The following is a 141860-nucleotide window of genomic DNA, read 5'->3' on the forward strand; positions in this document are numbered from 1 at the left end:
TCTGGGCTGTTGCAAGGACTGCTCCATCTTTTTCCCAGGCAGGTTTGCCACAGGCTGGAAACATATGGAGGTCCCTGCATAAGGGGGACATTATTTAGCTCTGCAGGAACTGCAGGCAGCACTGTGCTTTCAAAGAGCAAGAGGCCTGTAGGGCCAGGGCTTGTTCCTGCTTTGGGTTTGTGCCCATCCCTGTGGTGCTGTTGTCCTGTTCAGCTCCTGCCTTTTTACCCTTCAGTGGCCTCCAAAGCTGCTTTCACAGATCCCTCTCCTGGGACAGGAGACAGCTTCTCAATAATCCTGTCACAAAGGCTGTCCCATGTCCTTCCTCTTATGCTTGGAAGCCGTTTCCCTAAAACACCTGCAAAATCTCTCTGCAATTTGTTTCCTTCCCTCAAGCTTTCCTTTTTACACTGATGGCTGCAGGGGCTTGGCAGCAGGCAGAGTTCTTCTTTCTGTCTTCAGTTTTTTGTTCTCTGGCATTGCCTCTTCCCTTGTCCTTTGGCTGTGGGCAGGAGGGTCTTTTGTCCCCTGCCGGTGCTGCACTGCTGGCACACGATCACAGAGAGGCGGGGATGAAGCTGGGGTCACTTGTCCGTCTCTGGGCAGCCCATGCCAGGCCTCGCCTCTCCATTGTGCCACCCTCCAAGCAACGGCCACTGTGCACAACATAAGGAGCACAGCATGCAGCAGGCTCCTGGGAAGCATGCCAGATCCAGCCTGCATAGGGAGCAGCAGGGAGCATCCTGGGGGCTGGCTGCTTGCTGTCTCTCTCAACACTCAGGGCACAGCTGACACATGAGCAGCATCATGTTTTGGGAAAGTGCTGCTCTGTGCTCCATGGGTTTAGCATGCCCCACGTGTTCCCAAAGGCTGTAGCTGTCCACCCAAACCAGGCGTCCAGGTTTGGAATGGATAGTGCAGGAGAGGCTGTGTAACTTGCTATTGGAACAGTAGGGGTGGGCTGACATGTGGCATATGGCTACCACTGAAATTCCACTACCACATAATTTCCAAACCATCTTCTTCCATTGCAGCCTTAGTATACACAGCTCCCCATCTACCTGCTCTTAGCAGCAAAGTCCCTGATGCTTCTGTAAGTCAGAGGGAAAGCCATTCATGCTGCGAGAGCCTGTGAGCCATGGCTGAGCTGCGGGCAGGAGGGCAAGGCTTGTGCTCACCCTACTCCCCACCCCACCTTTTGCAGCACGCATGCTCCTGCAGCCCTGCAGCAGCTGGGGTCCTCTCCTCCCAGGTCCCGCCCCCAGCCCACTCCACAAAGAAGAGACTGCAAACAATAGCTCCTTTTTTCCTTTTTTCTTTTGTACACAAATATATACAGGGTATTATACACATCTCTACACAGACAGTGCCACTCAGAACACACAGCTCTCTGTGGGTAGGGCCCCGCCAGCCACAGAGGCAGCCCCAGAGCACGGCCGTACCTACAGAGACCATGGCATCCCAGCCCACCTGCTGGACCAGGAGCAAGGGCAGTAGGTGGGTGTGAGAAGGGAAGCAGGATCAACATCGCCCCTGCCCCAGCCTGCAAGTGGACCGGGAACTCTCAGCGCACATGCTCATTTCATTCCTGGCCGCTACCTGGAAGGGACGGGCGACTCTCACCATGCCCCTTCACACCCATGTGTGCTCCAGCCCCAGCTGAGCCCTGGAAGCTGGTGTGACCTGCCCTCCCCATGCACTGAAGACCCACACCCCTTCTGTTCCATTCACCCTTTTCTCCAGGCCTGGGATTCCTATAGAGGTCGTGTAGGAAAGGCAGCTATGTCCTCCCTGGAGCAGCCCCCAACGTGCTCTCTGTGGGTCTGGTTCCCTTCCTCTAGTGGAAGGCACAGGGGAGAAAAGCCGTAAGATGTGACCACCGTTCCTGGCAGCTGAGGTGGGCAGGGCTGACAGTTCATTTGTTCTGGTCGATTAAAGTGCTTGGAGCTCCTGGGCCAGCATGGGTAATTGAAAAGGTAAATGACCATCCCCTTTCACCTGGCCCTCAGGGTACAGCCCCAGGGAGCTGGTACAGCACCCACAGATGACAGGCAAAGGGAGGGTGATAGTGTCTGCAATGAGCACCAAACAGGATGGTGGCAGGGTTTGAGGGAAATAAATATAGCTAAATAGCAGAGGGATTTATTATTTTCCTTTACATTTTACACAAGGGGAGGGGGGAAGCAATTGAGGGCAACTGATACTGACCAGAAACAACCTCACAAAATGTCTTTAAACGGGGTCAGTCCTTCCATGTGCCAGGGGCTCCAGTCACCTCTCCCACCCATGCTGTTCCCTGCCTGCCTCTGGGACACAGCTATCAACAGGGAGGGGGCAAGAGCAAGAGGTAGGAGAGGAACAACCCCCCTCTCAGGCTGGGTGGTGGCAGGGGAGCCTACACCCATCAGGGCAGGTGAAGAAAGTCAGCACAGTCTTATGAGGCTTTCATGCTCCTGAAGGTGGTGGCTCCAGACTTGGCTGGAGACAGCTCCTAGGGGCTGCTCTCCCAGGGCTCCCTCCCTCTCTCACCACCTCAGCTGGGGGAAGACCCTGCAGCAGCTCAGGGAAGGAAGCCCATGGGGCCTCATTGCAACGAGGCAGTGCTGATCTAGCAGGGTGTTGAGGGCCTGTAGCCTGAGACCCTTTCTCCCCTCTCCCTAGCACCCAGGAGACCCCCACTCAGCCTCCCCACCCCCAAGCCTGAACCTGCTGTTCAGACACAGGGCAGCAGAAGGGGGGCTGCAGTACCACATGGGGGTCAGGTTGATTTGTTTGAAAGGGGAGTAAAATGTGCAAAGAAAAATGCCACTTTAAATGATGCTGCAAACCCCTGCCTGTGCCCCTGGGAGAGGAGGGAACAGGACCTGGGGGAGAGGCTGCCTGCGCCTCCTCCTGCTCACGAGAAATGCCCTCAGCACCCCTCACCCTGCGAGGGCCTATCTAGCTCATGTCAACCCAGTGCCCCTTCCCTGGTGTGATGCCACCCTTGACCACAAAGTCAGGGTCACCGTCACCATCCCTGTGGTGAGGGGGAAGCCTGTCCCCACCCCTGGGCCTGGACCAGCTCCTCGGATGCCACACCAACTGGATGCTGGAAGCAGTTGAGAAAGGGCACAGGCAGGCACAGGGAGAAGGTGCAACAAAAGCCAACCCCACTCTGGGTGGGGTTTCCAATAAACTGACTGAAATTTTTCATTCATCACCTTCCTGTAAATCTAATAAATTATTAGTGTTTCTCACCAGAAAGACAGGGGATACAGTTGCCTGCTCAGAAGACCCCAAATGTTCCCCTTATGCCCCTTCCCACAAAGCACCCAGCTTTCCTCCTCCCTGCAGGTCCAGGGCAGCACCGCGGGGGTTATGGCCCCCTCCTCCCCAGCCTCTGGGAGTCTGGGGTCCAGGGATGCTTTGAAGAAGGTAGCTAGTAAAGAGCATGCCTGCCGAGCAGCCGGGCTGGTGCAGGGGTGGAGGGGTAGGGAGATGGAGAGCTTGCAGCAGGGCCCCTGCCCTCACTGAAGGCAGCAGCCCTGGGGGCGGGAGGGCGAGGGCAGCAGCCAGCACCCTCAGGCGCCTCTTCCCAGGTCTCCGTGCGCACAGCCTGCCCTGCTCCTGGGCCTCCTTCCCCTCCCGCCCTTTGAGGTCCCTACTGGTGGATCTCATTCTCTATCAGGCTGTCCTCACACGACTGGAAATCTGTGTCATTCATGCCGTCTGCGTTGATGAGCTCCTCATCCTGCGATCCCTGCTCCTCCGACTCTGTTACTTCGCCCTCCGGCGAGGAGTCCTGCAGCACTTGGGCGATGTACTTCTGTCAGGGGCAGGCAAGGGGCAGGGAGAGAGCAGAAACACACGTGAGCCTAGGGAACTTCTGCAGGAAGCAGAGCACAACACACTAAGCACCATGCAAGAGGCTGAGCGTGGGGATATGCTGGGAGGACAAGGAAGAGTCCAGACTCCATGGAATATACCAGGAAAGGGTATACCAGGAGTGGGGCTTGGCCCTGAAACACTGGATGTGTTTCAATCCCCAGCAGCCTGGGACAGGGCATCTGGGCCAGCAACAAATGTGGCTTCTCAGGCTCTTTGGAGCCCATGTGAACTGGAAGACAGCACTTCCTTTTTGGCTAGTAGATGTGTCTTAAAGCTCTGCCTGCCTCTTATAAGGATTCTCCTTTTGGCAAAATGTTGCTCTCTTAGCTGTCTGGAACCTAGGAGGGAGCCCGGATTACATGTGCACACCCCAGCCCTGCTCTCCTGAGGAAGCAGGAGGCTCTGCTTTACCCCATCTCTGCAGCCCTCCATAGATCCCCACTACAAAAAACGTGTGGAAGGAAGCAGTTGGAGTGAGCCAGCTGAGCCAAGGTGAAGCTCCAAAAACTGACTCTGGGGGTCTCAGAACGTTGGACAGGGGAGAGGAGAGTCCCCAAAGCACTTCCATGGCCTTCAAGGCAATGTCCACAGAGATGCCTTTGTGTTGGCACTAGGACAAGCCTGGTGGGTGACAGCCTCTGCTGGCGTGCAAGCGTGCAAAGATGCAGAATGAGAAGGGAGACTGACCCGGCTGGATTCACCGTCCCAGCCGAAAGAGAGACGGAAAGTAAATGCACAGCATCTGAGGAGCAGCGGGAAAGAGGTGTGTGTGTGGGGGTTACACTTCACCGAAAGCAGGTGAGGGGCACAGTGCCCAGCAGTTGCCTCCCACCCTCACTGGGAGGATCCAGGTGCTGACTCAGAAAAATGAAAAGTGAGGAGTGAGGCACTCAGACAGGGAGTTACCTCCCCCTTTCCAAACTCAGGCAAGGAGTGTGCCAGGGCACAGAAGTGGGGATAGTGACTCACAGCTGATTTGGGAGCCGGCAGAGTGGTGGCAGGTCTCCCATTCTGCCTGTTGTCTATGGCATCCACTTCTGTGTGGTCAATCTGGAGAGAAAAGGAGAAATTGAGACTGCCAGGGCAACATATTTGCAGTCCCACCTCAGCAATATACAGGCAGCACAGACAGCCTCAGGACTATCCATCCCCTCTGTGAAGTCAGGGTTGACAGGCTCTGCTGAAGAGCAGGCTGGGACCCCTCAGAGCTCCTGCTGCTTTGTGGTTGAGCTGTGCTACCAAGGAGAAGGGTCCTGCAGCCAGCCATTCTGCCTCACCTTGTAGTTGTGAGCGCTGAGGTATTTGAAGTGCCCAAAGCAGACGTGACACAGGCAGATCACAATGGTGATCACGAGGACCACAAAGGTGAACATGGAAGTGGGGGCCAGGAACCCTGAGGCAAAGGACAACCAAAGTGTCAGTGTCAAAAGGACCGTAACCATGCTCTGTGGCTGGAGGCTGCCAGGATCAGAGCCTGGCCAGGGAAGTGGCTCAGTAGGAGGCTAAGGGCTGGCATCCCAGCCCAGTGCTCACCTGTGCGCACTGTGGAGAAGAAGAGAAGCCAGAAGAGGCAGAGGATGGGGGCTGCCACTACCTGATTCACAGCCCCTGAATGGATCTTCTTGTCCAGCTTGGCAGGCAGGTAAGCATAATACAGGTTGTACCGGTCCACCAGGTGCTTCAGCAGCATGTACATGAGCCCTGGGAGAAGAAGAAGAAACCCAGACGAGTGGGGCATCAGCCTCTTTGCTGGACTGAGAGGGAATATCTCTCCCACATCAGCCTTCTTGCCTCCCCTCCATCTCTGGTACAGGGAGGCAGAGGGGTATTGCTTACCAAAAGGGACAATGATGGGGCAGGTGATGCTGTATGTCATGACTACAGTGAAGACACACATCATCCAGGCGTAAGCAGCCCCAAACTGGAACTCGTAGGCCTGGTGCTGCAGGAGGGAACGGAGACCCATCAGCAGGAGGACCCTGAGAGCTGAGTGGGTATATGCAACACACCCAGCTCTATGCACAGCACCGGGCGAGCCCCATCAGGGCCCCACTGCAGCACTCCCCTCCCTGGGTGCAGCCACAACCCATCCCTCAGCCCCGCTACATACTCGTTTGACGTTCCTCCGCTCGGCCGCCGAGCGGGCCAGGCAGAGGCGTATCATGTACATGAGCAAACCAGGGATGCGCAGCAGGTCCATGGCGTTCCCGATGAAGGCGGAGGCGATAACGTAGTTGACAAAGAAAGCCCCATTGTCTGGCAGGAACACACACCTGGGGAGACGCAGCAAGAGCAGGCTGCAAGGGGTGCTCCCTCCTTGCAGGGCAGCAGCTGGGAGTCCCCATAACCTCTGGATGCCAACAAGAACCTCCTCCCATTGTAAACAAAGCCTTTCTGCTCAACGCCACTTACTCAAATCGTACGGTAGCTTCAGCGAGGAATTTTTTGTCGAACAACCAGCGGAAAAAGACATCCAAGCTGTGGGGGAAGAAGGCAAGAAGAAAAGGTGAACCATCAGAAGCAGCAACAGACAGAAATGCACATATGTAGAAGCTGCTCTAGGAGGATCCAAAGCTCTGACCATAGACTGTGTTGCTCCCTGTGGAGTGTGTCACCAGCAATTATGTAAACTGGACATTGGGAAAAAATAAAATGGAACAAAACAATGCAACACTCAAAAAGGGATTTAAAGCTTCCTATTCATGTATGTTTTTATCCCTTTACTCTGATCCTATCAGTATTTTTCCTCTCTCCTCTGTTTGGGCACAACATCCATGTAAGGAACAGATGACTGACTCTACAGAAGAAATTGGTTATGTACAAGGTACCCTCCAACAAGAGATTTAAAAAAATCCCTTAGAAGAAACAAATCCCATTTTTCTCCATTTTGATTTTTCAATATAAAACTATACAATCCTTTGACACTGGTGGAGTGCAGAGCTCAACAGGCAACAGCAGAGGGATTGACTCCTCAGGAAAGTGTGGTCTCTTTTGTGGTCAAAATGCAAACATTCTGAGAGCATTCAACTCCCCAAGATGCAAGTTTACATGCAACAAGGCTTTTTTAATCTCTGTTGCAAACATGTAGTCACCCAGTGGGATGAAGGACTATTCTTCTGCCACTATCAGATGGTTTGTCTTATTCTCTAGATTTGTCTGACATCACCACGGAGGGGTTGTATCTCAAATATGGAATTTAGGTGGGATCTTAAAGATCCCTGCCCCCACAATGTGTAAAGAATGAAGTAGCACAGTTAAAGTTCCCTGCCCCCCATCCACTCCCCATATTTTTCTTCCTCACACTGTTCCCCTACTTGGCCCCTGTTCAGCACTAGAGCCCACACCAATGGCTGGCAGGTGATGCATCAGTGTTTCCTACAGGGCAATTTATAAACTGCAGGAAGATTTGAGGCATACATCCAAAGAGATGAGCACTTCTGTACCAAACTATCCCACCCAGCCAAGCAGCATAACATATTCAAGTTCTGGCTTAAAGGAAGAATTCACTAGTTTTGTGCAAAATTTGGACTGCACACTGAGCACAGAGGTGGAGAATGCCTCCTTCACCAGCAAATGTCAAGCAGACTTTTCACATGTACTCATCTACCATGCCAAATTTTGCTACTTTATTTGTAACATCATGGCACATGTCAATCTGCAGATTGAGTCAGTAAAGTCCTAGAGACCGAGTCATGTATGGTCCGGTCTGCTCTCCCTCAACTAAAATTAAATATCAGTCTCCCAAGGGGATGGTGGCCAGGGCACCAGTTCAGTGAGGAAAGGATGTTGTAAAAAGAAGAGAAGAATCAGACATGCATCTCAACCCCTTCTGTGCTCCACATCTTTGTACCTGCCTACCCTTCCCACAACTCCTACCTGCTCAGGCCCAGAGATGGCAGCAGCAAGACCATGAAGATGAGGAAGGTGTAACACTTGTGCATGGTTGTCCTGTTCTCTCCAGACCTGAGGACAGAGAGGCTGTTAACCTTTCACCCCATCAGTCACCATTGGAAACTGTGCTTCCAATGGCTTTCCATCAGTAAGCGCTTCCCAATGTCTAATCTAAATCCCACCCTGTCCATTCCTAGTACACATCCCCTTTCCCTCCAGCATATTTGAAATCTGTTATCGGGTCTCCGTTCCTTTCCCCTTGTCTCACGGGCTCTGCAATCATCTTCCCTGACCTGCAATCCTGAGAGCTGGTGACACCCTCCCCACCAGTCCCTGCAACACAGACCAGAAAACAAAGGTTACATTGAGTGTCCTGTGGAGAAAGTGCCTCACAAGCAGCAGGCTTCTAGTGCTCTGCATTTCAAATGCCTTCCCTGTGGCCAGAAGCCAGAGCAACTAAAATGATTTTCCCTTGGAACTGCTACATCTTACACATGGTACAGGCACACCACCCCTGCCTGCTCACCTGAGCCAAGACTTCCCTTGCTACTAGCATTTCTCATAGTGACCAGCCCCAACTCCTCCCAGCTTTCTTCTTCTTGTAGACCTGTCAAGCTCTGCTCAGACAACCACGCTGCACAACAGCAGCTAAAGACTGGCAGGACAACTGTCCACAGCAGTCCTCAGGTGCCCAAGAGGTGCAACATAACACCATGCTGGAGTGGAAGACAGAAGTTCAAGCAGAAAGATCCAGCCCATAGCTTTATGTAGTGAGAAGCATCCAGCAGCCAATAAGCTCACTAAGAAGATAAGAAGAGGTGCTGGCTGTCCTTACCTGGTCCAGTGTGCTTCGAAGAAGGCAGAGTAGTATACAATGGTGGGCAGAAGAGCAGAGAAGCACCACAGCAGCAGGGTGGGGAAGAACTGGGTGATGATTGGGTTCTGCAACAAGGCAGAGAAGAAATCACATGTTACATGGTGAACCAGCTCTTGTGCCAGCCAAAGGTACAGCTGCCTCTGCTGATGCCAAGGCCACAGCACTGTGACTGCCACTGCACCCTGTCCAGGCTCAGCACCTCCCTCATGGTCAGGCTGACAGGACCCAGGGAACAATGACAATCTTTCTCCCTATCTCCAGCTTTGCAGGGGATGTTGTGCCTTGGGGTGGTTCCTGTGTTACCCACCCTGCACCTGTCTCCAAAGTCCTTACATTGAGGTACTCCACGGGCTTGGTTACATTGAACTTGTCCATAGTGGTGATGATGATAGCAGGAGTGGTGAGAAAGAAGAGAAGGATGAAGAGGACCACATTAATCACAAAGCAGCGGATCCACCATATAAAGCCCCGGATGGAGAGGTGTTCCCTGGGAGAGAGAGAGAGGACATCAGGATGGCTGCACAGGACATCAGGATGGTTGTGGGAAGGGCAGAATACCAGGTGTGGGGCTTTGCATGCACATCACAGCCCAGCCTGGTGAACAGCACTTCAGGTGCCAGCCCAAGGCTTTCCCCCTCCCAGTCAGATCAGACCTCCAGCTCAGCCAGGCTGGGCTTCAACAGGAACAACTCAGTTATTGGAGGAGCAGATAGAGAGGGAGAAAGGGAGGGTGCACCCCTTTCCCACTGGCAGGGCCACTGAACCCTACAGAGCTGCTCACCAGTAGATGTTCTGTGGGTCAGGAGCATAACTGACAGTCCAGTTGGAGACATGGAGGGACTCACTGCAGGAGGAGGCTCTGGGCTCCCCACGGCACGCACAGCCCTGGCACTTACAAGCGTTGAAATCTTTGAGGATTCTGGACAGAGAAAGAAGGACATGCTGACACAAAAGGCTGGCAGGCACAAGCTGAGGTGATGCCTTAGTGCTGGTGTTCTGATTTAAAGCAAAGGCTGGGACAAGTCACCTTCTTGGGGAGGGTGGGACCATCTGCACTCACATGGCTGTGATGGTCTCATTGTGGAAGGTGACAAAGGCCATCCCCAGAGGCTTTTCATTAACCTTCTCCTTCTCCCGCTTGTAGTCATCTTTGAGCTTCTCCTCCAGCTTGGTATAATACTCAATGGCCTCCACCTGAGCAGGAGGACAGAGGTCAGAGGAGAGATGATCTGGGGACCCAAGCCACGGGACACCCCACTTCTGCCCAACATCTCTAACACTCTCCTACCTCCTCACAGCCCCTGATGGCACAGCAGCACAGGTGGCCACAGGGCTTGGGGTTGATCATGGATGGGGTGTTGTCCTTGCTCTGCAGGTTGGTGAAGTAGATTCGTCCACGCTCAGCTTTCTTCCTGAAACACGAGAGCGGAAGAGAAGAAAGAAAGGAAAGAAAGAGGGTGACTCATAAAAGCTCTGTGGCACCAGAACTTTAGGGGGTATCAGGAACACCAGCCCACTCTGCCTTTTCCAAAAATAGAGGTTACCTCTCTGCATCGAGGAACATCAGCCGGGCAACATCATAGCAGGGACGGGCCTCCAGGACAGTGCAATTGGCATAGGCCTCCCTGTGGGTGAGAAGCATCAGTTCATCACAACTGGCACCAAAGGTACCCCTCAAGCAAACTCCAAGTGGTCAAGACTTTGCTCTGGCCCTGAGAAGAGTGTCCTGGGCTGAGTACAGTGATGCATACCACAAGTTTGCAGGGGAGCCTGCACGCTCTGTCCCTTACAGCTGACGTAAAACACAGGGCAAATGCTACATCCCTAAGGCTTTGGAACAAGGAGCTTTTCTGGACTTCTGCCCTGTAGCAGCTAGGAGCCTCTCTGACCCCACACTCCCCCCTCTGCCTTCACAGACTTGTGGTCAGAAAGAGGCAGAAGGGTTCCCAAAGGGTACAAAGCATTTCTTTTCTACCATGGTGCTGACAGTGAGGTTCTGACAGAAGAGGAGTTAATTTTATTGTTAAACAGACATACTTTTTACAAGGACTGTGATCAGGGCAGCAGCACAACATCCCACAGTCACTGCTTCAGCACCTCCTGCCTGTATTTCATCTGTGAACTTAACTACAACTCAAGACATGCCCTGTCCATTGCTTACGACACTGACCCCCTATGGCTCTACAGGAGATGGCTGAGCCCTTCCCAAGGCACAAAACAAAGGATACTTCAAATTCAGATAAGAAGTAGCAAAATAACAGTTGAGTGACTCAAAATAAAGGTATTCACTGATTTTGCTTAGCTCTCTGCTCTCAATGTATTATTGCCATTCCAGATAACACTAGTACTACCCTAATAAAAACATCCCTGTTACAGAGCAGTCTTTAGGGACACAGTGAGACTTACTCAAAATGTTTCTTGATCTTCTCTGGCTCAGCATATTTTGAGATCCCATTGATGAATAGAGTTCGCTTAACCTGAGAAAGAAGAGAGAAAGGAGAGGACAGGTAGGTGTGGATGGTGTAAAAGACCAGATTGCAGCAAGACCCCCTCCCAAGACCTGTGTCAGTGATGAAAAAGGGTGGCCCCATCAATTCTAGGTACCAGAGCTCCCCTTCTCCTCTGCTTCCGCTGGTTGCAGTCATTCTGCACCCAGGTGCACTGCAGATTGACAGGCTAGGGACTTACACTGCAGGTGCCTGAACAGAAACACAGCTACCCTTCAGAAATGAAGAAGGTAAAAGCAGCTGGAACAACCCCTAAGGAAGAATGGGGTCCTTCCACATGTTTACCCTGGGCAGCTGGGCAGGCCTCTCCTGTTTCCCCACAGGCAGTCATGGTTGCTGCTCTGGAGGTGATCTGCCTTTGGCCAGGCAGAATAAAAACAGCCAAAACATGACAGCACTAAAATTGCTGTGGAAATTGAGGTGCTCAGCATTGTCTCCAAGGCTACCTGACGACCACAGAGCATGGGAAAATGTGTCTGGGAGAGTGGCCAGATCCTGCTCACCAAGTCATCCTCTTTGTAGCGCATCTTGGAAGTGTGCCGGCGCATACTGTACACTGTCAGCAGCAGGTACAGGAAAGCAAAGGTGGTGTGCAGCCACAGCAGGTTATTCCTGTCACAAGGGAGACCACAAAGGTCAATGCAAGGTTGCCACTACAAGTCTGTGTATGGCTGATCAGGTCCTGAAGGCACTGGGGGTATGAGTGTATTCAGCATAGCACACAGATGCCCTACAACCAAATTCCAGGAGCTCAGCCTGGAAATTGGAGCAGGGACAGTAGCCTCACAGCAAGGGCAGAAATACAACCTAAAGGAGATCAGGCTTTGCAGCAAGTGAACATTTTACAAAACACCCCTTGAGGGCCTCAATTACCCATCCCACCCCTGCCCAAACATACCCAGACTTCAGGTTAGCGATAGTAGTCCTCCCAAAACTGTAGGCATTGTTTTCTAGAGAGAAAGAGGCAGACACAAACATGTTCAGTTATACTGAGTGGGACAGAGCACCACTAGAATGAGCTACAGCAAGAGTATCACCTGCAGAATACCTAAAAAGCCCAAGTTACACAGGATGATCCTGTGGATGCACTACAGTCAAAGTGAGACCGCAGTCAGGGTTTGTCTGTGTTAGTCCTGTCCTGCCCTCCACTGCTACCCAATGGTCTGGAACATGGTGCTGAAAGCAGATGCCCCAGCCCAGCCAAAAGCTCCTTGTTCTCACCTAGCAGGTCCCCTGAGAAGTTGACAGGTAACACGATGCCCACGGAAAGCACACCCACAACCACCAGCAGCCCAATGATGTGCCTCTGGAAGGACAGGTAGTGCACTGCATCAACCCCGCATTTGTCCCGGATCTCATCATCCCTGCCAAGGAGAGAAAAGCTGTCAGGCAATTTTCTACATTTCCTCAAGTGCTGGTGAAAAGTACAGGGTCCCTGCTGCCCTCCTGATCTGAGCACACACAGCACCCCTCATTCTGCCCTACAGGGCTGTAGCCAGACTCTGGATTTGGGAGCCCAGCACTCAGCCTTGAAGCGGCCTGGGCAGAAACCTGCCTGTGCAATGATTACCCAGCCCTGCTCCCCATGGCCCTGCTCTCTGTCCCTCAGGAGAGGCAACTGGACACCTTATACCCTCCGTGTGGGCCTTGCCTTCCCTGCTAAGATATAAATGCTGATGCTATCCTACTGCATTCTGAAGTGCTTGGGAGACTACTCTTGTGCTTCATCAAGCTGAGGGCGTCTCCCTGCATCCTCCTCATAGCCATCCCTGAGACAGCAGAGCCTCTAGCAAGAGTGCCAGGGTGATGAGTATCTTTGCAGAGCAGGGGACCGTTTCTGAGATGGGACTGAGGTGGGGCAGCCATGGGCCTGGGTTCTCTCCTCTGTCACAGACTCACTTTGTGACCTTATTGTAGCTTTAGGACTCCTCACATAGTCCTGTCTTTGCTTGTCCTCTCCAGAGGACAAATTTCACTTGTGCTCTTCAGAGAGGGGGCTGCAGCAAGGGCAGTGACTTCATGAAGCTGTACTGCACTGGGTGTCCCAACAACCCTGCACTGCCCCTCCTTCCCCATGTGGGTCCCCCATATAGGTCCTGGGGCACTCACTTTATCCTGAAGATGGCTGTCAGCCAGGAGCAGAAACCCTGTGCAAAAAGAAAACAGGACAGTTTCACTACACTCTGTGTTCCTTTATCCCAGCTCCCTCCTTCAAAGGTTTCAGGGTTCAGACTGGTCCTTGCACCTCCACATACTTGGCTTGGGGAGGGGGCAGACTACAAGCACCCAGATGTGCAGAGCCACACAAGGGCCAAGGTGAAGGAGGTGACAGTGCTACTCCATGAAGCACAACATGGGTTGGACTCTGCTGTGTGGCTCTCCCCTGCCAACTGGCAGCCCAACCTTCAAGGAAACCCATGGGCTCCTGGCTAATATGGAAATCTCCAAAGCCATGGCACACCCAGAAAATTCAGCATACAGGTACTTCAGCCATCATGCTGGACAAGAGAAACTCTGTAAGGACTGGGAAGGTAGGTTGGGCCAAGGCAGTGCTCCTCAAAGGACACCTGGGGGAGCTTCACCCTCCCTCCATCATACACATTATCCTCCCCTTCAGCAAGGAAAAAGCCAGTAGAGAAAGATGCCAGCATGAGGAAGAGCTGGCAAGTAAGTATTGCTTGTAATGCTGAGATTATAGGCTGGACAGATGTCTGTTAAGCCACAGTTATCTAGAGCCTATTTATTTAAGCACATGTCTAAGAGCTGCATAGTTCCTTGAGCTCTATACCACACTCACACATTACAAGATGTGGGACTTAAGGCCCAGGAACAGGGAAAAGTGTTTCTTCTGAAGAGCCCTTAGATAAGCCAAGCTGTGGGTTCCTGGCCCCCCAAAGGCAAAGCCTTTGACTCTTGTGGCTACTCACATTGTCCCTCTGGTCGAAGTCCACAGAGCTGGAGACGGAGGTGAGGCGCTCGTAGCGGTCATGGTTGTCAGAATGCAGGGCGGAGGCTACACTAAAATGACAAGTGGGAGGTGAGGGAGAAAGTTAAAAGATGTGAAGAGGCAGCCTGGCCAGGAACCACGAGCACCCAGGAGACGAGAGGTTAATTCAGGTCAGTTTGCACCCAGCGAGATGGAGAGAGGTAAGATCAGAGGTAGCAGTAAAGAGAGAACCCTCCTCAGATGGCATGCTGAACCAGGCAACGCCCATGGATGCTACTTGTTAGGCACCTTCTGAAAGGCACCCAATACTACGTGGCAGTTCCTGCAAGGAGAGGCTGGCAGAAGCTGCCACAGAGGAGAGGTGAGGTCTGTTTAGCACAGGGTTTAGACAGCAGAAAGGAAGCGAGAACTGGAGGCTGTAACAGCCCTTCTGGCTTTGGCATAGCTGGAGAGGCACTGGGAGCAGCCCTTGTCCTGGAGGACCTTATTCATCTTCAGGAAGTGGAAGAAAGGAGTCTGGTGGGCTGCATCCTGCTACACCAGTCCTCCTCACCCTTAGTGCTTCAGTACAGGAGGAAAAATTCAGCTGCCTGGAGCCAGGCTCAGAGCAACCTGCTTCCCAGCCTCAGATGAGCCTCTAGCCTGGAAATCCCTTGAGCAGGAGCAGGACAGACAGCTAGAACTGAATGTCTACATGCTAAAGTACAGGAAAACAAAAGGGGTGAATATCACGAAACCACTTTACTCCAGCCAGAGGCAGGGACCTAGATGAAGAACCCGCAGCAGAAGCTTCCAAGGCTGACAACAGCCCCCACTACAAACAGAGGCAGAGGGCAGCTGGAAAAGGAGGCAAGAAAAAGGCCCAGAGATCTAAATTAAAGAGCACTTGCAAGGTGACAACTGCAGGCTGGGATCTCGGAGGTGCAAGAAGAGAGACGACTGATCTGAAGGCTAGAAACAAAGGGGAAAAAACCAAATGAAAACATGGTCTCCCTTCAGTCAGTACAGGCTCAAGGAGGGTAAGATGGGCAAGAACACAGAGAAACAGATGCTGAGAGACAAGTGCTAGAAGAGGAGGTGGATGAGACACTATGGGAAAGAGAACAAGCAGAGATCCTCATGAGCGTTTGGAAGGAAAGTGGATGAGACACTTGGCCTCTCTCAGAGCAGAGTAGCACCTGCTGAGTCTCCAGTTCCTAGCTGGAAGTAATAGAGACAGGGGAAAGGAGATTAGCTGAAGGTCAGGGGACTACAGCAGTGCAGATTAGTGGTGTGCAGCCTTGCCACTGCGCAGCCCCACAGTCTGCTCTGCTGGAGGGACAGAGACAGCTTCAACTGAGCTCCCAAACCTTCAGCTCTTTATAATCACAGAGGCCTTGCAGCTGGGCACAGGAGCAAGGGTGAATTTCTGCTGAAGAGAAATTTCTGGCCTGGGAAAAGCCCAGCATGATGACACCATGAACATATGGACAACCAGGATACCTCAGCTCTGTGCAGGGGGATGCAGTGACAATAATCAGGATGACTTGAAGTGTTTAGAAGACAGAGGATGCAAAACCTTGCCAAAAGAAAAGCTGAAGAGGGAGCTCCAACAGCAAGTGCACCTGGATGGAGACTTTTTAAAGTAAAGCACTGACAGTGCAAGTGGGTGAAAGCAAGATTTCCCCAAATTAAGATTAAGGTGGGACCCTGCATGATGCAGGTTTGGTGCAGGCCCTGCCAGGAAAGGAGAAATACAGGATCTGAGGCACAGCTAGCCTCAGGCTGAAGAAATCACAGGCTCCAAGAGGGCAGGCCAGGCATGCTGTGGAAAGGGTTTGCTGGGGTGTGAAGCTGGAGGTGGTTGCACAGGTGGCAAGCCCTACAGGGCTCTGTGATCACTTTCCTCATATGCAAAGGTGCAAGTGGGTTGCTATGACCTCCCAGTGTGGACTGAGTTGCCACTTGAGACTGCTGAGGGCTACTGCAAGCTCTGACAAGTCGCAGGACAAGGGCACTTGCTGGTTCTCAGGGAAAGGGAACACATCAGAGGAGGATGCCCTCTCCCACAAAGAACAGTACATTCAGGGGCTGGGAGCACCAGGTGACACATACGTGTTCCTAACCTATCACCCATCACTGCACTCCCCAGCAGAGAACAGCTGGGATGGGAATGTGCCATTGGCCTTGAAGGAGCACAGAGAGAATGACACTTCCTTGCTGAGTTCTGCAGGTTTTTGGAGGCTTCTGGCTGCTAACACTGTCCCAGCTTGTGTAGTAGCTTTAGGGGTGGTATGTATAGTGTGTATGGAGCAGATGGCTCCAGCAAGCTCAAATGAAAAACAGACGTGGCCCCTTGGAGAGAGACAAGCATTTGTCTCCTCTTGTGAGGATAAATGAAGTGGCCCCCTAAAAAGTCCTCAGAGCATGATGGCTCTACTACCTCTCCCTTACTCCCCCCACATGATGCTAGCAGTGAAAAGTTGCCAGACACACCTGAAGCAGGGCCAACCACTAGTGAAGCAGTCAAGCACGAGCAAGAGGTCCCCTCTGTGCCATGTACCACAGTGACCACTAATTCTGTTTTAACACCAACTGCTCTGCTCCCAAGGACAAGGATCAGCTGCAAAAATCAGGCAGATTCTTGTACCCCCTTTAAGGCAGTAGCAGGCCCCTGCTTTGCAAGTGGGAAAAGGAGGCTGCAGCTTGCTGCCCTGGCCTCAGACACAAATCAGTGTGGCTGGAGTGACTGTGGCAGGCTGTGCACTGCCAGCTGATCATCCTCTCTGCAGCACATACCACCCAACCAGTCAGCAAGGCACAGGCAGGCGATGGTCTTTTCTCAGGCACAAAAGCAAAATGAAAGAGGTAAGAACAGGGAGGACAGTCCATGGCAGGACTTAATGGGCACCACCAGGCCAAGGTGACGAAGGATGCTTTCAGCAGCACTGAGGCAAAAGGTTTCTTCCAGCGGGGAAGAGAGAAAATCAGGGGTGCTTCCTTGGTGGGTGTGGGTTTAGGTGGCAAGGGACAAGGGCCAAATGTTGCCTTGGTCCCAGCAGCCTCATGGGTAAAAAGGAAAGACAGTACACTTGCCAGATCCTCTTTGTGCATCTGCCTACCTTTGCAGATGGTGAGGGAAGAGCTCTTGTGGCAACCTGGCACAAGAAGGACCAGGCAAAGTAGCCTTCCCTGCACCTGGGTGACCTGAGTGTACTGTGGGCTCAGACAAGCCAGTTTGTTTACTTCCATCATAAAGCAGGATAGCTGGACACAAGCAGATAGAGCAGGACATGTGATACAGCACCCTCTGCCTTGGTCAGGACTGAGAGCTCTCTGGCACTGCTGCTCTCAAAGAGCACTTAAGGGCTACTAGGGGAAAACCAGGGTGCATTCAGCTGTGGTAGTGGATGACACAAAGGGGAAGGAAAGAAGAGCACAAATCCACTGAGAGACACAAATTCATGCCCAAACTCCCAGCCATTTAGATTAGTTCAGAAGCAAGATAGCTGCAAGAAAAAAGGAGAGAGAGGTTATGAGCAAGGAAGAGAGAAGAGATGAGACCCTGAAAAAACAACATACTATTCCCGCTCCTCTCTTTCCGTCTCCCAGCGTCGGCGCCTGGGGGCACAGAAACAGAAAGGGAGAGGTTACAACCACGGGAGTAGGTGCTGAGTTCTCCTCTTTTGCAGGGAACTATGCATCCAACATGGCTCCCCATCATCCTGAAGAAAAGAAACCTGCCAATGGTCAGGCTAGAGAAGACCTTCCTTCCAGAGCCCAGCAATGCCTCAAGTTATAGCAATGTGGAATACCCACTGGTCCAGGGGCAGAATGCTTTGCTGCCAGCTGAAGGGAAGCTAGCTTCATTGGGAAGGTGACCTGGCTCCAGACGATGGACATTGCAGGGAGCTCCTGGGTGACAGGGAGTAGGACAGACTGTAGGGACTGCCTGGCTGCCATGTGAGCTCCCCTTCCATATATCTCCTCCCCACCCAGGCAACAAACACACATGCACCCCCCTCCTGAAAATCTCATCCTACCCCATGGATGAGCCAAGCAGCACGGGCTCCTTCCTGCAACCGCAGTCCCGTTGATCCACAGCCACTCTGTCCCTCTCCCTGTGCTCACCAGCTCTTCCGCTCCAAACAGCTGGCACCCCTCTGCATTTCTGCCTACAGCCACTGCTGGCACTCCCTTGCACCCAAGGTGCTCAAGCATTGCCTCAGAGAAAATCCAGTCCTCCCTCTCCACCAGAGGACAGAGCTGTGCAGCTCCCATGGCTTCCTGCCAGCACCTGGATCCAGACTGCTTAACCCTGCTGCCCTCTCCCTATTGAGGTCTCCTATGATTATTCCTTCTCCTTGTTTCCCTTCCACTACCTCTGTACAGTTGATTTCCCCAGCCAGACTAGGAAATGATGGGCAGAGAAGCCACAGGGACCCAGCTGCTTATCTAACCCTATCCAGGACTACTTACCTAAGCCGGGAGAATTCCTGGTTTGATGCTGGAAAAAACCAACTCTTTCCACTGCTGTGCAGGGAATGCTCCCTCTGCTGTAGAGCTGCTATCCCAAATGGGCCCCGGCTTTTGCTGATGGACACTGTAGCTCACAAATGCATTGGGCAGGAAGGATCCAAACCCAGACCAATTCATCAGCATTAGGGATGAGAGCTAAGCTGGCATCAGCACAGGAGTATCACACTTGGAAAAGCAGTATACTACTGTCAAGTGCTCTTGACAAGAATTGCATCCAGCAGAGTCACAAAGACACCTTAGAGGGTTAACAAAGCCTTTACTGTGACAGCCCTCACCCTTCCTGTGACCCCTTGCTCCTCTCCTCCCTCCATCTGCTGTTCCTCTGTAAGGGCCTCTGCACTTCTCTGTCACTGAAGGGACCATAACTGATATGGAGCCAGCAGGGACCACTCTGTGTGTTGGGAGAACGATGCTGTAACAAAAATGCCAGTAAGTGGGGATTTCTTCCTATTCCTGGAGCTCGGGGGATGCAACTGGAACATTTGCCTCTCCTCTCCAGCTGCTCAGGAACACAAAATGGAATTTATCCCTTCTGCCTCACAGCAAGGAGAGGCACTGCTCATATCTTATTCCCTTGCCACTCTCCCTTGCTTACCTGTCAGCATCAGTCACCAGGGCCAGGCGTCCATAGTCCCAAGCAACTTTACGCAAAATTGAAAAGACAAACAACAGTGCCTGAAAGAGACCAAAAGAGAAGCTGTGAGAAAAGGCATTGTCCAACTCTGTCCCTGTCCTCTGCATGCAGAGCCACAGGAACAAGGAGGGTAGGAGGGGATAGAGTCCTCAGTTAAGAGCACAAGTTCCCCAGGACTGTTACATCAGACTATCTGGATAGCTGTGGGAGGCAGAGGTCCAGGATGCAACACACAATAGCTAAGGTAACCCCACAGGATCAAAAAGCCCTGAGGTTCCTGTAAGTCACAATTATGGCTATGTGATTTATGGTCCCACAGCTTCTAAGCAGAAAAATGCAAACCATTGGGTGGATAAAGCTGCAGGGACTTGGCAACCTAAGTGGGAGTTTTGGGATGCAGGACTCACCCAACATCACCCCCATCCTGCAACACCCTTCCATGGGGCTCATTGTGGTGTTATTGGAGTTAAGTCAATAGCAGCTAAGCCCACAGTGTCTAGGAGACATGATCAGGGCCAGAATGCCAGCCAGCAGCAAAGTCAGGGATAGCATTTGGGGCCCTCAACCCTAATCATCTGATCACCGTCCTCATTTCATGGTTAATTAGGGGAGAAGGTGTCGAAGCAACAGTAGGTAGACTTACGAGAAAGCACATAAAGTCAAGGGCTAGGACAGTGGGCACCCCACCAAAGGGCAGCCCCTGCAGCACAGTGCTGCGGATGCGTGCGCTGTAGCAGTAGTCCTTGGTAGTGCTGTTGTTGTTGTTGCATGCGGGAGTTTTGCAGGGGGCCCCTACTGAGCCCAGGGTGGCGATGACGTAGGGAAGCATCTCTACAGCTTCATCGTCTTCCCTGGGGAAAGGAGAGAAAGAGCTAGTTAGACATGCACCACCACTTCAATGGCAACGTAGCCCTGTTGGAGTTGGGGGCCAACCTTGCCTGCCAGCTTGGGCCCCTCTGTGCTAGAGGATTTTCCTGGGATCAGGGACCAGGGACAAGGTCATCTGAGAAGCCTGCTGAGTTCAGTGGCGCCAGAAGAACCCATATGCTTCAGCAGCTATTGGCCCACCATGGAGTCCCAGAACTCCCTCCCTAGTTTGTCCACTCTCACACCATTTAGGTGCAGTTATCTCACAGACTGCTTTTCGTCCTGAGAACATGGTGTCTCAGCTCCCCCTCCTCAGCAGGGAAAGCATTTAGGTACAGGAAAAAGTGAAAGGGTGGAGTGGATGGGGCATGAAGTCACGTCTGGATGATAGAAACAAACTGTTTTAGGACAGTTGCTGCATCATGATCCCACAATTTCCTTTGCCTGGCTGCATAAAGCCATTAGCTTTATTAGGCTGAATCATCACCCGCTCTTCACTGCGGGCCTCAGCCTCCAGCTCCCAGGGCACCCATCAGGGGCTGGTCACACCCCCTGCTTGTTTTTTCTCCGTCCTCTGACTTGGAGGCCATTTAGATGCAAGCACACAGGGTAGAAAGGAGGCTTAGACTCTACTGTTTAGCTGGTCAAATATTTTATTTATATAAGTGCCTTCCCCAAACTGTTACAAGACCCACAGTGGCATGCAGGTCAGCATCACTGCTTGGACATGGGGAGGTCCTCCTTCTATGCACAGCAGCTCCATAAGAAACACAGACATGATTATGGTAGCAATAGATAAATGAGAACTGAATAACTCGGAGAAGTTATTTCCACTGACAGCAGAAACACAACCACTTTTCAGAAAAGGGCTGAGAAAATCCCAACAGTTGCAAAAGGAACAGTGCTAACACGAAGATGTATAAAGGCTTTTGATCCCTAAACCATTCCTCTTAATCCAGCATCCATAAACCACCCCAAATCCTTCACTACAGCCATGAACCATATGGAAAGGATGGATAGCACAGTATCACTTCTGGGCAATGCGTGGGTTTTTTTTCTCCCCAGAAATGCCATCCCTCAGGGCTAGGCAAAAGAGCCATGGCATGCCCAAAGGATGAGAAAGCTACCAGCACCACTGTCCTTCAAGCTCTGCATTGTTTGGTGACATTAGCAGAGGGGATGCAGGGCTCTAACCTCCAGCTCACAGGTATAATCCTGGCCATCTCCTGCCTGGTGCAGAGATTTATCAGCATGGCAGCACAACGCTAGCTGGATAACGACCACAAAATGATTTGCTGCGGTGACCTAGAGCTCTGCTACAAAGTGACCCTCCCAGCTCAGCTCCAAGGGGTGCACAGCTACAAACCAGCTGAAGCACCATGACAAAGGACAGCCTGAGAAGCAAAAGCCCAGCTGGGTACAGGCATTGAGAGGGGGTCAGCCAAATTGGAAAAGCCACAAAGCAGCCTGTTAAGACATAATTCACAGGTACAGAGGTGGAGCAGGGCTGCCTAGAGCAGAACAAGGGAGCAGAAAAGCAGGAGAAAAATAAGCCAAGACATGAGATCACAGTTGGGAATAAATCAGGAAGACAGGATAACTCATCCTGGCTGAATTAACTAGATACTTGGAAGCTCTAGGGGAATGATAGGAAAAAATGTTGGGATGAGACTCAAAGGAATATCACACACTTTGGAGCATGAATGATAAGTGCAATCTAGATGAACTGAATGAAAAAAAGAAATATCTCTCAACCCTCTTTTTGGGAACCTTGTAAACTTTTAGCAATGAGTTTCAGATTTTGAGTAAAGATGACAATCCTACTGTAACACCACAGCCTTGAGTTCTTCTATTGTGAAAAAAGACAAAGAAGAAAAGCATTTGCTTTTTCTAGAACTACTAAGTTCATTCCTAAGTGCTCTCTCCTTCCTAGAGGACACAAGGTGTCTTCTAGCTCTAACCACTCACCCACACATTCCTAACACATTCTCTCTTCTGACCCTGTGGAAAGGTGACCAGAACGTTTCTCCATCACATAATCCATACTGGGTAGGGAAATGTCCTTGACTGCCAGAACAGCACTCTGATGCTCTCAGAATCTCTCCTTACACTGCTCCTCACATGGTTGAGCACGATTTACTTCTCTGATGGCATCTTTGAAGAAAAGCATCTCTGTCACCAGCCTGCAATCCCACTGCCTGGAGTAGCCAAGGTAAATTAGAAGCCAGCCATGTCCCAGAGCCAATCACTCCTTCCAATACACCTGGCTGCATGCTTCTCAACTTCTCACACCACTTCACTACACATGGTGTCACTTTGGAATCACTTCCTCTTGAATGACTCCAGGGTATTGGCAGATTCTAGGAACCTTGCTGCACATTATCTTTTCTGGGTCATTAATAGCAAAGGACCTCATCCCTCTGCTCTTGTCACATTAAAATTGCTACTTCACCCCTTGACTTTATTTGTGGAACCTCAGCCAATTTTTGAGCCAGAACTCTACATCTCCTCCAGTAGACAGTTTTCTTAACAGTTTTCTGTGAGAAATTTCAGAGGTTTTCTGAACATCCAAGCAAGTTACACAAGTTTGCCAGATGCTGTTATTTTACCACAGTATTGAAAGACTTGCAACATATCAGGGAACTATGATTTTCCTCTGCAGGCACCTAACTATTTACCTCATTCTTGCATGTTTTATAGCCCCATTTTTCCAGTTGTCTTTCTTAAAAGAAATGAGGCTCATATGCTCAGATTGCCCACAATCCTATATAAACATTATTTATACAAACCATTACATACTGAAGACAAATTCTGCAAGCCTATAGGTAATTTAAGACACATTTCAGAGAGACAGGTCCCAGAGATATACTTTTCCCCTGAAGCCCAGAGGATGGACAGGATATAGACCTTCCTAGCCTCTTCAGTAACCCAGGTAGAACACCCAGCAGTGGAAAAGATGTGGCATATGCCCAAGGATTACAGTGCCTTTTCATGAGCTGAGTCAAGAGGCACAGAAGCAGTCCACATCATCCTTAGTTATGCAACCTCCCACCCAGCTGGCAAGCACAGGGAACTCCCCATGGAGACAGAGGTGCTTCAGGTGTGTGGGAAGCTGGGAAAAGCTCACAGGAATGTTCATAGCACTTGCACCCTTCTAGTTCTCCCAGCTGCAGGCTAGAAGTGACCTGCCATTATATCAATTTAGGCAAGACTTACCAGGGTTCTTCTGGGGTTACAACACCATTTAGGCAACTAAGAAAAATGCTTTGGCAACCAATTCTGCAGTCTTTATCAACAGTGCCTAGCTAGTATCCTTCACCAAAAGCCTTTCTCAGGAGTCTTTCAGCTGAGCAGGAGACTGGCTGGTTTTCCCAGGCACAGTGCAATCCATGGGCCTGGCAATACCTCTTTCCTTGCATTTGGTTGCACCTTGGTCTCAGATGCTCACTCCAGGGGACTCTCTGCCCCCACCCTCAGCCAGGCAGGGACGCTCCAATGTGTCCTGTGCTGCAAGGTGCAGGATCAGCCCTGCAGGCAGCTGATGTTGGGTGTTTCACTCAAAGCACAGGCAGGGAGGAAAGGTGGTGCTTGCAGCATGCACAGTCTTATAGTACAGAAGCACAGTTCCCAATTATGAAAGGAAATCCCTTCCAGCAGTGTGGGAGGGATAAGGGGATTTTTCTAGCAACAGCTGCTCTCCCCAACTCAAATACACACTGAAGGCAGAGGTAGTTCTGCAAAGCTTTCTGTTTCGATCCCAGTGTCTCCCTCTAGGGAAGGACCCTGCATGTTTCCTTACACCTTATGCTGCCACCACAGGTAAAGGAGCATCTTTGACCACACAAACTGCTGCACCAGAACATGGTTAAAGGTGCCTTTCCTGGTGCCTCCTTCCCCTTAAAGGCTGTAGGCCAGGGCAAGCTTGGTTCAGCCTGGGCTGAGATGCTAACATCAGCATGAGCTCCTGAGCATCAAGAGACAAGGTGCAGGGAGTTGGTGGGAAGCTGTTGTGAGGCTGGAGTGGTGGGAACCAGCTCAAGGTATGCAAGCCCTTTCCTGACCACAAGCGTGGCTTGTCACCACAGAATATAGTGGGGCCAAAGGCACAGTAAGAGCAAGACATCAAACCAGGTTCCATGCAAGCCCCAGAGGCTTCCCCTCCTGCACTCTGCATAATTAATGCTGACTTCCTCAAAACAGCAAAGACAGATTTGCCAAAAGGCATTTTCCACTCTTATTCAGCAATACTGGACTCCATCCCCTTCTTCATTAACAGTAGGAAGAAGGAAGAGAGGCAGCTTCTCCCACCCACAGAGAAACCTGTTCCCTGCTCCACAGCATAGCCCCTACATCCCCAGCAGGACCAGCATGTCCACAGTGTCCCCTGCTTTCACCAACACGTGTCAGGAGCAGAGGCATACAGCTTCCTACCTGAAGTCCCTAAAGCACATCCCACCTGGTGCTGCAGCCACAGCTCCTGCCTGTTAAGCCCTGTGCAAACACAGCCCTGAGAACTGCTGTTCTTGAGAGCCTGGTGGCCTCAGCAAGGCAGGGTAGGACTTCTTCTCCTCCTTGTCTTTGTCCCTGGCCTGCAGGTCAGCACCCAAATGAGGGCCCAAACAGCAACCAGGCTAGCCTCTATGCTCCCATCTATCCATTGCAAAGAGAAAGAAGAAAGAATGCAGAAATGACACTGGGAAGGCCAAGATTACATGACTTGGTCCTTCACAGCTATGACTCTGGCTGCAAAATGTGCATCAGGATGCTTGTGGAGTTATCCCACTTGCAGGCAGGGGACTGGGAGGTGGCCTGCTGAGGAGGCTGCCTGTCCCACACTGAACTCTGCTGCAGCACTGTAAGGCCAGGGCAGACAACATAAACAGCACTGCAGGTCTTCCCAAACAGAGCATTTTCCATTCTCACCAGTTCACCCTGAAGTCTCTGCCCCACATACTCAGCATTCACGTCCTCTGCCAAACCCCTGGCACCAGGGGGAAAGAAGAAAGAGGAAGCACTGTGCTGGGACTCAGGCAGGAGTGACGCAGGAGCTGGACAGCCAGCTAACAGGCAGACAGATGCACTGACACGGACAAGTTTCTGTGTTCTTCCAGCCACACCACTGATGTCAGCCAGACACAAGGAGGTGACCTGAGAAACGCCTGCAGAAAAATATAAATCAATAAAGCGGATGCTTGAGCTCACAGACCAAACGACGTAAGCACACAAGCTACATTCATTTGTTTTCTCACCAGTAAATGTTAATAACTCCATCTGTAATTAGAACATCGAGATTGTGCTCTAGTAGAGACACATTTATTTAGGGAAATGTGACAGTCTCACAGCAGGCTGGAGGTGCAGAGACAGGCAACCGGAAACCAGCAGGTCTGGGGCTAGAATACCAAATTTCCAGACTAAAAAAAAAGAAACCCAAACCTTCTTAAATCTCTTGGGAATGGCATTCAGGGAGGTGAGGTGTGCCTCGGTTCTGAGACATGGCCTGTGGACATGGCCTGTATCTTTCAGATCTGCTCCTCTGGGGTCCCTCTGGTCTCCCAAGAACCATAGGTAACCCACACTGTGACCTCAGGGACCTGAGCCCAGAGGATGTGCCACCCTGAGCCTCTGCCTGCCAGGGCAGTACAGACCTGCCTGCACTGGGCACCTGGGCACCCTCACGCAGCAGCTGGCACCCAAGGCTGAGGGAGCCTTCCTATCCCCTTAAAGAGTCACCTAGGCTACCTGCACTTAAGTGGCAAAGTCCAGCAGAGCTCTGAGCAAACTGCTTGCAGCCACAAGCAGACCACAGGAAGAACAGTCTGACTCTGTTAAGCAAGTAGGGAAAAGCCTCAGGACAGATGGGGAGAAAGGGGCTTACAAGTTAGCTCAAAGCCTTTCCCAGAGTACAACAGTTAAACAGGGAAAATATCACTCTTGGTGCATAAACAGCAGTGGGAAAGCTGTCCTGCACCATGCCTCAGACCTGGCACAAAGCATTCAGGCAGCTGAGGGCTGGAGAAGTGCTGACGTGCTGGGTGCAGTGAGGAGAAACGTGATCTGCAGGCCAAGGGAAAAAGCATCAAGAAGCCAATGTGCTACTGGTGCATTTCCAACAAGCCTGGGCAAAGCACTGACAAGCCTACAACAGGGATCGGTCCTGTATCAGCAGAAAGGAGGAGGGCCTGCCAAAACCGTACAACTCTTTGTCTCCTTTCCATGTCCTCCAGTCAATACAAAGCTCCCTGCACACTTCACCTCTATGAACTAGCCAACTAGACACCAGGCCTACAAAGCTTTGGTCTGGCAGTCTTGGCTTCTTCAAAGCAAAAACTAAGTGCACCTTTGCCCTGGGTCCAAAGTCCTCCCAACTGGCTTTTCACTAGGCCTCAAATATCTACCACTAAAGGGCATCACACCTTTCTTTAGTGCACATCAGCTCCCAGTCCTGGTGTTGTGACAGGGACAGTGCCTGCCAGCCAGCCCCAACCCCACACTGCTCAGAGCACCATTCTGTGATGGCTTGCACACTGCTGACCGTGTACATCCCAATGCTCAGGAACCCCTGCTCCTTCTCCCAGCACAAATGTAAGCACTGCAAACCACACAAGTAACCCTGAGCTGGGACGGTGCCTGGCACGGATGATAGTAGACTATAACAGTGGGGAGCACTTGGATCCATGTAAAACCTAGGTTTGAGTTTCATGAAGGTCAGGAACCTGTCCACAACTCAGTCCCTTTCAAAATCACCCAGGATAATCACAAAAGCCTTGCCTTTGAACATCAGCAAAACACTTCCTGCTGTCTTCACCCACTGGAAACTCTCTACTTTGACAAGTGATATGGATTGAGCTCCAAACAGATAGATAGGTCTTTTTTATGCCTCTTTTGAACAGGAACTCCCTCCAATCTGATGGTAGTGCTTTCGAGTCATATGGTGCCCTGAACATAATGTACCATGCCAAGAAGGGCTGCACCACATCCTGAAACCCAGTATGTTGTGGTGCATGCTCTTCACACCAGAAGTGGCTAATCCCTCCTCAGCCTAAGGGCAATCAGGTCTCTCTGGCTCTGCAATTTGCCCCCATGCTGCACATCCCACACTGCTGTCTTCCTGCTTCAATTTTCACATCCCTTTGGACTCCCTTTGGTGCTCCTGGGCAAGGGGTGTCTGTTCCTGCCTGGCCATCAGGGACGGGCTGATGATGGCCCCTTCCCCTCCGAAGAGGTTTGGTGTAACAGTGACACCACACAACACCATGATGCAGTTCTGCTGCCAAGCCAGCTCGACTGCCTCCACCTGGCTACAAGGAACAACATGGCCGTGGTACCTGGCATTCCTGCACCATGAAGGAGAGGTCCCCAGTCCCATCTTGTTTGCTTACTGACAAACACTATGGAGTCTCAATGCCACATGGACACCCTCAGTGGTGTCTCATAGGAACCTATCCATGTGTCCCAGTTCGTGGCAAGGGACTTATCCTCTGCCATCAAGAGAAAGCCAAATCTATCAAACAGTTCTCCACATCAATCAGCTCTCTGTTTGCATTGCATAATCACAGTCATCCTGATTTACAGTAAATTTTGAGTGTTTCATTAGTTACCAAATCAAACACTTAAGTTACAAATATATCTACCTGTCACTTTCCCTTCAAGTTCCTAGGCTACAAATCTCAGAAAGTTATCAAGTTTGTCTGCTAGATTGTACTTTATAAAGGAATACCACTTCCTGTTTGGCTTCCCTTGTTTCCCATAGGCATACACTGATAGTGATCCAATAAACACAATAAACCATTAGAGCAGCAAGACCGATGAGGTGCTGGACTGCCCATGGCATATTCTGCAGAGCAGTGGCCATATGGCAACCAAATCATATGGTTGGGAGTAAGTCCCAGAGAACAGGGCTTCCTCACCTATCACTCAACACCCCAGCAGCAGCAACTTCACCAATTCCCAGTACACTTTTAGCAAAGACAAGGATGGAGACTTCACGACCTTACAATATCAGTAGTTTTCAGCTTCTAGTTAATGGATTCCATTGGCACAATGGCTGTTCTTCATGGGTTGCCATCTTGATTATCTCCTGCATGACTATTATTATCATTTATACTACCTGCATATGGCCTGCATTTTCCTTACAACCTGTGGGCCTGCCCCAGGCTAGCTCTCCCATACTTCATTTTTTAAGTGAGAGTAACTATGCATAGAGGATCTTTACTGCACAAATACCACTTTGGTTTTCAAGCACTGTTAAGGAGAGCTGTTCAGGTGCAAGACATCTGGCTTGGCATAAACACAAACCAATCTCCCTGGTGACTTCATATTTACTCTGAATTTTTCCACGTCTCTCCCGTTCCTCAAGTGACTAAATACCATCTTGTCCCTTTTGCACAGGGGCATGTTTTCAGCAGGAGCTCTGCACTCTTGCAGCTCTCATTTCTTTTTCCTTTGTTTATTAGTAACCTCACCTCATCATAAAGCTTCTGATCTTAATCCCCTTGTGTAGAGGGGAGTACCACATATTTATCTTTCCTCAGGCCTCATATCTGTTTCCTGCCAGTCATAGACTGGGTATTCTCATCTACACCCAGCTTTTCCTCTTGAGCGAAAAACGTGTGTGTCTCTCATAACACTGGGTTTTTATCTAGTCTCTCAAGGTCACATGGACTGTTTCCTCCTCCTCTCTTCTGCATGACAGAAGTCTTTTCCTCCTTGCAGCACAATATTCAGAGACACAAGAATTCTGTTCACTGGTACAATTACAATCATTTGCCCATGAAGTATGATCAGCACTTCCCACCAAGGAAACTCCTTGGTGATGCAAGTCACCAAATGGTGGCAATGAGCATCTCTCTGAGGAGTCCAAGCCACTTCTCAAGGCTTCACAGCTGATTGCTCACCAGAGGCTGGCAGAACACCCTAGTGCATCAGCTCTGAGAGCATCCCTATCCCTTATTCTGTAGCATGAAAGCTGCTTAAGCAGCCAGCAGTTATTGGGGGTAAGCTTCTCTCTTGCCCTAAGTCCTCCTGCCCTAATCCTGTGCATGCCTAGTTTGACACCACCAAACTAGGCATGCACAGGATTGAGGCATTACCTCTCCTGGATGGTAATTCAGAAAAGCTTCATGCCTCTTTCTACTGGGTTTGCATGGTCAAGCTTTGGTAGGAAGAGGGGTACAGGGAAGGGCTGCTACAGGAGTGGCTTCTGTGGGAAGCTGCCAGAAGCTTCCTCCATTTCCAACAGAGCCAATCACTGGCAGCTCCAAAGCTGGTCAAGGCTGGCCAATTAGAAATGGTGGTAACTCCTTTGCAATAACATATGTAAAAAGAAAGAAAGAAAAAGTTATTGTGCAGTTGTAATTGCAGTCAGAGAAGAGTGAGGTGAGAACATGTGAGAGGAACAAGTATGCAGACACCAAGGCCAGTGGAGAACGAGGGAGGGCAGATGCTCCCTGCACCGGGGCAAGGATTCCTCTGTAGCCTGTGGTAAAGACCATGGTGAAGCAACTGTGCCCCTGCAGTCCATGGAGGACCATGGGGATGCAGAGATCACCTTCCAGTCCACGGAGGTGACCCACACTGGAGCAGGTGAATGCCTGAGAGGAGGCTGAGAACCTGCAAGACATATGTGGAGAGAGGAACCATGCTGGAGCAGCCTGTCCTTGAAGGACACCCTGTGGAAGAGTGACCCACGCTCCAGCAGTTTGAGAGGTGCTATTGCCTGTGGGATGGACTCACAGTAGCAGTTCAGTTCACAAAGTAGTAGCAGTTCACAAAGAGCTGTTGCTCATGAGATGGACGCATGTTGGAGAAGTTCATGGAGAGCTGTGTCCTGTGGGAGGGACCTCGCAGTGGACCAGGGGAATGACTCCTTTCCCTAAGCAGCAGGAGAAACAACAGCTGATGAACTGACCCTAAATTCCTTATTTCCTGTCTTCCCTGCATTACTGGGATAGGAGGTAGATCTGGGCAGAATGTGTTTTTAAGGTGTTATTTTACTTCTCGCTATCCTGCTCTGATTTTGTTAGCAAGAAAATCAAGTAATATCTCTAATTTGAGCCTGTTTGCCTGTGATGGTATTTGATGAGTGCTCTCTTCCAGTCCTCAACTCAGGAACCTTTCATTATATTCTCTCTCCCCTGTCCAGCTGTGGAAGGGAGCAAGAGAGTGGCTTTGGTGGGTGCCTGGCATTCAGGCAGTGCCAACTATCTACACCCTTCTTGAGCAATTGCTCCACAGGGACATATGAAAATTGAAACCATGCATCAGTTCAAGAACAGTGGCAAAATGGGTCCATGTGCCAAGAGCAGCATTCCTGGAGATGGTGCTTAGTGGCACATAGAAAAACCCTCCTTCACATACTGGTGAAGAAGCTTGGCACTGGCAAGGAAGGGCCCACCAGCCTGGCTCTCTCATCCAGCAGCAGACACCCAGAATGCAAACTAGGAAGCCTAGAGGGAACCCTCTTCCCTCGTGGGCACTGAGGGACAAGCTGCCAGGGTACTGTACGAGCTTCAGCAGGAGCAGCCTCAGTGCTGCTCCTAAAACAGGAACATCTACTTCAAATCCTGGCACCAGCACCCTTCCTGTAAGAGATAAAAGCTGATTCTTTTCCAAGGTCCTTCAGCAGATTGCAGCTTCAAGTGTTTACAATTTGCAGGCTGAGGATGTTCTCACCTTTTCCCACCTTCCTTGAAACATTCCGAAGATAGTGCTTGCCTTGCAGAGTTGGTCTACAAAGGACCCACAGCACAGTCAAACACCAAAGGTCAAGGTAATCACAGCCCTGCAGCAGGCAAAATTGAGCTCCCTTTATGACTTCATGCTGAGTTGTAAAGAGATTTGGCAGCCACAGCAGAAGGAGGAAAGTCTTCAATTATTCCTCAACAACAGCAGATATCAGCAAAGGGCTCTCACAGCAAGAGGTCTGGATGTGGCCAGCAAGCCAGGACAGTTATAGGAGACCATCTAGGAATTCGCTTTCTGCATCTACTGGGGAAATCTCAACAGAGTCAGGGTTCCAGCAACAGCAGCACGGCCAGCCCAACCCATGGCACCAGGGCACTACACACAAGGTTGGCATGGCACCCAGTACAACCAAGTGCAGCAGGGCAACCTTGACCACAAACATGTCCAAACTAGGACAACTGTGCCACTGGAAAAACTTTGAGGCCCTACAGCACATGGTTCCCCTTTTGCACTCTGTCCCAGCAGCTACTGGACTCCAGTAAGAGAGACAGATGTTGTAAGAGACCCATTTTGACCTCCTGCTGGGCCCTGAATAAATAACAAAGGTCACAGCAGAGGTAGATGGACATTAAACAGAGCATTGAGTCTGTCCTTTCTCCAAAGCCTGACAGATCTGTTGGACCTCACTCAGCACATCAGGACCCAGAGATGTCCCAATTCCTCTTCTACATGATATTTGCTGTGATGCTGACAAAGAGATCTAATCTGTAGACAAGTGCCCAATAACCTTTACCTGCTGGGAAAAATGAGGGTTGTTGAACACCTACCTCTTCTTGAGTTTTCAGGGCAGCTCTGCCTGCTTTTGACTGCTGGGGCTGGGGTCTGCAGGCAGGAGTCACTGGCATGCAGACCCCAGCCCCAGCAGTCCAGGGGCCCTTAGCCAGCCACTAGCACTTGAGAGATGCTGATTGGGCTCTTCTTTTCAATGGTTTTGCTCCACCTCACTGGGCTTGGCAAGAGGAGCTGGGCCTGGCTTGGGAACACAGGGAACAGAGCGCCAGTTGGGTGCTGGGCACTGAGATCCAGCAGAGACCAAGGAACACTGAAGTGGTACTTCAAGGTGAGCAGCCTGGCTCCCAGACCCACTGATAAGGGCGTGAGAGATAAAGCGGCTGTTTAGGTTTGCAGGAGGGCACTGCATTTTTGGTAAGACGCAGCAGTGTGAGTCTCATGTCGTGCAGGCTCTATCTTAATGTTAGGGCAAACAAAGAAATAGTACTTGAACTGGATGAAGCTGCTCTGAGTCACTGTTTATCCATGGAGCACAGCTCCACACAAGTAAATATCAAGCCTACGAGACTCCATTAAAACTGCAGTTTAGTAACCTGGATTCCTCTTGCCCACAGCCCCAGCTCAAGCCAGTGTGCTCACATCTACTAAGACCACTAAAATACTAACTTGACATGAAGGAAAAGGCTTGGAGGTCACCTCAAAAAACAATGCAGAGCACACCAACCACTGGACTAAGGCATTCCTGCCTTCACCTCTCTGCTGGAGGTGAAGGCAGGAATGGCCCTCCAGCCCAGACAGACCAGTATTACACAGAAGAACTAAGATCAGACACCTAACAACCTCCTCAGGCATGCCAGACTTTCCTGGGCTCTGCTGCTCCAGGCAGTGGCGCTGAAAGGAAAACAGACATGGGTGCATTCCATGGGCTTGAGTTTGGAAAACACCCAGAAGCAGCTAAGCATCATAGCCTGGAGCTGCTGTAAGGCAGCTTGCACATCTGGAGGCTGCTTTCCATGGAAAGCACTGCCCTAAAAAGAGGGAAAAGCAGTGGTGAACAGCCTAGTGGGATAACTGTAGCAGTTAGCTCTGAGAGAGACATGCTCAGAAGAGCTCTGCTATTCCCATCCCACCACATCTGCTGCCCTGCTAAGCCCTTCTGCCTCAATCCTTATTCTGGCTGTATTTCCTGAGACCACCTTTCCCTCCTAAAGCCTTTCAATCTCTGTGCTTCCACAGATGACTTCTAATGTCAAAAGAAAACAGGTGCCACAAACCTGAGGTGACACCTATCTCTGACTTTGTGTCTCCATCCTTATGTGAAGTCTTGAAGTTTGATGGTGAACCCCACACAACCCTAACCCTCTGCTGGGCACAGTTACCAGCACACAGCACAACACTGCCAGGATGCACTAAAACATGCCATGGGCTTTTACCAAAAAAATCAGATTCCCAACTGTTCACCTTCTATGGAAAGGGCATCTGGCTGGACTGATGTGAAGTGCAGCTTCACAGAGGGGGCCAGGAGGGGCTGTCACCCAAACAAAAATGAGCCAGTGGACTCCAAAGGTTCAGGGTACCTAGAGACAAAACCCCTGTTCTTTGCTGGTTCACAGGGGTGAACATGTTCTCCATACCTCATTTCTGAATGGGGACAACAGACCACATGGATTGCATGAAAAGAAACCATCCAAAGCAGTGGCTGAGGCATTTTCTTTATAGTCATGAAGTTTGCTTGGCCTTCCCAAACACATCACAAGAGCAGGAGGACAAAACCCCTGATTAGAAGACTATGGCATTCTGAGATAAATTACTAATTAATAACCCAGATGAGATTACTGCTTAGTATTTCTCCTAATGCAAATCTTTGGCAACTGTACAGGATAATGGTTGTTAAGATATTTCTTCAACGATCTTCATGCAAAAGAAATGAGGAAAGCTCCCAAGCACATACTTATCTTGAAACACTTTTACTGAAGTCATCATAAGTACATGGCTGAATTAAAGTGTTTACCCAAAAAGGGACAGACTTGAGTATTGTGCTCTGCTTCAAGCACCAGATATTTTCCAAAACCATTCTCTGGACTCTGGCTATGTACAGCAGTTACCAACCTAGCCCCAGTTGGGTGCCTCAGGGTAGAGGCAGCAAAGACCAAGAAGTTTAAGTAGAATTTTTCTTTAATGATGACAAATATCTTCCTGCAATACACTTCATAGCAACCAGCTAAATAAATGATCCTAGACCAGAAAGCTTTCTTCTCTTCCTGGGGAAATGGTTTTGGCAGGCTTGAAAAGCATGCCATTTCTCAGGATTCTGCTTCTAAATTTCATTACTTCTGCTTCTCACTGCTTCTTCAAAAATACTGTTCTCCCTTCTCAGCAATGGTATTGAAGATCCCTTGCTGATGGAAGACATCTCTTACCTGCCTCCACTTTGCTCAAGCTAAAGTCTGTACACCTGTCATTTTTCCAAGCACACCTTTCCAGTGTGACTGTTTCCACAGCTGATGTCTCTCTGTGTGGTCAGCATCTTTCTACATGTATTGTGCCCAAACACCCCAAGCATAGATAGGGCTAGACAGGGAGAGTGCTACTGCAGCCTCCTTGCTCTGAAACACAACTCCTTTCCATTCTTAGTCTGACAGGCCAAAGGGTTCTCTTTCAGTCACATCGTGGCCAAATATACACATATCCCAGTACTCTGTCATCCTAGCTTGTCTTCTCACTTCCCGTTTCCTTCCGGCACAGCCTCCCATGGTGCCCAAAGTGTCCACAGAGGGAGAGCAAAGTAAGGCTTATTTTTATCTTTTAATTAAAAAAAAAAAATAAACACAGTATTTTGATAAGTGTCAATTGCTACAAGGAGAACTTCAGTTTTCCCATTTATATCAACAAACATTAAAACATCCTAGTTGTGCCATTTTTCCATAGTGGGAAACACCTAAACCTTGTTACCAGACTTGCTGTGGATCATCAACATCAATCGGCTTGCCAATCAGCTCTTGGCAAACACAAGCACAGAACACAACCTTTGTTACCTCCACTGATCTTACAGGGCATTTTGAAAAGGTGTCCTGCACTGAAGCACTCGAGCTCCCTCAGAGTAGTCCCAAGCAGCTGTAGGATCTAGAATTTCCTGCACTCTTATTGGGGCAGGCAACCTACAGATACCAACGGGAGAGACAAACTCCATTAATGCATAATGGAGGCTTCCTAACATTTGTTTTTTAGATTATGGCACGGGAAGACACGTGCTACACACCACAGATGAGGCAGAAGCCTCTCACAGCACATTTTGCTTTTTATCAATGGATAAAGTGTAGACACACTGCTGCATTTTGCATGCCAATCAGGCTGTTCTGGGATGCCTCTTCCAACACACCCCAATCAGCTCTGAGGAGGAAGCCCAGGAAAGCCCTAGGCAGCATTAGGTTTACATGGCTTAAAACTCAACCTGGTCAATGCAGAGTAAGGCCAGACAACACTGCTTCCCTGAGCAGCAGACCAAGGAAAGCCTTCTCTCCCCAAACTGGAGAGGTTTCAGATTCAGTTTGCACTTTGCAATCCACCATCATACCCTCCCTAGAGCTCCCAGGGAAGCCGGCTGCTCCTTTCCCCCAGTCTCCCTCATATTTAGTATGGGGGAAGGCTGCAAAGTCAGCTGTCCCCTGCTTAGACCACCCAGGCCTGCCAACTTACAGCTCCTCCTTGAATCACAGCCTCCTGAGGAGGGTACATCATATCTCCTCCCTACACTGCTAGTGCTGGAAACATACATCCCAGGCCAGGACAGTGCCCAGCTGCCCCCAGAGCAAACCTGACAGCCACGCTTAGTCCTCCAGACCTGAAACGGGAAAGCACAAGGGTGCAGGAGAGCAGCAACTCCTGCAGCCTCCTGTCCTGTGTGGCTAGCCCCACTACTGCTGCTGCCCTGCCCACCTGTTTATGCCCAAGACTTGCCACAGTAATCCTGCCACAGCTCTGTAAGTGAGGAGGCTGGAATTTCACAACTGGCACCCTGCCCTCCACTTATGCCACTTGACCGGCATCCCAGTCAAAGTTTTCAAGAATCCCCACATATGGAAACTGGGTCTCTGCTGAGGCTGTGGTGCCAGCCCTGGCTGCTGGGGACAGACTGCCAGGCCTGGGTGGCAGGGACATGTCCTGTCAGAGCAAACACTGGGAGCTCTGCAATCAGCTTTGCCACATGCATCTCTGCTGGGCTCCACCTCGTGCACTCACACTGGGTGTGTGACTCATTTACTGCAGCTCATCAGAAATCCCCAGCCCCAGCAGGGCTGTTTTAGGGTCAACACTTGCTCTCCAAGCGGCACAGGGATGTGCATGTGTGACTCCTCAGCAATCAAAGAGACATCCCTTGCTTGGTGCCTTCTACTCGGTAACTCAGTGGACACTGCAAAAGCATCCTGGTGCAGTTACCTGCTCATCTTAGAGAGCACACAGATGCTGGCTCTACACCTTCTCCTGAGTCAGGGACCATCTCAAGAGAAGGAAGCTGACAGCTACCAAGCTCCCAGTTTTACTCCACTGCTGCTGGCCAGCAGTGCTTTAGTTCCTACATGGAACACCTGCAGAGTAACCTTCAGGGCTAACCTTAGCCCAACACAGCCACTTGCATCTCATTCCTTTCTCCTGAATCCTACCTGCTTTCAAGTCTCCTACCTAATACCAATCTACATATCACAGATTCACAGAATCATTAATGTTAGGAAAGACCTCTAAGATCATCCAGTCCAACTGTTAACCCAGCATTGCTGCATCCACCGTTAAACCATGTACCCAGGTGGCACATCCATATGGATTTTGAATTCTTCCAGGGATGGGGATTCCACCATATCTCCGGACATCTTGTTCCAATGCCTGACCACTCTTTCAGTGAAGAAAGTGCAACTTAAAGACATGTCCCAAGTCCTATCCGTGTCCACTTGTTAGGTGGGAGAAGACACTGCCCATCTGCCTACAATCTCCTTTCAGGTAGGTACATGTGTTCCCCATTAGCCTCCTTTTCTGCAGGTTAAACATCCCCAGCTCCCTCAGCCACTCTTCATTAGATTTGTGATCTGGATCCTTCACCAGTTCCACTGCCCTTCTCTGGACATGCTCCAGCAGCTCAACATCCTTGTAGTGAGAAGCCGAGCAGGGCTGGTAGGGGTGGGAGGCTCTGGATAGCATCTCTGGGCCAGGTAAAAAAGTTGGAGCTCAGGAACATCCCCTCAGCCACATCCACCGCTGCCCCTTGATGAGGGGTCACTAATGCCCCTGCATGGCTGAGCTGTACCCACAGCTTCCAGGCCCAGGTCCCACTAAGCCTGTGCTCACCACAGAAAGCTCCTCCCAATATAGCATCAGTTGCCTATTTATAACACGATGTTTACTAACACCAAACACACTCCTGTTGGAAGTGGAGGATGAGATGAGTCAAGGAAGCATGAGCAAGGGAACTTTCTTTTGTCGTGGGAAGATGAGGGGATCGTGGGAGGGTTACTTAGGGATGGGTGCTGCAGAATCAGCTGATCACCTGCACTTCCCTCACCAATGCAAGGAGACTCAAGGGCACACTTATTCTTTCAAATCAGACTCCTAAGCTCTGGGAACACTTTCCTGTGAAAGTGTGAGATCAGATCCAGCACAAAGGAGTGTGCCAGCATCCCCTTGTAGCCTGCTCCAGGCTTGGGAAGCACTAAGTGCCAGCAGGTGTTGAAGCACCAATTTAAAATGAAGGCTCTGAAAACCTTGACAGTTCCTAGGACCTTCTTGCAGCAGCTCAATAAAGCACTGCTGGTTGCTACAGTGCTTTGACTGGACCTCTTAAGGCAGTGCCCATCTCCAGGGGTATCACAACCCCTCCAGCCAGTGGTGGGGAAGCAGCCCCCATTGCTCACCCTTGCCCAGCCTGCTCTGGATGGTCACTCTGCTATTCCATTTGCTCAGTGCCCCTGGGAAGATCTGCAAGGACATCTGACTGCTGAGGCACCAGTGACACGAGCCTCCAGCTGTGGGCAGAGATGAGCATGACAAGGTTCGCTATGGGTCTCAAAGCAAGGTAGGGGAAGGAAAGGGATTACAACCCCAGCTCCCCAAGGCACCATCTCACACCTGGAATACTGACCAAGAATATGCTCCCGAGCAAGAGAAGGCAAGAAATGAGTGCCTTCTAGGGCTCCTTGAATTTTGCAGACTTTCTCCAGTGCCAAGCTATATCCCAACCTGGACGGCTGGAAACAGATCCCACACGATGTTATTGAACTGCACACCCATATGGTGGCAGATCAGATTCTTGAAGCCCCTCCAGGCAAAACAATCAGTGCCAGACCCTGACTCTTTCTAGAGCCACCACCGCATTTTCCATTTTTCCCTCCTGGCTGCATCCAGCCATCTCATGATGCCAGGCTAATCTTCAGAACCTCACATTTTCCTCTCCATCTTGGAGAAAGTTATTGTTTTCCTGCCCTCAAATAGGCAACATCTCTTCCACCCTACCAAACTCATAATGGACCTCCTGGCTCACTTCCCCACATTTGTCTTCTATGCCACTGCACTTACCAGTCCCAAATGGGCTGACTGGAATGCAAATTTACATTAAGGGGCTGGATCAATTTCTGAGTTTTTAACCTTTCCTAACAGGCAAGGGAGGGCTGGTGTCAGGGGCTTTACCAGAAAGCCTCAGCTGACTTCTAGTGCATGTTCAGCCAAGGCCTGGAGTCCAGAGGCATGACTGGAGCACGGGACATTGTGACACATAGGGTCCAGGAACTGCTGGACAACTGTGTAACAAGTTTTGGCTATAAGCCATCCAACTCAGCTTACCCTTGTGTACCATCCCTTCAGCACGGATCAACAGAGATGCAGGCTTCTGCACTCCATGCACCACCAGAGGTGAAGGCACCAGCAACTTTGCCCATGCCTAGGATGATCCTTTGCTCCCTTCATCCTCCTGATTCACCCCCGTACCCACTGCTGAGTGCCCACTCTATGCCAGCTTCCCACACATCCATGTAGCAGCTCCTGGTCATCCTCACCCCTGCCCACTTGCTCCTCCCAGCACCGATTCACCCGCCCCAGCAGTGACTCACTCCCTGCTGCTACCAACCATGCATCCAGCCTGCCTCTGGCATCCCCACCACTCCGAGACACAGGGTGAGGAGCCAACACTGCTTTGGAGAGTAGCAGTGAAGCAGCATGGATCCACAGCACAGGAGAACCTGCCTGTGCTCTGCATCCCACCCTGAACAGCTGCATGACTACAGGTATGCTGCTGATATGCCCCATGCCTCTGTTCATCAGAGTCACATACAGCTCCTCCAAGGGAGATAACACAGCTGATTTCCAGCCACTGGAGAGACAATCCACTTTCCAGATGATACATACTAGCAGCACACAAGTACTTGTTGCTGCCTGCACTCCCCCCTACAGTCAGCTGAAATCCCTGTTGAGTTACTAGAAGTGAAGGGTACATCTTGCAGCGATGGACCTCTGCTCCCATTGTTAAACAGCACGGAGCTGTCACTGCCCTGCTGTCCCCTATTCTGCTCTGGCTTGTGAATTTACCCCTCTCCTGGATGAGCAAGACTGGTCTTGGAATTAAAACCAAAGATGTTTTTGGATGGTTTTCCAGCTGCTTGACAGAGTAACTGCAAGAGAAAAGCTGCACACTGCCCCTGCCAGCTTGGCCAGCTCCAAGCAGACAGCGAGATGCCCAGGTAGGCAGCAGTGCACCTCATGAAGTTTTGCACTGCTAGTGTAATTTTCCATCCAAGGTCAGTGCTTAGGCTCTCCAGGACCAGGGTATCTCTCTGCCCTCCAGGGAGCATGCAGTGGCACCAAGCTGCAAGTTTAACACAAAAAATGAGAAAGAGGAAATAAAGCATTCCCCATCCATCTCTAGCCTGAGTCACAGGACCCCATGCCAGCCCCTGCACAGCCTCTCCTGTCTGCAGGCAGCATCCACCTTTGGCAGGAGCGAGGCTGCTCTGCCCAGTGCCCCCAGCTGCCACTCCCCATCCATGGGCTCTTCATTCTACACCTCATGCAGCTATTAAGTGTCTCCTCCTGCTATCTGCCACCTGTCTTCACTGTTACATTTTCTCCTTTAGTTCTCTCCTGCCTGGAGAGGTAGGGTTCAATTTTATGTTAGAGAAAGGCCAGTCCTCAGCCCTGTGGGGGATGCCAACAGAGACAGCACATATGCCTGTCCATTTTTCTTTTCACCTGGCACTTACAGCCACCAGATCAGGAGAGTGGAAATCACATCTTGACTATTCCCTCTGGTATTTGCTTTGGTACCTCAGTATGGGAAGCAATGGGAGGTTCCTCCCCCAGCACTGCAGGCAGCAACATGTACCAGCAGGTCTTCCTCCTGGACCTTCTTTTGCCTACTCACTTAGTAAGCAATGGGACAGCTGTTCATGTCCTGCCATCTCTTAACACACATACTTTAAGAAGTACAGGCAGTTAAAAAAAAACAACAAAACAACCCAAGAAACAAAAATCCCAACACCAAACCACTGCTCTCCAGCCACATTTGAGTCTCAAACCCTCTTATCCTGAAATCCACCTGCCATGAGACTCCTGCAGGCAAAAAAGGTATGAAAATGTACACCTGTCTAAACGGAAGGCAGAGCAGGAATAACAAGGCAGCAAAGCGCTGGTGCTGGGATATGAGGAGAGGGTGTTGGCCCAGAGCTCTTGGAGTCTCCAGAGCCAGCTCAGAAAGGAGGAGTTGGTAGAAAGGGCAGGTTTTGCAATCAGAAATGTTCCTTGCAAGTCAAAGGATCCTCTGATATGCTAGAGTGGGCTGCAAGGCAATTAGAGGATGATAAGGATGACTGACAGGATGGAGACAACCAGAGGGAAGAGAAGGAAACAGAGGGAAGAGCAGGTGGGCATCTTTGCCCCAGGCCAGACAGGCTCACCACCCTGCAGTAGTTTTTCAGGACTAGGCTGGGAGTTTCCAGCCCACACACCTATTCAGCTACAACATGCAGCCCTACCTGTACCACTGCTTGGAAAGGTTAAAGCCTACTTTCACCAAACGGGTTTAAAAATTTCTTTTCTTGCTCCAAGAAATGCAGTGCAAACAACACAAGACAGGATATACATGCTGTTGTTCAAATAGCAAAGCCTATCCTGATGCCTTGAGAACAGAGGCTAGACAGAGTTAAAGAATAAAGTAGGCATTTATTAAAAGGCCTCAATGGATACACCTTGGGCAGTACAAGAGCCTGGCCAGGGCTACACCCAAAATGAACCCAAAATGGTCACAAAATGGACAACTGGTCCTGAAGTGTCACACTTCTATAAGTTTTGGTAAATTTGCATATTGGAGTTAATTGTCTAATTACAGCTTCAGATTATGAAGACCCATCCTTCTTGTTTTCTCTCTTCAGTTCATTGTTGTTTATGCCCTTGGGCCTGAAACTTGTATAGGTTGTCCTTGGTCCCAAGCTAGAAAAGGAATTATTTTGTCTAGCTACTCTGTAAAGAGAGCTTACCAACACTTAATATAAAGCTCAGAGCTACACACTAAAGCAGCACAGAATCTGAAAAATATAAAAGCTAAAATTCAAAGCATCATTTCCCTCCTTTTGGTACAGCCAATGCTCTATCCAATTCCTGCTCCAAGGAGGAGCTGGATGGAGCACGGTAAGAATGATAGAATGAGCCTGCTTTGTTCTCTATTTACCAGACACACACTTCCACTCACTCCCATGTATTCTGAAAAGAGGCTCAACAAAACTGCCCACCTCCTCTACTTAAATTACTCCATCTCTTCTCTTGCCCAGATTTGCAAGCTCCATCTAAAGATTCTATTTGATCTTTCACATCTAGCCACCCCCAGAGACATCTGCAAGCACAGCTGTGTCAGACACAGAGGCAAAGACCCAAGCAATCAACATGTCTCCACAGGCATAAGTCTGCTGATGGAGGTGCAGTTATACTGGCAAAACTGCTTCTCAGTGTTTTAAGGTGGTGCAATAAAACCAGACTTTAGAAGCAGGGGCATTTTATGCTAAAATAATGTATTGGCAGAGGAATTGTCAAAACAGGCAGTCCTATACATCAAGCAGGCCAGAAGCTGCAGGTGTTTTGGAGGAGACACCTAATGCACCTCAGAGACATGGCCCAGACCACGTTCAAATACTGCCACCATACCATGGTTTTAAACCTTTGATTTGCAAAGGTGCATCCCTCACTCCATATTCACCAGGGGAAAGCTGAGCTATGGCTCCTGCTCCACAAGACTCTCCTGGAGCAGCTTCAGCTGTTCCACCCTGTAGCACTCAACTCCCCAGATGAAAACACAAAGGCTTACTGGCATTATTCCCTACAAACCAGAGCTCTGCTCTCATCAAATGGAACAAAGCTTTGAAGAAAACAAAATAAAAAAGTGAAATGCTGGGGGTTTTCCCCCCCTTGTTGCTTAAAGCACATCAAAGCATTTGCCTTCCCTGACTTGAAACCATAGTCAGGAGCTATCTACCAGCTTTGAAATTCCTCTCCTACCCCAGGCAGTAATAAAACATGAAGATAGAGAGCATGAGATTCCAGGAGCACTATGCAGCAGGGATTTACAAGGGATACATCCTGTCAAGCTTACAGGATCATTTTTATTTTTAACAGCATTACAGTGTTAGTGGGTGAAAGGGAAACTGTGGATGTAGCAAGATTTTAGTGAGCCATCTGCTGCGGTATCTTATCCAATCTCCCTTTCAAGGTTTGTTCACTGGACTAAGGAAGAAACATCACCTCACGGACTGAAAACAGGCATAATGGCCCCAAATAAACTAGTAGCTCAAAGTGACAAAGCACTGCCAGGAACCAGAGGCAAGGGTCATCTTTGGTTTCATTAATCATTTTCACCAGTTAAGGTGCTGAGTTTGGAGAGCTGTTAGGTGCCGGCTGTTCCCAAGCACCTGTTTGGCAAAGTAGCTGGGCACCACAGGAGAAGGGATGCTATAAATCAGTCAGAGGCAGATAAGAGGATGGGACAAGGAGAGGTAGGAAACAATTCCAGAAGCACATGCACAGAGAATGGGTGTAGGTTTGTCAGGGCATCACTCTACATAAGCTGGGGCCAGGGGAGTTCTTTGTTTTACTGGAGCTGTCTCCTCATAAGGTAGAGGACTCTCAACAAAAGGCCTTAGATACTAAGGAGCAACAGGCAAGGAGAAGAAGAAACCCAGAGAACAGAGGTGCACTGGAAAAGTAACAGGCAAAAAGACCTCCACATGTGCAAGAGGAGAAGGCAGAGTTGGCCACATGGCTCTGAAGGTGACCACAATCCCAGCATCTCACCACAGGTCTTTTTGCCACTCTTCATAGCCTAGCATTTCTACTCTACCAAGCTAATGATACATAGTCATAAGATATGTTATGCTTAAGCAGGATAACCAAGCCTCGCCTTGATTAGATAAACAGATTCATCTCCTTATGTTTCTCACCACAAATCTATCTCTTCAGACCTCAGACTAATACTGTAACTTTTCTGCATTCTCTTCAATTTTTCAGCAGTCTTTTCTGAGCACCAGCATTGGATTTAGACAGCGTATTGTAGTATCAATCTCCCCAGCATCATCTACAGCAATAGAGTCTCATTCTTAGGACTACTCATTGCTGCCTTTCCGGGTGTAAAATGTTTCTTACAACTGGCAGCCTTGAAGGGGCCTTAACAGTCATCTCTCAAGATTCTTTACTTGAGGTACAGCCAGTTGCAAGTCATCCAGATCTACAGACTTTTAGCTAATTTCTTCCAAAACTAACATACACACCCCAACTCCCCAAAAAGCCCTTCAATATAGCCTCCATTCCTGCTTCACTATCCCAACTGATATTACAGGGAACCATCAAGTCTGAACTCCCTAATTACAGGTAAAGTGGCTTCCTGCCCCATCTTCATCACAACTACAGTTTTCTAAAAATGTACATTGCTGTACATTCTTAAAGACCACGAAATTCCCTCCTCCACCTTTTCTTACTCAGGCTACACAGCCCTTCTCACAGTTCTTCTCATCCTTCCTCCCACATCATATTTCTAAAGACCTTAATTTCTATTGCTTTGCTGGATAGTCTCTTGTTTGCGCACATCCTCCTCCAAGAGTTGCCTCTCTATCTCAGCCTGTCCCTTCAGCAACACCTCATCTCTGTTCAGGAGAGCACTAATTGCTTCCTGCACCTTAGAGGCGTCACTCCTAATGCAGCCTGGCACAAGGCTTTGGAGAGCACTAATTGCTTCCTGCACCTTAGAGCTGTCATTCCTTACACAGCCTGGCACAAGGCTTTCCTTGTGTTTTCCTGCTCCCCAGAAGAGCACTAATCCTCAATCCTCAAATTCTGGCAATACCAATATCTTCCCCTGCCTGTCCAGCTAGGGTCCCTTTATCAGATAGAAACTCTTTTGAATACAGCTTTGCCAGTAGTTGAGGGCCCACATGGGGCATGCTTCCCATCTCCTACTTCTTTCTCATGTGTTTACAAGGCTTACACTTGGGTCACTGACACAGGCTGACTTAAGCCAAGACCTGTTACATCTATCCATCGCCCCCGCTCACCTACCAGGCAGGCCATCCTCTAAGGCAGGGGTGTTGACCAACTTGATGCACTACGTTCCAGTCAAATGGATGATGGTGATTTTTAACTGGCATATTTTCCCACCTCCCTAACAGAATAAACACTAACTGTTTATTCTACCTTATGAAGACAGGCTGAATGTAGTCCCATTCCTTTCCCCTGTATTTCAAGGGATCAAACCTTGGACAGTCCCTTCACCAGATGTTTTCTCTGGTGGCTGCTCACCATGCAAAAGTTGCCTTAGTCTGGAAGTACTGTCAGGGAAATTTCATAAGGCTTTGTCCATATGATCACATCTAATTTACCAAAACAGTCTTGTCCCCTATTCTGATTTGTCCTTGGATTTGTTTTTTAAAATTAACTCATCACTCCTAATCTTCTTTACAAGGCGAAGACAGAGCTCTTACTGTCACATTTTATTTGTTCCTCTTTTCCATGCCTGCAGGAGCTAAGTCCTTCTATCCAAGAGCTGCATCAGCTCCTTCTGCCATAGCTGGGAGTTCACACCAAGTTTCACATCCACCACAAACCCAGTTCCTTCCTCCCAGATTTATAACTTTGTGACTAATGCCAACTCAAGCTGCCTTTTCTGTGTTGTAATAGCGAGTCCTTGGGCAGCAACCGCAGCTCAGCAGACACACAACAATAATTCACTTCCAGGTCTATGCCTCAAGCATGGAGCTAGAACCCAGGAAAAGCAAACCACCCACTTGTATATGCTTGATGTCAGCTTTGCCAGCATCACCCGAGAGCCTCCAAAACTCAACAGCTTCACATAAAGGGATTGTAGGCCATAAGCACAGGGAGATGAAGGATGAATCCCTTTTAACATCTTCCTTGGGACCCAAAGGCACTAGATTTTTGTCTCAAGAGCACAAGTATCCTGAGGCCATCTTCAGAGACCCTCCCAGTCCCTGTCATTGCCAGGTGCTCTCTGCCCTCCAGCAGAAATCATCCGATGGGATAATTACTTCAAGCAGAAGACAAGGCCTGCTGCCATCTGAGTTTCCTCTAAGTACAAGATCATGCCAAGATTGTCTCTGACTTTGAAGAGTTCTGAAACAAAGTCTCCTAAAGGCCATTGTTTATCTGGCAAAAGCAGGGCCAGGCCAGCACACAACTCTCCCACCAAATGCGCTCTTGAGCAAAATTGCTCTTGTAAGAATAGCACACTGCTCCTGACCCATGTCAGCAACACATCAGGAGACAGGTGGATGATTTAAGGGAGTCCATCAGAACAGTTCTTCCATGCAGGTCAACAGGAGAAAGCACGACACCTCCCCACAGGCAACACCACATGGCATCAGAGCCAGAGGTCAGATCACTGGTGGCAGCTAGCTGTCTGCAGAGTGATCCTCTGCAATAAGCTGGGAACAGAGACCCACACAGAAACATGAGAGAGCATTGCTTGAAAAGGGGGTGTCAAAGCAAGCAACTTCTCTGCACAAAAAATTACAGGGGTGCAGAGGTGATGAGCACACCCAGGGAAGGGATGTGGGTAGCTCTGGGGGCATACAGTCCTTCCAGGGAGTGAGGGCAAAGAGACACACAGGAAAGATCTGCAGCAGTCATTCTTCCACACAGAGAAAGGCAGGGAGATTTTTCAGCTTGCTGCTCAGAGGTAGCATGGCTGTGGTGGTTCAGAAAAGCAACAGCAGAACACACTGAAAACAGGCAGCATGAATCCTGCCTGTGACTGCTTTTTCCTGTGCTGATGCAATGTGTCGCCTTTCTAATACACAGTTCTTTAAGAGATCAAGCCCTTTCTTTAATGCAACAGCACAAACAGCCAACAGAAATGGAAATCTTCAAAACCTTGCTTTAAGCCAGACCTGTACTACCAACAGCCAGTTTCTCTGGGGAAAAACAGCATGCATAAAAGAAGAGCTCTCTCTCTTCCCAGCACAATAACCATGTGGGCAGAGGCTGCTGGCATCACAGTTAGACCAAAGCACATCAAGAACAGGAGACCTTGCTCAGATGTAGTGGGCTATGCCAGCAGGATGCTATTTTGCCCATATAAACTGTGTAGCCACTCCAAGAGCTTGGCCTGACAAGAGCACTGGGATACATGGAAACTGTTTCCATTCCCCAACCTGGCTTTAAGGAGTGAAGGAAGGGAGGTGAAAACAGAAGAGGGAGAATGGCAGGCAGTCAATTTCAACATGCAAGAGCCATGGGGAGAACAGAAGCCTCTCCAGGACTGCTTAGCAATCATGTGCAAGGAATACATAGGGAGCATGCAAACATAGCCCTGTAAAGGGCAGTGAGCACTGTGCAGAGAAACACAGAGGAAAGTATTCTGCATCTCTCATAGCAAGCCAGCCTCAGGCTTCCTGCAGCTAATCTGTATTTGGAGCAGAGGGCAGACACCCAGCTCCATGCTGGAAGGACATGAAGTGAGAAGGCAGTGCCAACCACAGGCCTGCAGGCTCAGAGAAAAGCCATTTTATACCGCAAGGCTTTGCTCTACAAGCTTGGCAGTGACTTCATGAATCTCACCTTCTCTGTTGCAGAATGCATACATACAGATGCATTTCTTTCTTATTCCTTGATTTTTATTCTTCTCCTTTTAACCAACTTTCTAGGCAATGCATCAGGCCTGCCCCCCCACTCACTACCCTGGACAAGCCAGAATGCTTCTGACAGATGAGGATGCAGGCAGAAAGGTGCCTTCTGAGAAGGCTGTGCTCAAGGCAGGTCCTGCACAAATCAACTTGCCCTATGGATAGGAAGGTGAGGGGTCCATGCCAGTAAGAGCCTGAGCTGTACAGGGCACAGGAAAGAGGACAAGGACTGCAGTTCTGGGGAGCAGGCACTCTCACAATGAACACAGAGCTACCTTCAGACAGGCCACCTGCCCCATGGTGTGGTCCTTTGGGGCTAGAGCATCAGCACCAGCAACACACCTGCTGAGATCAAAGTGGCAGAGGGACACAGGGACCCCCACCTCTCTCCCCTCCTGGAAACCTGCATTTCAGTTTCCAGCTCAGCCTGCAAACAAGCTGGAAGCTCCCCAGGTTCATTTCCAGAGCCGGAGGAAGAACAGACAGCTTTACTGAGATCAGACATAGCCAAACCCTCCTCTGACTCATTCAGTATCTCAGAGGCCATGGCCCATTCAAGGCTCTGCCATTCTCTGTCCCCCCACCCCACCAACTATCCCGAAAGACCCTGCAGAGCCAGTTCAGGCAGTAGGAAATCTGCCCCTATGCTTTGAGGCCCCAAGCAGGGCCTCTGCCTCCTTGTGTGAGAGGCAGTGTGGAGAACAAGCAGCAGGCTGGCACACTGGCCATTTGCTGCAGGAGCTGCTGGATGATGGGGAGGGGGGATGTGTGTGTGCATCTGCAGGGCTCCACACTGTGGGCTACCCAGCAAGCTCCCAGTGGCAGCAGGAGGCAGGAAAGGAGCAGCCTAAGGGACTGTCACCAAGAATTGCCTGGTTTCCACCCTCTGGAAAGCAGCTGCTAGATTAAAAAAGCCTTTATGGACGTGTCTTACAAGGACATGGATACAAACTCCATTTTCCAAACATTCCCATCATCTTGTCTCATCTGTGCACCACAAAAAGCCACGGAAAAGATCCAGTCCCAGCCTCCAGCAAGCCTTATCATCCTTGCCCATCCCTACCCACGGCAGAGCTCTCAGATGCTTTGATATGCAAATCAGCCACAGGATCCATAACCAGCGCTGTCTGGAATTAACAGCACACACGGAGTATCCTACACCCAGGGCCTCCTCCCTCCCCAAGCACCACACGGCTGCGCAGGCCTCACGTCAGATGACACTGGTCCCAACTGTCTTGGGTGGGAGCGGGAGGTGTTGCCTGCAGTCCTTGGATTTTCAGCACACAGCTGGGGCACTCACAGCTCCAGGAAAGGAAAGGAAAGGAGGAAAGGAGGCAGGCTGGGCTTGCACCTCGGTGTGGACGGGCGGGTGGCAGAGGAGCTGCCGGCAGGATGCCGTGGGTCCCCCGGTGACCGGGGGTTCACACAAAGTGTAATCAGCTACAGCCAAAAAACAGGGCCTGGGCACTGCCAGCACTCAAAGTTTTATTGAAATCTCAGGCTACCTGGGATTTTCTGGAAGTTCTAGTTCCCAGAATGAAGAGATTTTGTGAAGATTTATTTTCCATGTAAACAATATAAAAACCTCTCCAAGCAAGTTCCTAGCCCACTTTATTACTGCAGAAAGCTGAAAAATATAACCAAGGATACTTTAAGCCCAGAAAGAAAAAATAAAATTAAACCCCCACACAAACTAGAAGCAAAGTACACTCAGAATTTTTCTTTTCTTGTCCCATCTCATGGCTTCAGAACAATTTAGGACAGTTACACTATGCTCTGGTCAAAGGGCAAGAAAATGGAGCATGTGGCGATGCCTTCTTTACATGAAAACTGACACCCCCAGAAAATACAGTAGCTTCAGTTCCTTCCAAGGTTACCAGACAGGAACAGACAAAAACAGAGCAAACTTATTGCAACAAAACATACTTATGAGTCAAACCAGAGCCTCTTCCCAATCCCCTCAAAGGCACGTTCTTTCATGTTTATTTTGCTCTTTTGGTATCCAGGTGAAGACTGCAGAATGGACTTCTCTCCCCATAAAGATAGCGTATTCCTACTACTAAAAGGCTCAAGATGAAAAAGGCCTTCCTCGGTAGATACCAGCTAATTGCAGTCATTAGAAGTAATGCTTTGCTATTTCTGGTTGAATGGAGTCCTCCTGGAGTCAGTTATGAGCTGAGTAGTCAGCTCTGCCTCTCTCAGAAGCATTAAGAGTAATAAAAGCTATTAGGCACTGTACAGTGTGATTGTTTGGAGGGGAAGGGCAGGCACTGGTCCCCGCCATGCACTTGCAAAGGCTCTGTCCCACACTCAGGTGGGGCATCGGCAGCACCACCCAAAAGGTGCCTGAGCCATGCAACCCTTCAGCAGCTTTGTGACCGCCGCTAATCGGATGCTCCTGCCCCACAGCCCATGGCCTTCCGTGTGTGCTTCCTCCAGAGAATGACACTATGGAGCAAGACACTTTCACAGTAACAGACAAATCCAGGAGAGAAGGGACTCCTCTAGGACTATACACAACTAAATTAGCCACCCTGAGCACACACTGATACGCTTTTTGTTTCTAACTGCTACCGAGATGAGCAAGGGAGGGAGGTGCCCAGAACCTCAAATTGCCAAAACACCTGCTCTCCATCTAGCTGAGAGCTACCAAACCTGCTGAGAACACCAGTGTAACTGCAGCCACATTGCAGATTTTTGGCGTGATGCCCCCTCCAGCAGGTAGCTAAATAAAGGGTGCACTCTACAGCAGGAGGAAAAAAACATGGCTTACTGATGTGGAGCGGTTGGCGACTGAGACAAGAGCAAAAAGGGACTGCTTGGCTATCTGGCCACGGTCATGAGCTGTATCCGACAGCCTTTGTCGAGTATTCCGGGGAGGATAAACAGGGCAGTATCAGAAAACTCCGCGCTACTCCCACCACCCTTGGAACATCCCTCCTGCCGCCCTGCTGCTCTGCTTCACAGCGGTGCCTGCAAGAGCGACGCACAAAAGCGCCGACCGCAGAAGAGCCGGGCGCGCCGCGGGCGGGGGTCCGGCGACCCCCAAGATGCACAAACCCGGTTACCCAACAGCAGCCGAGGCGAGGGACAGGCGCCCGGGGGACAGCAGGAAAGCCCTGGCGGCCTTGGGGCGGCGGGCGGCCCACGCCGCTCCACGGGCACCGCGCCCCCCGCCCCGCTCCGCCCCAAGATGGCAGCGGCGCCCCCGGCCCCGGCCCGGCCGCCTCCACCGCGGGCTCGGCGCAACGGCCGCGCGCCCGGCCCGGCCCGGCCTCAGCACGGCCTGAGGCGCCACCGCGGACCCCCCACCATCCCCACCGGCAAAAACCCTCCGGGCCTAGAGGAGCCGCAGCCGCCGCGCCCCACAGTGCCCCAGCTCCCGCCCGCTTACCGGCGGCCCCTTACCCCGTGTCAGGCGCGGACGGGCTCTCCCCGGGCCGTACCGGGCACTGCGGTACCGCGCTGCTCACCGCCGCCCTCGGCAGCGAGCGACGACCGCTGAGCTCGGTCGAGTTCGGTTCGGTTCGGCTGGGTTCGGCTGCGCTCGGCGAGGGGGCGGGGCCCCGGCAGTGGGCGGGCGCGCAGCCCCCGGCTCCGCACAGCGGCGGGGGGGGGGGGGCGGAACCGCGGCGCCGCGCGTGCGCACGGGGGCTGCGCTGGGCGGTAGGGCGCGCGCGCTCCACGCGGGGGTCCGCGGCGGGGCCCGGGGTGCGAGCGGCGGGACTGGGACGGGACTGGGACGGGACTGGGACGGGACTGGGACGGGACGGGACGGATGCTGGCCGTGCAGCGCAGCGCAGGGTAGCCTAGCTCGGTATCGCAGCGCCCAGCAGGGCCGGTAGCCGGCCTTGCCCCGCCGCCGGACCGGCCTGCTCCTGGCACGCTGGCTTTTTCTCGGGGACGGCGCCGGCCCCTCACACGGTCCTGTGGCCGAGCGGCTCGGAGCGGCTCGGAGCGGCTCGGCCCCTCTCAGCGCCCGGGCGCTGGGCTGCGCCGCTGCCGTGCTCAGTTGTGGGCCCCGGGGACGGCCGGGCCTTCCCTGCCACCGGGTCCCGGCCCTGCCGCCCATGCCCTGGAGGGAGCCGCTTGCAGGTGCCCCCGGTGCTCTGTGCGCAGGGCTCGGGAGGTGTGAGCCCTGAGCATGAGCTGCTGCTCTGTCCCCGAAGATGTGCGGCGCGAGTTGGCGTGGCACGCAGGGCGGCACGGGGTGGTGACATCGCGGGGAAGCAGCCGGGAGCTGCAGCCTTTCTGTCGCTTGCACACTGGAGCGGCCTGGGAGAGAGGGAAAAATACTCTTCTGAAGTTCCTGCATGTTCAGAGAGTTTCTTTGCTCAGAATTCGCGTGGGGCGGCGATGCTGGGGTTAGGCTTTTGTGGGTGTGAGTAGTCATGAAGCAAAGTTAGACCAAAATTCCTGTGTCCTGACAAGCGTGGCATTTACTCACGTGTGTCATCGGGACTCGGGAAGTGTGGGCACCAGTCTGTGCTTTCCTGGTTATTCTCCAGAAAGCTCTTTTGGAGGTCCAGTGAGTGAGGGGAGGCAATTGGGGGAAAAGGCTGTATGACATGTTTCTTAAAAGCATGAATAACTTAATATTTATAGCCCAAACAGTTAGGCAAGCCAGCCTTTCTAACAGCAGGACACAGATGCTCATCTGAGCTCTGTTGCCTTCTCTGGTTCCAGAGCTCCAGGCGTGCCTGAGAGGGTCTTTGGACAGAGAGAGACTGAGTTAAGGGAAGTTTCTGAGCGAGAGATGAGGCTTATGCCACCAAAGCTACAGGTAGCTCTGTACTACCTTGTGATGCGAGCGTTCCTTTGTCTCCGGGTCATGTTTCTCTTAAGCCAGAATTCCAACAGCATTAGGCATCCTTTTCTGGTACAGCTTTATCAGGAAGACCTAGAGCCACTGTCGTTTTTTGTTCTGTGAACAACTAGTTTAGGTCATTTGTTCCTGATGTTTTTTCATGGTCGAGACACAGCTACACATCTTCTCTTCCTTCTTGTTTGTGTCGTTCTCCTTGCCACAGCTCCCCCCAGCGTGGTTACTGCTGTCTGGGTTGTGATTGCCCTTACTGGTTGAGGGCTGGCCACCTGGGTCAGGGCTGGGAACCAAATCCGGTCTTGTGGCTTTCCACCATTGTCCTGCTCTTGGGACCTCAATACTTCTAAAACCGGTAAAGAGACATTTGAGAGGTGATAGCAGTGTAAAATTACAGTGGTGTGGGCAGTTCTCTGAATTCACATGTGATTCCCAAAAGGCAGAGACAGGAGAGAGACCTTTCTTGGCTTCACCTCAAACCCCACAGGCCCACCAGCGAGAACTTCTGGAGCTAATCCAGTACTTGCCCTACTTCTCATTTCTGTTGACTTCACGCAGATAGTTGTCCTCTCTGTAGCATAATTTTCTGCTGGTGCACTGAGAATAACCCCTCCCTATTTTAGTACAGTGCTGAGAATATGATTATATAGGATGATTTTAGGTGTTCTGATATTAGGACAATAAGTACTATATAAGTACTTTAGAGTTGTGACTTCTGGATACGTAAAATGTCAAAAGTAAGTTTTATTTTATGCAGCTCTTTTGTTATCTGCCATTCCTGATCATGGTCTAGAAAATGAGCTTAGTGTGTTTTGCTTCAAAATTGTTAACAGATATACCTGTAATGAGTTTCTGTTGGTAGCTTGGATCAGTAAATATCCTCTTTAATAGCTAATCCTGTTCATAAACAGATTTAAAAAAGACTTAATTCCTCTGTATGAATCCTGGTCTTTTTTTTTTAATCATTAATATAAAACCAATTATGTCTTGGTAATGAATATCTTGTGTATTTTTAACACACACAGCCCTTAATCACATTGTTTCCTTTAGGAGGAGAGCTGTGAATAGATTGAGTCCCCCAGTTCACAGTTGGCTCCTGCAGCTCGCTGTGGCAGACGGTCTATAAATAGACCTACAGTGGCAGAGTAGGGGTTTAGGCATTTGCGTTGCATGTACTGTCTTGAGTTTATTTCCTGTGTTTTAATGCTGGATGACAGATGCAGTTCAAATCTTTATGCTGCCTGGAGGATGTCTGTTTTGATCTTTTAAAAGAATAAAGGTGATGTTGGTCCCCACTGTTTGACTGTGCAGATCAGGTCACTGCTATAAAAGTGAAGAATATTTTTATCTGGTTTCTTTGGCTTTGACAGCAGTCTTTGGGTAGATGGCCTCAGCATTTGCTTTGCAACATCCATTGGTTTTCTATGGGGCCTGTCTGTGTGGATGAGTTGCCAACAGAAAGAAGGAAAAGGAGTAGCTGAATTATTATGGAATTAGAGATCTTGGGAATATAGGGAGGAGGGGTTCGTTCCAAAACTTAAAAAGGAAAGTATTGCTGGATTGCCAGGTAGCAGCACTCTTTAAAATTACATTTACTCTAGCATGCAGGCAGGGTAAGAATGGTGCCTTGACTGTTTTTTTTCGGGTGTAGACCACTGGTAAGACCTTGGTCAGAACTGTTGCACGGCTTCTGGAGTGTTCAGATCTAGACCTTTTCAGTGCTCCCATGGCTGTATTAGTAGAGCAGATTCATGCAGACCATTCTTGTGAGGCACACCAGTGTTTTTGCTGAAATGAGAAGAGATTCTTTTCTTGTCTAAGTCTCCTGGTGTTTCTTTGGAGATACTGTCACCACATAAAGCTGAGTTGCCAGTGGGAGAAGTCCCAGTCTTGTGTTGCAGACTGGGACTTGCAGACCACGTTCTGCTGCAGGAGTGTTCATGTGCCTTCAGGCTGAGCTAGCTGAAAAATGACTGATCTACATAAGTGCTAAAGCCAGCTTGAGGGAGGTGATGGAAGTGTGTGTTGGGGGGACACGGGGCTTCCTTTGGTGCTGTGTGCCCTGATGTTCATTTAAAGTGAGTATGTAATCCTCTCTTCCTTGTCTGGCACATGTCCTCGCTCTGTATCAGTTCCCTGAGGTGGTCTACTCATGCTGTACATGTATCTTTTGTGTTTTCAAATTTTATTAGCTGGGATGAAACTTTCCAGAATTTCTCCATTCAAAAGCCAGTCAAGATTTCAGCAAATACAAGTTAGTTCTTTAATATCAAGGAAAACCACTGAAGGTGATAGCTAGAGCACTTGAAAATGGTGCAGTGGATAAATAACTTCCGTATGTTTATAACTGGTGAAGAGTTTCTTTGTTGAGCAGTGCTGGAATTCTATGTCAATCTTTTGCATTGAATGGGGTAAGGCTGAAGGGTCCTTGAGAAGAGTATTTGCAGTAGCAGGTTACTGCATGCTCAAAAGTAATTCAGTGAAGTAGAAATAAGGTCATTTTAGTGAATATTTGATTAACAAATTCCTCACCTTTTTCTGAATGTTAGTTTGAGCTCTTGTCTGAGGTCCGTGATAACTTTTAACAGATATGTGGAGAGGGGCAAAGTATCTGTGACTGTGATTTTCATGAAATAGAGCCACTACTAAAAATTAGGGGCAGCAGGATAGAAACAGCAAGAGATTCCTCTTTCTGATTCTTTATTGCTGCTTTGGTGCAGCTATGAGTGGTCAATGTTATATCAATAGTTGCCTTTGAGGCTTCTCATTTTAGGATAGTGTCTATTTAAATACTGCTCTTGCCTAGTTTGGAAAACTTGGAAATTAATCCTGCTTGAGCAGGAGATTGGACTAGATGACCTCCAAAGCCCCCTTCAAAGATAAGTCCTTGGTCAGGAGTGTATTAGTGACTAAGTACTAAGCAAGTGGTGGTGTTCTGTCTGTCCAGGGTATTTTGCAGTGCGCTCCTGCCTGTATCAGTTGGGTAGTACCAATGGCAGACTTCTGGGAATTCCGACAAATTTTGCTGTGCTTGAAGGGTATGGGGTTACTCTTCCCATACACCTGGGAGCACTGAAACCTGGTGACCTGCAAAGAGCCACCTTCAGAAGCAAACCTGGATCATATACATTCCCTGTGCCTAAGTGCAGCTTCCTCTGAGCCTTTTTAAGGCTCCCTGGTGTGAGGCAATGTGTGCTGGGAAGGAGAAAAGTGCTGGGGGCACTGGGGCTGATGGCTGTCATCGATTTATAGCAGCTCTTCAATTTTGGCACCAACTTGGGAGTGTTCTCTTCAATTTTGGCACTAGCTTGGGAGTGTTCGTGTGGCAGCACAAAGTGTGCCAGAGTGAACGGGTTTTTTTGCCCTTCAAAGCTTAATTGTTTAGTAATTAGCAACTCCTTAGGGCTAAACTGAGGGCAAGAGAGATAAAGTTCACAGCCACAGAGGGATCAAACTGGGACTGGGTCTGGTTGAGACCCAGACTAGTGGCTGGTCCTTTCTAGAAAGGAAGCTGGCATGTTACAATAGCTGAAGTTGTGATTCACTCTTCAAGTGTGTGAACACACTTGCACCCTTGAATGCTGTTCTTCATGCCATAGATGCATTCTTCTTTTCCCTCCACCCTGAACCCTCCTGCTAATTGGAAACATCCCCCCTGTTTACTCAGTTGCTAACAGGATGCTTCATACCAAATAATCAATCATAAGAAATTTCTTAGCTTGTGACACATCTTAATGTACTGAGAAATGATTCTTAGCTGAGAAGGGGATACTGAGTCATCTGAAAAAATAAACAGTCGTTGGACACTTAATGCTGTTGATGCTTCCGCTGGTAGTTTTGTAACTTCAAACCTTCACTGCTGCTACGGGGTAGAAACAAACAGTGACTTGTCCCAGGAGCGATGAGTGAGTTCAGAGTTTATGCAACACTTAAGCACATTTTAGTTGTGCTTTAAGCACATCTGGGTATGTTGGTCTTAATGCTGCTGTCCCTTTGACAGCAGTCAGAGCCTGCAGCTGTGCTTGCCTTGTCATGAGCTCACAGACTTCGCTTATGTAGTGATGAGGATGAGCAGACACACCTTCCCCAGCCACCAAGGCTACCATGCCTGCTAGGAAATAGAGATGGGGGTGACAGTGCTCTCTGAATTCCCCAAGAAGTGTCCATGAAAGACAACAGAGAGGCCAACTTGCTGCTGCTTTTTTGGGTTTTCTAGAGGGATCCAAAGGCTCATTATGATTCTTTCCCATGGGGAGACAGCACACTCACATGCAGAACAGGATGCAGGCAGATGGTGGGCTTAAAGCAAGTCAGCATAGTTGAACTTGCTTAAAAATCTGAGCATCAGCAAGGCCAGGTATTGGACCTTGATTGCCAGCAGCACTGTAAATGCAACAGGGCCTTGCTGTCATTAGGCATTAGGATCACACAGGTAAGGACATGTGGCATAAACACAGCCTTTTTGGAGTCACATTTCAGAGAGGAGACAGTGTGGGCAAGCTCTCGACTCATTTGATGATCATCTACTCCACAGAAAAGTGGCTTTTTTTTTTTTTTAAGTAAATAAATGTAAGCTTTGGCTGTTGCTGTTCTTTTCCAAACCTGCCTGTTTGACAGAGTTGGTTTGCCACCTGTGCTTTGCTCAGGTAGCACCACTCAAAACTGCTGTGGTGCACATGTCCTGTGCTTTTCATTGTGCTCTCAGGTAACACTTGCTTTGTAGAACAGCTGCAGACCCTAAAACTTACACACATCCCCAAGTAAGCAAACACATTGGAGGAAAAAATAATAAAAGAGAGAGTTAAGATTTAGGCTGGACTTCACTTGGTTGTATTAAGAGCTGTGGCATTGTCTATTTGAAGGCTCTGTGGGTATTTTTTTTCTCTAGAGACGTTAACTCAGCTTTATTTTAAAAATAAAGGTTAAAAATGGCTTTACAGTGTATTATTATAGTTTGGCCCAAAACTCATCAGAACTGTCAGAGAGAGATGAGGTCAATGGATTTTTAGTGTTTGCTTTTGAAAGGAGAGAAGCAGAGCACATGTTGGTTACACTGCCAAGGTCACAGCAAGCTGTGTCACATGGTGGTAGTTGCAGTCAGGTGGAAAGTCTTAGCTGTACCTGAGCTGGCCTGAAAGAGGCCTGGCTCTAGGTCTGTGTTGTTTCCTTCCTTCACTTGGATCTGCTGGCATAACCACCTGGGTCATGGCTCCCTAATAATGTTTGGGAGAGTGATCTGGGTTCAGATAAGCCTTTGTGTCTGCGCACGCAAGCTGGTCCCAGTCAGTCTGACAGAATGGGGTTAGGGTGCTGCCACAGACGTAGGCAGGGAGGAGGGTGTGGTTCTCAGTGAGGTTACCCTTGTAACCCAGCTCTGCTGCACTCAGGGTGATGTGCAGTGTACAGCAGCATGGAGTGAGCACTGTAAAGGTACAGGGAACTCTTCTCTGGGCAGCCTGAACAGGGCAAGACTGGCAGCGGCGTAACCGTGTCTTGTAACTTGAGGCTGCTTAACACCTTTGTATGCCAAGAGAGAGCATGCCCTCACCAATGGAGCTCTGACTTGTTTCTTGTCTGGCAAATTGTTTCCTGAAGCTGTGATGCCAGTCTATAGGTTATTTGGCCTTTTGCTTAGTTTTGTAGGTAACCTTGGTAGCTTTTACAAGTAACCATGATGACTTTTTCTGGGCATTGCAGCCTCTAAACCAGTTCACATCTGAAATTCTCAAACCTGTTTCCTGTTACATGATTCACAGTGCACACAGAAGGGCCCTTACCTCCGTGTCTAGGAAACTGCAATGCAGTGATACTGAATCCAGCTTTGTAGAATATGTGTCTGAATTACATTGTCTCCTGAATTCAGGCAGGGGTTGTAGATCTGCTTGTAGTGTGCTGCAGCTGCTGCTAGCACTCTGTGTCCTGTGGATTGCACCATCTTAATAGGTGCTGATGCCCTAGTGTGTGATTCATGTAAAGGAAAGAAAGCGAACCAAATTCTGTCCATTTTCCAGAGTTAATAATTCTTTTGTTTCTTATGCAGGGTTGGCTACCAAATGGCTCTCTTGAATAGACGAGTTGGTTTATCCTTAACCCATCTAAGCAGTGCTGTGATCCAACGACAGTTCAGGTAACTTTCAGAGTTTGCTTTTGTTCTCTTCAGAATGTTTCATGGTTGGAAGAGATGCTCTTAAGTTGATCAAGAATAAGATACAGCATTTGTAATTCAAAAGGGTAATAAATTTTTTTTGTAAATCTTACACTTGTCCTTTCATAGGTTGAAAAGTGAGCCCAGACACTCCATTTGCAGGTTCCTAGCATTCTGCATTTTCATATGTGTGTAAGGAGGCTTTTAGGCCTTTGACAGCCATACATGGGCCTGCAAGTAGAAGTTGAAAGTGTCTGTGTTTCTCATGCAAGTGCAAAAAAACCCAAGAGCAAGCCGCTGCTGATGCAGAGCCAATTACAGTGCTCAAAATTATTCAACAGTTTATAATTTATTTAGAATAAAAATAATCTGAAAAATTACTTTCTCATACTTAACAGTGTCTATTTTGTTGTTTTTCTTTTGTTTCTTGCTCTAGGCATTTAAAGTTTTAAATTTATGGACTTCATGTTTTACAATGCCTTGCACAAATCTTAGAGTTTAATTCCACAGTACACTGTGCCAATTTGGGGAATCTCTAAGGATGAGAATAGTCGTTCCCAGAAGGGGGATTAAGATATGGGCTAGGTTGTGTGGTAGTCCTGGGAGCTATCTCAAGGAGGTATCCAGTTCTTTCTGACTTTCTCTTTAAGTGGGCTGCATGAGAGCATTGGCCAGCATACATTTAAAGCATGTGTCATGGTTTGACACTGGCACAATGCCAGTGCCCCCATGAGGATACCTTCTCCCTGGTTTCTGCTGTGAGATGTGACCAGGAATAAGCAAAGCAGGCTCCTACTTAGGAAAGAAAAGAAAACAAAACTTTAATAATACTTAACATACTACACAACTTAATACTTAACTACACTACAACTATATATAAAAAGGAACACACACACGAAAAATGAAAACCTTACAAATACATTTCCTCCTCCCCCCACCATATTTCCAACACAATGCATCTATTCCCCAAATCACCAACTCTCGGTCCAGCACCACCCTTCAAACAATCAATCCTCAGTTCATCAAGAGGAGAGGAGTCCTTCTTGTACCATGGGCTTCCCCTGGAAACACAGTCGAAGCCTCGTGTGTTTCTGTGTCACTCGTGGCACTGCCCGGAGTACATCTGCCGTCGTGACCTCTTCCTTTCAGGTCCAGTGCTCCCACCACTGAACACAGACCAGAGCTGCTTCTAGGGTTGTCTTTTTAAGGATGCTTTGTCCCGTTCCAAAAAGAGCACAGTCTCTCCTTTGGGACACCTGTCCCCCCCATATTTTTTCACCCCCTGGGGCCGAGGGGCACCAACACTGAACCTTCTTGGTTCTGAGGCATTGCCTCCCCCTAGAATGCAGTCTCTGTGTCACAAGGAACATGGTTCTGTCCATGGCTGTACAAAAAGAGTCCAGCAAAAGCCACTCCATCGTCTCTTCCCACTAGGATTCTTCTCTATTCTTCCACTATCTCTCACTCGCCCAGACCTCTCACATTTGCCCATTTCCTTCCTCATCTTCCACTCTATCTCTCTTCTAGGAAAGGTCAATGTTCTGTAAAGTTTTCATTGTCCAAAAAGGGTTAAAAACTCGGACTCTGCCTTCTCAGGAACTCCCACAGCGGCTGGACACCTTCTTGCTGCATCCTCCCCCCTCCTCCGCTTCTCCTTCCCAGCCGTGCTGCCGGCACATGTTATCAAGTTTCAAGGTAGCAGTCTCAAGCACAGGCTGTACTCTCTCTCCCTCTTGGGGGGGCTGCCTGGTGCCTCCTGGTACTTCTCCCACCCTTCCATCCTCGGGGGCCTCTTCACCTCCCCTCTCGGTCCAAGCCTCAGCCTACCTCACCTGGCTGCATGGCTCCCCTGCCTCGCCCAGCAGCAGCAGCTGGATGGGGGAGAGACCTGGAACCCAAGAGAGCCTCCCAGGGGAGAGCTCTGCTTTTAACCCCGTGTTCTCAGAGGTGGATCCAATGTCCCAATGGCCACAGTAGATGCCAGTATTAAAATCTGAACATTCATTGGCCCAACCACAGCATCCCAGAAAACACATTTCCTGTCAAACCACCAGAGCATGTATAAGTGACAATGACAGGGAGGTGAAGTCCAGTCCATAAAGTTGAACAGGACTTCAGAAAACTTAATGGGGAGACCTTTTCTTTGTGGGGTATTCCTCTAAGACTCTGGCAGAAATCAAGAAAAAAAAAAGAGGGAAAGAAAAAGTTCTCCCAGTGCCATTATTCTTGTCTAGTGGTGCCTGGACAGTCACATTTATGTCTATTTGCTACTGCTGTCTTGTACACTTGGTCCCACCGAGGTTTTCCCTGCTCCTTCCTGTGACAACACTTGTCTTTCTCCAGCCTCCTCCCTTCTGCTTTCCCGGTTGTGCAGCCACAGATGGTGGGCAGAGGAGAGAGAGTGTGGTGTACCACAGTCCCTGCCAGAAGATGGGATGGGACTGGATGGGATGGCATGGCTGGTTGCAGAGATTAGTGACTTCTGAGAGAGAGAGGAAAGCTAAAGGAGGCCTCTACTCTGGGAAACAGATCTTGAAAGGCAGAGCTTGACCTCCGGAGCAGTTGGACTTACGCAAATTGACTCCACTGTCCTTCTTCACATGTGTAAAAATTCCTGCTTCAGCTGATGTCCATCCACATCACATTTGGTGTGCATGCTCATCTTTTAGGTAGCTTTGCAAATACAGGTCTTTCCTCTTCAAGAAGGGACGATGGTCCCTATTTACTTTACACACTTTTGAAAAACAAGATGAATGATTAGGTTGCTTCCATATGTTGTCACTGAATAGTTCAGCTGGCAGCAGGTTTGCATTCCTGCAGCTCTGGCCAGCATGTTTCTAGTACCTCATTGCAAAGCAGTTGTTCAGCAGCAGAGAGGATCTTCCTTCTTTTCCAATGGTCTGTGTTTGGGTGTCCTTTGAAGACAAGCGACAAATCACTTGAGTTTGAGCTAACCGAATAAAAGAATAATGGTTTCTATAAGGTAGTATGTTCCTGCTCTTCCCAAGAATATTCAGAGTCGGACCTAGCAACTAGTATTGTGCAGTTTATTTATGTTGTTTCTTCCACAAAGCAAGTATACAGAAGAGAGTGTGTCTCTCTGGATTCCTTCTACATGGGGAAGGTGGTGATCTCTTAGGTTCTAGTTGGGAACAGCTTAGGACAGCCACAGCAGGACCTCAGAGGTCTTACTGAGAACAAAATAAACTGTGAGACTCACAGACTTCAGTGAAAGGAAGGTGGATCATAAAAGTCCTTAGTGCTGGGTACTGTGTGCAAGATAGAAGGAGCCTGACTTGAGTCTTAGTTTCCTGCAGGCTTTTTGAAACAGAAGTGAGCGCATTTTTTCGCTTGTAGATTGAAGCTGCATCATCTGCAGTTGCTAAAAAGCCCATGGTACACAAGCCACTCTTCATGCCATCTTTTAGTTGTGTTTTGGAGTAGAAAGGTTGTTTTGTATTTGACATTTAGTAAAGAGTGTGCAAAGCCCCAAGTAGCATCTGGCTTTCAAAAAGCACATTGAATTCAATCAGTGTGTCACTCATGGTATATATTCATTGCTGGTGCCTCCTGAGTGGTTTGTGTATTGACAAGATTCTTTCTGTTCTGGGTTTGCCTTTGCTCCCCAAGGATTATTGAGGAGATCTGTCTGTCATTCTCTCCTGTCTTTTCTAGCATCACTGGAGCATGCCGAGCAATACAGAAACTAACCCGCGTGCGAGTGGTGGACAACAGCGCCTTGGGGAACACGCCCTACCACCGGCCACCAAAATGTATCCACGTGTATAACAAGACTGGAGTTGGCAAAGTTGGAGATAAGATTCTTCTGGCTATCAAAGGAGAAAAGAAGAAGGCTTTAGTTGTAGGGCACAAGATGCCTGGCCCCACCATGACGCCTAGATTTGATTCCAACAATGTGGTACTCATAGAAGATAATGGGAACCCAATAGGGACTAGAATAAGAACACCAATACCCTATACACTGCGAAGAAGAGAAGGCGAGTTCTCCAAAGTATTGGCCATTGCCCGCAACTTCATATGAATGCTGAGAGGTCTTCAGCAATCCTTCTATATCCTTTAATGCAGTAGTCGTTCTAGGTCCTTTTCCAGAAACTGGTGAAACATGAAAAAGCTGATGTTCATCAAGAATATCTCTTCCCTTTTAAGAATTTCAAGCAACTAATTTAAATATTGAAATAGTTTCTTTTTCTCCAAAAGAAGGTTGATTTATTTCACAGAACACCTGCAGTATGTTTGGGAAACAGTCCTTCACCCTTACTCCTCCTGTGGTGTTAATCTGGTTTGTCATCATTAAAATGAGACCGTGAAAATCCTTGTGCTGTATTGCTTATGTTCTCTTTTCCCTATTTCTGCCTTTCCCAGTTCCCCAGGAATAAGACTCAACCCTGGCCCAGTGATACTGGGGGTCTACAAAATGGATTCACAAGTAATAGGGTAGAGGAGATACGTAATGAACTATGGGTGCTTTTGGCACATTCAATAAAAGGACTAGTTTCTTTCTTTGCCTAAAAGAAGTATTTAGGAACAATTAGAATCAGGAGGGCACGGTGGCTTGCAACGTCTGTCAGTGGTGTGTCCTTGAACAGGGCATACCAGAGACTGGGAAGCAGAAGTAGGAAGGGGAGCCGAAGGGTGAGCTGAGATGCAGCCTGTGCTCTCCACCTGACCAATCCCTGAAAACTGTGTTCTCAGATAAATGCAAGGGCTGGGCTCAGTTTGAAAGGTCCACAGAAAGAAGCTTCCTTTTGGACTGCTTCTTGGGACCATTTTCAGGCATCATCTTTGGTGGGCTACTGGCTGTTGTCCAGTTTCCTAAGCTTAGGCACAGCAATGGGCAAATGCTACTCTGTTGCTTTTGGGACTGGTTGGGATCCAGGAGCCAAAGAGCTGCTTTTCTATGGAGCTGAGCAGAGAAACTTGGTGCTGGTGACTGGTGAAGGAGCATCAGTGCAGAGCACTCGTAGACATAGCAGTGCTGGGGAAGAGGGTGCAGGGGGTGCAGTCACAGAAGCAGCTAGGCCTGTTCCTCACAGGTCGGGTGGCAGTGGTCGCTGGCTGCTCCTTGCCCTTCTGCCTCCTCTTCCTCTTATGCTGGGAAAGCTCCTTACTTTGGCTCTGCATTGCCTCAGTGTGAAGATCTAAAGAAAGCAGTGCTGAGCTATCGCACACTCCAGTTACTCCTTGCAGATGTATCTGCCCCATGGTCCTCACTGTGAAATCGACGTCCTTGGAAAAAGTGAGCCCTGGATCCCCTCCAACTCCATTACTCCAGGTAACACACAAAATATTACACTACAGGTTTAATTTCAATATTAACCTTTAAGTAATGGCACTGTCCCACTAAGTAAAACTTCCCTGTGAACTGAGTTCTGTGGGAAAGCCGATTCATGCTTCCGGCAGCATGTTCCTTGTTTGCTGTTGTCTGAGGGCTGGGGAACGTTGGATCTGCTGCTCTAAGTCCTCTGTGCCCCATGGGCATCGCCTTTAAGCCCTGGGCTTGCCTCCTCCATTGGTGTGCGCCCAATGGCACAGCAGCAGAGCAGATGCTCGCCTGGTTGAAGTCAGTGTTTCCAGTCAATCTGAGTGCACTCAACTTCCAGGAGGAACTCTGTGTGCTCAGAGATGTTTATGCTGTTTTTCTAAGTGGGACAGTGAGCAAACTTTGTGTGGCAGTCACAGTGAAAAGTGTGACTGGGCTCCCTCCCTTGGGTGGGTTTTGCTTCAGTGTCAAGGTCAAGGGCATGGCACAGCCTAATGTCTCAAACATTGTCCATTGCCTTTTTTTTCATGGTTAGATTTGTTTCTGGATCATATTTGGAGTAGGAAAAGGGTATATGCTTTTATGCAATTTTAGGGACAGTGTTTATGCCACTCAATTGCTCTGAGGTCTTGCTTTAGAAAACCTGCAACTTTTGAAACTCCTCCAACCCTGATAAACACATAAACAAATACTTTTATAATTTTTTAATAAATCATAAGCAAATTGGCAGGTCTGTCCCGGCCTTCCCGCAGACAAAAGGAGCTCAGCCTTCCTTAATGTAAGTGCTTTTGAGAACAGAAGAGGAAAATGCCTTCCACTAACACAGTGCTGGAGAATAGCATTTGAAGTAGCAATTGTACGGGGTATTTTGTTTCTGTGCACAGTCTGTGGGTACAGCTGAAGAAGAGATCCCCCCAGCTGAATACTTCATTCCTGCCTAGCCTGGTTTATAACTTGTCTGAGGGGACACTTTACTGTGAGATTTTTGCTTAACAACAACTCCAGCCTCAAAGCATCAACCAGCAGGACCTGGGAGCCTGCAAACAATCCTTGTTTTTCTTGTCCTGACCATAGGGGCTATGAATCTCTCATGGGATGCCAGACCCTGCTGTTTGGATATTAAACATTTCACATAATATTTGCTAATAACTTTCCAGCATTTTGCTGAGGAAGAGGTCATGGGGAGAGGGCATGAGAGGAAGCAGGCAAGACAATGCAGCATACTTGAGATTAAAATGTGAAGTGATGCTTTAGTTCTAAGTAAACTGGTATGTGTGGAACTAAATCCTTAATCTCAGAGTTTAATAAGCAGACATGCAGACAGCTAAGCTAAGCATATCCCATAGTGCGTCTCCTGCAGTTTTTACCTGTCTTCCCTGATGAGGAATATAGTCTCAGCAGAAATCCCTGGCCTATGTTGACAGCTCTGTGCTTGGCAAATTCCGGGTGCTGCCTGTAGCAGTATCTCTCTGAGGGGAAAGGGTGCAGCTTGTGGATGAGCCCATAGCCAGCTGCCACCCATCCCACTGCTGTGGGCCCTGCCATGGCTGCAGGATGGTGAGCTCCGGCAGTAGAGCCTGGGCAGGCAGGGGCAGATGGATGGAGCCTTGCCTAGGCTGATGTGGGTTCTCCAGGCTTTCCATCTTTTCCTTTGAGCAGACCCTGCTCAAGGATCCTCATTTCCAGGTCCCCTCTTTTGTTTCAGCACAGGGAATAATACATACCTGCTTGCTCTCAACTTCCAGGCTGTGCTCTGCCCTGTTCCAGAGTCTTCTGAGAAGTGAGCCAGTGCTGTCTTGGGAGCAGCTACTGGGTTTCCTGGGCTCTGGCTTGGGCCATCCTTCTTTGGGGTCCACTGAAGCTGTACTCTCTCCAAATGGGAGGCTTTTCCTTTTGCATCCATCTTACTAGGAAAGCAGATGTGATTTCCTCCCTGTGTAGCAGTTCTTCCTGCAGGTTCTTTTCTTACAGGATGGCTACAGGCAGGTGGAATGAGTCCCTCAGAGGAGGGAAGAAAAACCAAAACACTTCCTATCTCAGCTGCTGCCAGAAGGTCACTTTCTCCCCTGGTCCCTGTTTATTATTCTGGCATTAACATGCTTCTATATAACAATAGAAAAAAAATTCCAGGATGACACATGCTTAGGAAGAATTCTCTCATCTCCTGTGCAGCTTCTGGGGGAGCTGCCACCTGCTGCAAAGGGAAGCCAAAGGCAGAATCCTGGAGTCTTCTTGACTCAATACAAATGTGCCCCCCCTTCAGTTCCAGCTGGGTCTTTGGGTTACTGTACATTCCCATGTGTTTGAATATAGGATTTGCATCAACTGAAGCTCCCAAGAGGGTGCCTATTTGCTGGTGAAGGTCGGGACTTTGTGCCCAGACATTCTTCTGTGGGAGTTGGGGAAGAGGTGTCATTTTTAGGGCATCCTGCATGGCTAGGGAGAGAGGGCCTTTGGGAAGATGCTTGCCCATGAAAGACATGTGATGAGGCCAGGGCCTGGAAAAGACAGGCAAGCACTGGGGATTTACTGGCCGTGAGAAGAGGTGTCCCTGGAAGGAAGCGGGTGAGACAGATTATCGTGGAAGGATGCGGCAGGGAGCTGATGTCTTCCATCTGCTTGGAGACTGAGGCTGGGAGACAGGCGGCCCCGTCTCGTGGCCCTGTGCCAGCAGGGTGGATGGACCCCAGAGCTGGGGGGGAGCAGCGGGTGACTTTGGGGCTGGGAGGAGGGGGAGAGAGCTGAAACCCCAGCCGGGCCGGGGGTGATGCAGCCGGGGACGGGCCGCCTCGCTCGGCTGGCAGGGCTGCGGGCGGGAGCTGCACATCCCCGAGCGGGAGGCTAGGTGGCAATGTGGCCGTGTGTGCCCGGCAGCCTGCCCCGTGCCCCGCGGGCCCCTCAGCCTCCCTGGCGGCACAGAATCGCCCTCGGTCAGCACGGTCCCCGCCCGTCCGCCCGCCCGCAGCAGGGCAGCGCAGCTCCGGCTGGCCGCGGGAAGCATCTGGGGGGGACCCAGCCTGACCTGCTCCGTCGGGAAAAGAGCCGGGGAGAGCCAGGGAATTCTCACTGCCTTTGAGCCCTGTCTCCGCGGAAGGTTGCTGGGTAACCAGGGGCGACAGGGTCTAGGAAGATCACTGGGAAGATCGGTGTGCAAAGCAGCATTCTGACTGCCGTGGGGCTGGCAGCTGGTTGGGAAGAGGAGGGACAGCAGCAGGATGCTGCTCATGGTTTGCAGGGGGCTCTGAAACAGGAGTCAGTGGTGGGCAGCAGGGAGGCACAGCCTGGCTCTCCTGGGAAGCCCTGAGCTGGGCCACTCTCCTGATGCAAAACAAGCCCTCAGAATGCATTGTCACTCCTTGCTAGGGTCTTCCATCTAGAGGCAGATGCCAGATCTCCTTTCCTGTGGGGAAGGCATGCCGAGCCTCAGGTTTGCAGGCTGAGCAGCATTTTCCACCCAGCTGCACACAGAAGCGGTGGCAGGACCCTGCTGAGCCCTTCTGAGGAGACAAGTGAGGGCTGTCATTTTTTGAAAGTGTCTATATCTCATCTGAATGTGGCTGTGCTGCCTAGGATTGACATGACCCAGGAAGAGCAGAGAGGACAGGGAAATAGCTGGACACTTGTTTATGTCCTGCAGCTGCTGTTCAAGATAGACAAGGGCAGGGGAAGAGTGTCCATCAGGGAAACTCAATGGGCTGGACACTTGCACTGGGAAATGCAGAGGGGGTAAAGGGGGCGGAGAGTTGGGAGGGAGGGAATGGGGTGGGGTTGGCACCGCTGCCAGGACAGAATCCCAAGGTTACAGCTTGTGTGGTCATTGCCCAAAGGGCTCTCCCCTGAGTGTGTTAGCACCAACTACAGCCTTGCCACATCATTTTCTGAGCAGTTTCTCCTGTTCTACAGCATAAGAAATGGGATGCTGAATGACACTGAATCTAGTCTGAGTGCTGTTGCAGTGGTGGAGCCTCAAGTGAGCATGCCAGGCTAGTCAGCTTATCTCAGAACTTATCAAGGATAGAGGATGGAAATTTTCCTAGGTCTGTCAGAGATACACCCTCTAACAAGAAAATAGAATTGGAAAACTCAGGAGTGTCTAGCCTAGAAAGAAGAAAGATTAATGAGGGCTTATGACAGAAGAGTAAGAAGAAGGATGTGGAGAAAACACATCAGGCACATCCATTCACCTTCTGTGAGAGTGCAGTAGAGGCAGTGTTCAATCAAACAGGCTGTTGGAGGAAATAAAATTACCTTTTTTTCATTTTTCCTTTCACCCAAAACACAAGATGCCTCATGGAGTTCATTGCTCCAGGGCTTCATTGCTCAAACAAGCTCAAAATGAACCTGACCTCCATGCTGGCTACAGTGAGTGTGCTCAGTGTGAATAGTACACACACCCTCCTCAGAAGAGTGGGGAGTGATGTGCCCAGTTATTGTGGCACAGACACCAAAGACAGGCTGTCCCTTGGGCCTTGGAAATATGAGCTTACTTTGCAAGTGTCTGAAGGCTGTAAACTCCATGAACCAAATGCAGTTCCTTAAAAATAAACATGCAAGCCCCAAGGTACAGCATGGCCTAAGGCAAAGCCTGTGAAGGACATCCAAGGTCTTTTGTTACAAGGCTGTACCCCATATCCAGCTCACCCTCTAGCTCAAATCAGCTGCACTTCATAGCGATGGCTATGGATTATGAGGGCACTGGTGACCATTCCCCAGGGCCAAGGCCAGGACATGGACAAAAATGTCTTCCTCTGATGGCCCCCAGTTGTGACTATGGCACCACAGTGTGGCTTCCCATATTAGACACATCTCTTGGGATTAAAAGATTTGTTGCTGTAGCTTGTAAGACTGAATGCTGACCATGGATGAGGTAAATCTTCCTCACATTTCTGGGGCAATATGATGCAGTGCTTGGAAGTCATGGTGCTCCCTTCTTGGCTCCAAAATGAGTAATGTGGATTGGGAAAGCAGCAGTCAAACATTAGGAGTGGCATATACTGCTGGGGGGCATGTTTCACCCACTGTGTTCAGGGGATAGGAGGAGCTCAGGTGTTCCCTGGTGTCCTGGTCCTGCCAAGCCTGGTGCTGCTCACTCAAACAGGCACCACATGTTGGGATGGGGCACAGAGAGCTACAGTGGGGTGAGTGATGCCCAGTCTACTCTGATGACACAGTCACAGTTCCCTGGAGGCACTGACAACACCAGACCACCCTAAGCTCACCAGGGATGGCAAAAGCTGAACAGACCAGAATGTGTTTTTTACTCTTGTGCTTCAGGCCATCCCTAAGGGAGCCTTGCTGAGGGCCTTCAGGTGCTGTTTTGTCCTGACCTTTCATATTTCGCCCGAAGCATCTGCCTAGGATGCACGGGAGGCTTGGGAAGGTGGTGCCCATCTCCAGTGCAGGAGGACCTATTACTTCTGCAGGACAAGCTTTTGGGGTTTTGTATTTGTGCTTGACCCAAGCAAAGACAATGGTTGTGTGCTGCCCAGCCACTTGAGCTTTACTCCTAATCATCTTTACTTTCCTCTTCAGAACAATGCTCAAAATTTCCTGTGGGTGTCTGGAGAAGGGTAGGAAAGGCTCCAGTTCACTGGCAGCAGAAAACTCTGCTTGGAGAAGTAGAAAGTGAGGAGAGGAAGTGGTAGGGTGGTAGATGTTATCTTTGCCCTTGTTTCCAGGGCCTGCCTCTTGGCTCTTGGACATTCTTCCAGAGGCTCTAGACGGCTCCAGAAAGCCTCCAGTCTGTGTTTTGTAATGCTAACATCTGGAAATAGCTGGTTTAACTGGTTTCACTAGTCCCACACTTTGCCTCAGCTCTGCCTTGTGGAGGAGGAATAGGTTCCCAGGAGGCCTCACCTGCAGTGGGGTGGGCTGAGGACATGGGGACCTCCAGGGCATCAAATGCAGCCCTGCAGAGGCAGTTCCCTCATGAAGATCAGGCAGTGGAACCACCTGGGGGAGAGGAAAGCCAGGCCACCCTCCAGCCTGCAGGGGAGGATCTCCAAACACCCATCAGGCTCTCGGGGGTGGAATCCACCCTTCCCCTACTCCCTGTGCTCTCTTCACTGCTGGTGCCTCCACTTTGCCAGCCTGCCTTGCTTGCAGGGAAACTCAAGGGCAAAACACTGCCAATGCAGAGTGATGGCTGGCAGGCAGTACCTTGTGTTTCTGTGGGAAGCTGAACAAACATTAAGACTTTTAAGAATGGGGAAATGCAGCATTGATGGGCTGTCCTGAGCAAATTTTGGGCCACCTGAGGCTGAGCTAAACTACTTTCTACAACCTCCAGCTACTCCTTTGTGGGTGGTTGAAGTATGGGGAAGAGCCCTGAGAAATCCTTGGTAGATGGCACCACAGGGCAGGAGAGGAACTGTAGGGAGAGGGGTTCAAGTTCAGAGCAGTGGGGCTGCATAACATGGGAGGCATATGCTGGGAGGTTTTAGGGCAGGTATTCTGTGCTTCTCTGGTGCTGTGCAAAGGCTGAGTGTTGCTGAGATATAAAGTTACTACCACCCCAAGGGACTCCAGAGCTGGTGCACAAGCTCTGTGTTTCCTGCACTTCAGCAGCCAGGCTTTTACTGACTGTGGGGACAAAAGATCCCACATGAATTCTGCTTTTTCCTACATGGATTAGGGGAGGTGGATAGGGGCTGTTTATCACGTCTAGGGATTACAGTTACCTAGTTTATGGAAGGGATGCTACTATGACCCTTTAAAGGATGCCATGCAGAACTAGACCAACAATTTGTGTGGTCCTTGGGGAATGTCTGAAGTACAGGCATGCTAAGAGAGGTGCAGACCAAACCCAGGCTGCAGTCATGGCTCCAAAACCTTCCACTTTGTTATGGGGTGGTCAGTGGACTTTAGCATGCAAGTGAGGCTGGTGTTTGCCTTTCTTTCTCCATCTGTCAGCCCACCCCTTACCCTAGTTGCTGTCTTGTGCCCATCCCATTCAGCAGAACACACACTCAAACCAGGCCCACGCACTGGTGGGACAAGCCCATACGATTACCCAGTCCTTCCTGTGCATCCTTCTCACCTCTGATTTCGCCAGGCTGTGCCTCAAGCCCACCCTATTATCCCCCCCCTCCAAATCTCCTGTGTTTAAGGGGCCATTCAGGCAATAAGCCAAGTCTGATGGTGCCTATGCCCTCCTCTTGAGATGCACCAGATTTCAAGACACTCTGAGGAAGGGGTTACATTGCAGAGCATATCCTAATGCATCTACTTTAGCCATGGGCTCTGTGGTCCCAGGGAAGGCAGCAGGAGGTCTGTGCTGCAGTTGTGTCCCCAGCAGTGTTGCAGACTCACAGCAAGGCTCCCAGCTCTCACACACCTGGCACTGAACATCAGGAGTGGATAACTTACCTAGGGCTGACAATCCCCTCACCCTGGAGGCTAAGTTTACTGACCCAGTACCTGTAAGGTCAAGTGCTTACCTGGTGGTGTAATGCAGCAGCACCTCACTGGCAACACAGCCCCCCAGATCCGCTCAAGTTCTGTCTCCGAGCACTATTCACTGGCCTGCCTTTTTAATTAACAGAATCCAGGAGTTTGAGTGGGCTTTGGGTTGACTTTCTACTGAGTCTCAGCCTGGTTTGGATGCTGGCCCCATTGGTCCTGAGATCTGCTGGGGCTGTGGCAGCCTGTGGCTCAGCTGCATTGACATCAAACCAGAGCCGAAAGCCCCTGGTGCCATGCAGAAGGGTTAACAGTCTGCTTGCTCCCTCTGTGCTTCAGAGAGCTTTGTTCATTGGAGTATTAAATTCCACAGCTGTAAATAATCTGCAGCAGGAGAGATTATCAAGGCCTTGGGAAGGAGCAGCTTTTATTAATAAGATCAGTTCTCCCTGAGAAGCATCACGTAGTCCCTCTCCACCCTTTCCTCGCTGTCTCACCAGGCATTGCCATGGTCCAGTGGCACAACTTCCCCACCTCCATCCTATGCCACCCATCCTCCTGCCATGCTCCCTCTGTCTTGCTATTGCTGATTGGTAAATCTGGCTCTTCACAGCAACCAGCAGTGCAGGCTGGAAATGCTCCTTACGTTACCTGAGATGTAATTGTGGTTTATGTGGTGGGTTCAGTGCTGGCCACATGGCCAGGCTACTACTTGCCAAGGTGGGAAGGTGGCGGGACACATCCTTGCTGGATAGGTGTGTGGTACTTCTTGCCATCATGGTACCTGCCTCTGTGCCAGGCTGGAGGCTGCTCCACCTCTGACTCCTCCAGGGATATGGTTGTGGGCAGGTGCAGCATGCAGGGCTTGGATGTGGTTTACCATGGCTGTCCCTGGAGCAGAAAACAGACCTAGTGGGTGTTTGAAAGGAAAAACATTCCTGGTAATTTAGAATTGTGTGGTTTGGTGTCTGGGAGCTTTTCCCAGAGCATCCTTTGTGAAGGCAGGAAGATGGCCAGGGTGGAGTAGGCTCTAGATAGAAAACCAGCCTAAGAGAGACTTTTTAGGATGGACACCAGGGCTTGGCCCTCTTTCAAGCCTCCCAGTCCCAGGGGATTCCTCACTTCTGTGTGAGAAAGAATCCCCTTGCCTAATTATTCCTCAAACCCTACTCCCCCTCACAAGTAATTTCTGTCTTAACACTCCAGCAGTGATGGATCCCCTCTGCCAGCAGAGCTGTGAGCACAGCAGCTGAGATTGCAGTGGGACATGGGGTCTTGTGGTGATTCCCACCCACAGGAGGTGGCTTTGGCTGCGGTGCCTCCCCAGTTTGCTGCACTAATCCACCTGGTGCAGGGTCCTGCTGAGCTTTTAGATTTCTTTTCTGGCAGAGCTAGAGAATTAACATGAGGTCTCTGTGCCCCTAAACATCCGTAAGCAGTGCACAGGCATCCCCCTTCTTTGCTGGGAAAGAGACTGGTGTTTGGGGAGCAGCAAATCCTTTGAGTTTGGGGGGAGGGCATACTCCAGTTTGCACCAGGCTTCCAGGACACTGTTAAGCATTGCCAAGAACACCAGCCCCATGGTAAGGCCTCTGAGGATTGAGCTCACCCTGCCACTTCCCACTTCCCTGGCAAAGCTGCTGAGTTCAGAGCTAACCCTGACAAGGCACATCTCCTCCGCCCCCCTCTCCATTGCTCACCCTGCTTGCTTCTCCTCCCTATATTCCCAAAGAAGTCTGTACCCCGCTGACCAAAGCATCACTTTTAATTAAAATGGTTCCCCTGCGATGCATCAGCTGAATGTCTCCGCTTATTCCTGCTGGGCTCCAGACAGAGAGACGTGCAGGGGCAGAGTATCGGGTCAAAATCTCTCCAAGCTGCAGCCAGAGAAAGTCAGGGCAGAGAAAGCAGCTGATGGCTTCACTGCCCCGCTGCCAATGAGCGCTCAGCAAGGGGAGCTCTGCCCCAGGAAGGCCTGGGAATGAGACACGGCCTTTGTCCTGCAGAGGCTGCGGAGCTGTGGATGCCCAGGGGAGGCCGGGGATGAATGCCGTGAGCAGGGATCACCAGCTCCATAGGCGTGGCTGATGTTCATGCAGGAGAATCAAGCCATGCACCATGCTTGGTGGGGTTTGGAGGGCTCCCTTCAAGGCCTTGAGAGGAGTGAGGATGGGACCTCCACTGGGGCTTGTAAAACAGAGACAGGAGGCAGGTCAGTAAGAGTACACAAAGGATTCCCTCCTAAATGGAGATAAACTTTCCTGTCAAGGACGCAGGGCTTCGTTTGGGCTACCTAGGAGATCATCTGGAGCAAGGGCCTCCGGCTCTAAGGAGGCTTAGCTCTCAAGAAACACACCTTCACCTCCCCCTGCCCCCAGTGTACTGGCAGCTTTTCCAGGGATGAGAAGAGAGGAGGCTGCTCAGTATCAGTTACTCCCCTGGAGCACCACATGGAGCTATTCCTCCCACTTCCTTAAGAAGGGTGAGTGCTAGCTCCACCCACAGCTGCTGCAGGAGTTTCCCTGGGCTGGGGTCCTGCAGCGGCATAGCTGCTGCCGGTGCCTCAGCCCTGCTGCGGGCTTAGTGCTGAGCAATGGGATTTGCCAGGGTGCGGCACTCTTGCACGAGGCTGTCCCCTATCCCGACCTGCGCAGGACACATGCCACACGCCACACGTGGTCACTGTGACCCTCACACTTCACATGTGGATGCAACAAGAGGGCGCCCTGTGGGGTCGGTGGTGTGCAAATAACAATGTTTTACTGCAGCCCCTGCAGAGACCCCAACCCTTGTGCTTTGGAAAGTAAAAATTCATCCTTCTGGCAGGAGGTGAGTGAAGCCAGGGAGGAGCAGGGAAAAGGCCTTGCTGTACATGAGGGAAGACTTTCTGAGGGGCTCGAAATCCATGTGGATGTTCTTAGGAGCCTCCCATCTGTTGGGGCATTACTATAGCAGCCCCCGCTGTCACACGCTGCATAGAGCAAGAGGTCTTGTACACTCATATGAGCCTGTGGCATCAACTAGCAGTAAATTGAAATTCTTTTCCTCCTGGACGTGCTGGGCTGAATACATGGGCACTTATGGAAACTGCTGGGACACGTGTGTGCCGCTTTATTAAGGTATGCAGCATTTCATCCCTGCATGGCGGGTGGCAGGAGCCAGGCATGTGCCCGGTCTGTGGTTTCTCCCTGCTCCTGTCAGCTTTGCCCCGCTGAGACCCTGTCACGCAGCATCCCCATCCCCATGCCCATCCCCGTCCCGCTCCCGGTCCCTGCAAGGCGGCAGGCGGCCACAGGGTGTCAGGCGGGTGCCGGGCTGCCTTCCCACGGCCCCGGGCGGCGGGACCGCCGGCTGCCGCCCCTGGCACCGGCCATCCCGGCGGGCCCGGGGAGCGCGCCTCGCAAGGCTGCACGCAGGGGCACGGTGTGCCGGCACCGACATCCCTGGGCGGCCTCTCTCCAGGGAAAGGATGGCTTCTCTTCCTTTTCCCACCTAGGGAGGGAGACACAGGGGCTCTGTGAGTTTTGCCTGGTCTTTCAGAGGAGGGAGGGGAAAGCTGGTGGTCTCCCATCGGGAGCACCCCATGTGAGATGAGTTGTGTCGGGCCTCAGCGTCTGGCCGCGGAATGCGAAGGAAGGCTGCACGACGAGGGGAACAAAGGGCCTTGGATAGCAGCACTAGCGAGCAGGGAGTGTTGGCAAACACGGCTGCCATTGCTCAAGGAAGAAAGGAGCTGAGCGGGGGCGTGGGGAGACACTGAGCCCGAGGGGCTGTGGGTTCCCAGCAGGAAAAGGTGATCAGGAGGTTCGTGGTACTGAATCTCCCTTGGCAGGCACCTGCTGGACCTTGAATCAAGTTCAGTTGTGCTTCTCCTAGCTCTGCTTTGTGGCTGCACTGAGCGTGGGGGGAACCCATTTTTCCCACTGCATTTTCGTGGTGGAGGCGGGGGAGCTGGTGCAGAGAGAGCAGGCTGGGGAGGAGGATGCATCAGTGAGTGACGTGTGATGCTGGAGCGAGCAGTGGCCCAGCCTCGCTCAGGTGCAGCTCTCCGTGCTGCGCCTCACGTACAGAGACGCTGTCTATCCTCCAGCTATTTACCACCAGCTCATTTTGCAAACTCTGCACTCACAAGATTTTTTTTTCCTCTCTCCCTCCCTACTTCCCTCCCTCGCTCCCTCTGTTCCCTGTAGAGATGCTCAGTGTTCCCCATTCAGCTTCAAGGGCAAGGTCTTCCACCTGCACAGGCATTGCACACGCTGACCCCCGTGCAGGTTCTGTTGGGCCTGTCCAAATTTCCCCTCTTCCCCTTCTCCTACTTCATCGAGGCTTCAGACCTGGTGGGGGGAACTGTGGTGAACAAAGAGGGAGGCTGGTGTGAGCTGAAATGCTGCCAGGGGGGACACCTGGCCAGAGAGCCTGCTGCTCCTGTTCATGTGCCCATGGGCCTGGAGGTGCAGCCCCTGCTGCCCTGCAAGGCTGCTCACTTCCCACTGGAGTGTGGAATTGCCATCTTTACTGACTGGCGATATCTACCCTTTGTTACGGGAGAGGGAGGGAGGGAGGAAGGAAGGAAAAGAAAGTCATGCGGGACTGGGGAAAGTCCCCTGGTGTGGGAAGGCACAGGAGTTTATTCCTGTGGGTGCTGGGGTAAGGGATGTGGAATCAGACCCAACCAAGGATTGCCCCATTGTGTGCTGAGAAGGGAGAGTAGAACGCTACAAAGGAAGGAGAGGACGGTGGGAGTCTCGGCCTTCCCTGGTGGGGAATTGGAAAGGGATTGCCAAGGAAAAGGGGCTGCCCCTCGGTGTCTCTTCCTGGAGGGGGTTGCTTGGGCCTGGGAGGATTTTTTCCTGAGCAGGGACTATGACTGACGGCTTCACTCACCCTTCTCCTGGCGGGTATGTGCTACTTTAATCTCTTTTTTTGAAACCTAAGGCCCATGACTTGTCTCAGACTTTTATCTCCTCTATCTCCCCCGTGCTGAGAGAGGGCTTTGTGGTTTTAAGGAGGTGCTTGGAAACAGGAGCTGGGGGTTTCCCTATGGGTGGGAAACCAGACAGCATAGGTAGGATACCGCCGTCTCTGTCTTCTGATTTCCAGCAGGTTGGGCGGCAGTGGGGCTGACCGCTCAGCTCTCGGCGGTGCTCACCCCGAGGGTGGCGAGGAGACCACCCCAAATACAGCTGGGGCACACCTGAGGCTGGGCTGAGGGGCTGGGAGGAGAGACCCCAACTTGGTGTTAAGGGCAGGGGAAGCATTGCCATTCTGCCCCGTGGGAAGTCTGGTGTGGGCTTCGGGGACGCTGCTGGGACGGGAGCCGCGGGCAGGGGGCTGGGCTGGGTGCCGGGGGCAGGGGGCTGGGCAGGGGGCTGGGCTGGGTGCCGGGGGCGGGGCTGGGCTGGGGGCTGCCCGCGGCCCCAGCGGAGCGGCGGGCCGGCCCTCGCAGCTACGGTAGGTGGCAGTGCCGCCCGGATTTTATGAATGGAGGAGGAGGAGGGGAGGCAGATGGATGCGGGGAGGTGGTGATGGAGAAGCGGGGGGGGGGCGGAGAGGGGGGAAATTTTCTGGCTGTGGTCCGGCCTCCACCTCCGTCCCCCTCGCCCCTGCGCCAGGCACCCTCCCCCCGCCATTAGCATAGGCCTGCCCGGTTTACATGTCGGGCTGCACGTTGCCGCGGCCGGATCCAGCAGCCAGCAGCGCTGGCAGCCGCCCCGAGTCAGCTGCTTCCCGCGAGGAGCGGCGGGAGCCGAGCGGGGCGGGCGGCGGGAGGCGCCCGCGGGCACCGCCGTTAAGGTGTCCTCGAGGAGATGGAGATGGACATGGATCCGGCTCCGGCTCCGGCACCGGCACCGGCACCGCCCGGCTGCCCGCGCCCCGGGCGAGCGGGACCGCGCGGATTTTACGCCGGACTGCCGCCGTGACTCGGGGCCCCAGCGTGGCGCAGCGCTACTCTCCACGGGCCCTCGGTGCTCTGTGGGCACTCCCACGGTGAAGGTGCCAGGAGCAGGCTGGGCTTTGGGGGGCACAGCCGCCCCGTGCGGTCAGGCAACTCCCTACTGCCCGTTTCCATGCCCGGCCTCGCAGGGCAGTGCCGGGGCATCCTCTTCTCCTGCAGCTTCTTTGTGCCCTGGGGCATGCTCACAGCCCCACATCCTGCTCTCCAGTGACCCACCACTCGCATCAGAGATCCCCTTTGGTGGGGAAAGCCAGGAGAAGAAGCTGAGTAACTCCCTGATATTTGCTGGCAGAGGCAGGAAGTGAGGTCTGCTTGGTGCTCTGATAAAAGGAGAGGAAAAGCCCCCTTTTTTTTTTTTTTGTCCGTTTCTGGAGCCTCCGAGGCTCACCTGGGACTTTATGTGTTGGTCATTTCCAGCTGGATCTGGGATTTCCCATTGTAGGGACCAGGACAATAGCTTTGCTGGCACAGCTGTGGGACGGGTGACTGAGCGGAAGAAGTGACCGAGCACAGCCCCACAGCTTCCCTCTCCCCCTGGGGCGGGTGTGGATCATGCCTGCAATGCACCAGGAACCAGCCCTTGCTGTTCCCAGCAGGGATTGAGCTGGGGCAACCACTGCCTTCCTATGCACCCTGCTCATTCTGTCACATGGGGAACGAAATTTCCTCCAGAGGCAGCTTTGTCTGCCTGCATTGGTGAGGTTTCCTTCTGGGGAGTGTTGGAGGTGCAGAGCTACTCAGGGGGAGCTCTGGATGAGACTCTGAGAGTGGTGCTGCTCCAGGAGAGAAGGTCTAACATGGCTTTTCCAAAGAGCTCATTGACCCAGTTCCTGCTGGGGGTACTTACCCATGTGCCACCCCCATGCCACTATGCAGGAGCAGAGCTCTCCTGAGGTGTGGGGACAGGGACCCCACAGAAAGTGCCAGCACAGTGCTTGCAGTGGCTGGGCCCCATTTTTCAGCATCACCCACGTTACTTAGGGGATGGGCAAGGATGGTGCTGCAGCACTGACTCCTTCAGCATGGCCAGCTGTGCCCCAGGAATGAGGTCATGCAGATCTGGTGGTGCCTTTGGAACTGTCTGGGCAACAGTTCAGGCACTTTGGTCCTGCTCTAGCCTGGAGATCCCACCTGCCTGCCCTAAATCCTACAGTGGTTTCAGCAGGACACAGGGCTTTTCATCACCCCTTGTCTGAACCAGTTAGGTAGGATTGCTGTGTGCTGGGAGGTGGTTACTCTAAAGGTGTCCATGGTTCAGTGGCATCCTGGATCCTGCACGATCCTTCATCCAGAGAGCAGGCAAGAGGAGAACTCTCCATCCAGTGGAGTGAGGTGCCCCTGGGGCCGCAAGGGGATGCAGGAGGAAGACAGGAGAGCCTGTAGTGACATAGATGCTTCCACATTGTGGTAGGCAGGAGGTCCCTGCCTGGTTTTGCACTTTGCAGCACCTCCAAGCCACTGGCATCACAGGCCTTGATGGGGCTCAAGCCCAGGGAGGACGAGGGCACACTTTGCCACCCTGTGTTTGCCTGGCTCAAGGAAAGAAGAGCATCTAAACTCCAGATGAAGCAGCTGCTCAGCTGGGCCTGCAGTTTCTTACCTCCACCCTGTGACCAGCATTAGTTCTCACTGCTTGGCTGCCAGGAACCCAAACGGTGCCTTGCTCGGACAAGCTGTCAATCCAGGGATTTTTGTTTTCATATTAAACCAGCTAAGTATTCAGAATGAGTTCCAGCTACCACCACAGGGAAAGCTACTCCAAGATACATAAATCCCTGCCAAACCTGCCTGTGCTACCTCTGAGGCAGCAGTGCCAGTGCTCTGTGGTGCTGCAGGAGTGGGTGTGTGGCAGGGCTCTGACCCACCATCCAGCACTCACACGGTGTCTGGCTGAGCTCACAGGCAGAGGATCCCTCTGCAAACCTGCACACAGGGAGTTTGCCCTGATACCACTTTGCTGAGGGGCATCCAAATGCATGCCCAGATCTCTGTCCTCAGGCAGCGGTTGGAAAGGAGGGGATAATGCCTGCCTGCAGCCTCAGGTGGAGGAGAGCAGGATGGGAGCTGGTGTGCTGTGCACCATCCTGTGCTCAGGTCCCCGTGGCTGTGGGGGAGACCCACTCCACATCTGTGCACGGGGCAGGATGAGACCTTGCCGTGTAGGACAGCCACACTCCAGCCATTTGCTGCGTGCCTGCAACTTTGTCTCCCTGGGTTTTCCCCATGTGGTTTGCGGGACATGGAGCTTGTTGGCCTGCTGGGCACACCACACAGCATGTCCCTTTTCCAGGGTGAGCTTGTCTGGCTCTCCCAGCCCTGTTTTGGGAAGCAGGGATCAGGGGAGTACGCCCTGCCGGGCATGTAGGCCATCCTCGGGTAATGACTCTGAGTGTTTGGCCGTCTGATGTAATGAACTAATTAGGAATTTGCTGTCACCACAGCTGGACTCACCTGGCTTGTATGCTACAGCCGGGTGAGCCTCACTCCGTGTGACAGTCCTCCAGTCTCACAGGGCACCAGGAATAGCAGCGAGGGGATCACATGGCCCCTCTGGCTGTCCTCCCCTGCACTATGACAGCCTTCTGGCAGCCACGCGTGCAAGCGTCATGAGGTGGCTTCAGTGGCTGTGGAGGAGCGTGCTGCTCCTTACCAGCCCCCGGGACAGGCAGGTGATGTGTCTCCTGATGTCCCCCGGCAGCACACGTGGCCAGGGAGCAGCCCTGGCAGCAGGCAGCAGTGGTCATGGCACCTCTTCTCTCGGGGATTCAACAAAGATAGCCGGGGCACTCAGGTGACCAAATGCCTTTGGAAATTTCTCCCTGATGCTTTGCAAGGATCTTCGTGGCAGGCAAAGAGCTGAGCAGGGCAGACCTGTGCTCCTTGCAGCAGGGAAGCATCCTGCTGCCTGTCCAGGCATGGCACTCTGCTCGTACTGCCCCTGTGGTGCCAGCAGCTGTGAGGTGGGGTAGGCACAACATACAGAGACTCCACTTCCCAAGTAACACAGAGTACACAGAATCCTTCAATGCTGAGGAGTGATTTTCATACCTGTCCAGGTGCACAGGTTGCATACTGGGCCTTCAGTGCTGATGCTAGCTCAGAGCATGCCAGCATCACTGGATTTTCCCCCAGGGAACCCCTGGAAAGAGCCCACTCCCAGCATGTGCCAAGGGCTGGTGTCTGTGAGTGGACATGCTAAGAATCACCATGAAGGTGGGGGGTCCTGGGGAAGGCATGCTGGGCATAAGCAGAAATCAGCCACAGCAGCTGGAAGAGCCTTGGAGAGGAAAAGTATTCAGCCCACGGAAAATGAGTTATTGTTGATGTTCACTGAACATTTGTTTAGATTAAGCAATATGGCTCCAAGTTTCTCAGCTGTGGGGAGCTGGTCACCACAGCACTTACTGGATGTTTTTTGGTGTTGCTGTTCATGGCACTGGCCAGGGGACTGAGTGGCAGTGGGAAGAGCTGGCCCCATCCTCAGAAGCCTCCTCCTCTGCACCATACCATCTCTCCCTGGGTTCTCCTCTGCCAGAGAGCTGAGGCAATGGTGGTTTTCCTTTCCAGAAGTGGATGCTCTGGGTGAAGCCCTGTCCCAGAATGCAGCATTTGCAAGGAGGCCGTGGTGAGGCATCTGGTGCAAGGACCGGCCGAACATTCCCATGTGTGCTGGAGATATGGAGGTGACAGGAGCCTTGTCCCAGCTCGCTCCCAGCCCTGCTGGGATGGTGACACTGGGGCCCCTGCAGTCATCAGGGCATCGACTGTTCCACCAACTTCCAAATGCAGAGTTTGGGAAAGGCTGTGGCCGGGGACTGTGAGCTGCTCTTCACTGGCACCAGCACTTTGCAGCAGTTGTATGTGTGGCTCTGCCAGCTGGGCATGCAAAAATACCTTAGAGGCACGGAATAAAATGTATTTATTTCTTAGAAATCTGTATAAATTGGAACCATCTCCCAACAAAAAGTGCTGAGTTTGGTTTCCCGATGTAAAGTGGCAGCTACAATGAAGAAAAAGACAAAAAAAGGCTGGACCACCCACTGTCAGGGGAGAGAGTGCCCTGGGCCCCCGGGGTGCTGGGAGGGGGAGCCATCTGGGCCCTAGGGTCTCTGCAGGTGGGACGCTTGCTGCCTGCAAATGTGGGGAAGGCTTCCCTCAATCCTCCACAAACCCAAGAGAGCCACCTTAAGAGCTCTCCCTCCATAGGACCAAACGGGATCCGCCAGGCGTTTCATATACCATATTCTATAGCCAAGGAAGCCTTAACAAAGAGCCGTACGCTCTCACGTTTCGCTTCAGGCTTCTCCCTGCTGCAGCTGGAGCTGAGTTTTTAAAAATCTTTGTGTCATTATTTCGTTCCTCTTTTGATTCAGCCATCGAGGGACAAGGAGATGCCAAACGAAAAGAATGGGCATTTAAACAGAACTAGATTGAAGAGGCAGTGTGTGCACTGAACAACAAGTCTTTTTACATTTCATATGATCTTATACATGGGCTCCATTCAGTATATTTCCCCTCTGTTTCATCTGAATGTACAGAATTAGCCATTCACATCCTCTGGAATTACAGCTCTTTAACATTTCCATTCTGAGCTGCCTCCATATTTTGGGGGTTGGGAGTGTTATTAGCTCAGCTGGGGAAGCACAAGCTGAGGTCAGAGTTGGTCTTGCAGGCTGGAAATGAGCTTTTTCTTTTTTTGGAAAGTGCAAGATTTGGTGCATGACGACTCTGGTCAGAAAGATCTACGACCATACACAATAATGTGTATGTGCTAGAACATGCATGGATCTGGTTTCAGTGGAGGGGGTCTTTTTCATATTAATCCCAGTGAAGTTATTTCTTCAGACAGAAAAGCAAGCCTCAGTTTTTGGCTGCAGGGTGAGCTCCGCGATTGCCTGAGGTCGCACGCGTGGCTGTGTCCTGGTGCGTGGCTGATGCCTCATTGTCTTTTTGAAAAACAAATATCAAAACCAAATATTTACTGTGCTATTTACTAAAGCTGCCTGGATACTGATACAAATTTAGAAGAGTTGGCCCAGAAAACTCATTCAAACTGAGTTAGAGTCACAAGAGGAAAACCATGAGGGATGTGTGCGTGCAGCTAATTTTGCTGAAAAGCTCTGGACCTGGCACTGCTGCTCTGAGTGAGGATGGGACTGTGCAGTGGCATTGGTGCATCCTGCAGCCTATGCTGCCTTCCCTGAGAGTCCTGCAGCATTCCTGTGGTGTTACTTACACACATCATCAGAAGGAAAAAGGCTGGCTTGGGAGTGTTTCTCTTGTGAATCTGCCTTTTTTCTAGCTTTACTTGTCTGCTGGCACACCTAAGCCAGTGTCCTCTTTGGGGGTGTTCCCCCTTTCCCCAGCATTTACATTAAGGAGGGTTTATTGCTGGACAGCTGGGATGTCAAAGTGGGAACAATCTGCAGAGAGGAGGGAGTGGATCCTGCCGTGTCTCTGCTGGCCACTTTGCGATGCCTGTGTGCTGCAGAGAGATGCTTCCCTTGGGGCACCTGCAGGCTGTGGACCGAGTGGTCTGCAGGAACCAACATCCCAGAAGGAAGTCTCTGCCTCCTCTGCCACTCTTTCTTTGCTATATATTTAACTTTTTCTATCTATGGCTCCTGCATCATAATTTCCTCAGGCCACTTCATCTGGTCGTTGTGGAAATGAGGACAAGGTAGCAAACAACAAACATGGGCCTCCAACAGGGCAAATAAACCCAGCAAGGTCGAGTGTGACTCAGAAGGCAGCAAGGCTCCCATTTCCCCCCTCACCTGGCTTTCTGTAAGACAAGGCTTACCTGCTCCTCAAGGGCAGGAGCACAGACCTGGGGGCTGCAACATCATGCTCCACAGGGGCTTGTTGCCAGCTGACTTCACTTTAATACACAGCATCTGCTAGAGAGTGTTCACCTGAGCCAGGCACAAATCCCAAGTCCCCTGTCGACCACCCCTGAACCAGTCAGGCACAACCAGGTTTCAGGCTTTCCCGGAGATCCCTTCAGTCACAGCCCCCTGCCTTAATTTAACCTGGTTATTTATACCTTTTCCTGTGTGTGTTTAATTATAGCAAAACCTGGCAATACCGCTGTGCTTAACGGTCTGTTGGCATTTCCATTATGAGCCCAGACTGGAAGGGATTATATAGCCTGAGTGTTTGAACTGAGCCTCAGACAGAGACTTGGCATAGACTTGCAACCCAAATACAGAGATTTCCAATTGGCTAATGGCAGTTTTGAAAAGGGAACATTTTTTACATGCTTAGGCCCTTCCATTTGCTTAAGCTGCCTTCCTCTGTTTTAAACTTGGCGAGCAAGGAGTCGTAATTCAGCCTGTTAGAGCAGTAACTCATGTTCATTGCACAGTGATGCCATAACCAGCCAAGGCAAGGCCTTCTGCCTTAAGAGGAATTACACACAGAGAGATGACTGGGGAAAGTCAGCTCTTTTACTCACCGGAGCCACACCATCTGTGCATCCTAACTGCAGCTGCCATGGCCAGCATGAGTTGTCTGACCACGTCTCATGCTCTGCAGTGGAGACATCTTATGTCTCTAAGATGTCCTGGACTTCATAAGCAGCCAGTAGCACTTACAGGGCATCAGTTGTTTCATCCTCAAGTAGATGAATCAAACAGGATCTCTTGGTCAAGTCCTAAAAAGGCTTTTTCTTCCCATCAGCTCTGTGGGGAGTCAGGGGTAATAGGCTCAGGCAGCAGTGTCCACAGCAGGCATAGTCTGCTGGGACCTGTCACACTTGCTGGGAATCAAGAGGAGCTCCCATGGTGGGATGTGGTCCATCCATCCATTTATCTCCACAAGATTTTTCTCTAACAGCATGGAAGACAGAGCAAGAGCAGGCAAAAAGCTATGTCTCCTTTTAATGCACAGGAGTCTTTGACACAGAAGAACCAAGTGATTCACCCATAGTCTTCCAGTGTGTCAAAGAGAGCTTTCCCTGGGGGCAAACCTAGATCTGCACTGCACACTGATGCCTCTGCAGGGCCTCTCCTCCTTCTGAATGCATTATGGAAGCAAGTTGATAAAACAAGCAAGAGAATATCATATTTTGGGAAGAGTTATAAGTCAAGTTGGCCAGACACCAGCAAAGAAAACTAGCTAGTAAATGAAGAGAAGCTTGTAGCAAAGACCATGTGTTGCAAACAGCCTTTCTCTCCAGAAAGCTTGCTTTTGACCTTGGTGGAAGGTCTTCTGTGCCTGTGTCCAGTGGAGAGATGGTCCATCCATTGCTGTCTCCAATCTCTTGCCTGTTGGAGCCTGAGTGGAAGGAGGTGAATACCAAACCCTGTACTCAGCTGGAGGAGAAGCATCAAGGCCCAAAGCTGCTGCGTTTGCAGCTCATACCTAGAGGGATGCTGTGCAAGGTGCCCTGGCTGCTCCTCCCCTGGAACTGGGGCTGCTCTTCATTCCCCATCTCAGGGGTACCGGAGTTGGGTGAGCTCACCCAGGCTGTGCTAGGCAGCTGCACCCCCTGACCTGGGACAGGCTGGTGGGGACTGGACAGAGGAGACAGCTTTGTTCCCATCAGGGCTGTCACCATGGGAACTTTAGGGACCGAGGCCATTTACGGCTGGTTGTAAACCCTGACTCTGACAGCAAAGCCTTTCTTCGCCTTTTCCTCTGGACTTGGCCCTGAGTGTCTCAGAGAAAGCAGGCTCAAATTCTACCTCCGGCTGGCTCTGCACACACATCCCCTGGCACCGAGCGCTGGCCCACTGCGTGGGAGCTGCTCGAGCTCAGAGAAGTGTCCTGGCTGTCTCTCCCAGGGAAAGTGGAGCAGACGCCTGAGGTTGCTGAGCATCACAGGTCTGACAGCTCTGCAGACACCTGCGGATTCGCAGGGGGAGGGAACTGGTGGGTTAGCAGTGCCATTGCCCCTTGGAGGAGCTCTCAGATCAATTTGTGAGGCAAATGATCTCTGCTAAAGTCTAGCTCCCCTCAGCAGATTCCCAGCTTTGAGGCTGGAAAGGCTCATCTTTCAGCTTGGCCAAAACTGAAAGTGCTGTGGTGAAAAGATGGAGAAACAGCTGGCAGGAGCCGCCCTGTGGAGGAGAAGTTGAGGGCAGAAGGACTTCAGCAGCAAAATCTCATCTGTCCTCCTTCTGATGCCAAATGCTCTGTGAAAGCCACTTGGGTTGTGCAGCTCCTGAGCACTACCCCAGTTTGGATGCCTGCCCAGCCTTCTTCAGAGAGAGAGGTTAAAACACAGACCTGGTATTGATGCTCCTCTGTCTCGTGGGAGCTACAGTCCAGGTAGCTCATGACCATCTTGTCCTTTTGCAGGCTCAGCACCCTAGCTGGAGCACTCATCCCTCTGTGTGCCACAATGCCCTGCTAACAAAATGTGGTGGCATGGCCATGGTGCTGAATGGGCGTCTTCATGGCAGGGGAGTGTCTGGCAGGGCAGGACCTGGGGACCAGGAGGCAGCCCTTGTTCTTCACAGGGAAGGCCTGGGGGAGGGAGGGCATTTTGCCAGACTGTCCAGCTTTCAGGAGCTCAGGTTTGTGTTGAAAGGTAAAACTCCCTGCAGAATACACAACCTGCTATTACAGCAGAATAAAAAATTCAATACTCAACACTTAGTTATAATTTGAACTTGATGATCCTTGTGGGTCCCTTATGACTCAAGATATTCTAATACAAAGAGAAAGCTCCAAGAGATACTCTGCAGCCACTCCATACAGAAAGCCTTTCATGGGAGAGCTGCCCACCAATGCTCTCTTTCCCAATGGCCCTCACATGCACGAATTTTCCTCAAAATTTTCCCCACAGCTTGAGGTCCAGCTCTGCCTATCAGGCCTGCCAGAACCTGTGACCCCATGTCCTGGCAAAGTGATGCACTTGGAATGACATGGACCACTGCTTTCTCCATTCTTCTGCTTCAAGCGCCCTGATTTCTGTGGCGGATGAGTCACTGGCTGGCACCTAGGCTGGGAAGATGGATGAGCCACCCCCATGCTGCTGACACAGCCTGAATACAGACTTCCTGCTCTTACCTAGGTATGAGATCAGGAAGAGGAGATGTGCTTCTTAAGAAAAAGTGACTGGATTTGTTCTGGGCTTCCTGTGGGATTCTGGGAGAAAAATGAAAAGGCTTTGCTGCTTTATGAGGGTAAGCACTGGTTGGTTTTTCTTTTTTTTTTTTTTTTTTGGTTGTTTTTTTGGTTGTTTTTGTTTGTTTGTTTGTTTGTTTGTTTTGGTTTGGTTTTTTAATATGTGTTGCTTTTGCATTTCTTTATTTTTAAGAAAGTGGTAGGAAAATTTTCCTCCTTAAGGGAAAAACAAAGCAAAAGCAGAGACTGGTAGTGTTGACTGCTCATCCATGGAGAACAGTGGTTCCAGGAAAGGCTAAAGTCTGTTTGCCCTGGTTCCTACATCTAATGAAGTATGACTGTGAAGGGGGCTCCTAATGCTAGTGCAAAGCAAGGCTCACAAGCTTCAAATGTTTTCTTGGGTGATCTCCAAACCTTCTGCCCTTCTTTGGTCTACAGCTGAGGTTGGAGACCTCAGAGCTGCAAAGACTTCAGTGCAGCTGCTTCCAAGCAAAACCAGAGCCATCACAATGAAAATAAATAAATAAATAAACAAATAGTGCTATTCGGAGCCTCAGAAATACGTTGGAGTGTTTCATTTGCACCACAGTGTGCAGGATGTGTCCCTCCCTGTTTGGGAGCAGTGCCCTGATTTCCAGTCTATTACTTTCTGGTGAATTCCCTCCTCTGTCTTCTGAGAGGGGAGCCTGCACACCTCTCATAGACTCTCAGCTCACTTTTAAAGGGCTTTGTTGGTTTCCACTAGCAGGGCATCATGGTGCAGGACTGACTCACCCCCTACCAGCAGGAGCACTCACAGTGTATTTCCATGACATGCAGCTACCCCTCCATACCTCCTGTTAAAAGAAACCTTTTTGCAGATGTGGTCTTGCCCTGACACCTCCAAAGTCAGCTCTTATGGTCCCTGCACACCTTTTGGCTGTCACCTCTGCCTGCAATGCCGTCCAACACCTTTTGGTTTAAATAAGTGTTTGCCTCATTTACTGCTGGAAATACTCAGCAGCTGGCTATCCCCTCCTCCTGCCCCTCTCCTTATTTCTTCTTGGGGTATCTCAGCTCTTTCCAGGGCTGCAGCCTTGCAGGATCCTCTGCATCATCGTCCTATCATCGTCCTATCATCATCGCTCTCAGTTGGTTGCATTTCTTCATGAGCCCTCATGGAGGTTCACCTTCCTTTTCTCTCCTAGATTCAGTCCAGTTTTCCTTCAGTCAAATTCCCATCCCAAATCCTCCCTCCTCATAGCAGTTCCTGGGTTTGTCTCTTGGTCCCATCAGCACCTTTCCCCAAATGCCGGTGCATGCACTGCTCATTCTGTCTGAGCCAGGATGGGGCCAGGTGTGAGGTGGCAGGAGCTGCCTCGTCTCAGGGATGGACCTGACTTGTGATTTGGATTGCAGTGATCCATAGCTTTGCTTCTCTGGAAATCCTGCTCAGCCCCTGGCTGGAGCTCATGCTGAAAGGGGAAAAGTTTCAGGGAATTGGGCCGGTGAGCTCTATAAGGCTGCCTTAAGGGAGCACATGTGAAACGGAACATTTCAAAGGCTTGGCTAAGTTTGGTGGCAGCAAAGGGTGCATCTGGACTAAACCAAAGGCCTTCCCTGCTTCTCCTTTTGCCAAACTTCAAGTCTGCATGCCAAAAACATGCAGCTTGAAGAGCTCTTCAAAGAAAAGGTCATCAGATTTCTCTGTAACAAAAGCAAGAGAAACCAAAGCATTTCCCCTTACAATGTTCTTGGAAGTAGATGAATCATTTTGGCTGAAATTATATATTTTATAACTCTATTTGCTTAGATACTTCAGCATTAGGCAGCTAACCAGCAAGATGAAGTTCAACCCAAACATTTTAGCATGGCCTAGTTAAAACCAGCTGAATAACAGCACTTGGCATGGGAAGAGTGACTGCAGGTCCACAGCACTGGGAAGGAGCAGACTTACCTGCAATGCCTGTCCCTTGTGTCATTGCTTTCAAAGATCTGCTGTAATGGTGAACATGTTTGGTCAGGGTGAAGGAAACTTAAACTTTCATCCTTTTGTGCCTTTGTTTTCTTTCTCCTTCAAGCCGGAATTACAGTGCCCCATCTGTGAGTGGTATACCCTGGTTTGGAGATGGCACTTGGAGTGGAGATAGTATGATTTCTTAGGCACAGTAGAGTTGGTCAGCTTATACCAGTGCTTTCCCGCTACCTCAAACTTGCACCTCATGGCAGCTCTGAATGGTGGTGTATCCTGCAACACATTCTGCATCAGCAGGAGACTGTGTGATCCTTACCCCAGGGCAAGGAGGGGAGGGAAGAGCAGAGCCAGGCATCACAGACCAGCATGTGCTGTGAAGTGCAGATGAGCAGGAGGAAATGGCTGAAGATGGGGGCTCTGGGGGCAGGCAGGGCTGGATGAGGCTGTACCACCACTCAGGGCAGTACAGTATCCTCTCCCATTTTCCTGCAGGGGGATGACATGGTGCTTTACCAGCTTCTCTTCTGATGGTCTGTGCTGCGTCTGTGTTCTGTCAAACTGGGGAGTCAACATCCCAAACAGAAGTGATGCTGTCAAGGACTGGGAGGAACTCATACTGCAAGGAGACCAGCACTGGGATGTTCAGCTGGGCCACAGCAAATGGCAGAGGGCTGCACTGCAGCAGTGGAGGTGTTGCAGAGGATGGCAGAAGCCTTAGGTCCTTGTTTAGCTGCTGAAACACTGTGCACTGAGAGGTGGGTGCAGATGTTGCATCAGCTCAGGGCCCTGTTCCCTCCTCTCTCTCCTGCACCACTGCTGTGCCCTGGCACGCTGCTGTCACAGAAGGCAAGGAAGGCAAGAAGCTGACCCTGCAGTGGGTGCAGACAGGGCTGGGAAGCCCTTTGCAAAGGTGCTGTGTGTCCTCAGAGGTGCTGGTTTTGCTCTGCTGACAGCTTCCCATGAGCATTCTTTTTCCTCTCTGGGAGACTAAATAGCCTTCGAGCAAGGAGAATCTGGCAGTCATCCTGGGCCCTGCTGTGTCACTGGGGTGTTTGGGGAGGGGAGAGAATAACCCAAGAGGTGGAGAGCAGGAACTCATGGTGCAGCTGCGATTTCCACAACAGCCTCCTTACTCTCCACCTCTGCCATGGGAAGGGCTCTCCACATCTCCTGGGTGCTCAGTGAGGAGCAAGCCACACTTTCCTTTCTGCCCATCTGCTGAGTCTGTGCCATCTCTCTCCCATTTAAGTATTTCTTGCCACTGGTGATATGGACACTTTTGACAAATGAAGAAGAAAGGAGGGACATGTCAGGGTTTGGACAAGGGAATAAATATTTAGACTCAGATCCACAGAAGATGATGTGGTGCTTTGCATCTGGCTGCCCCCACGATGGGATGAGCAGCCTCCGAGGTCAGGAGAGTTCGTCCATCCTTTGCTTGGGTGGCTTGTGGGTGCTCAGCACGGCTCCAGCATTGTGCTATCTCCTGCCAGCCTTGGTCACCTACTGGTGTTCCTCGGTTTGAAGCTGATGGAGGCCAGGGATGTGAGTCACTGGCCTGCCCTGGCCTTCTTCCACGGGCTCCATTTGGTGCTGCTTTGTGTGTGTGAGAGCGTGCTCCCCTCTCCCAGCTGTGCGTGCCTGCCTGCCAGCATGCTGCTGATCCAAGCTGCAGCTGTGCTGGTTTTCTCCTCTCCTCTAGCTCTGAGAGTCTTGTTCATGGATTAGGGGGAAAGAAGGAGGAGGAAGAAGGGGTGGGGGAAGAGAAAATAATGAAAAATAAATTAATGAATGAACACAGGGAGAGATACCCAGTAGAAGTGGGTGTTCTGCCCATGGGCAGCATGGTGTGGCATCATCCCCACTGTGCCTTCACCACCCGCAAGCAGAAGATGTTGCCTCCCTACACCTTCCTGGAAGATGAGCTGGGGTCCCTGTTGGAAGTCCCTGTGCTTTGCTGGGGGACTGCTAGCTCCTATGGGCACCATAGGAGTTGATTCCCAGGAAAAACCAAGCCACTGACTCATGGCTTTGTGCTCAGTTACGCTGGGGCTGCTTCCAAGCTCTGTGTGTGGTGAGGGGGTCACCCATCCTGCAGGCAGAGGGACTGGACCTTCCTCAGTAAGGCACCATCAGCTCTTGCCCATGTAAATTTGATAAAGCACAGTGGTGAGTACAGCTGCAGAGCTGGGACACACAGCCTCCTCACCTGACAGCCCTCTTCTTTGCAGAAGGTGCCCAGGAAGTCTCCAGCTGTGACAAATTGCAGGGGAACCATGAGACATCCCCATGGGGAGAGTCCCACATGTCAGGAGACGTTTGGAGGTAAGTTCTGATCTTTGCAAAAGGTTGGGGAGGGTCTCGGGGTGGACTGCCCAGGATCCTGATTCCTGTGGTATCCTACAGACACCATAACTGCCAGAAGGTCTTGTGGGTCAGGAGGTGAACTGAGTGACATTTTTGAGAACTGCAGTGGCATCCTTCTCTCTCCAGTGGGGAGCTGGAGACTTGTGTGAGTCAGTCTGAAGCTTTCCTCTGCATATCACAGGAGGCTTGAAGGCTTTGCCAAATGATCTGTACCCCACTGCACCCCACAAAAACCTGTGATGGGTCTTGGCACTGATCACATGGGGTCTTCTGAGGATGAGCAGGAATGTGGGAAAAGTGATGGACCAGCCAAAATGGTATGGGTCGTGCTACACACTGTCTTGCCTCCCTGTGTTTTATGGTTGAGGAATTTGAAAAAGACTCCACAGCCATCAAAATATTGTTTCCCCTCCAGAGCCTTTTTTGTAGCAGACAGTTTCTAAAACGGGCCATTTGGATTTCCCATTACTTGGCCCTGTTAATCCTGTATTTTCCCAGGAAACAGCAATGGCCTAAAGGTTGATTGTGCTTTACCTGGCATGAATGCAGATCTGTGGATTACGAGGGTTCCCCCCCCTGTGCAAATGAGATTAGGCAAGGCCCCAGTGACATGGGTCAAACTGGGACAGAGCAGTGGCTTCCCAGAGAGGGGATGGGAGGGCTGTAACTTCCTTAGCAGCTGTGATCCTGCAGATATGAAGGGGAAGGCACTCAGGGGGTCTGGGCTGGTGTTTAGGCAGCCTGGAGCGGAACCAGGCTGACTTTACAGTTCACAGCTGAGGTGTTTGCTGCAGGCAGCAGAAGGTATTTTCCCAGCCTTTCTGGTGGTCCCTTTTCACAGCTGGAGAAACGCTTTGGATGTGTCTCCCCATGTCAAGCCCATGTGCTTGACATGGGGAGAGACATCTGTGGGCTGTGGAGGACAGCAGCTTGGACATGAGAGCAGTGAGGCTGCAGCAAACACCTCTTTGCTTTTCCCTGAGGTGCCCAGGGCAGAGGGGGAAGAGCTTCTTGTGCCCCAGTGCCCAGGCTGAGCCCCTGCCCTCAACCTGACCTTGCTCATCTTGCACACCATGGACTCTCCCTGGCTTGCAAAGCCCAGGTATGGCAGATCTCTGATCAGGGACTTTGCCTCCTGATCCAAGTGCATGAGCTGATGTGGTGCCACCCCTCAGCCCAAGGTTCTCCCTCCCCCAGTGAGGCTGGCACAAGGAGTGTGCCCCACTCTGGTGCTGGGGGTGGGCAGGGAGGGGTGGCTTTAGCAGCATGTCCAGCTGTGCTGTGGGACAGGGTGAGGAGCATGGACCTTGTGGCACCAGCCCAGAAACAAGTCTGTGAATGAAGAAGGGGTAGATGTGGTGTTGGTGGTGATGGTGGAAGTAAGGAAGGAGTAGCTGGAGGGAAGGGACTCCCCCATCCTCTGAGGTGCTCAGCGCCTCACAGAATAAGCCCTCGAAATTCCAGGGGGACTTCAGTTGTCCTCAGGTGCTGCATCCTGTGCCATGATGCTGCAAGCAGCATCCGGGTGTGCCTCAGATAGGGACCTTGGGCAGGAGCATCCTTCCCCCTCTCCTGCCCCAGCAGGAATGGCTGCCGGCTGGGATGCAGGATGGGGGCAGCAGCTGCCAGAGGCGGCTGGGCTGGGCTGGGCGGGAGGCCCAGGGAGGGGACAGGGCACAGCTGCCGTGGCAGGCTGGCAGCGCTCTGGTGGGTGCCGAGGCCAGAGGGGCAGTCACGACAAGGGAGCGGGGGGACATTGTAGCCTCCGTCCCGCCCACCACACTGCTCAGCGGGACGCAGCGGGCTTGGGAAATTTGTCCTCATCTCCCCCGTCTCTGTTTTGGGCGGTGGGAAAATGCACACTGTAGCACAGGGGAAGGGGGGGTCAGAGCCGGCACCCCAGCCCGAGCAGCAGGACAGGATAAAGATGCAGGATAAGGATGCAGGATAAGGATGCAGGATAAGGAGCCGGTGTCCCGCAGCGCCTGGCGCTGGGAGCGGGAGCCCTGGGCGACATTCCCGAGCGGAACAGCGCTGGAGCGGCGTGGCCGCACCCCATGCTGGGCAGCGGGGACCCCGGGAGCCCCGGCCCGGTGTCCCTGAGCACAGCCACGCCGGCACGGCCCCGCCACCGCCATGGTCCCGCGTGGGTGTGGGAGGCACCTTCCTCCCGGCTGCAGCTCCGCCGGCAGCCCCTCCTCCCCACCTGGGAAACAGGCTCCCTTCTCTTCCCCGCCGCTGTGCGGACACCCGGCTCTGCACGTAGCAAATGGAGGCGATTTCCTCCTTAGCGGCACCACATGGAAAGTATTGAGCCGTCTGTGGTTTAGGTTTTTTTTTTTTTTTTTCCTTTTTTCCCTTCTCTCGTTCTCTTCTCTTTTCTTTCTTTTTTTTTTTTTTTTCCTTCCCTTGCCTGACACGCTCTCCATGTGCTGCTGGTTGTGGTATTAGATCTCCCAGTCTCCTCTGATTGCTCATGTACATCTGCTCCTGGTCACCGTGCACAGCGCTGAATGTCAGGAAGTGACTGAATCCCGCCGTGAGCCCAGCTGCGGGCTGACCTGGCAGAGGGAGCCAGAAAGGGAGCTGGGGCAGTGGTAGGGGTGTTGAGAAGCAGGTGGGAAAGAAGAAGGTTTTGGGGAGCCATGGCAGGGCTCAGATCTCTTGTGCTGCTTCTCTCCAGTGGTTGGACCTCCGGGGTCCCCTGGTGTCTTGCACTCTAGTCTGGGTGGGGTCTTGGGGATTGGTTTGTTCACAGAGGGAACACAGGGGGACTTATTCTTTTGCTTTTTCAATGGGTTTTTATTTCCCACTAGGTTATTATTTCAATGGGTTATTATTTCAAGGAGGGTGAAACCACCAGAGGGACCCTGGAGAAGAGCTCTTTGCTCATCCTGCTCAGGACTTGGGGCTGGCCAGAAATACGCTGTGTTTTGATTGTGTGAGATGCCTGCCAGCCAGTGGGACCGGGATGGCCAAGGAAGCCTTGTACTGACTGGGAGTGAGTCTCTCTAATAACCAAAGCTTGTCACAGTCTGCCCTGGCAGGGAAAACAAAGTGCTGGGGACCTGGAAAGGAGAGATGTTGTAGGCCTGGAACTGAGGGTAGTGACCAGCATCAGTATGTATGTACTGCATTATGAGGATTTCTGCTGCCACCATCGTTCCTACTGACTACGGGCTCATGATCCTGTGACTGGCTGCAGCACCAGGGAAGGGAGAGCTGAGGCTGCCACAGCACCAGCCATGCTGCCCACCAGTCAAGGCAGCACAGGGCAGGAACTGTGCAGGACAGCATTGGTGGCAGAGCCCAAGGGCTGTTCGTGTGAGGGATGACTTTTCTCTAGGAAAGGACAGCAGCTGGGCAGGTACAGAACATACATAGACACCTCTGAGCTAGCAATGCTGATAGTTAGTCACCACAAGGACATGGTCCAGGCTCCATGCTGGGGGTAAATGACTCATATTGAAGTCTGTGGGACAGAGCTTTGTTGCTTTTGGCACTCAAGCCAGCTGGATTTAATGCTAGATTGGGTTCCTCCTTCAGGACTGATAGAGAGTCCTTTGCAGCATGCTATGCCATTTGCAAGGACAGCACATATGCTCTCTGGGACAAACATCCTCTGAGCCCAAGAGCCTTCCTCCCCATCAGTACCCTGCTGTGTGTTTGGGGGAGATGCCAAAGCAGTCAAGAAATTTGCAGTAAATTCTTACAGGGAATTTTTGCGCTGGGCAGCTCACCAGCTTGCTGCAGTCCCTGGGCTTGTCTCTGTGCCTCATACTGCACACCATCAGGACTTGTCTCTGTGCCTTGCACTGCACACCATCAGGGCTGCCTGCTGTGGCTGTGCTGAGTACACACAGATGTCCCTGGAGGGCAAGGGATGTGTGGTGGGCAGGGTGCTTTAGAACATGTAGTCAAGCTGAGTACCTGGGCTGCTGCTATATTTTATTAGCCAGCGTGTCAAGGAACTCCCCCATTTCTGTTCACCTGAGCTGGGCGGTTGGAGCACATCCCTTCCCCTAGGGGATGCTGCTGCAGAAGCCCCTGGTACGTGAGGGCCAGAGCAGTGTTTCAGGAGAGGAGGTGGTGGCCCTTTTCTCCACTTTCCTGGCTGGTGTTTGTCCCCTACACCATTCCCTTCCTCTAAGTCAGAGGCACCTGACTCTTGTTTGAATCCCTTTCCTGCTGCTGCTCCAAGAGCTCATGCATACAGGAATTGCTGTGCCTGTGCAGACCTTGCACCATGACATCCCTTGGAGCACACTTTCTGTCCTCCCACAAGCTTCCTTCTCTGAGCTGGTTACAAACTTTCTCTCTTCCTTGGATAATTTTACATCTAAGCCTGGTCTTTTGTCCCCCCAAATTTTCACGCTGTCCAAGTTCTCCTTGAGATCCGAGCCCTCTTTTTCTGCAAGCTGCAGTCCCAGTGTGGCCAGTGCTTGCAGAAGTTTGTAGGGCATGCAGAGCACGAGGGCTTTCAGAAAGCTGTGGGGCTCTTTAGGCATTGGGGACATACTACATTCTCATTTTGGTACTGACCTAGCCTCTTGGTGGGGTGCTAGGAGGGTGAACACAGGGTGCTATCTGCTGAACAAGCTCACAAGCTTGTCTGCATCTTCCTTAAAAGCCAAAGGGATTTTGCTCTTGAAGCATATGGGGGATCTTTGGGCAGTGGTACAGGGTTTTCTTTGTTGCCAGCCCCTCAGTAACATCCCTGGCTGGATCAGCCTTCGACTGGCTGATGCAAACACCACTGATAGACCCAGCTCTTGGTGGCCAATGGTGGAGGAGCAGACTGTGGGGTGACAGGAGATGCAGCCCATCAGGAGCCAAGGGAGGGCCCAGGAGATGGGGCTGCCTGGGGGAGGATCCCTGCAGTGCGGCAGGACTGGGTTCTCTCAGCCCTCACCAACTGCATTTTTGGAGGAGCACAGTCGTGTTCGTTTGGGCAGCCAGTTCTGCTGTGAGCTCAGGGATGTACTGAAGTGGGACTAAAGGCTTTGGAAGGAGAAACCTTCCCTCAGTGTGGCCCTGGCAGTCACAGCAGAGCAAACATGTCCCTGTTTCCATGCGCCCCTGTGCCTCAGGATGCAGCTGCAGGCCTTTCCCAATGCCTGACACATAATGCCACACCTTGGTCTTTGAGGTCTCTCCTTGCTTTACTCTTCCTCTGAGAAGGGCTGATCTGGGCCCTCTCTCCCCCACATCAGCTACCAAGACCCCGCTGTCACCCAGGCCCTCCGCAAATACCATTCCTCTTATGGAAGCTGTGCAGCACAGCCCCAGCACTGCAGCATCCCCCAGTTCTTCTCTCTGGCCCCCTTAGCCAGTGACTGGCACCCCAGATGGTCCCCTGCAGGGAGCTGGCACCAGCTAGGAGCAAGGCCCATGGGAGCAGGTGAAAGGCACACGTGGGCTGCTGCTGCTGCCACCCTCCTGCCTGGCTGGCCCCACAGCTCTGCCCTGCCTGCCAGGCTCAGGAGGGAGCAGCCAGGCTGTGGAGATGGAGCATGCTGCCTGGGATTCCTAGGCAAGCCTTAGCCAGAGCTCTGTTCCTGTGTGTGCAGCCTGGCACTGAGACAGGAAGCGAGCCTCCCCGAGAGGCAGGGATAAATGAGAGGTGGTGATAAATGAGCCCGGTAATTAATTCACACTCCTGATACATGTTTGCTCTCCGAAATGTGTGTGTTGGCATGATCCTGGACGGGGCTTGGCCTGGCATCCTGCAGCATCCCTCTTTATCCGGGTTACTCCATGAAACCTGTTAATTTTATCTATCTCAAGCCCTGAACTCAGGATGGTGGTGTCACATCGAATGCTAGCACTCATAAAGTGGATCTGAGGAGGGCACTGAGCTCAACTCCGAGGCTGTGAGGAGGAATAAGAGACCTCCCAGACTGTGATTTCATCCCAGGCTCTTTGCAAACATCCCCCTCACCCAGCTGGGGCAGGCGGGGTCTGCAGAAGGTGGTCAGATCAGCGTATAGCAGGCTACACAGATACGGTTTCCTGCTCTGATGATCTCTGCTGAAGGATGTCCCAGCCCTGCCTGCAGCAGCTGGGAAAAAGTGGCCACCTGAAGCTTGGAAATGTTACATCTGCAGTGGTTTGAAATTGGGAGCAAGTAATCTCTGTAAAATCCTTATCTGGAAATCAGGCAGTGAGGCTTATCCCAAAATATAAATGCTGCCAGAGCTTTGTGTGTAGCATGGACACGAGGGTATTGCATAGGATGTTGTTCTTGGGGGAGCTGGCTGCCCTGCTCCAGGAGTGTCCCAGGGCTTCCTGCCTGTCCTGCACAGGCGCTGCAGACAGCTCATTAATTTCCATTCCACAGCCCAATCTCTTCTTCCTCTGAAACAATTACTTAAAAGTTTCTTTGCAGCCCTCCAGGCGTCCCACCCTCTTGTTGGCTTCCATTTCCATAGCTCTCTCCAGCTTGTCTCCACAGGACTTTGCCACCAGCCTCCCTACAGAGGAGCTTCATAGCTGGGGCCCAGAATGGGGATGTATGGAAAGACCAGGGTTTTTTTTTCATACCTTGTAGGGCAGACCTATACTATACCTTCAGACAAAAATGAGAGAAGCCCCTAAAAGGAGCATGGGAGAAAATTCGGGCAGTGCCTTGTTCCCAGGGGAAAACAGGTCTGTTCTTAGGGCAGCATCCTAGAGACCCTCCTGGGGCTGCTTTTGGACATGGGGCTTCAAAGCAACAAGCCAGGTCAGCAAGCACATCTTGCTTCTCTTCTGGAGTGATGATCTCATGGTAGGTAATAATTATTATCTCATTATAGGTAATAATAAAAGGCTTTATTTGCCTTTGGTATCCTGGGGGCCGTACCTTGTGTACCGCTGGGGCCATACCTTGTGTCTGGAGTGCAGGAGCTGATTTTTGACCAAATACTCCTTCTGCAAGCCGAGCCCCTGGGGTGCTGCTGGGTCCTGGTGAGACACAAAACTGTAAAAGATGGCTCCTTCCAAGAATGTACTTCTCCCAGAGCAGGCAGCCAAGCAACAGCCCTGGCACCAGCCCCCAGGGATATGGGGAAGACCAGGAAATTCAGTGAGGCAGGTTCACAGCTGGGATAAAGCAAGTGGCTGATCTTGGTCTGTGCTCCACAGCAGCACAGTGGAAAAAGAGATCTGGAGAAGATTTGTGGGAAGCTTTTCCTGGACACAAGCAGGTGAGAAGTGAAGGAGCAGGCAGGAGCTTGTTGGGAAAGCAGGCCAGCAGGCAGGACTGATTGCCTGGCAGGGCTGGCAGAATGGAGGCAGGACCTACTCCCTCCAAGACCTTAAGAAAGTAGGGAGGGACCATGAAGTTGTTGGAAGTGGAGGTGCTGTGTGTGATGGGTGGGAAGGACGACTGGTGTCCAGCAAAGCTATAACCACTCACTATCATGAGATGTCCCACAGGACATCTGTCTCTGTCCTAGAAACTCATAAATCACCTCTGAGCTTGAATCACTGCATCAGCACAGCAATTTTCTGCACAGCTTAGTCTCTTCCCTACCTAAAGGTGGGCTGGTCCCTTCCCCCAGCTGCCCTTGCCACACTCACCGAAGGCAAACCCAGCCCTTTAATTCCAGTCACAAATTCTGGGAATGATTAGTGGGCTGTCATCACTCAGGCCCACCGGATATTGGGCACGGGGCGTTTCCGTGCCCTGTAATTGCTGGTGTGCAGGGCTGCCTGGCTCTGGGCAGGCAGAGCAGAAGGCACTGAGGGCTGGGGGCAGGGTTCCCCTCCGCCTGCCTCGCTCACGGCTCGCCTGGGAAAACTGCTGGACCAAGAACAGGGCAAAGAATAAATTCATTCATGGCTAAAGGTAAGGGGACAAGGCAGAAAGGTTCCCCAAAGACTTGGGCCTGTCCTGTCTAGGAAAAGAAATGAAAAACAGCGTGGCTGGGACAGGGGGGCAACACTGGGGCAGCCCCTTCACTGATGCGCAGAGCTGCACTTTGTGAAACTGCTGCTGCATCCCTCAGGGGGCCTGGGAACTCAGTGGCCCACTCATCCAGGGTGCCCAGTGGCAGCTGCCAGCCCCAGCTTGATGGAGAGGATGCTGCCCAGCATCACCCGCAGCCACTCGGCAGCCTTTGTTCCTTGCTCTGCCTGCCCCGTTCCCAGGGCGCTCTCTGGCTCCTGGGAGCTGCCCGTTTGCCAGCTGCCTAGCGAGAGCTGCTATCTGCCCTGTGTGAATGTCTTGCATCCATCCAGCAGACTCCCAGCCTTCCACTGAAACGTCCCATTGTGCAGCTGGCTGGACTACGTGAGCCTGGCTACGTGGAGCTTTGAAGTTAACTCTTCCTTTTGAGTCAACAGAGCTGTGTGGTGTAATTGTAAAATCTCCCTTCGTTGGCTAACCTCCTGATGTTAACAAAAGCTCCCTGCTATGTAAACAGGCCAGCTGCTGCAGGATGCTGTCTGCAGGCTCACGTACACTCCTCGTGCCACAGAAGGTGCTGGACTTGCACCTGCAGCTCCCTGAAGCAGGCAGAGAGGTTGGAGCCACGTGCCCCACAGATGGGGCAGAGTCACTGGTTCTCTCATCCTTTTGTCAGTGACCTCAGATGTGTCTCCCTTCCTTTCAGATTACTTGGCCCTTCAGAAATCCTGGCTGGAATGGTTTTAAATGTGGTAGTAATTATCTTAAGAAGAAGGGGTGAGGTTCCAGATGATTTGGGAATAAAAGGAGTAAAGGAAACGGAGTCACAGGACTTCAGAACTTTCAGGCTGCCTTCAGCAACAGCAAGGGCCCTGGAACAGATACTGTCTTTGTAAGGCTGACCAAGAGACCAAGGTGAGAAGTAAGAGTCAACATGGGTTTGGCAGCAGCCTAATGTCCTTTTACAACAGGGTTGGAGGAGATGAGCAAGATGCCTCTAATGCTGAGACCTGCTTGCATGATCAACATGGTTGTTCGTTTCAAGGATGTGTATTACATTCCACAGAATCACAGAATGTTAAGGGGTTGAAATGGCTTAAAGCTGATCTAGTCCCAACACCCCCTACTATGGGCAGGGGCAGCTCCCACTAGACCAGGTTGCTCAAGGCCTTACCCAACCTGGCTTTGGACACTGTCAGGGGTGGGGGATCCACAGCCTCCCTGGGCAACCTGTTCCAGTGTCTCACCACTCTCACAGTAAAGAATTTCTTCCTAATATCTAACCTAAATTCCATCTCTTTCAGTTTGTAGCCATTAATTATTGTCCTATCTCTACAGTTCCTGATGAAGAGTCCCTGTTCAGGTTTCCTTGTAGGCCGCCTTCAAATACTGGAAGGCTCCTATAAGGTCTCCACACAGCCTTCCCTTCCTCAAGCTGAACAGCCCCAGGTTCCTCTGCCTGTCTTTGTTGGGTAGGTGCTCTGGTCCTCTTATCAACTTTATGGCTTGCATCTGGACTTGCTCCAACAGGTCCATGTTCTTCCTTGTGCTGGGACCCCAGAGCTGGCTACAGCACTTCAGGTGGGCTCTCACCAGGGCAGAGTAGCAGGGTGGAATCCCCTCCCTTGCCCTGCTGGCCACTCTGCACTTGATGCAGCCCAGGATCCCATTTGCCTTCTGGGCTGTGAATGCCCATGGCTGACTTATGTTGAGTTTTTTGCTGACATTGATTTCCAGGCACTTTGGAGCTCAGGATGGGAGTTCAGACAGGGTGTGACACTGGTGAAATGGATATAAACAGGATGCAATTCTGCAATAAGGGCAAATGCAAGCCACACACTGCAGGATAATTTGCTGTATGTGTATACAAAGGGGCAACAAGGCCTTCAGAAAGGGACATGGATATCATTGAGGTAATGGGTGTCATTACTGTGAGTGACTTGATGACACACAGATGTGAAGAAAAACAAAGGTTGCTGCTAGGCTATATAAACAAAAGTGCCACAAGCATCAGGCATGCTACAATCATTCCACCTTTTGAAGTATTAGGAAAGCCTCATACTTTCTGAATATATTCAGCTTAGGCAATATAGTTCAAGAAAAGCTTACACCTATCAGAGTCCATGAAAGATGATCAGCAGCCTAGTAACCATGACCTATGAGTGAAGTTTCAAAGAACTTAATTTGTTTAGTCTGCTTATGAGAGGAGGAAAGGGAAAACGTGACAACCTTCAGATTCGTAAAAAATGTCTAAAAAAGAAACCAAACAAGTTGTTCTCTATCTTCAGGAGGTTAGACTAGGTTAGACATCCAGAAAAACTTTTCAGCTCCTTAAGGGCTCCTGTTCTTTTAAGACAGAGTTCTTTGTGGAGACTGCACAGTCCCAGAATGGGTCAGGTTGGAGGGGACCACAGTGGGTCACCTGGCCCAACATCTCTGCTTAAGCAGGGTCATCCTAGAGCACAGGGCACAGGATTGTGTCCAGACAGCTCTGCAATATCTCCAGGGAGGAAGACTCCACAACCTCTCTGTTGTGGCAATCTGTTTCAGAGCTGGGTCACCCACACAGTAAAGAAGTTTTTCCTCATGTTCAGGTGGAACTTCCTGTGCATCAGTTTCTGCCCGTTGCATCTTGTCCTGTTGCTTGGCACCACCAAGCAGAGCCTGGAAATACCCTCTGGGCACCTCCCTTCAGATACTTACAGACATTGATGAGGTCCTCTCTCAGTTGTCTTTCCTTGAGACTGAGCAGGCCCAGCTCCCCAGCCTTTCTTTGTAAGAAAGATGCTCCAATCCCTTAATAATCTTTTTTACCCTCCACTGAAGCTACTCCAGGAGCTCCATGTCTCTCTTGTCCTGAGGATCCCAGAACTGGACACAGCATTCCAAGAGCACCTCACCAGGGCTGGGCAGAGGGGCAGGATCACCTCCCCTGACCTGCTGGCACTGCTCTTCTTGATTCACCCCAGGATTCCATTGGCCTTCTTGGCCACAAGGACACACTGCTGGCTCATGGACAGTTTGTTGTCCACCAGGATCCCCAGGTCCTTCTCCACAGAGCTGCTCCTCAGCACATTGGCCCCCAGCCTGTACTGGTGCCTGGGGTTATTTCTCCCCAGGTGCAGGACCCTGCATTAGCCCAGGCTGAATTTCAGACAGTTCCCTTCTGCCCATCTCTCCAAGCTGTCCAGGTCCTTCTCAAGGGCTGCACAGCCCTCTGGGGTATCAGCCACTCTTCCCAGCTTTGTGTTGTCAGTGAACCTGCTGAGGAGTTATCTGCTCCTTCATCCAAGTCACTGATGAACTTGTGAAACAATACTGGGCTCAGTATTGAACCTTGGGGACACCACTGGTGACAGGCTTCCAACCAGATGCGACAATTCCAACAACACAGTCTCCTTCTTGAGAAATTCGCAAAACCAAGATGCTACAAATACTCATCAGGGCTGCTTGGATAGTGGTATCTGTCCTTGGCAAGAGATGCAGCTAGATGATGTCTCAGATGCCCTGTTTTAGATCCTGCTCCATTACATGGTAAAACACACCTGGTCTTTGCAGGGTGACAAGGGCATAACAGTGATTCTCCCCACATTGCCGTGTTTTCTAGACACCACACTATATTCTGTGTTTCAAGAAGTGGATAGCCTTGCAGGATACAAGGCACAACACCAGGAAGCCTAAATGAAGCTTAACCTGCCATTCAGACAGACGTCCCCTTGAGCTGTCAGAGGACAACAGGCTGCTATCCCTTCCTCATGGGAAATGCAGTGGTTTAGTTGCACTGTGGATGCTCCTAAATTTGCAATCAAGCAGAAAGGGCTTATTCCATCATTCCTGTGTACAAGAATAAGATGGGAAGACTTCTTGAACAGGTCCCTCATTTGGTGCTGGGTAGATAACAAGAGAAGATCTAGAGAGGAGGTGGAGGAAGCCCACTCTGTGGTGACTGAAGTTAAACCACTAATGCAAGGTAAGCTGCAAATGTGGAGTAAACAACAGTCTTTGAATGAGGTTTTGTGACAGCAGGAGAAGGGGGGCTCTTCACTAGAGTCTCCACTGGACCTCACAGCAGCCCTTTGGGAGGAGAGCACAATGAAGCTGCTGAGTCCTCTGGGGATTCAGTCCCACAGGAGTCCTTCAGAGCCATGCCAGACCTTCTGCAAAAGGCTGTCCAGAGCAGACCTGAGCTACCTTCCTTTTCACACAGACTGGTTGCCATTGTCTGCATGGGGAATCCTCTTCTGTCTGTGCTGGTTCAGCCTGGTGCTTCAAATTCTCTGTAAATGCTGGCTCGAGCAGTGGGTGCCTCTGCTAGAGGGTGAGCATGTTCACAGAGGCTGATGGACTCTGCATGGAAAAACTAGACCCTAAAACTGGCTGACACAGAAAGGCCAGCCCACCACACATTAGTGCAATGGGGGCACATTTGCAGTGATAGAGCTGACTGTTGTCTGGATTACAGCTCTGAGAGAGGCCACTGTGGTGTAAACATCTGTCAAGAGCAGATGAGGTCTGCAGCAGAGACATTCCCCACAGGTTTATATGATTTTCAAGGACCTGAGGGCAATGATCTGTTTTCTGCTTCTCAGTGATTTCACAGAAAAGTGATCTCATGACCCATTAATAAATAATTCCTCCAAACTCCTTGGCTGAATCACACTTGTGTAGCATGCAGGATGAAATCAAGGGGAATAGCTTCCTCCAAGATGTTATATTGCAGCTCAAGAGTATTTGATAAGGCCATCCTGCAGAGATTACAAAATCCCCTGTGCTTGGAAGGGAGGACAAGGGGCTCACAGTGCATAGTACAAATTAGATCTTGGAAAGTACCTTCTCTGGATGTCCTGCTTAGCCAAGATAAAACTTCCCCAGCAGTTGGTTAAATTCTGCTGGGTGAAGAGATACACATCCATTCAACCCCCAGAAGCTACGACTGGCCCTCCAGACATTCCTGGCTTTCATTGGAAACCAAGTAGATTGTGTCTACACTGTTGATTTCTACCAGCCAGCACAGCTTTGCTGCTTGAGGGCACGAAGCAGGGAAACGGCCACACCAGCCAAACATCTCATAACATCTCATTTTTGTATCTGGCAAATTTGTTCCAAGGGGCTGAGCTTGGAGGAGTACCACAACTTCCTCCCGTCCCTGTCTGACTGTGGTGCTCAGGAGACTGAGTCATCCATTTTTCATGTGGAGCTCCCCATCATTCCAAGAAAAAGGCCGTGCTTCCGGCATCCCTTGGCATGTGGGTTTCCATTCATCTGTGGATGTCCAGGCAACCTGCCATCCCCACGACAAAATGGCTGCTGCTTAGTTCTTCTGCTATTAGTTCATCCCTTAGGATTTTGCTAAATTTCTCCAAGTCTTTTGGACAGTCTGAGTAGAGAGCAGTCAGCGTCTGGAGGTTTTGCACTGTGTTCAAGTCAGAAAGGCTGCCTGTCCTTTTCCCTTGATTCTGCCAAGTTCTGCACAGGGCAGGACAGAATCAGATGTTTTTCTACTCCATATTTTCAGGCAGCAGAGGTGTATCTGTTCCCATGACTTGTCAGTGGGCTCTGTTAGCAGGAGTAAAAGGTTAGGGAACACAATATCCCCTCTTGGGGATAATATTAGGAGAATATTAGATGAATAAATACCCCAAGGCAGGCCAACCAAATCAGGGCCTTCTGATTTGGAGAGGTCAACTGGAGCAGACTGGGTGGTCATCAAGTGGTGCCCTTGCTCTGGGGAGCACATAACACATCACTTCATGGTGGGATCTGCTGGTGTTCTCCTTAGGGTGGACAAAACTCCCCTATTTCACAGAAGGTGGTAAACAAGCCCTGGACCTCATCTCTTGGCTCCAGGGCATACAGTTGCAAAGCTCCCCTGATCAGTGTGGGAGGAAGGCCTCCACCCTCCTTATGGCTGCCCGGTAATGATCCCCAGCTGTAAGCCTCTCCCTTCCATGCCTGGAAACCCGGGCTGGCCTCAAGGGTGGGGCACAGGCTGTTTAACCCATTCCCTGGACAAATGGATGGATGGATGGATGGATGGATGGATGGATGGATGGATGGATGGATGGATGGATGGATGGATGGATGGATGGATGCTCCCCAGCTGCTGCTGATGCACTGGGAACCTCTCTCTGCTGGACTGGCTGGCTGGGTTGTCAGAAAGGTGCTGAAAGGCTGGGGATGCAGAGGTGTGTGGGTTCATGTGCCAGGGTGAATAATGATGGTTTTGCTTGCTCCCTGCTCAAATATGCCCCAGGGAGCAACATCTTCCCTGACCGATGTCTCTGCAGGCATAGGAGGTGACTGGGAGGTGTGCTGCTTGGCAGGAGGATGGGTTCTCCCCAACACCTTCTTCACAGGGCTGTTCCCAGTGGCTCCTGGCAGCGGCATGGGGCTGGGGGTGTCCATCTGGCAGACGTGCAGGTCTGTGGGTTACTGCAGGGGGCTCTCTTCCTCCACAGCCTGGCATCCCGGCAGCACCTGGGACTTTGGCTCCAGTTCTTAGGCAGCTTTTGTCCCCTGGAGAAGGTCGGCAGCAAGGAGCCATCTCTGGCTGGCTCTTCTGTGCCGACGCAGGCGGGTGGCCAGTCGCTGGTGTGATGCCTACGTAGCACCGCACCACGGAGATGGGGCACAGGATTCCCGAGGAGACAGGGAGTGGAGCGGCGCTGGATGGTGAGAGGCTTTCTCTGCTCATCCAGCTAATAGACTAATTAGTGAGGAGCTCGAAACTTGGCTGTGTTTGTTGTCAAATGCAGGCCCCTTTCCAAGTGGTGTTAACAGCCTTCCCTTTTCACTCCGCGCACATTGTACAGCCAGGGCTTTTCTGCTGCTCGACAGAGGATTCTTCTTTTAGTAATGGATATAGGCTGAATAGCTGCTGCAGCTATAGGTGACACCAGGGTCAGGAGCGAGGGGTGGCAGGGAGGGGGCAGGGTCCTGGGGCTGGGAGAGCAGTGGGAGGCTGGGAGAGGGGATGGCGGGGGCACGGACCCAGCCGTGCGTATCCTGACATGTGGCTGGGCTGGGGCAGCCTGGGGCTGTGGGACACCGAGCCTGCCAGGGTATGTAGCCAGCTGAGCTTCCCAGGGACCTGTGGTGAAAGGAGGGATGTCTATAGGTGAGAGAGGAGTGAGCACGGGCAAAGGTGTGCTTCCAAGCTAGAGGTATTGCTCCTTGTATGGCTCCTTGTGCCATTTGCCCACTTCTAATTAAGATGCATTTAAATTGTTTGAAGGATTCCTTTGATAAACACTCCCCTTTCACACAAGAGACAAAAAGTTCACAGAGGCGAAAGGCTGCCGGCACTGGCAGGACGCTGGCAGCATGCGGGCGAGCTTCCCCGCCACCCTGCTGCCAATGCAAATCTCCCGGCGCAGCTGAGCCGGGACCGGGGGAGACCGGGAGGGTTTCCGCCAGGTTCCCACAAGCACAGGAGCCAGGCTGTGCCTGCAATCACGTCTGCCCGCGGGCAGCGGCCTTTGTAGGCGCCCGGCTAATGGGTATGCACTGCCGGCCGGAGCTCGGAGCTCACCACCCTTCCGTCCAGACACCTGGCATTTCAGCTCACTCCATGTCCCAAATGTGTGTGTGTGTCTGACTCTCCAAATTCAGCTCCTCCTTAGGAGTGCTGTCCCTTGGTTCTCCCTGAGACCGAAGTGCCTGGGGGATCCTGGGTGTCCTGTCCCCCCGGGCCAGTGCTTTTTGCAGGGAAGGCAAGGGAGGGAGATGAGGGCTTTGCAGGAGTTTGTCTGCGACCCCAGCTGGAGGCAGGGGAGATGCCTGCACCCCTGGCTATCCCTCAGTGCTCCACAGTGCCTGAAACAGGGTGTAATTCACACCTTCACCACACACTCAAATACTGCAGCAGCCAAAGCGAGGTGAGCACCTGCCAGCTGCCTGCAAATATTATCTGGGTGTCACAGCAAATATCAGGCACAGGGCCTGGAGCGTGCCCAGCCTCCCCCTGGGTCCATGAAGACCGCTTGTCCGCGGCAGGCCTGGCTGTCCCACAGACATTTGCACCCACATGGCACCACTGCTGCTGTTTTCTTTGGATTGAGGCCAACTGCTTATGGAAAGGCAGCTGAAGCAGCAGGGCCAGCAGGTAGCACTGAGCTGGGCTGGGGGGAGTGCCCTGCCAATGCAATGTCTCACTTCCCTGGCATGGCATGGCCTAAGTTGCCCAAAACCTCAGATGTAGGATGGTGGCTTGGCAGTCATGACTTCGTGACAAAAGCCATGGTTGAAAGAGTTTGACAGATCCATACTCATTCATGTGATGCTTGGAGCCAGAAAAGGCTTCTAAAAATGTCTCCTCCTGCTGCCAGAGATCCAGAAGAAATGAACTACCTTTAATAGCAATGAGAGGAGCCAATATCAAACCAGGTATTTGAGCCCTCTTGCACCCTTGCCACTTACTGCCAGACTTTTGCTTCTGTAAAATCTCTTTGAAGGTCACGCAATGAGTACTCCATGCCAACCCAAATTTAGCCAGCACATGGCTGCCTGGGAGCTGGTGACAGTGTGTGGAGTGTGACTTGCCACCACATCGTGCTGGCTGTGCTCATCTTGCCCAGCTGGGCCACTGACCCAGCTGCAACGTGGCCAGGGACACTTCTGAGATGGCTGTGCAGACTGCTGGGTGCTGAGCACTGGCACTGACAAGCTCAGGATCTCTATTTGGGCTTCAGGGCCAAAGTTTTCCATGAGCATCAGCTTCTAGCCTGGAAAAGAAGTTTGGCAACAGGGTCAGGTTTCCAGCTGAGAAGAATGAATGATCTCACCACCAACTAGACTATTTCCAGAGTGACATTTCCCTAACAGAGTGCTCCAGTGCTAAGCTGCTCTGAAGCAGCACTGGTGGCACATGGCAGCGCCAGGCTGTTTCCCTGGTGCCAGCTCAGCTTCATCATTTCCTTTGCTTATCCCCCCCATGTGTTAGGGATTTCAGTGCATACACCTGGCTGTATTTGCATTTCTAGCTTCTTTCTACATTTGTCTCTTTGGGTCTGGATGTGTCCACCAGTTCTCTGAATGCTGGTAATTCCCACTCATTCATCTCCCTTCTAAGATCTGTTTTAAATTCTCTCATCTGTTAATTTGTTGCTCATTTGGGATCCAGGCCTAGAGGTTGGGCAGTCATGGAGGGAGTCTCTGGTCCAGATAATTCTCAGTTTAAACAACCCCTGTAATCCCCTTTGAACAACTTCTTCACTTCTGGTCCTTTCAGTTTATCCCTTAACTTGTCTTCTTTCTGCCCCTTCCCTTATCTGACCACACCACTTCCTACACTTTTCATACCTGCTTTTAACTCATTCCAGCTTCCCACCTGTTACTTCTTGGCCCCTCTTCTTCCCCTTCCACAGGGACCTGCTTGCTTCCGTGGTGGCAGAGAGGTTGCCACATCACCCCAGCCCTGTGCCCAGTGGTCTGGAATGAAGTCAAACACGGTTATATTGGATCTTGCCATGCCTTGGCCAACAGGCCAAATGCCTTTCCACTAGAAGAACAGAACTGAACAGCCCACATTTGGAGAGCTCTCCAGAGCTAGTTTGGACTCAGGAGCTTGGGCCTTGTTTGCACATCTATCCATCTTAGCTGCTCTGCTTGGACTACCTGGATCAAAGGCTCACTCTTCCTCACTGCAAAGGCAGTTTGCAGGATGCAGTGAATGAAGGATGTGATTAGATCTGCCTCATTTGCCTCCATTGAAGGGAATGTGGTGGCAGCCCATTGCCCATCTAGCTTTTTCCAGTTTTATAGACACATAATTACTCATCTGCTTCAAGAAACCTGGGTTATTATTTGGCACCCCCTACTTTGCCGTGACGAGAAGCATGAATTATAAATCTGCTCTGTACGTGACGTGCCAGGTGGCAGTCAGGCATGCTTCAGGGCAGGGGTGAGGGGCAGGGGCAGAGCCAGGGCCTCAGGGCTGGGCCAGAAAGCCACAGTGAGGACACAAAGTTGAAAATTGCTGCCTTCGCACAGCAGTTTTTACGTGTCAGGCCTGCTTATACACTTAATGCTCTTAAATGCTTTTGCTCTCTGATAGCCAGAGGCTGGATAGTAGCTTTCTACAGTGAGTGACTGGGAAATGAATAAAATATTTACAAGCACGATTGATGTGAGCTCAGAAACTGGTGTTCCTGCCTACCCATGGCATTTGCCTCTCCCTGCCCACAGTCTTTTGTGTTTCCTCTGGCAAAGAGCCAGGGCTCTGTGACAATGCCCACTGGGCTGGTCTGCAAGTGACACCCAGCACAGGAGGTCACTTGCTGCCCAGGAGCATCCCAGTACCCTGAAAAGGCACCAGCTACCCCCAAGCCCATATGCTGCCCCTTCCCCTTGGGTTTGTCAGCTGCAGGGTGAATATCTCTCCCAGAGGATCTCAGCTGATGAAACCTGTCCCCTCTGAGGAGCAGTTGTTTGGGCTGGATATCCCAAAAGCGTGCAGATGGAGATGCAAATGGCAGAGAAACACAGCTGACAGGCTCTGGCAGCAGAGTTGTGACCCACAGGAGCTGCTGCGGGCTCTATCCCTGCATAGCTACACTGTTGCCACCTCCCTGGAGAGCAAGAGTGCTACGTGCTCTCCAGGACGTAGGGACACCTTGGCTGTGGTGTTGGGATATTCTCAGTCGTGCCAAGGGTGGGTTTGACTAATCAAGTCACTACGTGCCTGTTGTCCAGTGTGTGATATTCCAGGGACTTTCCGACCCCAGCGGTGTCACCCACGTGTGTGGAACTGTTACTGACAGTTGCTGACTCATGGGTACAGCACACCAACAGTCTCCAAAATATCTGGAAACCTCATTCATTTTCTGGAGATGAGGAAAAGAAGGAAACTAAGACTTAACTCCCACTTGGCCTGTGACATAATGCACAGAGGTGCACATGAAGAAACCACGTCTTCTGAAATGCTCCACTGTGTCAGTCCCCTTCCCTTCCCTTCCCTTCCCTTCCCTTCCCTTCCCTTCCCTTCCCTTCCCTTCCCTTCCCTTCCCTTCCCTTCCCTTCCCTTCCCTTCCCTTCCCTTCCCTTCCCTTCCCTTCCCTTCCCTTCCCTTCCCTTCCCTTCCCTTCCCTTCCCTTCCCTATGAATATAGGGGAAATTGTGTGTGAGTGTGTAATATGAATGTTGGTGATTTGGGGAGGCATTTTTGAGTGAGGGGTAAAGTGTGAGTTCCTTTTGCTCCCGAATTGGTGGGTGAGAAGAGGGAGTAGGGCAGGACACTCTCAAAGAGGGGTGCAGGACGTGGCCAGGATGCAGGAGTTTGAGCGGAGAGAAGGAGCTTTGGTGCTCTGTGGGAGCTGTTCCAGGCTGGGAACCGCTCTGAAACTGCTGACACAAGCAGCAGGGAGCAGCAGCAGCAGCAGTAGCGTGATCCCCAGCACGGCATCGCACACGGGCCAGCGGGAGGAGGCGTGTGGCCTTGGGACAGCGGAGGTCACAACTTCTCCCTCTCGGGTCAGAACTGGCAAGTGACACAGAGCCACACACCCCTCTGCCCGGCCGGTGACACAGAGCCACACACCCCCCTGCCCGCTTGGGAACTTGCGAGCACCTGGATGGCAGCAGCCGGGGATGAGTGCGGGGACACGGGGTCCTTGGGGCTGGCCGGGGACGAGCAGCCCCCGTCCCCCCCAGGTGCCGTGCTGCCCGCCGGGGCAGGGGCTGGTGCAGGGAGCCCCGGCCGAGGGCAGGGCGGCTGCCAGCCCAGCCTGGGCGCTGGCAGGGCCCCGCTGGCCGCAGCGCGCACGTTGCCGGCCGCACGTAGATGCCCGCAGCCCAGCGGGGCCTGGCAGGGCCGCGTGTCCCGGGCTCCCGGCCGCCCCTGCCGCGCTCCTTGTCTGCCTGCCAGCCAGTGCCCCATCGGCTTCCTCCCTCCCTCCTCTGGCTTTCTGTTCGCTTCTTTTTTTCCCACTCGCCCTGTTGCATAAGGAGAGGCGGAGGGTGCAGAAAGAGGCGATGCCAGCAGTGAATAGGAGGCAATAGGGGATGAGAGAAGAGTCGGGCATCACTGCTCGGTCTGTTTGGAAGGAGATGGGTGCTCATCCCACCGCCGCAATCACTTCCAGAGAAGTCACTTCCTTCCCTCCTTCTGCTCTTTGTTCCACGCCACAAAGGAGGAGCGGACGGTGTCTGTGCCAGGCAGGGAGCATGTCCCCCATGGGGGGGCAGCGTGCTCCCAGCAGCTGCTGTGCCTACCACTGTGTCTTTGTCCCGGCTCCCACTGCCCAAGGCAGGAGGGTTCTGCTGCCAGGTGGGGCTGGGACCCCTGGGCCTCTGCCAGCATGGACTAAGTCATTGCTTCCCTTCCTTCCCTGTGTCACATCAGGGTCTTGCTGTGACACACAGGGCTGGGTGGCCTGGCCCGGATTTTGGGATAGGTGGCTGACCCATCAGGATATTGTACAAAACACAGTGGTGGCTGGTGATGAGGAGCTCTGTGACAGAAACACAGTCAGCTGTTAGCCTAAATGCTAGGTCCGTATGTTGTCAACTCAAATGATGGATGGAGGATTAAAAGGGACACACCAGGACCCTTCTGGACATTAGTAGTGCACAGGGGGTGCTTAAATTTGTGTTTGTTAGTGTCCCCTGTGATATCCTCTCCCTACTGTTCCTTCGAATTCCCGTCTCTTTTCCACCTTGCACAAAGTTCTTTTCCCCCAGCTTTTCCAGCCTGAGTTCTTTGCACTGATATCAGGGAAATCTATCCCTGTATTGTTATGGCCTCAGAAAGGCAAAGGTACTATAGCAGACTCTTGGCCATAGTACTGTGCAAAGCCCTCTGATGCATTTTTCTCCGTCTCTCCTTTGTAGGTGACCCAGGGCAGAAGGCAACCAAGTGGACTCTGAGTCAAGGCTTGAGGGGGATCTCTGAGTTTTGCTTCCATTAACCTGTGAATCCTGCTTACAGGAACTGTGGCTGCCAGGCATCCCCAAACAGGTAATAATTAGCATTGACTCCATGATTCACAGAAGGCTGATCAATCTATTATATGATATCATTATTAAGAAACCCATGCTTTTATAGATAGTTATGATACACCTGGACCTAATTGGTCCTTTAATTAAAACACCATCACCATTGTCGAATTAAGAAATCACCCTTTGGTAAACAAATCTCCATAACACATTCCACACGTTCACAACAACAGGTGCAGCAGGTTAAGATAAGAATTATTTATCATTCTTTTCTCTGTTCTTCTCACAGCCTTTCCCAGAAAGGCCTGGGAAAGTTGTGTGTTGCTCTCTGTGGCCAGAGAGCTGCTGCCACAAGCAACAGCACAAGATACTCTTACTTTTTTCCTTTTATTTTTGCCTTCTGTTTATTTCCTTTCCAGAAACTGTGTCCTCTTGAGTTCTCTGGCTGGGAACAGTGAACTCATCCATCAGTGAACTCATCCCTCATCCAGGCAGGCTCAGGTTCTCATGGTCCCTGCCCTAGACTTCCCAATCACCCTACTGCTCACAGTGAGTCTCCCCATTACTGGGAGAAAAGGTCAAGGGTATGATTTTTTTTTCTTTGCACCCTCTCATGGTGAATGTGTCTTTCTGACTGTACCCCATGGCATCACCTTCACTCACCACGGGAATGTCTGCTCACATCCAACATGCCCACAGATGTCAGGGGGCAACTTGCCTCAGTGAGACCTCATGCCAGCAATCCGTGTTGTGCCAGCAGCCCCAGTGCACCAGCAGGACTCCCTCCATGAGCAGGAGCTCCCTGTGCAGCTTGTCCTGGCCACGCTCACGGTGCTGGCCCCCACAGCCAGCCACATGCTGCTGTCACCTCTCCTGGTGCGTGTCTGAAGGAGCTGCTCAGTGACCTTGCCCATTTTATTCCTGACTTGCTTAAAAATCAGAATTCCTGTTTTCCCAGACACACTGCCCTGTGGTGGCACAGCAGTGTTACACACTCTCCAGCACTTGTGGGTGCTGTTGGATATAGTTCTGTGTTGGCAGCGTGGAGGTGCATCTCCCTTCCCTCATCTGTGTTTCCCCATTGGCATTTGTCCCTTGATTCCTTACCCCAAGAATGTTTCCCCTGAGCTCTTTGCTGTTGGTCTGGCAGCAATTCCAGTCCCCTCTGACTATCTTGCCCATGGAGATGGTGACCAGTGAGGCCACAGAGCTGACTGGGTGGTGGATGTCACAGATCACAATGGGCTCCACCTCATTTTCTCCTAAGCCTGAGCCAGTCTCTCATTTCAGAGAAGTCTGTCCATTAACTCTCAGGGCTGGAGAGTACAATTATGTGTGCTTGCATAGCTTGAAGCTTTCTAACCAGCCCAAGAAAGTGGTTTTCACTTTTTCATCCAGTCCCTTCCTGTAAGAAAGGACACATCCGTTCTCTTTGAGTACCCATCTCACAAATGAGTACAGACCTTGCACATGCCAGCACTGCCTTTCTTCTGTCCTCATTCCCAGAGGAGAATCTCCTGGCCTGCACGTACCTTTGGCTCTCCAAAATCATATTTGAATGAAGAAAATCTTCCTTCAGCAGAAGGTTTGTGCTTTGCTAACAAAAGGAAATCCCTGAATTTGTTGATGTTCTTGGGAAACTTCTCCAAGTCCTTTTCTCTGGTACTGCAGGGGCAGTGTGGACAGTGCTGATTTCTTTATGAGAGCCCAGCGTGTCTCAAGCCATGCTCGAGGCTGCGGGTTGGTAATGAGGCCAGTCATTTGTTTGGGCTCCTGTGGATAATGCTGTTAGGGCCAAGCACTCTGCCAGTGAGCTTCTTTTAAGGACTGATTTTCTTTTACACAGTTAAGACTCAGACAGCCTATTATTAACCTCAGAGCCTGATGGCTTGCTTTGCATTCCCATTCCAGTCTGTGCTTTCACTGATTCCAACACCCAGCTACTGCACTTCCATGCACCCCTGTTGCCTCCCTGCACTTGCTTTGAGCCCTGCCTCACCAGACTACCTTTGTCAGTGCTGCACCTCAGTGAAACTTGTCATGTCCTTCACCCATCCATAGAGGGGAGACCCTGTGAGGACAGTGTTAAGTTTTCAGTCACCCTGTCCCAATTACTTGTCCCAGCAATCCCAGGGAGTAGGGAAACATGGCCTTGCTCTTCTAGATGGGCAAAGAGACGTGGCAGCAACAAGTGGAAAGCCAGTAGCAGAGAAAAAAAACTTGAATGCAAAGCTCCAGGGTGCCAGGCTTAGGTCAGGACAAATTCCACCAATGCTGAAGGAGAACAGTAGGCACAAGTGTGTATTTTGCCCATACCCAAGCAGCAGTGTCACCACTGACAGCAGGAAAGGATGAGGGGCTTTGCTAACAAGGGCTCATAATGAGGCTGTGCCTGAGCTCAGACCTCCTGCTTAAAAAGTCCCTGGATGTGTGAGGAAGCAAACAGCAGTGACCATAGCAGGGCAAACCTCAGAGACCACGGGAGGTCTGAGGGTGCCAGGCAAAAGAAGGGCAAGCCTTTGCCAGCCAGCATATCTCTGTGGAGAGGTGAAGCAGGCATCCAAAAATAGCCCACCCTGCTGCCAAGAGCAGTGAGCCTTTGATAAACAGTTTAAAAATAACCTCAGTGGGAAAGACATTGCAGCTCCCTCCATCAGAACTGAATTTGTGTCCTGTTTGCACTTCCATGCCCCTGCCAGCTTGCTGTGGAACATGTTGCTCATGTGATGCCTGCTGCCTGCAGATGCTGGCCCTGGCTGGGCTGTGGGCAGCCATGAGGGACTGGGAAGATGCTTGGCTACATTTTGCTGCTGCAGCAAGGGTTTTGTCCTGGTTGGAATCAGGAGCAGGGAGACAGTCTGATGGGGATGGGCCTGGTCAGAGCTACAAGGTGCTTTTTGTGTAGTGGCTTCCCATCCTCCTGTTGTCATGAGGGGATGGCTTGTGTGGGTGTCAGGCAGAGAGGGGAAAGTGCAGGGTGGTCTGCCACAGGAGACCAGAGCTAGATGAGCCAAGGGCCAGTGTGTCCTGGAGAACCCTTCCTAAGGAATGGGAGTTTTGGGGACCCTCTGCTTTGTGTGCCCTCACCCAGCACTGGGACAGGGTGTGGGGTCAGAGAGGAGCCCTCCCAACCACATCTCCACATCTCCAAGATAACAGTGCAGGCCGTAGCCAGGAGATCACATTGGGATGCAGCCCCATTCCAACCTGGCTGCCCTGGGACAGCAGCACCTCTCTCTCGGGAAATGGGGATTTAATGGGTTGGTTCTGCAGTGGGGGACCTCAAAGCTCTGGTCACCTGCCTGGGAAGCCCTGGCACACAGCAGAGCAGCAGGGCTCACTGCACTCAGGTGCTGTTGGGCACCATGGCCACAGTGCTGTATGAAGGGACAATGCTTATATCATCCCCCTCAGCCCAAGGCCAGCACACACGCCCTCCTCAGGACACAGACCCTGCCCTGCTCCCTGCCCCAGCTCCCTGGCAAGGCCCCCGCCACCGCAGGGCCTGGGAGGAAAAAGATATGTACTGACAGAAAAATCTCCTGCTTGGAAAGGTTATTGTATTCCTCTGGTGGGTGGGGAAGAGTGTGATAGAGGTGGGGCAAGGCAGGGGCCGACAATCCTTCTGCAAACGTTGTCACTCTGGTGCAGTGATCCTTGGAGAGCCCTGGCCGTTCTGCTGCCAGCAGGCAGGAGCCAATTAAGGGCAATTAGGGTGGAAGCGGAGAAGGCGCCCCTTTAGCTGCCGCCGGAGCGGCCACTGGGAGCGCTGGCACGGCTCCACTCCGTAAGGTTATTAGAGTTCTGCCCATATTGTCCTTGGAAGAGATGCTCCGGAGCCGTCTGCTCGGAGCAGCGAGATGAAAGGGAGACACCCTTTGATGTGTTTGCCCGTTCACGCAGTGCCTCGGTGGGCAATCAAGCCGAGCACTCCTGCAGCACCTTCCAGCACTGTTCATCTCCCAGGCGGGCTACCCGGCTATCTGAGCTCTCCCGGGGCACACGTGGGCTCTGCCCCACAGAGTGAATCCTCTTCCACGAAACAAAATGCAGCAGGCAAGAGCAGAGAGCAGCAGTGAGCACAGAGGATCTGGGGCAGAGGGCTAGCCCATCTCCCTGAGGAGAGGAAGAGAGGCACAGCCGACAATAAGTGGCCTGACTGCTGCCATGCCTGCCATGGCTTGGTCCCAGGGCTCTCCCTGGCTGCTGGCATGCTCCACAGCTGGATACTGGTAATCTTAAAACCTCCTTCTTATCTGCATGTACTGCCATACCACATCAAACCATATGGAATGACAGTGGCTGAGCTTCTAATGGCCTTGTTGCCTATTTTGTCCCAACGTTTGCAAAATCCCCTTCCTTGGCCATCCCTTCCTCTCCTACAGCTCATCCAGCTGAGGACAGCAGAGGCAGAAGGTGGGGCAGCTCTGTGATGTGTCATGAAGACATCTCCTAGGCCTGCAGGAGAGATGGTCCTCCCAGTGCCTGCTCTGCAGGCCTGAGTACCCAGTGCCTCTGGGCACCAGTGTCCTGCCCACACAAAGATCCCACTACAGCACACAGAGTTTCCTAATATGTTGCCCACAGCACCTTTATTCCTTTTCCTCTCTCCATTCTGTTTCTTGGACAGTCCTTCCCTAGGGGCCACACCTTCCCATACTTATTTTCTCACACTTTACTGCTCCCAGTGTCACTGTGCCCATCCTGTGTTGCTCCCTGCATTATTTTCACTGTCAGAGGACTGCAGTGGGGGTGGAGCTGGGAGAAGAAATAAGTGCAGCTTTTACCACTGGGCAAGGGCTGTGGTGGGATGGGAGGAAGGTCCATGGCCATTCACCATTTTCACAAAATCTCTATTTTTCCTGCCTCCAGGAGCTGCTGCTGGATGGACCTCAATTTTGTCTTGATGTGGAGGAGAGCAGGAATGCTGTCAATGCCAGGCATCAGTCTTTCTGTTGCCGACTCCAGGAATTATGGGTTTGGGCCCAGTTCCCCAAGTTCTTTGCAAACCAAGTGGCTCTACTGAGGTGACCTCGTGGGCAGGGGCACCCTTGCTCTGCCACCCTCCCTCTTTGGCTGGATGGCTCCTTGCAGGTCCCACCAGCCAAGCCTGCTGTGCAAAGCTGCCATCTCCAGCCCTGTGCACAGAGCACCATGTGAGCAACAGGCTCTGAGCGTGCTGCCTCACAGCCTGCAGTGCAAAGGTGGCCCCAGGGCACTTCCCAGGGATTTCCCACCCACAGGTGCCACCACCCTTCGGGAAGGAAGCAGTCAGCCTTGTTTTGAGCAGCTGCCTTGCAAATGCATCCTCTCTAGCATGCAGCTCCCTGAGCCAGGACAAAGCAACTTGTGGCTTCAAGGAGTGAAACACAGCGTTGAAAACCGACAGTGCTGCACACAGAGCAAGTGATGCTCTCCACTAGCTCCTGTGACAATCACCTTTCTGCTTATCAGTCTTTGTCAGGAACAGGAACAATCTCTATAGTTTCTTTTCCTGCCTGGTGCTGCCTTTGCATCTGCTGCAGAGCAGAAATTCAAGGAGATGGATGGAGACCTTGATCTGCTTTGTGGAAATACTTCTAGTGTTTTCAGGTTAGGTAAAGGTCTTTCACTAACAAATCCTATCTGCTGACCCCAAAGCACGTGAGATCCTCTCAGATTTTTTTTGCCAGCATTCCTTGTACTTTTGTGTTGCTTCAAACAGGAAACAATGCTCTTGGAAAAGCTTCTAGCAGCTCTAGAACAGGTCCCTGGAAACTCAGTGAGCTAGTGGCAATGCAGAGCTCAGAAGTGATCTTTCCACATGTGCTACCTCTTGGAAGCCAAGGAGGGATTCCTAGGGCCGGGAAGAGAGAGTGTATGCCACCATGTGGCAGCAGATTCCCAAGTGTGGAGCTCAGGAGAGCTTCAGGCAGGCCCAGCTCATAGCTCAGGCAGGAGGAGGGCCTGGCCCTCGTAGGCAGAACTTCAGCAAGGAGTTATGACCTTCTGTGCATGGACAGGGAGGTGATGTACAGGCACCCTGTCCCATCTCCAAAGGCACCAGCCACCCCCTCAGTGAAGGTAAGATTTATTCTGCAATTGAGCAGCCCTGGAATTTACTATGGAAGACAATATTCATCTGAGAATTGTGTTCCAGCACCAAAGACCCATTATTCACAGTGACAGCCTGCAGAGCTGAAAATAAACAAAGAACAAAGTCAAATCAAGTAGCTTTGGACAGAAACCACCCTGCCTCAAGGCAGAAGACAACTTATGAGCAAGAGAGACAACTTCTGAGGAAGAAACTCTTTTGGAAGCACATTATCCCACTGATGCAAAGCTTCTTGCTTTTCTCTCAGAGACAACCAAAAACCAGCCTGCCAGAAAACTTTGAGCGAGATGGAGGCTTAATTTGATCCAGGCTGTTCTTATCTCCTGTATTTTCACTGTTAAAAAAAAAAAGAAAGAAAAGTTTCTCATCTTTCTGGCCTAAATAAAGAGAGCCCTAAATATCTAAAGTTAATATAAAAAGCCCCTGCATTGTTTGTAGCCTGAATTTATGCTGCAATGAGGCCTCTGAGTTGTCACTCATATCAACAGGCTCTTAACTCTAAAGTCAGCAATGGCCACTCAGGCCTTAGCTTCCCTCACTATTGCATGCTGCCTGAGCATCTGTTTATCCCCTAGGCTCTGTACTGCCCTCCTAGACAGCAAAATGCCTATTTCTGCCTCCTCAACAGCTCTTCCAGGGTGTTGCACAGTAACTGCTATTCTGTATTCTATAAATACAGCACTGTCAGCTTAAAACACATTTTAGTATAGTGAGGAGTAGCATGGGGACAACTACCTGGTTGGGTTATTTGGATATCTCATTCTCTTAAGTGCTACACTGTCATTTGAAGGTGGGAATGAAGCTATTGACAAGTCTGAGGTCTTTTGCCATAGACATCCAAGTAGTCCAAAGGGCCCTGTTCCCAAAAAACTTGGAGTAAACTTGTCCTGAGCATTGGGATCCATGCAAGCTACTGCTATATCAAGGTTTATCTGATTTGGTTGCTAGGCCCTGATCACCCCAGGTGTTTTCCAAAATCTCCTATTCTTTGCTTTTCAGAGGACGTTTCTAAGAGTCTAGACCATACTGGCAGACCTCCAAGGCCTCGTGCTGATTTGCCCTGGTGGAGACTCCAACCTGTTGTTGCTGTCTGGGAAAACCAAATCCGTGTGTCCTTGAGAAGAGCACATAGAAGATCAGAGTGCGGACTTAGAAAAATGGGCCAGATCTACCCCTTCTGCTTCCTTCTGTGCTTGTGCAGGGTAGAGCAAAGCATCAACTCGGGAGGCAGGGTGAGCCTGTGGAAATCAGATGCAGCACAGACGAGGAGGAGGAGGAGGAGGAGGAGGAGGAGGAGGAGGAGGAGGAGGAGGAGGAGGAGGAGGAGGAGGAAGGACACGGAGTCTTCAGTATCAGGATGGAAATGTGGAACCTTAACTTTCAAAGGTCATCCACTTGGGCTCACAGTCCAGCTCCCACTGGCTGGAAAAACAGCCCATCATACAAAGCAACAAACACTCAAAACAAATTAAAAAGCATTTAAAAATATTGTGCTGCCGGGCTGCTCCAGATGAGTTTTGTAGTGAATCTGAAGGTGCCTTTTTCCTGGAGTCCTGTGCTCCCATTATGCTGCCCACGAGCTGCATGAGATCAGGGCTTGGCACCATGGGTCACCAGAGACAGTCACCTTAATCAGCTTAAACCACAGCTTGACTCAGGCCTCAAACTGTGCCACCCATCCCAAGGGAAGGTCTCTGAAACAGAGAGTGACTGCCCTGAAAATTCCTCCTGTGGTCACTTTTGTAAAGTCCTGCTCAGCTCAGAGAGGGCTGGGGAAAGAAGTTAGTGGCATTCTGTCTCTAAAAAGCAGAATGTTTCTGCTGTGATTCATTTTGTCTGGGGATTTGGCCTGTTTTGCTAATTTGTGGGAAGCCAATTCAGCAGAATTGGTAACCAGTTGTTTGCAGATGCCACCTTTGGGATGGAAGGCTGTTGCCTTCCACCTGGGAGATGTGGAGGATACTATTACCAACACAGATTGGGGCACAGTGTCATTTCCTCAGTCATGTCCTTGGAGATGTGCAGAGATGGGCCTCTTGTGTCTGTGGGGCTAGTCTGGCTGATTTTTTATTTCTTTCTTTGAAAGAGCAATAAACACCTTTGGACGGCCCCATGGAGCACATTGTCCTCAATTTGCCTTCTGCTCCCACTGACTGTTGTCTTTGCTCCTTTGTGGCATGTGAGGATGGATATGTCTGTCCCAAGAAATTGTCTGCAGTCATTTTGCAGTCCCTTTGACATCTGACAGACCACTTGTGGCCACACAGACCACAGGCTGCGAAACACTGTGTGGGGTGATGTCTACTCAGTTGCCTCCCAGAACTCAGGTTCTTTCAAGCACGTAAAAAGAAGCAGTTTCTGTCCAGGAAAAGACATTGCCTTGGGCAGACAAGCATGGGGGAGGCAAGGACAGGGACACCCCAACCACCCAGCTGGTCCTCCAGCCCAGGGACCTGACTTTCCCAGAGCTACTGTCTGAGCAGCCCAGGTGAAGATTTAGGGGGTCCCACTTGCAGCTGTGCTGTGACATGAGATGGGGATGCTGGCAAAGGGCAGGCAGGTAGGGAGGCACAGTGTGGGGCTGTGCTGGGAGGGAGCAGAGGGGGAGGAGGCAGCTCCGCCAGCCCCACCACACTCCAGCAATCAAAGCCCAGCCTCTGTAATTAATACTATTTAGCTCAGGTTAGTAGCAGAGGAAAATGTCTCTTGTCAGCCTGGCTTTGCCCACTGGCCCTGATTTAGCAACATGAAAGCATTTTTTCTGATTAACTGTTCACTGAAGGAGATAAAAGAGATGACCATGAAATGTTTTCTTTAATGTGATGAATGTAAAGGGACTGGTAGAGCTGGAAAGGGTGAGAGGAGGGAAGAGAGAATGCTCCGACAGCAGATGGGGCTGGGGTGGGAAAAGGGTGTAGGGCAGAGCTGGAGGGCTGGGATGGAGGGGGCTGTGAGGCTGGGGCAGGACTGGGGGGTGCCCAGGACTAGGCTGGCAGGGGCCCCAGGATGGGAATGAGTGGATGACGAGGATGGAGGCAGTAGTAACCGAAACATTTCTGAAAAGAGAGCTATGGTAGCAACCGTAATTGTTACAGATGTATATATATAGATAGATATGTATATATGCATGAGGTTTTTTAAGGCTTTTATGAAGTTGCAGTCTGAATGCCAAATTTCACTGCTCATCTCTACTACTAAGCTAAAAAAATGTTGGTAGCTAGGAAACAAAGTGAAGTAGTAAAGCTCGATTTCTAACATGATGTGGTTAGGATATTTTGGGGAACAGTGATGCTGCTCCTACTTTGTAAAACCATAGCAGGGGGTTGAAAAGCTATATTTAAAAGCTAAACACAGCTCCCTACCATCCTTTAAAAGAGATTTCACTGTCATGTAATCCAAGCTGGCCTTCGATGGCTTTCAATGTGCTTTTTAACTATGTGCTGTTGACAGCTTACATTTCAAACTTTTCTCAAGGTGGACAATGAAGTTGGTCTGACCCACTTAAGATTAGTTTCTGGTTTCTGTCTGTTGGGTGGGAATAGGGTGGGTACTTGCCAGAATGAAAAAATACTAATTTGGAAGAGAGGGAGAAAATAGAAAAAGCACCTCCAGTCAAGTTAGCTCTTGCAGAAAAAGATTTTGCCCTTATGTTTTTATGTATGTCAGGATAGAAAGGGAGAGTGTGTAAAATAAGATGATTTCAACTGAGAGGTTCTTATTGAAAGGTAATTGGGTACTGAAAGTTCTTATAGATAAGTACCCAGTTACAAAAACTGATGTGTCTTGTGCAAGCTGATGGTGCTAAAGGGGAGGTAACTTTACAGACAAGCCAGCAATCATCATCTCCCCAGGATGTGCAGTGAGGGGCTCAGAGATGCACAAAGGCATCGGCTGTGTTCCACATTAGGTTGGCTGCTCCGTAAGCAGATCGGATGTCCTCACACCAAGCTCCCCTTTGAGTGAGCTCAGCTCCTCTCCCAGAGGTCAGAAGAGACACAGGAAAGGTCTCTGAGCAGGCATTGGAAACACTGAAAGGGAGGTGAGGCTTGAATGCAGATAAGAGGAGTGAAAACTAATTGATCTGAAAAAGCACTGTCATTGTGGGGTATAAAATAATGACTGGGAAGTCCCTTTTATTTACTGAGAGGCAATAATAGCAGAGGGCAGATGATAACACTGAAAGGGTGACATTTTAGGGCTCTTTAATCTAGGAGAGAGAGGCATAACAAGCAACAGGGGTTGCAGTTTCAAGCCTGGCAAATGTAAATAAGAAATGAGGCATGTTGCACAGGGGGTGCTGGCACACATTGAAACAGAGCATGTGTGGAGGTTGTGTGGGGCTCACCATCTCTTAATGGCTTGGTGTCCACACAGGCTGATTTTGTTTTTTCTCAGGGAGATAAAAACAAGTTACTGAGCTCAACTGCAGTGATGGCTGAAATTCAGTGGCAGAGCATTAGTCAGGCTAGGAATTCCTGCCTTTTCTTCATTCAGGTGGAGACTTGACTGAAAAATATCATGCTCACCCAAGCACCTCTCCCACAGGGACTGTCCCAGAGTGATGGTGAGTACAGTCACCTTCTTAAGGGGCTGTGATGTTTGCATGGCCGAGAAAAGCGTGCATCCCTTTATTGCCTGTGGGAAAGCCGGATTAGGCTGTGTGGAAGCAGCTGCAGGCAGCGGTCTTTGAGTTGAAGCCTGAGGCCAGGAGGAGTCAGTGGCCAGGAGGAGTCATTGTCTGCAGGAACATGCCCACTGCCACACACATGGACCTGGGACAGCCACTATGAGATGGGTGATCCCTCTGACAGCTGTACTGACAGCCTGCCTCAGTGCAAAGACAAAATGCTTGAGCCTCTGCACCCTATATGGGCTCCCACCAGCTTCTGCCAGGTCTGCTCACAGACACCATCCCCACTCCCTGGGAAGCCCTTCTGCGAAGGCTCTGCAAACATTTCAGGACAATCCTCGGCAGCCTTTCTTTCCCCCACTCAGAAATGTTTCCAAGGCTCATCCATATCATCCAAGTGCATGTTTCCCTCAGACCTTTCAGGATCCCCTCCTGTTGTGTGCCCCTAGGGCAGAGCCCTCCATGTGCTCCCCTGTCTAACCATGCCTCTGTTCCCCAAATCTCCATTTCTGTGAAATATCCTAAGCCCCCTGTAGGCTCAGCTAATGTGCTGTGACCCAGCCTGCTAATCTTCAAGCAGCTGCCCAGGCTGCCAGCACATCCCAAGGTTTTGGGGTAAGGGAAGTCCATGCCAAAACCCCTACCTTGCCTCTGGCATGCAGAGTGGGTCAAGTAGTGCACAGGAGGTAAAAAAATACCTGCCAGTGATGACTAAGTAAAAATGTTTTCCCAGAAAGTGGCAAATCTCTCAGCCTGGAGTCCATCATTGTAAATAATTTTTGTTTTAAAAGCAAACAAACAAATTGGTGGAAGTCTCCCGGCAGCAGGTGCTGGCTCCATGTGAAATCCAGCCTCACAGCCCATGGTTCACAGTTGTCTGTTTATTCTATCTGCTATTTATAGCTGGTCAAACCTTTCCATCCTGCCTCGTGTTTCCTACTTGCTCTCTCTTACTAATTAATGTATTTACTGTCAGTATTTTAATAAAACAAACAAAAAATTAATGAAAAATATTGCCTGTGGCCAGGGTGCTGCTGGCTTGAGGTGTTTGAGAGGGCAGAGGCCAGCTGGGGAAGCCTGTGCTGTAATGGATGTTGGAGAAATGCTGAGATGGGAAAAGAGGTGGTGTACGTCTAAAGCGTGGCACAGAGCTCAAGTATGCCAGGACTGGGTCTGTCTTCCTGGTGTGAACTGCAGCATTTTCACTGGCTTGGTCTGCACCACCCCTCATCTTGTGCCAGCTGTGGCTGTTGTCCCTGGTCCCAGCTAGGGCAGCCCCTGTTCCAGCTGCGGGCCCCTGGCTAGAAGGCATGACAGATGAGGGGAAATGATCATTGTGTGGGTCCAAGGGGAAGCTGTTTAACAAAGAGGCTGGCTGGCTGTGGTTATGGAGGAGTTTGGCTGGGACACAGATGTTGCAGGCGATTGCAGGCTGGTGGCTGTCGCTGCGTGGTGAAGGTAGACAGTGACTCCACAGCTGAAACCACTCTGGAAACCTGTGACAGAGGAGCATCCTGAAATCTTTGAGATAGATGACATCAGCCAACATGGAATAATGAATTGAACAAGCAGTGAACAAAAAAACCATCCACACGCCACTGAGCCTCACTTTATCATCCACTCTTTTTGCACATGTCCTTTGTGCTGCGGCTACATGAGCCATCACTGCAGCCACCTCGCTGTGTCAGCTTCACATTTTTCTCCTGTAGGCTTGTATTTCCTTACTTGCAAGCTTAAGCACTGCTTTGTAGCCTCAAGCAGACACCAACCATGTGCCTCTCACTTATTTAAATTAATTTTACCTGCCAACACAGCACAAGATTCTGTACAGTATGGCTGTAACTGAGCTCCTGCTTTGTGAGTTGGTGTTTTGGTCTGTGTCATGAACTATGTAGGTCTCATTGGCCTTAAAATTTCAAATTATCACCCATGCTGTTACTGTCTTTCTGAAAAGGGCAGTTTCTTTCATTTCATGTTGGGTCATTTAGGCAGTAAGGTCTAAACCTGACACTTGCTTCTCTTTCTTGAGTAGTGTGTGATAAACATTTCCGGATTTTTAAACAAGTGGGATTTGCACCCCTTTGTGGAGGGAGTGTAGTTCACCTGGCTGTTGCATGAGTGGATATTTTCTCATTTAGAGAAGATGATATTGCAATTTACTGCTCAGCAGAAGACAGGTCCACAGCCTAAAGTATCTCTGATCCCCTAAGATATCTCTGTTCTCCCTAGGAATCTCCATGTCTGGAGAGTGGGGAGAGCCTTGCTGTGAGATGATGAAAGTGGTACATTCCTCTGCTCCCAGAAAAAAACCTAGGCAGCTAAGTGGATTAGGTATAAAGTCTGGATAGAAAAAGCTCAGTGAATTTTTCTTTTTTAAGTAGTTCCCTACTCAGGGTGCAAATTCTGAACCCTCTAAAAAGGCCAGTTGTGATCACAAATGTTTATAAAAATAAGTTATAGGGTGTGTTTTGTTAATCTTAGGAGGTGTTCACTAAATTAATTTATTACATATTTTTACACTGGATAAATTTCAGGCTGTTTTTTTTTTAACAGGGCTGCTAATAGGATGGGACTGAACTGTTAGCAGTCTCAGGCACTGTCCAATGATTCACCAAAGCATTTCACTTGTACTACAGCTGATATTTGTGTGACATTCAGCATGCCAGACTGGAACATTCAATATTTGGGACTCGTATTCCTCTCAGACAGAAAGGCGCTTAGGAGAGGCTTCAGTCTATCTCTGGGCTCCTTTCTTTAACAAAAATCTGATTAAGTTAATTATGTTTTGTGAGGAAAAAAAAGGAACAGAAAAAGCAACATATGAGATGTCGGCAAAAAGAAATAGAAAAAGCTTTCTGAGCAAAAGGCTTGAAACAATGGATTCCTGCCATCTTAGCTGTTTTACCTTTCCTACTGGCTCAGCTGTGATTTACATTTCTGTTGATGAAAAAGTGATCCTGATGTGAAACAGCTCTACAAATAACCAGAGCAAAATCTGTGCATCCCTTCTCAGTATTCCAGCTCAATATTTTAGTAGAATGAAAAACTGAAGAAAAAGATTTTTTTAATTGATATTTTCTTTGGAAACTGGGCAACGGGGCTATTTTATCAGAATTGCCTTGGGAGATACAGTCAAGCACAGAGTGGATGCTCCTGGAGGGCAGGCTCTTTGTGCAGAACACCACTCCACATTCCATATTTCTCACCTAAGCAATTTTTGAAATGCCAAATGCCTTTTCTGACAAGATTTGCAGGGCTCTTAAACAATCTTATCAAAGATCAGATTGGATAAAGATCTAATGGCCCTTCTTCCATCTGGTACAGAAGGAAGTTAACAGTATAACAATGCGAGAATGTTTAACAGTACATGCAATTACACAAATGTTTCTTTTATTCCTAGAAACGGGAATCAAAAAGGGTTTTATGAGTTTGACAGATTGGCCCATTCTACACTGTCAGTTGCTCATTTCAATTCCAACCATACACAGCTGCAACATGTTTGATGTGCCTGTGAACCCAAATCAAAGCCGTGAACATCTTCCCAAATATTTCTGTAACAAAACCTGCTCAATAGACTAAATTATCTACAGAAGGAGTCCTACAGGAAGCACCTGCACTTTGGTATTTAGTTCAGCACTGTGTTACCTAATGCTGCTGACCTGTTCTGTGATCTTGAAAAAAAGAAGCTTTTTTATTTGTTTCCCCTCAGATCCCATCATTCTTTTGTCTCCTTACATGCTGAGAGCTTCATGGTGGATTCTGTCTCATCCCCTTTGTTTGTGGGAGGCTCTGTGTGGCTCAGTCAAAGCCCATAGAGAGTGATGTTGTATGAATAGTGCTTGTCACCTGGACAGAACAGTGGAGAGGTCTGTCTGATTTGCCCCCTTGTCTGTTGTGGCACAGGACCATTTTATGGTGTTGTAAAAGTTGATGATGTGAGTGAAGAGATCAGACCTCACCTTGGGATGCTGCTGCAGTTCCTGGTTGCTGGCACAGTAAAGCAGAAATCCAGAAGAATTTCCTGCTTATGGCCTGGACTAGAGGCGATATAAAGCAGCTTGACGGAAGATTTGTTCAATTCCAGCTTCAAAGACCCAGGAGGTATTTTTATTGAAAGAAGAGCACCAGCATGGTCCTGTGTAAAGTTGCAGGTGCTGCTCTGAGGCATGAGCTCCAATAAGCGAAGTTAAACCTATGGAGAGCAGCAGAGTTAAGGAAGCCAAGCTTATGATGCCTGCACTCTATGCTTCCCATACTTACTCCTACAATACCCCCCAGTCCTCTTCAAATCCTCTACTGGGCTGTGTAGCAGGCAGCAAAGGCTGGGCATGGTGCCTGGACACCAGACTCACCAGGGACCCTTTGATGCCTGATGGGGAGCCTATCAGGGGTGCCACCCCCATCTGTGTGCCTGCAGCACATCAGCAGAGCACTTTCCAGCCACAAGGACTACTCTGAGGAGACAATGTCTTGGGCTGACACAATGTGCACTGAAGGCAAGCAGTTCATCAGAAGAGAGAGGAGGGAGTCTCATACCAAGATGTTCAGAGCTGTAAATGAAAGAAGAGCATTTGAAAAAGGAAGACAGTTTTCTGTAGCTTGGATCAGTCTGAGCTGTTAAGACTCCAGTTTGTCCAATACTTCAGTCCTGGAGTATTTAGGCTTTTCATGTAACCTGGCTTTGGGCTGTTCTTTGCATGGGGCTTCTTATAGTTGCTGGACCAAAAACATGGTGGCATGTAGTATTCCTCTGAAAGTTTAATGGGGATAAAAACCATATGAAGGTAATGAGATAAAAATCTCATGACATCTCTTTGCACTTTTAAAAATTGCACAAAAACTGAAAGCATGCAAATAAGCTCAGCATTTGATGAGTGGTGAGCAGTCTTCTCTCTGCTTGTGTGTCAGCCTGGAGCTGCTAATAACTAGACAGGCTGTAACTGCAGCTAAGAGAAAGCCACAAGAAAACAGCACTTGACTAATAAAGCAAAATGCCAGCTTTCAGTATTGCTGGAGTCCCCAGACAGGTAGGTATGACAGTCTTGAGCAGTCCTGAGAACTGCTGATTCCACTAAGCTGGCTCAACACAAAACCCACAGTGACTATGGGGCAGACAATCTTTTGCCTCTCTTTCAAACCACTCTGACAATATCTATCTTACCCTCTTCCTACACCCTGAAGGTCCAGGTGCTATTCCAGACTGCCACCATGACAGCCAGGTCATCCCCAGACTTGTGGCTGGTGGGATCAGGCAATCAAATGCAGGATGCTCCAGATTTCTCTACAGGTGCTGCAGACATTAAAGCATGGGAGGTCATGGAAGGTGCACGAGCCAAAGCCTGAAACTGTGCTTGCAGCACCAAAGAAAAAAAGAAAGGGGACCACTGGAAATATGCATGTGGAATGAATCCCTCTTTCCATCCTATGTTCAACAGTGGCCAGCACCAGGTTTCCTAGAAGAGATGTCAGGGCTTGGAGGGCTCAAGTGTGGAGTAAGCATATTTCTGCTTTTCATCCTGTCATGGGTATTCCTGCAAGCTAAGCAGCTCAGTCAGTGAGCAGCCAAAGCCAGGTCCTGTAGCAGGATAACTCATACTCCTTCTGACAAGTGGTCATTATTTGCAGTGTTTCTGAGCCTTGCTGACTGTCTTCAAAATTGTAGAAGTTGGCCTGATGGTACAGAGATAACTGAAGTCAGACATTCCCCCGCTTCCTGAGAGGGAAACTCCCTAGGCCAACTCTCAGAAGCCAGCAACAAGAATGAGAAGAAAAATTGCATAACTTACTGTTATTTGCAATGGCCCTGTGCCTTCCAGCTACCCAGGTCCTTTCTGAGTACTGCTGAGTTTAGGGCTGGTGCTAAAATATGTGTATTCCACTGGAATTCCCCATTCTTTTAACTTTTTTTTCCTCCATCACTTTTGTGCTTATAAGGGAAAAAGGCAGGTATTCCCAAGTGTCCCTTTTGAGACCACTGGCACACTCACATTGATGACTCTCTTTCTCCTTCCTGAGGCAATGTTCATCCTGGAATGCTCAGGGTCTTGCCACTATCACTCCCATGTTATCTCCCACGGGGATGGGTGATCAGAGCTGTGGCTCACAGCAGCTGATACAAAGGTATTGGGACCTCAGCAGTGGTCTCACCATGACTACAAGTGTCAGCCTCCTCCCTGAGCATTGCTAATATCATTTAGAGCCCCATAAATTCCATGAGTCAGACAAGGGTTCCCTCCAGGATACCTTTACTTGTTTTCATCACTCTGACTTTCTTGTAAAGGGGATCCCTCTTCACTGAACCACTGAGGAGTGACTTCCCAAGCTTTGTCAGGTCCTTTCTTATCCAGGAGGCATTTGCATCGCTTTTATCTCATTATACATCTTCCTTACCTCATTACACATCCTTCTTGTATTATTGTACACCTTCCTTTCAGGATCATTAAAGCAATCAGCACATGGCAGTGAAGAAGGGCTGCTGACCAGTGAGGAAGCCTTGCCAGGGAGGAATATGGAATGAAGGATAAGTATTATCAGGTTTGCGTGCAAGCACATCAAGCTCTGGGATCAGGGAAATTCAGGAGTATTGTATAATGTAAGGGATCTCAAGATGCTAAAAAGACAGACTTGCCAACAAATGCAACAGTGCAGATTGGTAGAAAAGCCTGGATGATGAGGGGACAGAAATCCCAACAACCCCAGACAGTTCCACTTGATAGATCTACCAGCCTCTGCCTTTGACTTCAGGACTTTACTAAGGGAATTTGAAAAACACAGTATATCCCATTAATTCTTGTTGGAAAGCTCTTCTTGAGTTAGTTGACTCTTCTCCTCAGGTTAGTCCAGCAAAGAAAAGCTCCTCCTGACTAAGATAGTAGCTCTTGGGTTCTGTGTCAGGATAGTATCCATGGGAAGGGAGAGCCTAAGAGAGGTTCTGCTAGAGCTCCAGTAAGTGAAGTTAAATACTGAGAAAATGGATGATAAAATGAGGGAACAGCCATCACATGGACAGAGAGTTGATGGAGTCTCACTCCAGGATATCTGTTAAAGTCAAAGTCAGCTACATGTAAGCACTTTCTTTGAAGTAAGTGCAAGCAGTTCTCTGAGTAAGAACTCAGAAGCAAAACTGGGCAAGGCCTGGTGGTACAAATGTGACTGCAGTCAGAAAATTCTCTCTTTTCCTTGAGATACAAACTCACTGACCTCTGTGGGATACAGCAGAGGGGAACAACACTGGAAATGAGAGCAAGAATTGCACAACACACTGTGATAGAAACCAGGCCTGAATCCCAGCCAATGTAAATTTGAAGTAAGTGCTATACTGGATCAGATCAAAAGTCCACCTAGATCATTCTCCTAGCTTGGACAGCAACTGCAGTATAAAAACTGGGCATTGACAGAGGGATCTTTTCCCTTCTGCACTCTTTTAGCACCTGACAGCTTGCACTGCAGACACATCCAGAGATGAAGCTTTGGATAGACCACTGTATTGACCACGAGAGGCTTCATATCATCTGTTGTGATGTTTGAGCCACTGAGATAGTTGTTTTCCACAATACCCTGCAGCAATGAATTCCATGGGGTGGTTATGTCCCATGTGAAAGGGGATAACTGAGTGGGTAGGAGGCCAAATGAATGTTTGCTGCCTGAACCATTACCCCTCCACACCCTTTCTCAACATACACAGAATTAAAAACTATGAACCTTTCAATCACAGCTTATGAAGAAATCCTGCAGCTGTGCCACACAATAAAAATGGGAAAGTCCGAATTCGAAATGGGTTGTTGGTCATTCCACATGAGTAACATCTTCATGGGAATTTTGCTAACTAAATTTAATTGTGATGCTGCAGAAATGTTGTGCAAATAATGTTGCTGTGATACATGTGTTGCAAGTTATTACCGAGCCATAAAGGAGCTGGGAAAGAAGAAACTGAAACACAAAATGCTCTGTGACGCCAGAACACCTTCTGGTGAATATCAGTTTGCAAACCACAATGTAAGTTTATGCCCACAATTTAATTGACCTCCTGAAAGCAAAGGTAAACAGGAATAGAAGGGCAGGCGTCTGCGGTTCTCTCTTTCCTCCAGAGAAATTCATTCTCCATCAAGCTCTGCCCTATTTCACTGGCATTTTCTTAGCCCCTGAGCAATAGAAAACAATACTAAAAAACAACTCTTCACTTAGGTGTGCAGGGAAGGGGGCCTGTGAGACATGCTCAGCGGTTTTGAGGACAGACACACAGCTCCCAAATCTGACAAGGAAACCTGAGACCCACCACAAAAACCACACAGCCCAAACCAAAAAGATGGCTTAAGAAAGCAGTGTGCTCTGGAAGACTGCACTGCCGTGGTGGAAGTGTGTCAACCAAACTCTAAGTGGTCATGGCTTAAAAAAAACCCCACATTTTATCTCTCTTCCCAAAACTTGCAATCAAACGTCAAACCCTTTGGTTTGGCAGAATTTACTCATTTCTTTCCTTTAAATACGGTGTCGCAGTAGAAGAGCATCAAAACAAACTGAGGAAGCACGAGGTGTATCCACTGCCCAGGGTAAGGCAATTTGCTGTGCTTGAGGGCTGCCGCAGCACAGCTAAGTCTGTTGCTTACACCTCTTGGTAGGACCCCTGGGACTAAGGATGCGTAGTTTTCACCTCATTACAGAGGCTGCTGGTGTGAAATGCTGCTCCTCTAGAGAGAAACCTCCTCCGGGAGCCATTTGCCACTGCCTTTTTGGCACACACCGATTATCTGCTGTGTAAGCTGTGCTATATTGATATCACAATTATACACCCCCTGCTCCTTCATCTTGTTAATCTGTTAGCACCTGGGTGTGTAGAGTCGGAGCAATGACATTTAATGTGGGAAGACAGGCAAGTGCTAGGATTAAGCTGCCCTCCAGCAGTAGGTACTAAATAAAGAAAAGCAATCACCAAGGAGGCTGTCTCAGCTCCAGTGCCTGTTCCAGCTCAGCCTCTCCCATACACAGACCCTATTTCTGCCACAGTGCACATTTGTGTCCAAGGAACTGGTCTGTGGAAAGGGGAGTAGGGCTGTTCACATGTACTAAGGGCTGTCTGGAGAGCTGCAGACCTTTTTGCTGCCTCCTTCCTGGGCTATGGACTGCATGAAGGCCACTGGACATCATCCTCTAACTCTGAAGCTCCTGCAGGCAGGGATGCTGTCATCCTGCTGCTGCCAGGCTCTCAGACCTCAGAAATTTCTCTGCAATGCTCTCTAGGCTGTAACACGAGAAGAAAAGGGCAAGTGGAGGAGGGGAACTTGTGGATGTGTGATTCCCATGGTAGCAGAGGCACTTTGTGACCCGGAATAGGCTATGCCATGGGGAGTGAAGAGCATGTGTTTCAAGTTCAGTCAAACCAACAGGCAGACACAGTGTGCAGAGAGCCACCATCAGCTGCCTAAATTAAAGCTGTCAGCAGGCTTGGGCCACCCAGTATAACATAACAAGGGAGATGTGCTCAACACAAGTACCTCCCTGCCATTTTGAACTCACTGCGTGCTGCAACATCAAGGCCACCACACGGCTTTGGTACAGGACAGCATAGCCCAGCTCTCTGGGAGCTGCAGTCCCAAACCTCACATCTGCTTTGGGAGAGGAAGTGAGGCTGGCCACACTCCCTCACAGGGAAATTAGGCAGAGAAAAGAAATATAGCAAGCCTGAAGAGAGAGAGGAGTGGGGCTGGTGTGTGCCAGGGCTTCACCAGAGCCCATTTTCCCTCCTGGAATAAGCAGGCAGGTGGGGAAGGGATGTGCTCTCTCCCCTGGCCCTGCAATTTCCCATTTTGCATTCCCAGCCAGCATTAAGGATGGCAGAATGGGCTGTGCTGTGACAAGTTGTGCCTGCTTATCAGTGGGGTCACATCAGTCCCTAGCACAGCGGAGCCAGTAGCAAGTGTGAGGGAAGCCAGATGGTTGTAGAGGTGTCAGTCTGGCTGTGCTCTGTTTGTACACGAATCACATTCACTTTTGCATACATCTCCACCCACACAGAACTGAACTGGAACCAAGATAATTTGGAATAACCAAGTGGGATTTCTCTATGACAAATCCAATAGTGGGATTCACCCTGTGGTTGATCCTTGTATAAACCTCCCACCCTTTCAAATACCCTTTCTCCATCCCACTGCAGCCTTGTAACTCCTCTGCTTGCCAGCACTGAGGTGGCTCAGTAGAGCATCCTATTCTCTCCCACATGGGAACACTGGGCCTGTTTGGTACTCTCAGGAGGCTTCACCTGCAGCAGGTGCTACTCTGAGGCTGGTGAATAAGAGCCCAGGGAGAGCCTGGGAGGAGCTGCCAGCTGCAGCCTCACTCCATTAGCTTGAGATGTGCCAAGAGTTTCAGAGCTGATCAGCACCAGAAGGCAACTTCCTGATGCAATTAAGATAGAGGTAAATTCAGACACATCTTGTCATTCTTCTGGGCCGTGTGTTGCTAATTAAAAGTCAGCCCAAATGTTTAGGATCAAGGACAGTGACACATACTTTGGTAGTAGAGAACATTTCTATGTGTCCTTGTGACACTGGTGGTTGGACCTACAGAACATGGTTGTGACTACCAGTGAGTGAGAGGTTTCCCTTGGCCTCTTTTAGCTTATGCTGCACACCTGGTTCCATTTAAAGGCTTATTAAATTCAGAGAGGCAGGGCTATCCCACAGGTCAGGAGCTGTAACGGAGCTCAGGAGTTTTCAGTGTTGCACTTGAACCAGCTGGATTCAAAGCATGATGTTGGGAAAGCCACTTGACTTATGGCTCCATTCCCATCATACTGGCCAGGGAGTGCTGAGCCTCCAGTGGAACCCTGCCTGAGCAATAAATCTTTGAGTTAGGGACTGACTGCAGCTTCAAGTACACAGCACAGCAAGTCTCTAGTCTCTCTTCCCCTCAAGACAGCTGTGATACAAATGGTCAGTCTTTAGAGGATTTTTTTCCCCATCTGTGAATTAAATTTTAACTGGGCACCATTTTCTCTGCAGCAGAGTGTTTCTGTAGGAAGTTTTGTGATCCCAGCAAGTGAATAGGGTTTATGCTCTGACAGTAATTAAATGATAGGTCTCCTTTTGGGTTGAGGAGACAACATGCATTCTAGGGTGGTCCATCAAATGCAGAAACAGCACCATGCAAATGAAAAGACAGCTCAAACAAAGGATTTCACAATGAGACTCTTATAGCTAAGGCATTTGGGATCATTGGATCTGGATCTAGTTCCCAGCCACAGCTTTGCACCATGAGTTGAGGATCTCAGCTTCCTCTTCTCTATGAAGAGAACAGTATTCTATCCATTTTATATGGAAAGGCTGCACACAAATGTGAAGTTATCTAACAGGCTGAACGAGCCTCCAGCAGAAGGAGGCCACAGTTGACTATCCTGATGGTTGCCTGTATGATTTCAAGAGACTAAAATCCTTTCTCCAAATCATGTGAAATCTCAAGAAAGCAGAAACCCCAAAGGCAAATACTCTGTTTGAAAATGTACTCTGAGTTAATCCAGAGCTCTACTCTGTAGAGTGAATATTTGGTGTATATTTCTTTGTATTTCCCTCCTACCTTCCTCTTTTATAATTTAAAGAAATTCAGAAAAAAGCTAAAGGTATGTTTCAACACCAGTTGAATGATCCCACCACTTGGGATCAAGTACCTTTTTCCCTCCTTCAGCCGTGACTGGAAGCTGATTGCTGAGAATCGGTAAAAGAGCGGATTAGCGCCTGCTGAACGTTGCCAGTTCCTAGGGCTGATCAAAAGCCAGGCAGTGTCCCTGACAGCTCCCCACAGCCCTCTCTGGTGGCCACCCAGATGTTCTCCCATTCCAGCGTGCAGGTTTTACAATCTGTCATGGCTCACAGCTGTGAGCTGGACTCAAAGAGGGCTGGCGCTCTGTGGTTGGAAGGACTAGACCTTGTTTCTGTGGGCTGCACCTTGCTTTCCAAAAAATGCAAGTGTAGAAGCAAAAGAGAAGCAAAAAAACCCTGAGAGTAAAGATTTTAAGTGGATGGGTCCCAAAGCAGTGGATCTGCCCTAAGCATGCAAACAGCTGGACGCAAGGGCACCAGGAGTTTCTTAGATATTTCAGAGAATTCTCACTATCGTTTGGAAGGTCAGCATGGCCAGTTGTTTTGCAGCTGCTCTAAACATATGAGTTTTTTCTCTACCACCAGTGAAGATTTGCTTCATCATCATTAGGTCATTGGGAGGAACAATCCTTCATCAGCTCATTCCTCAGCCCTGGGACCATTCTCCAGAGCGCTCCTTTAATGCTGGTTCTTCAAAACTAAAAGTTCAGACTGCTTCCCAGCTGGTTATATTCAAGCATGTCATATCAGCTTCCCCAAGAAATCTCCAGAAAACCAGGAGACCCCTACAGGCCTACAAGCTCCAGAAACACCATGCTCATGTGGCTTTTCAAAGCACAGCTGGTGTATTCTTGCCCTTGTTGCCCAAGTCTCTCTGGTGCAATACAGCCCTGCTTCAATGTCATGCCAAGCTCTAGAGTCACTGCCTGGGGAAAGGATGATCTTCTGTAGTTATTCTCTTCTCCTCCACCAAAACGCTGGGACATGCTTTAGCTCTTTCTGTGCTTTTATCCCTCACACCAAGAAAATGAGCCACTAATGAGAACCATTTGACTTGGAAGTTCTCACTGCTCTTTGATACCAAGGTCCCTAAAACTACTCCACTAGCTCAGAGACACAGAAAATGCTGTTTTGTATAGCTTCTGCTCCTGAGATCCAAAAGCTTTGGACTTCACAGCCAGTGCAGATTTCTGCTTTCCCTCTGGTCCAGCCACAGAGGCTATTGACCACTTCTGTGTGGAGATGCTCCTGGGACTCTCTGGAACAATTTCGCACACCAGCAGTCTTTGCCACCTCCTAAATTCATCAAGTTTTTCTTCCACTATCTGGAGCTCAAGAGTATCTCTCCAGAGCATCTCTCATTTCTGATCTTCATCTCCTCAGCAGAGATTCCTAAAATTCCTTAAATTAAGATGTCAGTTCAGAAATTGCAACAAACAATCTCCCTTCTCCACGTTTGTGGTATTGGTGGATCCTAAGGTGGGTAAATTCTGGGGCCACTTGTTCTGAGCTGAACAATTTCGAGATGTGATGGGATAATTTAGACACTACAGTGCCAAAACAGGAACTGTGCATGAAGTCAGATGTTTGCAGTGAGAAAGAACATTAGAACTGGGCGTGTTGCACAAACCATGGGTAGCTCCAGGTCCAAGGAGCTGAAAGCTGGGGAAGATTGGAGAAGCTTGGAGCCCTGCCTAATGGGGACGAGGGAGGCTTTGTGAGCAGCATCAAACACTGTTCTCAAAGAAGGGGCTGCACTAACACACTTCTTGGCACTTGGTCAGTGAACAGAGAAATTTCTTTTTCTTCCCAAGAATGCGTTCAGGGTGGGATCTTGGAGCCTGATCTCTGAATAACTCTAGTGGGGAAGGCCATGCTGAATTCCTTCTCAGCTCTGCAGGGCCAAGGGCTGGGCAGGGTCCCCTCTGTGCAGGGCTGCAGTGCCTGAGGATGATCTTTCAGTTGTTTGTGTGGAGAGTGAACACAAAGATGTGGCAATATTCAGGATAAAGATCCTTTGCTCCTGTCATTCCCAGGAGTTACTGGGAAGAGCATCAGGCTTTTTATATGCTCTGTTAGAGGCCTGAGACCACTCTTCACAATCTTACCAAAGGTCTTCAGAGAAGGATGCAGGCTCAAATTACTCCTTCAATGCCTGGAAACACTGCACCAACTATTGCAGGCAGGCCTCTCTGGGCATCACGTAGACCATTTTAACTCTCGATACAGGCAAAATGAGAACTTCTAAGATCTTGTGCTGCCCTAGCAAAGCCCTACTTTCCAAGAATTCAGAGCATCCTCTTTTCTGATAGCCTTCCTGCAGCCAAAATATTTGGTACCATTGACAACCAGGGTTTTTACTTAATTGGCAACAACTGTCTTACCTCCCATGGGCCCTGTGAGGATTTCTGAGTTAACTGCTTTGGAAATGTACAACAAGTGACTAATAATAATAGGAGTGGCACAAATATTTCACAATGAGCAGCCTGTCAGATTCAGCCTTCTCATTCTTTTCCTCAACAGCACTTGCTATGAAGTTGTGTTCTTCCTGCATTCTTGCATTTGTTTGTTGATGTAATCAATGAAAAAATTTGATCATCTCTTTTCCTGTGACTTGACAGCAAATATTTGAAATTTGAAATTAGTGGGGATTGCTCCTCACATGTAGAGTGTGTTGCTGATCCTTGAGCACTCGGGCAAGTATGTTCTCTGAGAGGCAAATTACTGCAAAAATAATTCTATGTTGCCTATTTTGTGCAGGGGACTGAAATGTGATGGCTAGAAGTGTCTTGAGCAGTAAAATACAGTTTCTCATGGAAGTGAAAGAGTATACTCCCAAAAGTCATCCAAAGGATTTGAACCCAAGCACTCTGAGCACCAAACAACAATTCTTGACTTCTGCCCTGTCACCTGTGTTCTCTTAGGGACTGGGCAGTGCTGCCAGAACATTCCTTCCCAGGATCCTTGTTTTCACCTGTTGCTGAACTTCAGTTGTTCCTAGTGCATGGTGCTATATGAGGGCTGACTTTTATGAAATAATCCTAAGCATTCTGGTAGTAACAATAGCTGCATTTCCAGGGAAGCTGTGCACCTCATGGGATCAGCACTGCATAGCTGTGTCCAGCTGGAGCAGTACCTTGCCTGCCTTCCCTGCTGTGAAGCCATATGTTGCTGTGGTGATGCTGGGATGTCATTATTGTTTGAACAGCAATGCACTCAAAGTCATAAGGAGAGGATTAGGATGACTTTGTGGCCAGATCAGTCAGAGTAACTGCTGTCTTCAATTTCAGCAGCGGAGAACAGAGCGCATTTGTGGGTACGCGGTCATTGCTTTCTCTGGAAAAGCCCTTCCCATCTTTGCTCCAATGCTACCTGTGCCCTGGCAAGAGGCCCTGCCCCAGAGCAAAGGCCAGCAGGTGACCCCTCTCCTCTTGTTGACCTGGCAGGAGAGCAGCAGACCGAGCCCTGCCAGTAGCAAGGAGGAGGCAGGGAGTAGGTACTGGTACCAATTAGCAGCCTGGACGGGGTTATTACAGGACAAGCTCTGTTTAACTTAACTGCTAACAGACTGGCTCTGTCATTTGGAAGAGATCACAGGCAAACAGACTTAATGGGGGCCCAGAGGAGTGGAGGCAGGGAGCACCATGGCTTCCCCTCCTCTTATGAGCAGTGTATTTTGTAAAATACAAATGTAATTGTTGTTTGAAACACATGTACAGCCGGATGGGGAGGAGGGCAGGCGGTTCACTGATCAGCTCAAATCTGTGGAGCAATCTGCATCCTGAAGAGAATGGCTTTGCACATCTGTTTCACAGGCTCTTTTTGTCACCAGAGGATAATAGGAAGGCTTTCCTGCACTCCTGCCTGGCTCAGGGTACTAAAACGTCACTACCAGCCAGACCTGCCCCCAGGGGAAAGCCTCTGTACCTTTCCCTCTCCTCTGAACCTGGCACTGCCACGGGCTGTGCCCACCAGATCTGGCTCCTCTGGTGACCTCCTGGCCCTGCTTCTGACCCCCCAGTGCAGTGCTGGCAGCTTGAGGCAGCCAAGCCTGACTCCTGTTCTGCTTTGAGCCATGGCATGGTCTGATTGGGACTTGCAGTTTCACACAGAAGCTGCACGTGCAGAAAATGGATTGAAACCCCTACATGCAGCTGGGGCTACTGTCTAAAGATTTCATGAACCAAGATGAATTCTCTCCCAAATGAAAGAGGGAAAGAGCAGACAGAGCACTATATTTTCCTTAAGCACAAGACTCTGGCTCATTCAAAGCACAGTCCAGTGGCTGCAGAGGTCCATGGAGATTCCTGCAGAGATCAGGTGGGATCCTTGAGCCCACACATCTTTTCTGGATTGGAAACACTGGCAGCGTCAGGTTTTATGAGGAAAGGATATGTTAAATGGATGGTTGCGTGAGGTTCTGGAAAACTGATGTCTGTTAATTCAGTAGGATTGCTCACTGTGTCAGGATTGTACTGCCTTAGATCAAGGAACTTTTTAAGGACAAAGAACAGCCTCTGCTTTCCTGAATTCGGTGTTTTGACCTCTGGGAAGCTGGGCATGAAGGAAGAAATTACACATCTGGTATATGGAGACACTACCTGCGAGTCCTGAATCACAGCAAAATTTTGCCAGTCCCTCCTGCCCAAACTGGAGCAGCTTTTCAATCCATAATATCTCATGTCAGCATCAGGTGTGGAGAAAAAGAGTGACAGGTGGGTGAGCAAGAAAGCCCTTTCCTGATGGGAGGCAGCGGGGGCAACCTGCCAACCAGGCAGTCAAACACATTAAGCAGCAAACTTTGCCTGCTACACTCTGAACTTGTATCCATGAGAGATCAGGGCTCCTGGCCTCTCCTCATTTCAACATTTAACAGGAGCAAGACACCTGCTGTTTCCCACAGAGGGCAAGATGCCACTGATAAACTGCATGCTCATGGTAACTTAGTAGGGGAACTACGGTGCAGAATGTGGCCCTTCAGAGATTGCTAACTGCCACCTTATGCTGCTGGGTTTCTATTTCTAAGCAGACACTCGACATGAGTATTTTTTGTTCTGCATCAGACAGATATTTCTTGTGGATGATGCTATAAGAGACAAGGGTTAATGTGATGCGTTAATTTAGTAAAAATTAGGAATTTGGGATTGAATAACATTATACCAATGGAGAGAAAAGGGATTTAGTAGAGTGATTTAGCAAAGGAGAAAAGTGATTTAGCACAGGAGGAAGGGCATAGCAGGGACTGTGGGGTTGGAGCAAGTAGGGTAGAGCTGTGGGGCCAGGACTAGGCTAGTGGGAAGGCTGCAAGGCAGCAGTTTGTGATGGTACCGGTTGCAAAACCATGGCTCACAGTACTATACCAAACACATCTCCAGAAGCAAAGCACTGGCTGTGTTAACAGAGCACACATGGCCTTCTCCTGGGCAGCATCCCTTTGCATGGTGTGGCCTTTTAAAATGTGCCAAACAGATTGAGTACAAGCAGTACACACATAATAAATGTGACACAACAATAAAAAAAGAGCAACAATACTGCACTCCCAAAAAATGCTGGAAATGCCGCAGAATTCATTGAAGATGCCCCAACTCCCTCTTAACCTCTATGCCAGGGACTATTGTTTCTAATGTTAATAATGTCTGGTAATAAACAGTGGCATAACTCCAGGTCCCTGTAAGTCAGGGATAATGGGATCAGACTGAAGCAATGTAATCAGTAGCAGAGCTCAGCCTGGATTGCCAGGCTCTCTCTTTTTGACAGCACATACCACTGCTGGAAAAAAAGAAACCACCAAAAATAGGCACATAGCAGGTAGGTGCTTCCTCCTGCAGCCATTCCTCAAGTTGCTGGAGTTCAGAGCATCCTGGAAGAAATGAGATGGCAAAAGACCCTGAGGATTTTCACAATATGGCCCTGCACCAGGAGTAGGTCAGTGAAGTTTACTTGGCTAAGCAGACACTGGCAGTCCATGCTGAGGTGAAGGGGGAGAGCTTGTCCCTGCCAATCTATGTGAATAATGGCCATGAGGTAAAGCATATGGAGCCACTGGACAGGAAGGTACTTCTTTTTTTCCATCCCTCTGTGATGTGCTGATGCCCCAAATCCCTCTCAGATACATCTCCCTTGTCTGGATGTGGGAGCCTGGAAGAACCGCTGACTGAAATGGGATGGAAGCAAATACCTCACTCAGCACAGATACCATCTTTTAAACAAGCAACTGATAATAACACTGTGATATTGATATGATACAGAGTGGCCCTCCGTGCCAACAGCTTGTGCTCCTCGCCATGGCAAAACTAGCCCTTGGACCGGGGTTTCCTTGCTTTGCGTGTGCCTCTACACATCCGTCTGGGAGTGGGCTGTATGGGGGAGGAAGGAGTTAAAAAAGCCAAAGCGGCCCTAATGACCCATCTGCCACCTCATCTCGTGTGACACGAATCACGCCGATGGCGGGGGCTGGGAGGGCAGGGAGCAGCTCCCTTTCTCTCCTGTTGGCTGAACCTCTGATTATCATTTCTGTGCAGCCGAGGAGGTGGCAAGCCATTGTGTGTCAGCTGGGAGAGCTGCTGAAAGAGGGCTTCTCCCTGTCTTAAAGGAGAAAGCCCTTCCTAAACCCTCCCTTCACAAAGAGGGAATTGCCCTCCTCCCAGGGAGCCTAACCAACAGGAAGGGGCCCTCAAAGAGCTCCAGCCTACCCAAACATCAGAGCTCCAGCCCTGGGGGCACTGGGCTGATGTCTTTGACAGGGATGCCCCCAGCAGGGAGGAGGGAGCCAGGGTCCCCAGCCTTCCCGGAGAGGCTGGTGACCAGCAGGGCCAATTAGCACCAACCTCAGTGTCAGGTCTTGTGTGATAGAGGCACTTGGCCATGAGGAGCTGGTCGAAGCTCCTCACCTCATTTCACATAGGCAACAGCAATCAGATGGTAATAACCATGGGTCACTAGAAGGTGACCTCGAGGTGAAAGGCTCCATATCCCATTACTGGCTTACTTAGCTATCAGCCTAGCATGTCTTTCTAGTGCCTTGAATCAGAGAATGGTATTCCAGCTCTTTGAGAAAGTTCCTGCTGGATGATGTTTAGCATTGTGCATTTCCCAGAAGACATGCAGGAATGGTAATTAAAATCCTCCATGACTACCATGTATTGGGACCTTGCCATTAGCATTGTGTGACTAGGCAGGAATGTATTGATTTCTTCTCTGAGCTGTGCATGCTTACAGCAGACACCAGCTCTGATTTTTGTCCTGCTGTATTATATATGTGTCTGTGTGTATACTCATCTCATGTTAGCCATTAAACTTCCTATTAGTATCTGCTGGTATTCTACAGCATGCAGAGAGGCCCTGAATGGTATCCCTGCTCTGATCTCTGTCAGATCTAAACAGATTGCATCCCACAGCACCAACAATTTAGTCAGCTCATTTATCCCACTTAGGGATCATTTACTTCTTTCTGGACATTTGTGTCATCTTCTTTTTCCATCATAATCTGTTTAGCTGGTGGAGGGCTGGATGAAAATGGCTAAGGGCCCCTGTTTCTGAAGCAATTCCCATCACAGGATACATTTCCCCAAGTTGTGTGATTATGCTGGCAGTTCCTTTGCCCTAGTTGCCTGCTCCCTCCTCACTGTGTGTCTGCATCTCTGCCTGAGTTAAGTTTTGGGCCTGATCAGGAAAAAAAATCAGCTGCCTTCCATGGCAGCTGAATCACACTGTCTCCTCTGGCAAGCACAGCCTCTCCATGGCACTAGCAACAACTCTGGTGCAACCACCATGCTATACCAGCCATGAAGCAGATAGGTTTGTAGGGAGAACCAATTTCTTTTGACACAGTGACATGCTTTGAAAAAAAACGGGAAAACTTACAGGCAGAAAAACCTCCTTTTCAATTTCGAACAACAAACAGCAAATTTCTGGAAAGGATTGGCTGAGAACAAATGTTTTGAATTTCGCTTGGGTTTGGTAATCAACTGGGCAGTTTGAAGAAAAGGTGGTTGGCACCTGTAAAAAGGCGAGGGATGAGAAGCAGTGAGAAATAAGAAATACGATGTAATAAAATAGTGCATTTGCGGAGTTGATGAGCTTTGCCATGCAGAAGAACTGTGGATTCTAGCCCCAGCTTCTTCTTTGAAGGTATTTTATAAATCTTCTTAAGGATCAGGTTGAGAAGTCAGTGGCTAAAAGGCAATTTCCATGGAGGAAGCCTGCTAGGTGCTTATGTTCCTCTACGAATTGCCATCAATAATCTATCTGGGGCTGTTCTGCTTGCTTAGCAGCCCCCACAGTTTCCAGGAGGATGTTTGTTGCAGTATGCAGAAACATACTACATGCTGTTGGCTGGGAAGTGGGGTGTACACATAGCTGCACATATGTGTGCTCATCTGCATCCATGTCCAAACCCCAAAGGGTAGCTGCTTCCCATACCCAAGGAACCTTTCAAGCATCTTGCATTCCCCACTTTTCCTGGCTCTTCTACAGCTGCTCCTGGAGACAAGTGCTCTGGAGACACTGAGGAGAGGGCAACAATATTTTTTTTACTGCAGAATGGCAAAATGTGGTACTAAGGGTTTCCAAAACCGAGGCACATTGGGATGTGGTACATCATAACTCTCTGGGGTGATCTGGCTCCTTTTTGAAGAGTAGGAGGGGTAAAAAAAGGGAGTAGATTTAGGCAACAGTAAAGAGCAACCTGGGATGGATTTTCTACATGGGAACTTATGGAGCTCTTAGCCTTTGTCTTTTACCTCTCTTTTTTTACTATCAGGGAGTGTGCCTCCAAAAGAACCCTGAGAGTTAGGTAGCTCTGAGACCTGGTGTCCCATGTGTTAAACATTTCTTTCCTGTGCAGAGGAGCCTCTAAAACACTACAGTGTCACAGGAGTTCACCAGGAAAGGATGCAGTCCCTTTGAAGAGATGTGTGAATGGGCAGCATGACCCACACAGCTTTTCTGTGCAGGGTGTGCTGTCAATCCAGACTCCATCAT

The 141860-nt window shown here is 50.4% G+C and overlaps 2 protein-coding genes across 6 annotated transcripts; one reads left to right on the top strand and one right to left on the bottom strand.

Moving 5' to 3' along the window:
• Positions 1-1299: 1299 nt before the first annotated feature.
• On the bottom strand, positions 1300-50285 carry TMEM63B (transmembrane protein 63B). Of its 4 annotated transcripts, none has more exons than XM_066546571.1 (24): positions 50147-50285; positions 19888-20095; positions 19206-19285; positions 17654-17692; positions 14073-14163; positions 13255-13292; positions 12367-12509; positions 12044-12095; positions 11649-11757; positions 11045-11115; positions 10183-10263; positions 9927-10050; positions 9699-9832; positions 9420-9557; positions 8972-9125; positions 8597-8703; positions 7747-7833; positions 6283-6348; positions 5981-6143; positions 5707-5812; positions 5404-5571; positions 5148-5263; positions 4840-4920; positions 1300-3808 (listed from the first exon to the last, which is right to left on the bottom strand). In XM_066546571.1, exons 2-24 carry the CDS (start codon positions 20071-20073, stop codon positions 3644-3646), a joined length of 2499 nt encoding a protein of 832 aa, XP_066402668.1. In that variant the 5' UTR covers positions 20074-20095; positions 50147-50285; the 3' UTR covers positions 1300-3643. The 4 variants fall into 4 exon arrangements, with proteins under 4 accessions (XP_066402668.1, XP_066402669.1, XP_066402670.1 ...); XM_066546572.1 differs by having other exon boundaries at positions 50133-50285; XM_066546573.1 differs by having other exon boundaries at positions 50185-50200.
• Positions 50286-50349: 64 nt separating this feature from the next.
• On the top strand, positions 50350-62038 carry MRPL14 (mitochondrial ribosomal protein L14). 2 transcript variants are annotated; one of them, XM_066546575.1, is made up of 3 exons: positions 50350-50404; positions 57601-57687; positions 61381-62038. In XM_066546575.1, the coding sequence occupies exons 2-3, from the start codon at positions 57614-57616 to the stop codon at positions 61745-61747; spliced, it is 441 nt and encodes a 146-aa protein (XP_066402672.1). In that variant the 5' UTR covers positions 50350-50404; positions 57601-57613; the 3' UTR covers positions 61748-62038. The 2 variants fall into 2 exon arrangements, with proteins under 2 accessions (XP_066402672.1, XP_066402674.1); XM_066546577.1 differs by having other exon boundaries at positions 50377-50449.
• The last annotated feature ends 79822 nt before the right edge of the window (positions 62039-141860 follow it).

This window comes from Molothrus aeneus, chromosome 3, assembly GCF_037042795.1.
Source record: "Molothrus aeneus isolate 106 chromosome 3, BPBGC_Maene_1.0, whole genome shotgun sequence".
In the NCBI taxonomy this organism is placed as follows: Eukaryota; Metazoa; Chordata; class Aves; order Passeriformes; family Icteridae; genus Molothrus; species Molothrus aeneus.

What these genes read in the sequence shown, in the direction of transcription:
- TMEM63B (XM_066546571.1), bottom strand. Translation starts at nt 20,073, where the DNA reads ATGCTTCCCTACGTCATCGCCACCCTGGGCTCAGTAGGGGCCCCCTGC. An exon ending in CTGGTGACTGATGCTGACAG is followed by an intron (nt 17,693 to 19,205) that starts GTAAGCAAGGGA and finishes CTGTGCCCCCAG; the next exon opens with GCGCCGACGCTGGGAGACGG. An exon ending in CTTCTCCACAGTGCGCACAG is followed by an intron (nt 5,264 to 5,403) that starts GTGAGCACTGGG and finishes CCTTTGCCTCAG; the next exon opens with GGTTCCTGGCCCCCACTTCC.
- MRPL14 (XM_066546575.1), top strand. Translation starts at nt 57,614, where the DNA reads ATGGCTCTCTTGAATAGACGAGTTGGTTTATCCTTAACCCATCTAAGC. An exon ending in GTGATCCAACGACAGTTCAG is followed by an intron (nt 57,688 to 61,380) that starts GTAACTTTCAGA and finishes TGTCTTTTCTAG; the next exon opens with CATCACTGGAGCATGCCGAG.